Here is a 144,179-nt window from a genome sequence, read left to right as displayed (position 1 = left end):
ATGTCTCGGCGACCAAATTCGCCTATTGCAAATCCTATGGAACCCATCTGGGTCGCTATCGCTGGCCATCGCAGCGCACCCAAAGCAGCAGACCGTTATTCACGCGAGTTACACGACCTGTGCGAAGACACCTAATGCCACACACCACCACAAACCCGCCAAGAAACTGTCGGATGCCTGTCTGGAGACGGACAAACACGCTATTAAGCAGGTGGTCATTATGATTTGGCTCATCAGTGTATCAATGCAAGTGCACCTTTTCTTTTAAACGTAAGACATACTTCTTCTTTATTCTACTGTTCACACCTTGATGTTTCAATTTTTTCATTAAAATATGACATTACTGCCTCTTTATCCAGTTTGCTGTAAATATAAATCTTTGTACCTGTTTTAGTTGCGTTTTTACCTTCAGTAATCATAGTTGCTACAACTTCTTAACGGTCAATAACACTATTTTCAATTTGGACATCTTCGAAGGTGTCAGGTCTATCTGTTACCTTTGGACCCAATCGCCGTCCATCATGACTGGGTTTTCGAACTGTTTCATTCTACGTAGTTTTCAGAGAATTCTTGCAGGGTATATTGTCAGGCCCATCATTAACCACACTTGCTAGGTGGTAACCTTTAAATCGGCCGCGGTTCGGTAGTATACGTCGGACCCGCGTGTCGCCACTATCAGTGATTGCAGACCGAGTGCCGCCACACGGCAGGTCTAGAGAGACTTCCTAGTACTCGCCCCAGTTGTACAACCGACTTTGCAAGCGATGGTTCACTGACAAAATACGCTCTCATTTGCCGAGACGATAGTTTAACATAGCCTTTAGCTACGTCATTTGCTACGACCTAGCAAGGCGCCATTATCAGTTACTATAAATATTGTGAATCATGTACCGGCAAGACCGACGTTCACCATGAATGGATTAAAGTTAAGTATTCCACTAGCTACGTCCGTTTTTCTACATTCTAATTTCGTTGTCCTGTTCCAGACCTCACGCCAGCCTGCGTGAGCTAAAACGCGTGCCTTTCGGCCTCCTCTACTAACACAGTGTTGGCTCTCCTGCCAACCAAAACAGTCAGTATCACTGGTGAACTTACATGTTAGCGACGTAAGATTTTCCCCACAGATTTTGATTACATTTATGGATGTCTGTGTGGAACTTTAGCATCGGTATCGTTGATTTACACTTCCTTGTTTACTGCTACAGTACTTCCAGTTTCCATTATTCTTTCATACGGATATAGACTTAAATATTCCCCATACATTTCTATGTTATCAGTTTTGGGCTTTGAACAGCTTTCTGTGCCTAGTAATAAATGAGAAACATTTCTGTCTAGGAGCTCTCCAAACTCCGGCATTTCGTTTCGAATATTTCACCAGTTAATCACCAGGATTTTTATTGTCTCGTCTTAGGAGGGGGGGGGGGGACATTTCTTCACACCGAGCACCTCTGTGTCTATTATATTTATGTTTCTGTGGAATGAATGAAGAGTCACCTAATTTAAAATATCCTGTGCAACCTAAATACGGTCTGTAACTTCGGTAGCAGACTCTGATGTGTAGTACACACCTCATCCGTTTAGGAGTACTCTACAGTTCTCAACACTATGGCTCTAGTCCAGCGATTTACAGCCCAGTTTGTCACGGGAACCTCGAAGTCTGGTTCAAGCCTTGCACTTGACTCATAACCGCAGGGCCACTATTAGGTGTGGAGACAACGCTGTAGATTGTCAGCTTCGTTGATTCCCTCCGAATAAGACAGGTCTTTTCAACCACTTAAAACAACTTACGGAGCCCAGACGACAGGCACTGTTTGTTCTAAATTTCGCCGGAATTCGCAGCAGGTTGCAGGCTGTCCGGCTAATGGCTGCCAGAACAGCACCGAGACTCCCTGGCACACACACAGTGAGTGCACAAGCTGTTCCTTCCCATTCCTTGGTGCCATTTCCAAAAATGGTGCCATTATTCGCCATACGCTTGAACTACCGATAATCAATAGACATCTGTCCTTTTCGCGTTTACCTTCCGTTGAAACAGGCATAGAACTTTTGATCTCTCGGTCTCAGTTTCAGTGGAAAGCTGCACCTCAAACAAGTTGGTTATCACATTTCCATGGTCTCTGCTTCCCACGTACAGGGTGCCCTACCATTGGAAAGCCATTCGCAATCAAGTGCACCAGTAGTAACAGATCTCCTACTTTCTGCAAAGAAGATGAAACGTCCCCTTTTGAACAATTATACATGACTGTGCTTAAACTGATACACAATATTTTTTTTTAGCGCAACGCAATCTGACTTTCAAAAATCCCTACAAAAGAGTGGCCCTGACTAACATTAACCTATGCGTTTCACAAATCGCTTACCTCAAAAAAATCTTGGTTACTCGAACTACTGCAATACAGCTAAATAAAAGATTCAAACTACGGAAGGCACTAACTACTGATAGGGATAGTTAGCAAATGAAAGATATTAATAGAGAACAAACACTGTATTTACCTTAATAGTCATAATATACACTCCTGGAAATGGAAAAAAGAACACATTGACACCGGTGTGTCAGACCCACCATACTTGCTCCGGACACTGCGAGAGGGCTGTACTAGCAATGATCACACGCACGGCACAGCGGACACACCAGGAACCGCGGTGTTGGCCGTCGAATGGCGCTAGCTGCGCAGCATTTGTGCACCGCCACCGTCAGTGTCAGCCAGTTTGCCGTGGCATACGGAGCTCCATCGCAGTCTTTAACACTGGTAGCACGCCGCGACAGCTTGGAAGTGAACCGTATGTGCAGTTGACGGACTTTGAGCGAGGGCGTATAGTGGGCATGCGGGAGGCCGGGTGGACGTACCGCCGAATTGCTCAACACGTGGGGCGTGAGGTCTCCACAGTACATCGATGTTGTCGCCAGTGGTCGGCGGAAGGTGCACGTGCCCGTCGACCTGGGACCGGTCCGTAGCGACGCACGGATGCACGCCAAGACCGTAGGATCCTACGCAGTGCCGTAGGGGACCGCACCGCCACTTCCCAGCAAATTAGGGACACTGTTGCTCCTGGGGTATCGGCGAGGACCATTCGCAACCGTCTCCATGAAGCTGGGCTACGGTCTCGCACACCGTTAGGCCGTCTTCCGCTCACGCCCCAACATCGTGCAGCCCCCCTCCAGTGGTGTCGCGACAGGCGTGAATGGAGGGACGAATGGAGACGTGTCGTCTTCAGCGATGAGAGTCGCTTCTGCCTTGGTGCCAATGATGGTCGTATGCGTGTTTGGCGCCGTGCAGGTGAGCGCCACAATCAGGACTGCATACGACCGAGGCACACAGGGCCAACACCCGGCGGCATGGTGTGGGGAGCGATCTCCTACACTGGCCGTACACCACTGGTGATCGTCGAGGGCACACTGAATAGTGCACGGTACATCCAAACCGTCATCGAACCCATCGTTCTACCATTCCTAGACCGGCAAGGGAACTTGCTGTTCCAACAGGACAATGCACGTCCGCATGTATCCCATGCCACCCAACGTGCTCTAGAAGGTGTAAGTCAACTACCCTGGCCAGCAAGATCTCCGGATCTGTCCCCCATTGAGCATGTTTGGGACTGGATGAAGCGTCGTCTCACGCGGTCTGCACGTCCAGCACGAACGCTGGTCCAACTGAGGCGCCAGGTGGAAATGGCATGGCAAGCCGTTCCACAGGACTACATTCAGCATCTCTACGATCGTCTCCATGGGAGAATAGCAGCCTGCATTGCTGCGAAAGGTGGATATACACTGTACTAGTGCCGACATTGTGCATGCTCTGTTGCCTGTGTCTATGTACCTGTGGTTCTGTCAGTGTGATCATGTGATGTATCTGACCCCAGGAATGTGTCAATAAAGTTTCCCCTTACTGGGACAATGAATTCACGGTGTTCTTATTTCAATTTCCAGGAGTGTATATAGCAGTTCATGACAAATTACAAAACTCCGCCATCTCTCACCCCACATCCACTACTGCTGGTGGCTCACCTCCAACTGCCTACGCTACGCGCTGTTAACAGCCCAGCTGCCCAACACTACAATGGCGAGTATTACAACAATGCAAAGCAGCCACAGACTGCACACAGCACAGCCAGTGATTTTCATACAATAAGAAAACCTAAACAGCCTACTTACAAAGACAGTGTCAAGAGGAGGTGATAGCATTTGAGCTACCTTTGGTATCTCACGAAGTCTCTGTAGTCCTCGCAGGTCAATCATTCATAGCAACTTCCAATCAACTAATAGTAATCACGGTGGTTTCGAGGTGCTTACGAACACCAATTAACTCATCCTGTGTCCGGGAACGGCTTTCTCAGTGGTACTGCGCTGTGGCTTGTGCGATGTTGAACACAACAGTAAGTAGTTCCACACTTCCACCTGTGAGAGTGCTACCTGGCGGATAGTGTGATCAGCTTAACACCACGATCTTGAAGCATGCACCGAATACACTCAGCATGCTAACAAACCGCGCGCGGGTGAAAAACAATGGTTCAAAGGGCTCTGAGCACTATGGGACTCAACATCTGTGGTCATCAGTCCCCTAGAACTAAGAACTACTTAAACCTAACTAACCTAAGGACATCACACACATCCATGCCCGAGGCGGGATTCGAACCTGCGACCGTAGCAGTAGCGCGGTTCCAGACTGTAGCGCCTAGAACCGCTCGGCCCCGCGCGCGGGGCTGGCTGGCAGAAATATCGTACAGTGAAATGGACAATAACCGGCACCAAGCCTGAAAGGTCCTTGAATATAATGTTCAGCGGGAAAATTTTAAAATTCAGATCCAGCTAATGCTTTACAAAGGGAGCGAAGAAATGGGGGCGCACTGTTTCCCATTTACTTGTGTCTTGGTAATGAGCAAGAGCTTCAGTATATGGCGGCTAGGCGACCGGCAGCTGCTATCAGTGGACCGCAACGGTGCCCCAGCGTAAACACGCCGGCTCTCTTGTGTCCGCCACGCCGACTCTGCCCCTACAGCGTCTGGAGCACGGCACGGCAGCACTTCATCAGGCTACCGGCAGGCGTGCAGTTCATTTACACCCCTGCTCCGTGCCCCTCATGCTACGCTACGCATGCAATTAAACCGTTATAGGCGAACTAGCGCTCATTCTGCCTTGTGGCACATATCACTCACAAAGAGGAACAAAAGAATTGATTTTGGTGTAATTCTTCTGAATCTGAATTCTCTGTATTACAGTCTCTGGGCTTGTGTGACAAGAAGGTGCACTGAGATCGAAAACGAAACAACTACAGGAGTGTGACTTGCTTATGGACGCTGGCGACTCATTTTTTTGCAGGTGACAGTTCATGTTGATCCAAGCTGTACCCGCTAGAAGGCATTGCAACATACTTGTAAACACTCCTCGTGGTCCTTACCAGATGTACACACTATGTATGATAGGAAACCCTTGCAGAGCTCGGCGATCTACTTTCGCTCTTGTTGTTGTTATGGTCCTCAGTGCAAAGACCGGTTCAAACAGCTCTGCATCCAAGTCTATCCTGCGTAAACCTATCCATCTCAGAAAAACTAATGTTGCCTACATCCTTTTGGAACTGCTTAACGTATTCAAGCCTACGTGTCCATCTACTCCATGTGTCTCCCAAACTTCCCTGCGTTACAAATTGACGATTCCTTGATGCCTCAGTATATGTCCTATCAGACGAGTTCTTCTGTTAGTTAAGTAGCGCCGTCCATTTATTTTTCCCCAGTTAGATTCAGTAAATCCCCATTACTTATCATATCCACCCGTCTAATCTCGAGCTTTTTTTCTGTAGCATCATATTTCAAAACTTACTATTTTCTTCTTGTCTGAACTGCTTTCTTCCACGTTTCACTCTCGTACAAGGCTGCACTCTGGAGGAATATCTTCAGAAAGCTCCTAAGATTTAAATTTATATTCGATGTTAACATATACCTCTGTTTTAGGATTGCTTATTTTACTTTCGCCGTTCTACATTTTATATTTTCTCTACGTCGACCATTATCTGCTATTTTCGTAAGAAAATAACAAAACTCACCTACGACTTTCAGTGTTTCAATTCCTAATCCCGCAGGATTTAACACGATTACATTTCATTGCCCTTGTTTTACTTTTTTTGATATTCAAATTGTAACCTGTCTTTAAACATTATCCTTTCCGTTCAGCTGATCTTGCATGTGAATTACCGTCTGTGAATTACATCATCAGCAACTGCTAAGGTTTTGTTTCTTTTTCCCAGAATTTTAAATCTCGTTCCAAATTTCTTTTTGGCGCCCTTTAGTGCTTGGTCATTGTGCAGATAGAACAACATCGGCCATAGGGCAGAGGTCCTGTCTCTCTCCTTCCTCAACAATCGTCCTCTTTCATGTCTTCCGACTCTTACAACTGCGCTCTGGTTCTTTTACAAGTGTTGAATAACATTTCGCTCTCTGTATTTTATCTACGCTATCTTTCCAATTTCAAAGATTGTCTGCCAGTCAACATGGCCAAAACCTTCTCCGTACAAATATTATAATCATAGGTATGCTTTCTTTACCCTGTCGTCTAAAATAAGTCACATGGTCAGTATCGTCTCGGGCTTTCCGATATTTACACAGAGAATTTTCAAGATAGGAATGCATACATTGTTCTTTATGCAGTTCTATTTGTGGAATTCCTTGGTTGGTTCCTCAGCTGTAGAGGATTTTGTAAAGAATCCACCACGTAGGAAAAATTTCTCCCTGAAATTTATATGCAAATGTAGGACGATGAAGCCTGCCCTTCCCACATGCTCGAGACATTACCAGAACGCACAGATCCACCAGAAGTCCGCGAGATGATTATCTGCGGGCAGAGCTCAGTAGTGACAGTTGAAACTGAAAAAAATACGGGTCAAATCCGTATCCATCTACCGTGATTTAAAAGCTCAGTGGTTTCCCTAAATCAGTGTAAGTGACTGAAGAGACATTTCCTTTGATAAAGCCATGGTCCAGTCTGTCCTTTATTCCGCTAGACTCGTATCCCGCTTCACGCCGTCAAAGAAACGTACATTCGTGTTCGTATAGATTACAAGATATAGACAGCTAGAGAGATCGATAACATCGCGTGCATCACTCAAACAGAAGCACTACTTGATTTATAGGCCGAAAGACGGACGCTGTCCATATTGTGTTTACTGCCTTCACTGTTCTTATTCAACCGACTAGAAATATGTCTTTATTAAATCATTCTTGTGAAGCGTCCTACAATTACCTACATCACTCATAGATCATTTGAAATACTTTTTCGAAATGAAGTGGAACGACTCAGTTATAGGATATGTATACTTCAATACAAATAATGAACATACTTTTTTATTCCTACTCATGCAACTGTACGTAAGTAACTAGGATATTTTTACACGTTACCAGTTTTTAAACTGAAATTATTCGTTGGAAATGATCATAGGTAAGATTTAAAACGAGCTTTGCTACCTGCCACACATTTAAAGTCATTAGGCAAATGATGAAACATTTTTGTTTCTGCCTGTTGATCCCTTTTTCTGAGCCACTAACAGCGTAATTAAAGGATAGGAAAATGGTTCAAATGGCTCTGAACATTATGACACTTGTCATCTGAGGCCTTCAGTCCCCTAGAACTTAGAACTACTTAAACCTAACTAACCTAAGGACATCATACACATCCATGCCCGAGGCAGGATACGAACCTGCGACCGTAGCGGTCGCGCGGTTCCAGACTGTAGCGCCTAGATCCGCTCGGCCACACCGGCCCGTAAAAGGATAAGAGAGGCCAGTCTTTCTCTGTTGTTATAGGTATGGAGATTAGTATTCTTATAAAATTGTGACGAATTATTGATTACGAATTTCATCAGAGAATATACAGGTTGAGTCACTATTGCCACCAAGAATAACTCCGAAAGTATGATAAGAGTTGAAAAGTTTGTGGGACTAAAGTTGCATGGGGCAACGGCGGCCATGAGTTTGGTTCTTTTGTTGCTAGGTGTGCTCGCTTCAGAGATATGAAGGGGATGCTATAGTTTTGTACTTATTTTCTGATAGCGCCTATCGAGACAAAACCAAAGATGTGTAACAGTAAGGTCTTTGAAGATCAACGAAGAGGTCACAAAGGTGGCGTGAACGTCGATTTACAGAAGGTGTTCGAAGTGATGACCATTGGTATCAATGCAGTGCTGCAATCTTCCTATCGTGGATTGAGTGGTATTCCTTATCACATCAGCACTTATCGAAACACGTGCTCTGGCGCCCAATTCAATGATTTGGGAAGCGCATCAGCGACTCATCTCTAGCCATCAGTGAAAAATGTGCCGGACACCCATCGTGTTGAAAGCTCATTCTCTTCCTTGTTCCTAAAGGTATTTCTTCCAATAACAGACCTAATGTTTCTTGCAGGAATGTGGTGTACTTCCTGCCATTAAGAGTTCCTTCGATGAAATAGAGGCATCTAATTCTGTCCTGTAAGTGACTTAATACATTCACCGACCACGGTTTTTGGTGTGCAACTTGCCGCAGCCAACATGGATTTTCAGTTGCCGAATAATGCATGTTATGCAATGGTTCGTGAATGTATCCTCGTCAGCACATAAAATTAAATTAATAAATGTGTCATCCCTCTGAACCTAAAGTTGAGACCGTCGGCAAAATTCAGTGTGACGTATTCAATCCGCACTAGTTAATTCTTAGTGGAGACTGATATATTAAGTATGACATTTATGGCGATGCAGAATACGAACACTACTACTCTGACTCATGCCAGATTCCCTTGCGACTTGAGGCGAACTAACACAAATACCTCGAACCACAGTGGCAAGAGTACCAATTTCCGTTTCCTCGTTAGTAACTTTCCTTTGCCCGATATGTTTCCGATGCGTTAAATATATAGTTGTTCTCAAATTATCCAGAGATATTTAAGTGTACGACGTGTAGGGTGAGTACGCTGAGGATATCTTTCAGCGTATAAATCTCTAGCTCTCACTGAATTTCGTTGGCATTCTCCGTCACTGAGAAGCATATCGACTTTTTCTTCGAAGGAATACATCATTCACGTTCGCTTGATTCGGCGATACTAGTCTTCCGTTCCTATTAGTGTTGTATTGCGAAACCTACGAATGGTGTTTACATGTCAGAGTCACGTTAGATGGATACGCCGTATTCGGCAAATGTTTACTATTTGCACGACACACGAGGGAGAACTGTCAGAGCATGTGCTTAGATACTTGCCGCAGTGATAAGGAATACCAGTCAATCCATGATAAGAAGATTGGCGCACTGCATTGATACCAATGGTCATAACTTGGAACACCTTGTGTAAATAGACGTTCACGCCACCTTTTTTACCTTCGTTGACCTTCAAAGACCATACTGTAACACATCACTGAATTCGTCTTGATACCCGCTATCAGAAAACAAGTACCAAACTATAGCATCCCAATTAAAACTAGTTGGTGTAGGTGAAAATAGTTAGTGACTCACCCTGCATATGCTGATGCAGTTAAAATGTCTTACTTCTTGAAGAGGTATCTCCATGACGCCCGCTGGTGAACGCCACATTGTTCGCTTTTGTATAATCAGCACTTTGATTCTGCGTGATGAGCTACCCCAAAAAATTATTCGGTAAGATATAATTGTGTTCGATTTCAAAACAACGTCTAATATATCTTTGATTTTATTAAGATGAGAGAGCCATCACGTGTCAGTCAACATTTATGTCGTCTACTTGAGTGGTGTTACAACACCTTACTCATAGAAAAACAGTTAACATAGTACAGCACTCAATTCTTTATCATTCCGTGAATTCAACTCTTGCTGTTGATCGATCTCCATCTACAAAAAATCAGTAAAAGTTTGTAGAATATTAGCTACAGTACATTTACTGACGGTCTGAGAACATGCAGCAGTCAATTATCATAAGCCCACCTCAATTTTCAAATTATGAGACTCCTATTTAATTCCATGTACTCTCACGTAGTTTGACGATTATACTGTCAAATAGGAGGTCGGTAATTTAACGCCGATAACATGAAGTTCTTGTGGTATTTATTGCATTGACAAAGTATTTGCAAAGTCGTGGTGTGTAATTCGTAATTCGACGCCTAGACACTTGTGATTCCTGCTGATATATATTCAATTTTTCTGCTAGTGTTATTTACCGTACAATACCTATTTTTCATATGTATGACTTTGTGGTGCTCTTTCAACTTGAACCTGATGGTTCCACATTTCCCTTCTTTAGCACAGTACAGCACGACACGACATGAATATTTTTGCAGTTAGTTGCTGAGTTCTTAAACAGACACGTTAAAGAGGACTAACATTTCACATCAGATAATTGTGAGATATTTTCGCCACGATTTCGACATTCTGTATTGAACAAGGTTTATCCGTTAAGCTACAGTTTCCTATTAGCGCACATTCATTTAGCTGTCCTTTTAATTATAATGGACACGTAGTTCCGCATATTTCATCAAATCTGAATGATGAGATTTATTGTGTAATACTCCAGAAACAGGTGAACGCATTTATGTCTCTGATTTTAATCAACATAAATATATTTACGAAATGCTAATTATTATATTGGTTTGGAAGTCAATTAAACGTAAATTTTAATTATGGTTTGAGTGATATAGATAAAAAACAGGAGATTCTTTGGTGGTTCCACTGCAGCTCTTATTATTTCTGTATCACACGGGGCTGCCGTTTACAGAACGCATGTGCGTAACCGGATTATCGAACTCGCACAGTATCAGATTATTCCGCAGTCAAACCCGACATGTACAAAGAAATAATTTCGTACTTTCCGGTCGGAGTGCATTGCTCGTTATTCTGTTGGAAATCTTAAAATTTATGTCTGCCGACGAATCTGTCCATTTGTATATATTTCTATATATTCTTCTAAGATTTTGCTGCCAATAAAACTTTATTAACTCGTTACATTTAGTTCATGACGACATAGTTTGGGCAATTTTTTTCCATCTTCAAGTGATTCAGCAATGACTGTACACTGTTTTTGTAATGTTATACTATAAAAGTGTATTGCTTACCTTTATGTTACCAGTTGTTTGTTGTGTAATGTATGCCACAGTATATTATCTTACGAGAGTATATGGATTACGTCTGTGTTAACGTTTGTGTAGTTTATGTTTCTATGTAATGTAATATGAAAGTATATGGTTAACTTGTTTATACTTTAAGTAGTTGTTTGCCTTACCTCTCAGATGTTACAACGTGTGTTACAATTCTAGATTAGCGCCTGCTGTTGCGCCCTCGTAGACTATACTGTCTGCACAGCTTTTGTTCCATCCTTTAATCGAATTTTCATGTTGTTCACAAACTGCAACATCCACAGAACTGCAAACTCCACAGAATCATAGTCTTTTCCGAATGTACTTCTGACCAAAAAGCGGTTTTGGTAGCTAGAGACAGAGACGTTTGTTTGGCCCGTCTTTTGAGTTCTTCTAGCGATATTTCCACAGAATCTTTCATCACCTGTCGCATATTTCTTTGGAAGTCAAATATAAATATTCTTAGATTTAGCTTTGGGGTAGAATTAAAAACAAAATGGAAGAAACACATACTGAAACACGTATTCCTATATTTCTAAGTGAGAAGTCAAATAGCAGTTCCCATGAATGTAGCTTTATAACGTCTTCATTAGTGCTTCAATAATGATTGATTTTGAAACAAATTTAACCCCCTGTTTTACCGTCTTAATGGATGAATTTCCGAATATGCTGAAGCACGATTTTTTTTATTTCTGACTGGGAAGCCAAATACCAGTTTTAGTAATGTTTTTGTAATTTTAGCGTCAAAATTTTCTTAATAGCGATATATTTTCAAAAAACTTTGAACCCCTACTTCATCACTGCAGTAGTGGAATTTCAAACAACCCTTTACTAAAAAGATGCCTACAGTAAAACGTAAACACCACTTCCACATTTGAGGTGTCTGTCCCTAGCGGTTTGGGCTGGACGATGATGAATCAGTCAGTCAGCTAGTCAGAACATTGCCTTTTAAGTATGTAGATCGCATCATGGAGCGTCTTTTTGATTATTTCTCAGTTTTTGTGCTATTGGTAATTTCTGCATGTGATCACGTTTATAACAGCACTTATATCTGTTTGCAATATTGTTTATAATAGCATTTACATATCTTTGAAAGGTATTTGCAGTCATGCTTGTATGTTTACACTGACTTTCATTTGCGAAAAATTAGCGATAATTAGTACTATCAGTGTATAATTTCTTTCGTTTATCATACAAAGATGTTTCTGTTGAGTCTTCTATTGTTTTTTACTTTTCGTTAAGTGATGGAACTTGTCCTTTTCTCTTTTCAGACATCAATAAAGAGTTCTACATGTTTTATGTTTTCGTTATGTTTGTTCATTAAGAACTACGTTTGGATACACGTCTGTGTGGGTGTACATTTCAAGTTCTTCCATCATATTCGTGCATATCCTTTAGATACTTTACATAGAATTAGTACTCTCTTTCCTATTTTTGCTGCATTGTAATTTGGTTTCGTAGGTACATGTAAAATGTGGACTGAGAACGCTCACACTGCTGGGTGAGCTCCTTGAACCTTACTTTGAGATTTCTGTTTGTGTGTTGTAAAATATACTAAAATCGTCATATGAGACCCTGTAAATTCCTGGATTTGGGAAAATTGGCTTTCACTGATCATATTTTTGTTTTAAAATTATTATTAGTACGAAATCTTAGTTTTGCTTCCTTTTTGAATAAATAGTTTGTACAGTTTTTTAGAAAATGTATGATGCTGTGACGTAGGTAGGATTCTTTATGATACCTTCCTCTCCTTTTAGCGTTATTTCTTTGGGTGTGTCGTGTGTTTTCAGCTTTGTAAACTGGTGTTCGTATAGTTTGCACAACATTGTTAGGTTAATCGTACTCTGCTATGCAATGTGTAGCCATGTTTTTATTTCCTTTTGTACTGTGTCAGAGTCAAATGGAAAATTTGTAACTCTAATCATCATTGACGGGAAAATGTATAATTATGCGGATTTGGATGATTAGAGCTCGTTTATGATAATGTCTGTTGTTATGTGTTCGTGTATATTTCAGATCTGTGGTAGTTGTTACTGTTACTAACTGTGAAGTTCATAAAATTTATTGACTTGTTTTGTTATACTTCCAGAGTGAAATAAACTTTTTATAGAATTTCTTCATATAGTATTAGGAAAGATTGTAACATCATTCCAGGATCAATAACAAATGACAAAAGTTTCAGAAAAGACACTAATTGTGATGTAAATATACCTAGTTAATCGTTAACTTCAGCAAAGCTTGGAAGAACACACGTAATATGCCATTCTTGGACCTATACGTGGTGCTGAACCATCAGAAAGGAAGCTTTTGGATTTAACATCCCCAAATAATTTTTTGGGGTAATTATATTGTTATATATTCTGAGAGGAATATATTATTCACCAAAACTAAACTATTTCAATTAAGATTTTGTATTGTGAGAGAACCGCTTCTTATTTCAATTATTTAAAATTATAGGCTGACAAAATAACGTACACAATACTTTGAGTATTTACAAAAAGGATGCGTAGGAGATGGTCTTGTATTGAATGTGAACCAGAATTAGACAACGAAGGTGGAAGAATGCACGAAGTACACTAAAGAAGTCGTTCGCGGTAAGTAAACGTGCGGGAATTACAATCAGCGTGAGCCATATGCTACTATCTAGTCGCGAGAATACGCTACAGACTGTAGTGAGATTATTTACGGTAGTAAGTGCGGCTCCCAATAGAAAAGGCATACTTCATTTCGACAACAACGGAAATACCAGTTTTTTGTGTGATTTATAATGAAATATCAATCACCAACAAAACGCCTCTCACTATGTTTTATATGTAAGAATGTAATTAAAATAGCATCCACCTACAGATCATCATGAGACGACTGTTCAGAGAACAGCACCAAATGTATCGTGCTAATGGAAGTTAGTCAATAACAGAAATTTTTGAACATTTCTAATCACGTAAAATACTCAACTACGCATATAGGAACCATCGATTATCGTTGCTGATAATGGTGTTTCTACAACGCATGTTTATTAGGCACACTTACTTTCACATAACGATATGGATACTCATATTTAACTTGTGGTGTCACCGCCAGACACCACACTTGCTAGGTGGTAGCCTTTAAATCGGCCGCGGTCCGTTACTATACGTCGGACCCGCGTGTCGCCACTGTCAGTGATTGCAGACCGAGAGCCACCACACGGCAGGTCTAGAGAGACTTACTAGCACTCGCCCCAGTTGTACAGCCGACGTTGCTAGCGATGCTACACTGACAAATACGCTCTCATTTGCCGAGACGATAGTTAGCATAGCCTTCAGCTACGTCATTTGCTACGACCTAGCAAGGCACCGTATTCAATTGATATTTAACTTGTGATGCCTGTACCGTCAGACTGATGTACACCACTTATGGATTAAAGTTAAGTATTACATCAACTACGTACTTTATTTGCTACTAAAAATTCCCTTAACTGTTCCAGACCTCACGCCAGTCTGCGTGAGCTTACGCGTGCCTTTCGGCTTCCTCTCGTAGTGACTTGGCTGTCTTGCCAAGTCACAACATTTTGGCGACGAGTCTCAAAAGGGTCTTCTTCTTTATACTTGCTTAAATTACTTGTGTCATGGCTTCGCCACAATCTCCAGATGTACTGTCCGAATTTTATCGCTTGCAGATCCAGGAGACGCAGGCCTTATTGGATGCCCTTGGACAGCTCGTCCAGGGTCAACGTGCAATGCAAAACGATGCGGCAGCCGCCGCTCCACCGCTACCGCAGCCACAACACGCAGTTGCACCACCTTTTCATCCTTTTGATGCGGCACTGGAAAGCTGGACGGAGTGGTCACGCCAATTTGGATTCCATCTCGCCGCCTACAGAATTCAAGGTATTGAGTGGCAGCCTTTTTTGCTTTCTTGTGTGGGCGTCCAGACGTACCGAGTGATAGTGAAATTATTTCCCCGACGCGACGTAGCAACTCTGTCTTACGACGAAATTTTGTCTGCATTAGATGCATATTTCAAAGAATCAGTCAATGTAGTTGCAAAAAGGTACGCTTTCTTTCGTACAAAACATACGGCCGGTCAAACTAATCGGGAGTGGGTTGCAACTTTGCAAGGCCTTCCTAGGGATTGTGCTTTTGAGTGTGAATGTGGACTCCCTTATTCAGATACTATGGTGCGTGATGCAATTGCACAGAACGTTTCTGATGTTCGTATCAGGGAACAGATTTTGAAACTAGTCAATCCCTCCCTTCAACAAGTGATGGACATATTGGATCGGCAAGACACACTTGACTTTGCCGGGAATCATTTGAAACTTTGCCAGCTGTGTGTCACATTAACTGGCCTGTCGGGCGAGCTGCATGGAACAGTAAACAGCCCTCGCGCTCGTCCGCGCAGCTGCCGCCAAGCTCTCTGCTACGTGTGCCGTGCAAGCAAGCAAATGCAGTGCTAAAATCATGCCCACGGTGTGCTACTAGACATTCGCGTGAGAATTGCCTGTCACGCCAAGCTATTTGCTTTTTCTGTAATAAAAAAGGACATGTTCAAAGTGTTTGCCAGAAAAAGCTCAGATCGGACACTCCCAACCATTCCAGGCCCTTTGCTTCGCGCCGGAATCGGAATCGAACCAAGAATACTCAGGCTCGTGAACCTTCGCCCATGGACATTCATGTAGTTAATTCCACTCCGCCCAGTGCCGCTCTTTCTAACAGTGACTGTTTGTCACACAAAAAGTGTGCGTCGACATCGACGGAAATCCCGTCAAGTCGCACGTGCTTCTGTACCAGTGTCTGTTCACGTTGCGCGAGGCAGTCGCTCTTGTCATCAGCAGAACAATAAACTTTTTGTAGATTTGGACATTCATGGCCACGTGATACCATTCCAGCTCGATACCGGAGCTGCAGTTTCATTGATCAATAAAGACACGTACAATCAACTGGGCACACCTCCGTTGCATGCCGCAAATGTTAAGTTAACTAGCTATTCCGGTCAGAATATCCCTGTGTTAGGACAGTGCAGCCTTCTTGCAACATACAAGGGACAAACAAAACTTGTGTCATTTTACGTACTTCGTTCTGCTTCTGCAGTGAACTTGTTTGGTTTAGACTTATTTCAGTTGTTTAACTTGTCTATAGTCAATCAGGTCCTATCAGTGAACCAGACTGTGCCTTCAGCCAGTGTTTCTCGTCTATGTGAAGAATTTGCAGACATTTTTGCACCGGGCCTCAGTTGCGCTAAGAACTATGAAGCACATTTGGAACTGAAAGTAAACGCGCAACCGAAATTTTTCAGAGCGCGCAATGTTCCCCACGCATTGCGTGATGAGGTCGCACGAACGTTACACGATTTGGAATCACAAGGTGTAATTGAACGTGTGCAGGCTTCTCTCTGGGCATCACCCTTAGTAATTTTGCCAAAACCTTCTGGAAAATTGAGACTTTGTGTGGACTTCAAAGCAACGGTGAATCCACAACTAGTGATTGCAACTTTTCCTTTACCCCTCCCGAAAGATCTTTTTGACAAACTGTGCCCGGGTAAATATTTTTCGAAGTTGGACCTAGCAGATGCATACTTGCAAATACCGGTGGACAAAGAATCCCAGCGAGTTTTGGTGGTTAACACGCATCTTGGTTTGTATAGATTCAAAAGACTGCCATTCGGGTGTGCATCCGCCCCTGCATTGTTTCAGCAATATCTGCAAACTGTTTGTGCGTCAGTCCCCACTGCAGCAAACTATCTGGACGATATTGTGATCTCCGGAAAGACGGAAGAAGAACATTTAGCCAATCTCAGACATTATTTCAGGTCTTGCGACAAAATGGTCTTCGCTTGCGGAAGGACAAATGTGTGTTTTTTGCTCGGGACTTACCCTATTTGGGACATATAATCAATGCCCAAGGCATACATCCCAGTCCCGAGCACCTCCGTGCTATACAAGACTTGCCTTCGCCGCAGAATTTGAAGCAGCTACAGAGTGTGCTGGGAAAAATAAATTACTACAATAAATATGTGCGCCACGCCTCTTCCATTTCAGCTCCGCTTCATCGCTTACGCCGTAAAGGTGTTCCGTTCGTCTGGACGAACCACCAGTTGAAATCGGCGTTGCTTTCAAATACTTGCCTTACGCCGTTCGATCCCCAGAAACCCCTTTTGTTGATGGTGGATGCATCGGATTTCGGGATCGGTGCTGTGCTTGCGCACAAAGATGGATCGAATGATCGCCCTATTGCCTTTGCGTCCAAATTGCTCTCGTCTGCGCAAAGACATTATTCACAGATCGAGAAAGAAGCTTTGGCTCTCGTATTTGGTGTTACAAAGTTTCATGATTTCTTGTATGGTCGTCACTTTACCATCATCACAGACCACAAACCTTTGACATCGCTTTTGCATCCGAACAAGGCTGTACCTCCACGTACAGCGCAGAAATTCATTCGCTGGTCAATTTTCCTCTCGCAGTACCGCTACGATGACTTGTATCGGTCCACTGCTAAGCACGGAATCGCCGATGCGTTGTCCCGTTTGCCTGTTGCTGAGGATAGAGCATTCGATTCCTCCGAACTTGCTTGTATGTTCACTGATTCGGAAACCGATGACGTGGTCGAATCGTTTCCGATTGATTTTCGTCGTGTAGCTACAGCCACAGCTGCCGACCCTGTCCTTGCTACCGTTCTGCGTTTTGTTGCTACGTAATGGCCCATGTCAAGGTCACGGAGATCCGTTGGTTCGCCGATTTTTTGCTCACAAAGAGAGACTTTTTTTACGACATGGTGTTTTAATGTTGCGTTATGATAATGATCAGTCCAGGGTCGTGGTCCCACGTTCGTTACAGTCCTCTGTCTTACAGCTTCTCCACCAAGGACATTGGGGTATAGTGCGAACGAAACAACTTGCTCGCCAGCACTGTGCTTGGTTCGGAATCGATGCTGCGATTACGAATATGTGCTCTTCTTGCATGGCGTGTGCCGAACAACACTCCGCACCACCGCGGAAATTCTTTGCATCGCCAAAAGCCACTTCCCCTTGGCAACGCCTACACATCGATTTTGCTGGTCCATTCTGGAATGCTCGATGGTTGGTTCTGGTCGATTCATTCAGTAATTTTCCTTTTGTTGTCCGGATGTCTTCCACGACGTCTTCTGCCACCATCCAAGCGTTATCCGCAATCTTTTGCATTGAAGGTCTTCCACAGACTATTGTTTCCGACGATGGCCCACAATTCATGTCCGCAGAATTTCAGTCATTCTGCAAGGCCAATGGTATTCAACATCTGACATCCGCGTCGTTTTCGCCTCAGTCAAACGGTGCCGCTGAACGATTGGTCCGGACTTTCAAGTCACAGATGTTGAAGTTGAAAGAGTCGCATTCTCGGGAGGACGCGTTATTGCTCTTTGTGTCCTCGTATCGCTCTCAGCCCCGAGATGGTCGCTCACCGGCTGAGTTGCTCCACGGTCATCCTCATCGAACCTTGATGCCTTTGTTACATCCGCCGCATCAGGTTCCTGTGCAGCGGCAGACGCCTGCTTTTGCTCCAGGCGACGTTGTATATTATCGCAACTATCGAGGTTCACGGCGTTGGCTCGCAGGGCGCATTCTTCGCTGCCTCGGCCGCGCGATGTATTTGGTTTTGGGGGCCTCTGGTGAGGTGCGTCGGCATCTCAATCAGCTGCGCCTCTGTCGTCGCACGGGTTCTACCGCTCCCCGTCTGCTTTCAGCGACGGTGTCGTCCGGTCAGCGCCCTGGGGACCCGTCTACTGGCTTGCCTCATCCCCAGGTGTTCCTGACGCTGCCTTCCATTTTGCCCCATGGCGACGCGCCGCCGCTGCAGCCGCCGCCGCCGCCGCCGCAGCCGCAGCCTGTTCTCCCGCCGGTGACGCCCGCAGTGGACGCTTCGCCGCAGCCGCCAAGCGCCTCCCTGGATCACGCGCCGCCGATCGCTCCCGTGACCAGCTGTCCTCCGACATGGAACTCTTGCCCGCTCCGGACCAGATGTCGTCTTCGCCCGTCAGGTACACCGGCGCGATGGAGGTCGACCCTTCGGCCCCTCCTGTCTATCTACGGGCGCATACACCGCGTGTTGGCGTGCACCCTGGACTAGGTTTTCAGGCGTTTCCTAGCTCCCCTCGGACCGAATGGCCGGGTGCGGGTGGCACAGCCTCGCCTGTTGTTAGGCTCCCCACCTCGTCGCATACGTCAACATGGGGTCCTCCCCACGGCGGGCGGAAGCCTTATACCACAATCGTACGCCGATTTGCGGGGGAGGAATGTGGTGTCACCGCCAGACACCACACTTGCTAGGTGGTAGCCTTTAAATCGGCCGCGGTCCGTTAGTATACGTCGCCACTGTCAGTGATTGCAGACCGAGAGCCACCACACGGCAGGTCTAGAGAGACTTACTAGCACTCGCCCCAGTTGTACAGCCGACGTTGCTAGCGATGCTACACTGACAAATACGCTCTCATTTGCCGAGACGATAGTTAGCATAGCCTTCAGCTACGTCATTTGCTACGACCTAGCAAGGCACCGTATTCAATTGATATTTAACTTGTGATGCCTGTACCGTCAGACCGATGTACACCACTTATGGATTAAAGTTAAGTATTATATCAACTACGTACTTTATTTGCTACTAAAAATTCCCTTAACTGTTCCAGACCTCACGCCAGTCTGCGTGAGCTTAACGCGTGCCTTTCGGCTTCCTCCCATAGTGACTTGGCTGTCTTGCCAAGTCACAACATAACTCATGCATTACAGGCCGCTGAAGATACTTCTAACAAATAACTGACCAGAACCATCTTGAGCCAAATAAATAAATAAAAATCATTGGATCGAAACGGCTCTCATATATAAATTGAGTCTTACAAGAAAAGCAGTTCTAGGTGCAAGGTTTTGTTTTTGAATTCTACGAATTTGTATATTGTGGTTATATTTACAACATGAGTTTGTTCACATAGGCATTTCAGTCGCTACAGTAGCAATAGACTGGTGGCTGTTACCCAAAGAGATCGCCCACAGCTAGCGAAAAATGTTAAACAATGTTTGCTATAAAACGCTTTCAATTGTTAAGATGGACTATCAGAGAATGCTCTCCTGGGTTACTGACTCATAAATGTCCTTTCATTTCTTCTGGTGGACTCAAAATCTGCGCCAAAGTGTCCGTTGCTTTGCTTGGCTGTATAAGTGAGAATTATATTCTGCGAATCTCCAGTCTCCAGATGCTAGTGCTGACCGGGAAACTAAATTAACAATATCGTAATTTAAGCGAAATGAAGTACATTACGGAAATATAAATAAATTGACATAAATTTACAATAAGCTTCCTCAGATTTCACACATTTAAGAATGAGATCAAAATCAATAACTGCACTTGTTCACTAAAGACATCTTTTTGCATGTGTATCTTTTGATGGAAACACTTTTATTTCGGAAGATACTGAACTAGAACTGGTCATTAAATTGCAGTCTTCCTGTACTTTTTTGGATAAATTATATTTTCGTAACTACCCTTAATACTGAATGTGTCTGCCAATGTTATTGTTGTCAGTCGGCTGAAATAGAAACCAAAATTGTGAGCTGTTGCTGGTGATAGATTTCTGAAAGCTTTGTTGTTATTGTCATTATTGTTATTATTATTGCTACTATCACAATTAGTGCAGTAGTCAAGTTACTTCCAGTATTATCTTTATGCGTTCGTAGGCAGTGTTATCTACTCACATTGCAACTTCAGCCACTCAAATCATTTTAACGCTATTTGCCATATTAAAATCATTATTTTCTAGGTGGCTGTTATGTGAAAAGCTTAATGTATGAATGAAATCCTCGTCCGATATAGGCCTGTTGGCCCTAATGAGATCAGGTTGGACAAATAAAAAAATAAAATTTTAAATGTTTGCTGTTTTGGGCACCATCGATTTCGAGTAAAAAGGCCAACCATAAATTTAAGGATATGTTACTTACCGCTCTTATAGCACTGTAGATTTAGGATCATGTCGTTATTGTTTTCTGTTTTCTGTACCTTCAAGCAAGCTGTTGGGCCCCGACCACGTAAGTCAAGGCTAATGTCTCATTATTTGAGAGGAACTGCTCGCTCAGTTACGGTGGCGTCCTTTGGCGCTGTGAGCAAGTAACGTCGTAAGGAAATTACAAAATCAGAGCAGAGCAAAGGGGAGTCATTTTAGCGACTTTGGCAATAGGTAGATTGTTATTACGCGGTGCCTGGGAACGAGTATCTCGGAAATGGCAAAGCTGGTCAGTTGTTTATGTGCTCCTGTCGTGGGAATCTTTGGAATGTGGTAGGGGTCAGTGAAACCGCGAGTAGGCGGCCGAGTAAAACGCTGCTGCTGGAAAAGTGCTCATTGCGTATCACTGGACATGGGCTTCGCAGCAGACGATCCCTACGTGCTCCCACGTTGACCAAACGACGTCGTCACTTACGATTTCAATGGACACAAGATCATCTAGACTTGACCACTGATCAATTAAAATGAGTGCATTGTCGGGTGGATCACTTTTCCTGTTACATAAGTTCGCTGATCGCTTCCGGACACGTCGTCATCCAGACGCACAGCTATCTGAATCGTTCTCCGTGCTACGACTGCTGGCTGATGGTGACAGTATTGTGCCGTGGGAAACAATCTTCCGTGGGACCTAAGTAACTGAAGGCAGCGTGAGGGCTGAGCGGTGCGTGAATGCGGACCACCTGCACCCCTTCATATTTAATGCCTTCCCCGACGGCGATGGCATTTTCTATTGCTTTGTAGAAGTTTCGGCTTGTCAGCGCAAGTTCTTTCTTTTCGCAAATGCAGCATAACCCATAGTGAGACATTATCCCTTTCGCATAAAGAACACTCTGGCACTTGCATCTGTCATTTGTTAAAAGCCGAGGCCCAATCTGCGAACCAATTACATACGTAGTTGACCTGTCCTCGTATCAACCATTTTTAACGTATGCTGGGCACTACACCACTTAAGCATATCTGTTTTTGAATACAGAATGAAAATTCTAACAACCACCCCAGAAAATAAGGCGGTGTTATAAAATTCGTGGTGGATAACGGTAAGGAAATTTGTGAACCGTTACGAGACAAGGAGATTGATCGAGCTCTTCATCCTAGTGAGAGAATCAGAATCAGCGAGGACCAGTTGCCATCCTAAGGGAGAATTTTCCTTCCGTTTGTTAGTACGATCACAGATTGCATTGGGAATCTTGAAGCTATTTGAAGATCCACCAGGAAAATAAAAGAATATTTAAGAACGCCAAAAGATATGCGACATGTTTTAGCTAGAACGGTTGTATAAAGAATTCCTTGTACGTATTGTTACCACGAAAAGAAGTGTTAACACCCGTTTAATTGAACATAAAAAGAATTGGCGTCTGGGAAATCGCCCGTAGCGGAATATGTGTATGAAGGAGGTAAACATGAAATAAAATTCAGCGAGACAGGCATCATACCGAAAAAAGTCACTGCCAACCTCGTATGTATAGAAAAGCTAATGACATGTGTAAACGTAATAATAATTTTAACAGAAGAGAAGAAGGCGCAACTAGCAAAATATGGATGTCGACTTTGCATTGGCAGTATGAAGATTCATCACTTTCAGTCGATCGTCTTGGCACAAATAGTTTCGTAGCTAGTGTGTCCCTTGATGGGCTGTTGTGTCTCTACGTGACCAGTCATCTGACTGGTTTGAAGCGGCCCTCCACGAATTCCTCTCCTGTGCCAATCTCCTCATCTCAGAGTAGCACTCGCAACCTACGTCCTCGATTCAATTATTTGTTGGATGTATAGCAGTCTCTATCTTTATACACAGTTCTTACCCTCCTCACTCTCCCTGTTATTCCATGATGTCTTAATAGATGTCCTATCATCCCGTCCCTTTTTCTTGACAGTGTTTTGCGTATATTCCTTTCCCCATTGATTCTGTGGAGAACATCTTCATTCTTTACCTTATCAGTCCACCTAATTTTCAACATTCTTCTGTAGCACTACATTTCAAATGCTTCGATTCTCTTTTCTTCCTGTTTTCTCACAGTTAATATTTCACTACCATCCAGTGCTATGGTCCAAATTTATATTATTAGAAATTTCTTCCTCACTAAATCCCATGTTAGATACTAGTAGAATACTCTTTCCCACAGACGCTCTTTTTGCCATTGCTAGTCTACCTTTTATGCCTCCTTGTTCCGTCCATCATGGGCTCTTTTACTGAGTAGGTAGCAGAATTTCTTAACTTTGTCTATTTCGTAATCCTCAATTCTGATATTCAGTTTCCTTATACTTCCTGTATATTCGGCTCTCGCCTGAGTTTTGATAGGAGTTCGACGCTTCTCCTCTGATTCGGCGCTTCATCTCTGACGACATCTGCTGCAGCCGAAGACCAAATGTTCGGGGTAAGGCTTACATATCGACCTTGGTCTGTCGGCCTGGGAGTTTTGCCTGACGTATGAGAAAAACAATAATGCTGATTAATATCCACTTGGTACTTGAACCTTTCTATCCTTTGCTCGATAAATTATTTACCTTGCTTCCACTCCAGAAGTTATTTGAGGTGGTCAAGATAAATGGGACACACTGTCTAAGAAATCAAGTCAATGGGGGAAAGATGTCCCAGTTACAGTAGATCGAGGTATCTCATCCAAATGGGAACGTAGACATACTACGACATTTCGTTATCAGTATCAGGAACACGCGACATATCTGCAACCTGGTAGTCAAGGGAAGGCAGGATTCGGTTACGATTGTGGTGGGGCGGTAATCAGTTACTATTGGTTGTCTTTTAGAGTTACACACAATTTATTTTAAACCAGTAATTCCAGACTCAACAATAAATAAAAATACGACACGTTATTAATGAAGGAATAACCAACGGTGTAAATAATAGTGCTTTCAGTGAGTTACAATTTAGCAACATAGCATTAAATACAGATAGAGCAGATAATGTTTTAAAAGTAAGCAACTGTGATTTGGGCAGAAGGCCTTACGCGCCAGGAATGGAAATAAATTAAGAATTGTTTAAAATTACAGATATTGAAATATTAAAGGCAAGTCGCCATAAACACAGCAGAAGGCATCAGACGCCAGAAGTTGCAGTAAATAAGGTTTCAAGGCATACTGCTAAAATGCAAATAGCAAATTAGAATTTTAAGTCAAATCACCACAATCATGGCTGAAGGCCTTACACGCCAGGAAAGGCAATAATATAAAAAAATTAGAAACATGCTGGAAAACAGCAAAAACAGTATCAAAGGTTAACTAAAAAACAAGCAACTGATCACCAAACGGGTGAAATAAGATGATGGTAAACTTTGTAACACAACCCTTAACATCCACTGATCACTACACCGCTAGATTTATTCCTGAAGGCGACCAGAAGTGTTACGTAGACATAGATAACTTTTAATGTAGGCATTACAAGTTATTGTAATAAATAATACAATAATAAAACACAAGGAGCCGTACATAAGTTCCTTGAAGGGTACTGAGGCAGACAACACTCGCAAAAGGCGAGGGCTGAAGGGGCGTTACACTGAACTGCTGGCCATCAGACCTCCTTTTAGAACACATATATCTTACGAGAACCAAGAGGCCACAGACGGCGCTCCATCAATCGACGTCTGAGAAGTTCCGGCAACAAACACTTTCGCGAGCGATGAGATAGGCAGTCGAGAGTTGCATTCACTTCACAAGATGGTAACTCAGACTAGTGGCAGTCTAACGAAATACTAATGATAATCTTGCTGAAGCTGCCTGACGTACGATAAACCAAATGCAACCATAGAGCAATACACCAAAGCCGGAACCGACGGTCTACACTATGTCCCCGAAATACTGTTTAGAGCGCCCAGAACAAGAAAGGAATCACTACCAGTCGAGTAGAAGAATCATCAGCCGGCCTACAATCAAGATAGTTGTCAAATCTACACGCCTTACCGGACAGCAGCGGCAAGGCGAGTAAACATACACTGCCGTTACATACACTAACCCACAGGGCAGGTAACTGTGGCGTTAGCGTCCACAAGGCAAGAAAAATTACCGCTGGTTGAACTTAACATGTTGTAACAAGTTGAGCGCAGTAACTAGTAATTAGTCGAGGAAATCTTATCAGATCCGTCTTCCCCAAGCACTCCACTTGCTGCTCTTCGCCTCGGCGACACTACGAGCAGCAATACGAAACGAAGACACTGGAGAATCGCGAGATATCACAGTGGTGAAGGTTTCTCTGCTTGCATCGAAATGCACTCATCTTAAAGCTTTCTGTATCCGGTTTACGACGAGGTAGTGCACCCTCGTGACCACAGCCCTTCCATCCGGCAGTCCATGCGTGCCACAAGCGGTCTCAGCGTGTTCTGGCATTGCGTGGACCTGGCTCCTCATGAGTTCCCAACCGAACTCCTACACTCACACGACCCGGGAAAACAACGGTCGCACCAAAGATAGGACAAAGTTACAACATACCGATAACCACCGGTGCTACCACCAGCGGACAGGACACGCTTACGAAACCGAGTGGCGCCAGTCAACACGAGAAGAAGACAAAAAACCGCAACCACGCCAACTAAACGATACCGTCTGGCCTCCAAGAGAGAGCGGAAAGCTGTAAACAGCAGCAACGCGAGCCGCAGCACGGCTCAGTATGACTCTGTGTGTTGCCTAGAATTTAATGTCTAGAAACCGTCTCAGTTTTTTCTGAGAGCTTATCCACATACTGAAGAGCTTAACTTGTAGCACCAGGAGAAAGCCTTCTTTGAACTTTAGTATGTTAGAGAGGGTGCCCAAATGTACACAGAAAGACAAAATGGTTCAAATGGCTCTGAGCACTATGGGACTTAACATCTGTGGTCATCAGTCCCCTAGAACTACTTAAACCTAACTAACCTAAGGACATCACACACATCCATGCCCGAGGCAGGATTCGAACCTGCGACCGTAGCAGTCGCGGGGTTCCGGACTGAGTGCCTACAACCCCTAGACCACCGCGGCCGGCAGCAAGACAAAAAGGGTGGACCACGCAGAAGACGAGGAGGAACCGAAATGACACTTCACAGGTGCATGTTATCTCAGTTATTACAATACCGGATCACATGTACAAAAGTCTTGGCGTATGGTGCCACTGATCAACACGACTGTATCCCCTCTGGCCTGGATCAGTGAACTGGTTAGTTTAGAAAGCCTGCCGTAAGGCCGTTGTATTCTCTCCTGACACAAGCTGCCGCACGACTGTTGACATCCTGAATACTGGCAGTCAGACGAGAACACGCCCGAGCTGGTCCCACATACGTTGTGTCAGGAATAGACCTGGGAAAATCGCTGGGCACGGGAGTAACCCAACATCACGATGACAGTTAATGGAGACAGGTCTCATGTGTGGACAAACACTGTCTTACTCAGAAAAAGTGTCCACCACCATACCGCCATGTGAGAGGTAGCACACGAGGCCTCAGTATGTCCTTGACGTCAGTACTCGCTCAAGCGCTACCGGCTGCGGCCTGACGTCGTACGCGGCGGCTCACCACACAGCGACGCCAGGGGTAGCGCTCCTGCGCCTCTTCAAAAAACCATTGGGAGAACGGGATCTGTAGCCAGGTCGCAGCCATAGTTGCTGACGATGGTCGTTCTGAGTACAACAGAACCGTGATTCATCGTTAAACACAACGCAGCAACATTCATCAGCAGTCCGTGCTTCCCAGTCACAGCACCGCTCCAAACGAAGCCGACTGCGTTGTGGTGTTAACGGCAGCCTACGCAATTCCACAGTGTGACGGGCGATAGAGTCTGATCAGTGGTTCGGGATGACATAGAATGTTGCTGGGATTTCTTTACTTGTTCTGTAAATGGCCGACGCAGATGTGCTTGGTGTACATTGTAGCGATCCTCGCTTGTGGCGGTGAGACGTGATCGACCGGGAACTGGATGACCAGACTGCCTATCCTCACGCTCGTTCGCTGTCCAGCATCGAGACACTGCCACATCCGAATGCCCCACAAATCTGTATACTGACAGATGGAGACCGCCAAGTGAGGTCGCTTCCATACTGTGCCAGCTGATCGCGCTCTCAAAGACTAGTACTAAGCGTCTCCGTGTCCGTTACAGTGATCAGTCATTATGTGACAGTGGTCACGCTCATTTTATACCTTACGAGTCCTGGTAATGGCACCGAACCCGAACACTACGAATGCAGCCTGTTGGCCGCACTCTCTCACAGAGAATTGCAGGTACTGTCATGAACGCATCGGCCGATGGCGTATCAATTTGTATTGAACAACTATCCATGTCTTCTTTGTCTTTAATTTTTTTTCTAGGCAGTATACATTACGTCGTCAAGATTCCATTGTCACACACAAAGTACTCTTTTACTACTCTTTTTACGTAATATTGTTTACTTAACTCACTAATTTCTTAAAGGTTCTCCACTTCAGTAACACCGAACTGCTGCACCGTCATCAGCTCCGGCCTGAGGTGAAAGAGAGACGCACGGAGTGAAACCACGTCGCACGGCCGGCGGCACCCAGTGGCGGCAATGAACTGCGCCCTGCAGCTGCAGCTGCTGCGGCGGTGTATAGTCCGGAGAAGCGTTGATCCTGGACTCCGATCAGACATCCAGGGTCATTGTTTCTCTGCCTGCTCCAATCAGACAGCTGAAGCTCCCAGAAAAGAGCAGGTTAGGCCGGCACGAAGATCGTACCGGTATGAGGGCTAGCAAGCTACTCTCCCCACAGCTCTAAGAAAACAGATATCAGAACACTCTCCCCTGGTAGTCTTGACACCAAGGAAGGTGGTGCGTGATATCCCAACCAAAGTCGACATTCAGTACAGCACCGTCGCCAGTTAAACATCATGTGTGAGGTTTTCTGGTTGTTTTGAGAACACACGGAACAGAAATTATTATGTCATATCAAGCAAAATTGGTCCTTTCTTTGTTCTAGACCTTTCCCAAGAATACGAATAAGCTTTCCTTCTTATAAAATTCCCTGTTATGAGCAGTACATACAATAAATAGGGGTTGCGTCAAAAGCAAACTTTTCAGGAGTTAGTAATATCGAATAACAACTCGCTTAAAATTATTCCTTTAACACGTCCCCAGCTTTTTTTGATAGAGATTCACCTGTATGAATGTAGCAACAGCAAATACGATTCAGATAAAACGTTTTTCATTAATTCCACCTCCATCTTCAATGTACTTTCGAGTTCCCCTAACATCAGACGTAGCTCTCTGAGTTTAACTCGGCGCTCTTTTACGAGGGCAGCGCTGTCCATAATCGAATGATCAGTCGTCTCTCGTGTTTACTTTTCAGCTGCAGACTTCTGCTTCCACCCATTCTCACAAGAAATACTCTAAAGAGGTAAAGTCCAAGAACCTAGGCGGCCAAAAAAAATGGGCTATTTCTGCCGATCCCTCTTCCGTGGAATGTTTGGTATAGATGATGTGTCACCTGGCGACTAGAATGTGCAGGAGTGGAGTCTTGGTGGAGGAACACACCCGTGTTCATAACCAAAGGAACCTCTTTGTGCAATGCCGGAAGTGCGCCTTCAGACTTCAGAGAAGTCGAGAACTCTAGAGAACGGGCCACTGTAAGAGAGTTTGGTAACACAACAGGCCAAATTAACTGATTGTTTCTCATGCCACACCACTCTTTTACACAGAAGCTTTCTTGAATATCTCCCCCGCCCCCTATTCCCCTACCCCTTCCTCCGCCCCCCCCCCCCCCCCGCCCCACCGCCCTCCACCGATGTGAGATACGAATGTTGTGGATACTGAAGTGGCTTTGTCGGTAAATGATGCTGATGGGTCTAGCCGATGGTTTTCACTTAGCCAACGACAAAATTCCTACCCCGTTTATTTCTGGAAAGTGTTGAATACACTGTAAATTATAGAGGCCGTGCATACGTAACGTCTGCTAATTCTTGCATGTCAAGACCGATACATACAGAAATTATGCATCTGCTTGTTGAAGCAGTATGTCCTAACAGTTGAGTAATGTCTTCTACTTCGTCCACACTCTGTTGATTTGATGTTTCTGATGATGTATGACTGCTGGGCACCAGTCTCACGCAGCTTACAGAAAATCCGACTAAACGCCCTCGAGTCTGGTACGCCAGCGTTAGGAAATCGTCTACCGAATTCTCTACAAGTAGCAGCAACAAAACCCATCCATAAATACCATATCAGCATACTCAGAACAGTAGAAAAATTCAGTTAAGTAAACTCGGGCTCGAATTCGCTACCTGAACTTTAAAATAAAAACAACAATTGCTAAATTTCTTCCCCTTGCTGTGAGAAACTCGTTCTATACATAAAACATTTTTACGAGGACATGCTGGAAAGCAATGATTCCGAAGTTTTTATTGTTTTCTCAACATCGGTCGAGGCAGTGCACGTCGTGCACACTACTCGACCGAATTAGGCGCTTCGCTGACGCAAGCAGCAACCCCCTGCCACCAGATGGCCACCAGTAGCAGTACACCTGGCGTGGCGGTGTCCGGCGGAACTGCAGTATGTCGGTGCATGAGAGACCCTCTAAACAATGGAAGCATGAATTCCAACTTGTGCACACATATTGCAACCTCTCATTCAGCAAGTCTCTGTTAGTCCAGCATCGTACAAGACGGTTCAATATAAAATGCAAAATTAAAAACACCTTCAGCCCTCTATATTTTGAATGTAATTTATTTATGCGACCAGTTTCAGTGATTCATACGCCATCTTCAGATCCGTTAACCAACGTGTAGGAGAGACCCAACGTCGTGTGCAGTCGAAATAGGGACCAGAATTAGGTAAATGACATCTGTAGACATCAGCTTCCAACAGCGCTAACCTTTCATTCACGAAGACTGCCAGTAAGCAGCAGACTGGGTCCTTCAGCATGACAGTTCCACACCACACACGAACGCTGCGACATTTGCAGCCATCCAACGGCTTGGGTTCATTGCCATCGATCATCCTCCATAGAGTCCCGACTTGGTCCCATTCCATTGTCATCTGTTTCCAAAACTTAAAGGACACTTCCGAGGATCAGCCAAGACAATTTGCAATGTGTCGTTTGTAAACGTGAGAGCTGGTTGGATAGCCTCGAAGGGCAGACAGGTTATCTACCGCAGTCGGTGTCAAGACTTTATTAGTAAAATCCTGTTATTTGCGCATATAGTTGAGAACAGTGTGACAGTAATTACGGAAATACGCAGTTCATTATTTTGTTAAAGAATGGAAATTATTTGGGACTCTAAAGTGGAATGTAATTCTGCAGTTTTTCGTGTTCTGATAATAAAAGCGAGTGGCATCCCGTATACAGAAACTAATCGGAAATGTAATTGTTTCTAGAATATTTGTTCGTCGTTAAGAGATTATTACACTCTGCTGTTTCCTGCGCAAGGGACAACAACTGCAGAAAACTTATGCATTCCACTCAGAGCTGTGGAAGCAAATAGGCACTTCGCGTGTACTGCAATCTTAGTACAAATGAGATCAGTGACACGTCAGCTGTGGTAACACAAAGGAGTTATGAAGGAGAGAAATTTTCGAGAGAAAGAGTTTATCATACGCACGTATATAAATCTCCCTACGCTAGTCACTACTCTTGATGAACTGTGGTATCGTGTTGAAGCTGCATGGTCATCTGTACCTGTACACGCCATCCAAGCTCTGTTTGACTCAATGCCCAGGCGTATCAAGGTCCTTATTACGGCCAGAGATGGTTGTTCTGGGTACTGATTTCTCAGGATCTATGCACCCAAATTGCGTGAAAATGTAATCATATGTCAGTTCTAGTATAATATATTTGTCCAATGAATACCCGTTTATCATCTGCATTTCCTCTTGGTGTAGCAATTTTAATGGCCAGTAGTGTATAAGTAAAAAGTCTGGGGTAAAGGAAGCAAGCCACCGTACAGCATAGCTGACACCTTGACAACTCAGGGGGGTCAGGATATAAGGTCTATGCTAACATTAATTTTGCAAGAAGAAAAAGAGTATAAGGAGAAATTAAGAAAAGTGCGAAAAGAATACAATGAAGAATTAAGAAAAACTCAAAATAAAATAGATAAGGTGTTAATCGAAGTCAATGTAGGAGTAGCTCAAATTAACGGTACAAATCATGAATCTAAAAGTGAGGAATGTAGTAAGGAAACAGATTATGAAACAAAAGAACGGGGAAAAATTTACAAGTTTGTAAGACAGAAATGAATCGAAAGACTGGCCATGAAACCTAAAAGTTACTTAAGGATCTTAAGAATAAAAATGAGGTAATACAAACAATTAATGATAGTAGTAATTTAAGGCAAGAGCAAAGCAAAGCCATCACGAGTAATCGACAGAGTATCAAAAATATCTGGGAAATACTCAGTAGTAATACTTCACAGGCAACACAAGTGCGATTCAGGGCAAGCTGAGAGAAATAGAGCAGAAAGTACTTCCTGAGATCCAAGACAAAATAGAAAATAAAGTTAAAGAAAAAGTAGAAATTTGGTGTGAATAAGAAAGAAAGTAGTTATCACTATAAACGACGTAGGAAACCACGCTAATGCTGACAAACTCCACCACTTTGTGTAGTAAAGCCAGGCTGAAAAAGGAGGAGGGAGAGAAGTAACACCTTGTAAAAAAAACCTTGGTTCACCTGGCACGGGTGATATAACCTCGTGAGGGCCCCTTGCCAGGGATATGGTGAAGACCTCAACGGCAGCGAAGACGAAGATCATCGGCAAGGCGGAACTGGTGGAAGAGGCAACCTTGCTTTTTGGGATACTATAAAAGCTATCGTCCAAGGTTATTTGGACAAAGGGCACGACGGTTCCACAGGTTAGTGGCGGTACCCCTACAGCGTCTGTTCCATATGTTAGTGGCGGCTGATCTATAAATCTCAGAAGTGGAACTCTTGAGTTTAACAAGACTGAAATCTTAATTTCAGTCACAAATCCAGTCCAAATAAATCAACATGGATACAGCACCTTCAAAGACAAATTACCCCAGTGGGTCAAATCCCTCGGTTGAAAAACCCCAAGTGGTCTCTTCGAATTCTGGGGAGACCACAGAAGAGGGCGTGGAGGTAAATCGGAGTGCCTCGAAACCCCATAATAACAAAATCAAACCAAAATAGAGAATTTGGCTAATGACATTTAATGTAAATTTTCTCTTAAAAATGGGAAAACTAAAACACATCTTGGACAAACCCAGAGAACGTAAAATCAAAATTATTCCCTTTCAGTAATCACAATATACAGATGAAAATCGTTTTGATTCAGAAGGATAAAGGATTTACAAAGGAAAACATGGAAAACGAGCCATGGCAAATTGTCCACTATTTGGAACTCGATTTATAATAGATACATCAATACTTGGTTCAGTCACGACTTTAAAATCTTACTCAGGTCGGCGCTCCAAGATGACAATAAAATCAGCTAATAAGATATACACTTTAATCAACGGACATCACTAACAAAAACGAAGTAGAAAAGTAGAAGAATTCTGGAACCAATTAGATAATATTCTCCAAAAACTCCCTAATAATCATGTCAAAATCCCTATGGGCGATTTCAATGCACAAATTGGTAAAGAAAAGCAATATCGATATTGGGTATGTAAATGGTCAGAACATACACAAATACACAAACCAACCGGGATGGCATGTGTGGTGTCACCGCCAGACACCACGCTTGCTAGGTGGTAGCTTAAATCGGCCGCGGTCCATTTAGTACATGTCGGACCCGCGTGTCGCCACTGTGTGATCGCAGACCGAGCGCCACCACAAGGCAGGTCTCGAGATACGGAATAGCACTCGCCCCAGTTGTACGACGACTTTGCTAGCGACTACACTGACGAAGCCTTTCTCTCATTTGCCGAGAGACAGTTAGAATAGCCTTCAGCTAAGTCCATGGCTACGACCTAGCAAGGCGCCATTAGCCTTACATAGTTTGATAGTTATCGTATGAAATGTCTCAACAAGAAGAACGATGTATACAACAAGGATAACTAAAAGTTAAGGATTCGAGGAGCTGCATACTTTTCTTATTAGCTTTCACTACTTATCCTGTTCCAGAAGTCACGCCCGTCTGCGTTAGATAGCGTGCATAAAGGCCTCCAGTAGTGGAGCAATGGGGCTTCAAGCACCAGCGACGTCACAGCCTATCTCTGACGTCACAACAACGTAATGATGACGTCACAATGACGTAATGATGATGTCATAATGATGTAATTATGACATCACATTCTCAACCTATCTATGACGTCATAATGACGTAACTATGACGTCATAATGACGTCATGCTTATTTCCACATGTTTTGATACTGACCTTACATAATATGACATCTTTAGCTCACTGCAAAAATTTTTTTATGAAGTTATGATATACTTGGTGGACTTTTGCCAACAGCATTGACCTTATTTCCACATGTTTTGATACTGACCTTACATAATATGACGTCTTTAGCTCACTGTGATAGTGTTGACAGTGCCACAACCTACATAGCTATATTTTGTTAAGTCACGATGATGGCATGGTGACGTACTTGATGGCACTGACCTTACGTAAAATTCACACACACACACACACACACACACACACACACACACACACACACACACACACACACTGAAGTGACATTGAATTTTTTCATATATTCTGCACGTATAAAGAACATCAGACATGTGTAAATGACATCACTTTTCTCTAATTACACAACTCAATATGACACAACGTGCCATTGCTAATGAGCTCCATCGTAGTGCTCGAAAAGTGTATCCTAGGCGAGCAGTTATTACCAAAGGACTTGATGACTTGCATCAAGCTGATTTAGTGGAAATGAGTGCATATTCTAAATACAATTCAGGTTACAAGTATATACTAACACTGATTGATGTGTACTCGAAATATGCTTGGGCAGTTGCTTTAAAGACCAAGTCTGGAGATGAAGTTACAAAAGCTATTAAGAAATTGTACAAACACAGTGAGAGAGTACCCGCATTTTTACAAACAGATTTTGGAAAAGAATTCTATAATTCAAAATTTAAAATGTTAATGCTGCAACTTAACATCCATCATTATTCTACTTATTCCAATCTGAAGGCTTCAGTTGTTGAACGTTTCAACAGAACATTAAAAGGACTAATGTTTAAAGAATTTATAGCTACAGGCTCTTACAGGTGGATTAACATTCTACCACATTTAATTGATAAATATAATAGAACAAAGCATTCCACAATTAAGATGCGACCTTGCGATGTTAATGATAATCACCTTTTATCCACAGTATATAATAAAATACGTACCATAGACAAATCGAAGCAGAAATTTAAAGTAGGAGAGTTCGTAAGAATCAGTAAAAACAAAGCCATTTTTGATAAAGGATACACACCAAATTGGTCTACAGAAATATTTAAGATAATTGGAGTCCAAGAAACAAATCCTAGGACATACACTCTGCAAGATTTTGAACTAAATAATATTGCTGGTGCGTTTTATGGTCATGAATTACAAAAAACAAAATACCCCAATACTTATCTAGTAGAGAAAGTATTGTACAGGAAAGGAAATAAAGCATTTGTGAAATGGTTAGGTTTTGATAGAAAACATAACAGTTGGATTACAGTAACATAACATGTAATTTTATTATATAAAATTACAGTTTTTTTAAAGAATTATATAAAATTACAGTTATGTTTTAAAGATATACTAAACGAACAACTGCTTCTTCAAGTTCTTAATAGTTATACCACAGATGCACACCATCAAACAACACATCAGGAATTTTTAAAGCATTTACAAAAAAGGTCTGAATACTAGGAAATGAAAATAAGCTTCACAGTTTTCACAGGATTCACAATTGTCTATCAGTTCACACTTGCCTGTTTTAGTATGGGTCCATCACACTCTTTACACCACACTGTTTGGCATCATTTTTTAAGTAGTACTCTTTGTACCACTTCACCAGCAGATTTGTGTTCAATTTCGCAGTTACTGGTTGGTACCTGCCAATACCATTCAGCATACGTAGAGCATGTAGTGAAGGGCAGCCTTTCTCCTCCGCATTAGTTATTAGGCAGTCAGGTAAGAACTCTCTTACCCATTTCACTTTTTCAGTACCTTTAACAAGTACAATGCAGTTTGTTGGTACCACTGATTTGATGGAGTTTAATGCACTATCTAGCGAGACTCCAACTGAATTAATGTTGTAGTGGTGATGGTTCTCTGCCAACCATTTTGCTGATTCGATATCAAGTTCATAATGCGGTGTTGTACATTGAAGAATGTAGCTTCCAGAGGCAAACACTGTTCCATCATCGCACAGCATTTGGAATGCTAAGTCCTTAGGAACAAATTCATTCGCACATGTCTTGAAGCCTTGACAGTCAAAGATTACAGTATACATCTTGAAAGAAGTTTACACACACACACACACACACACACACACACACACACACCAGAATGGTGAAGAGTGAACTGACTAATATGCTTCACAAATTTGTGGTATAAATACATTTTAGTTTGGTTGAGGAGATAATTTACAGATAAATAAATATAACGCCTTTAGCTCATTGCAATGTCGTAAATAGCTTCCACTTTATTCCCTCTTCCAAGGGCTGGCTATATAATAAAGAGCTGAGTATTTTTAAGCAGTGTGTTGACCCTATTGTCAACCTTTTGCATACGCTAAACATTTCGTTAGGCAACAGACTGATACCACTTATCGATTAATTATGAGTTGCTGGTTGGAACTAAGACCACCAGCTCGCTGACCTATGAATAACCTTTTTCAAAGGGTGTTTCCTCACGGAGTTAACAAATCATTAGTTTTATTGACCTATGTAGATAACCCTATGCTTGTGGTAAACATTTCGTCAGCCAAGAGACCAGTATTGCATATCGTTTATTTAGCAGATACTGGGTGTAATTAAGACTACTAGCTCGCTGACCTATGGATAACCCTTTGCATGTGATAAAATTTCATCAGCCAGCAGGCTGAGGTCACAGTTCAAGATGCTGACCTGATGGATAATCTGTAAACATTTCGTTAGCCAACTGGCCGGTATCAAATCGATTAATTAGCAGGCTTTCTGTTATAATTAAGGCTGCTAGACTGTTGACCTATGGATAACCCTGTGCATGTGGTAAAATTTTATCAGACAGACCAGAATCGCATATCGTTTAATTAGCAGACACTGGGAGTAATTAAGACTACTAGCTCGCTGACCTATGGATAACCCTTTGCATAGGGTAAAATTTCATCAGCCAGCAAGCTTACATCACAATTCAAGCTGTTGACCTGATGGATAATCTGTAAACATTTCGTTTGCCAACTGGTTGGTATCACATCGATTAATTAGCTGGCTTTCAGTTATAATTAAGACTGCTAGACTGTTGACCTATGGATAACCCTCTGCGTGGGACACAAATTTCATCAGCCTGCATGCTGATGTCACATTTCAGCACATTGACCTAATGGATAACCTTTTAGTTTTGTAGAAGCTGCAAAGCATTACATCTTCTAACCTTCTGGATAACCTTTTAAGTCAAAAAAGTGGAACTTTAGAGATATCCTGGTGGAGTGTGTATATAAGCTCATTCACAGATCAGAGAAGTTAGAGTTCTACAAGTCAATAGCTGTGTTATTGATCTTGCTTCAAAGACCTACCAAAATGTAAGTATATGTATTGCTTTAAGCATAGTTAAGCATCAACATAAACATGAAATAGTTTATATTATATCTTAAGATAGGAATCCTTCATTGCAGAACCTTAATGCTCTTGGCAGTGGGGCTAGCATACAGAAGGCAACAACGAGGTTGTCAACATTACCTATAAATGAGAAGTTCATAATACTACGAGCAAAAAGGGTTACTACACCCTTTGGTCCAGCGGTGCTTGTGGAATTAGAAAGCACAAAAGTCTTTCTTCCTACTCGGTTTTCTAAGATGAGCGATGAAGATTTGGAGTACCTCAACAGTGGAAAAGTTCATTTAACATATACTGGAAGAGTTGAGGAAAATAATATGGACACAGTTAGTTTTTGTGTAGACTAAGAAGAGTGTTTATAGTGTGTTTTATAGTGTGTCTTGTAGAGTGTTTTATAGTGTGACTAATTACTTTGCGTTTAGAAAGAAGAAAAATGTCTTTAGAATTTAATAAAGTATGTGCACATGGGAATGTGAAGGTTGTAGATGTCAACAGTTTTGTGGATGATGGGTGTGATAGAAAACTTAAAGATGAGGATACACTCAACTTCAGATTTAGATTACACAGTGTCAGTAACAATTTTTTAGAATATAAAAGGCTTCTGGAAGAAGTAATTTTGAAAGAAATAAATGACAAGTTCTGTAAAGGTGAGCATTACTTAGCTTATCTGAGATACAGCAAACTCCAGTGTACTTATGAGACTGAACTTTTCGTATTCAATCCAAAAGAACTTGGAGTACACTACTTCAAAGAATTGTTATATATATTACAGACATCTTCGATATCAGATTCTGTGTTCTGTAGATATGACCAATGTGAAGCAGAGTATCATTTGAAAACAGATTTCTCAGAGAAATCAAGTGTGTATATTCAAATTGTAAGCAATTACTTCTCGGTACAGATAGACTGTACAAACTGTGGGGGCATGGCTACTAGTGCTCTACCGCAAAAGCGAAGAAGTGAGCAAGCAGATGTAGAATTAGAATGGACTGATAGACAATCAGCATTCCGAAAACGTATTTGTACTGGTGAAATATATAATCATAACATTCAAGACCCACGACTTTTTTTGGAAAGGTGTTTTCCATTGTTTAAAACAAATGTTGAAACAAAACATCAGGCTTTGAAAATCAATTGTTCTCTTTTGTGCATATTCCTCTCACCAATATCTGCTGAGGAAAAGGAAATTTATATTTCTTCTAAAAATAAAGAGTTTTTTATTTCTGATGATATATATGCATGGTACACAGAACATGTTGTGGAGGCAATCATGAAAAAATTTGATTCATTTCAAGAGAGAGATTCAGGTTTAGCATTAAAGGAAATTGTAAAGCTTTGTGTAAATCTTAATGTAAATAAAGGCTTTCGAGTTGGGGGGAATCATGAATTGCCTGATGTAATTAGAGACAAGAGAGCAGTAGTTAGCATACATAGCAGTGATAATGAATGTTTTAAATGGGCAGTGTTATGTGCTTTGTATCCAGTGAAACAGAATAAATATAAGTTGTCTAATTATAAAAAATTTGAAAATGAACTTAATTTTACTGGAATTCCATTTCCATAGTGGAGCAATGGGGCTTCAAGCACCAGCGACGTCACAGCCTATCTCTGACGTCACAACAACGTAATGATGACGTCACAATGACGTAATGATGATGTCATAATGATGTAATTATGACATCACATTCTCAACCTATCTATGACGTCATAATGACGTAACTATGACGTCATAATGACGTCATGCTTATTTCCGCATGTATTGATACTGACCTTACATAATATGACATCTTTAGCTCAATGCAAAAATTTTTTTTATGAAGTTATGATATACTTGGTGGACTTTTGCCAACAGCGTTGACCTTATTTCCACATGTTTTGATACTGACCTTACATAATATGACGTCTTTAGCTCACTGTGATAGTGTTGACAGTGCCACAACCTACATAGCTATATTTTGTTAAGTCATGATGATGGGATGGTGATGTACTTGATGGCACTGACCTTATGTAAAATTCACACACACACACACACACACACACACACACACACACACACACACACACACACACACACACACACAAGGTGTGCAATAAAAACAAGCTTATATGTTTATTCAGATATCATTTAATGTAAAAAAAATAATTTTATTACAAAATGTTATTAATTTATTTTACACTTTTACTTAAATCTACTACATCATCTGCCAGATCAGTTTTATTTTTCAACCATAAATACATGCAACCAGGGAACCAGCGATAGTGTTCACCCCATGGATCATCGCCATCAACCCAATCATGCAGTGTGCCACCACAGTAGAAGCAGGTAGTGTGATCAGCAGTACCAGAGTAGAAGAAACCTGCTTCAGCCAGTTCTTCAGCCTTTACTGGGATATACGAGGGCCAATCATGGAAGGACTGTTGACGTACTTGTTGACAGCAATACTGAGGCCATACTGGTTGTGCTGTATGCATCAAAGAGTGTTTTTTAACTGTACAACAAGGACAACATGTGTTGATACCACCAAGATGGTATGATGCAGGACATATATGTCTCAGAAATGGTATGTCATCAAATTGCCAGTTACTCTCTTCAATGTTACAATACATACATTTTACAGTATCATCGTTACTGTTGTGATTTGGTCTATAGAAGCCCATCTCTGCTAGGTCTTCTGGCTTCAAAAAGTCTATGGGCCAGTTACCATTCTCAAAAGTCTTTAGACGCTCAGCAAATGTAGGGTACATTGTGTGGCCTGCTTACAATTCTTAGTGCACATGTGTTATGTGGTCACTGACTCGTTATTTGCTCTTTATATATTCTAATGATTAGATAACCAACTCTTACATAATTATTCCAGCTTCTCGTAATTCTTCTTCAATAGAAATAATCTCATTGTCATGTGATGAATTACCTGCTGCTTTTGACCCATGCAAAAAGAAAAGACGTTCAACAAGTTCATTTGGGTCATCCCAGTACACATAATCAGGAGGTAAATTGCTGCAATATGTCTTCCACTGTTTTACTTCTGGAACATTACCTTCTGTTTCTTTCTCATCTACAGTAATTCCTTTACCACTATGAATACTAGGTTCACTTTCCAAAGTTTCCTCACTTAGCTGACGATGTGCTTTTAGTAAATTTGCTCGAGATGATTTTCGAACTTCGCTTACATCAGACTGATTTAAATGAAGTATGCGTAGTATGATTGTTTTATATTTTATACTGTTATTAATATTAACTGGTTTATGAGCAGAATAACCTTTCTTATGGGCATTGGTAGCTTTTAAAATTTTTGCATACGTAAGAAGATCAGATTTTGTATAGCGTCTAGCTAAAGGTTTTTTTCTAAGAAGTAGATTATATAATCCTTTTGAACCATTGTATGTTACATCATTAATGATTATATCCGCTCCATCAATTACCGCTTTTTCATTCCCTATCATCCACCCATTACGGAGATCATATCTCATACCATACACTTCATCACGTTCTTTAGGAGGAATTTGCCTTAATATTGATGATACTAATGTCTCATCAGGTGAAGTGAGAATATCTGGTTTCTCATCATCTTCCACTTTTTCCTCTTGATCATATGATATAACATCGGGTGAAATAAGATTTTCTGGTTTCACTCCCTCTTTATAATGAGATGCTGTAAATGTAGGATATGAAAGTTTTTCTCTTTTACTAATAGAAACAAGTTCTCTCAGAGGATCAGAAACTGGCTTCAATTCTTCCTCCAATTGTATTTTTCTTTTAATCTCTTTTTCCTTAAGGGATAGAGGTTGTAACATACATTCAATATCACCATAAATAACAAATGGTACCTTTTCCTTATTGCAGTAGTTTTGAAATTGTATAGTTTTAGTTTCTTTACTTGGCATTACTGTTCTCACAGCCTGAAATTTAATACAATCTTCCAAATGCACCTTCAGTTTATCCTCTGTGTAAAAGTAACACAAACATCTTTCACAGAAGTGAATCGATTGTTTATGGCTTGTTAGTGAAGATCTCATCAAACGAGATAGATTGGTTATGCAGTAGAAGTGATAAATATTAGAAAAATCAGTTTGAAGTACTAATAGATTTGCATGCCTATTATATCTTTGTTTGCTTATATGTATAGGTACAAAATTAAACTCTTTATTTTGAGTAATATTTTTCCTTGCAACCATCCAATCACCATTATCATACTGAATTCCATAGACATTAACTGATATACCTGGATTCTGCCTCTCGAATTGAGTAAGATATTTAAACTCCATTGGAAATGGAATTCCAGTAAAATTAAGTTCATTTTCAAATTTTTTATAATTAGACAACTTATATTTATTCTGTTTCACTGGATACAAAGCACATAACACTGCCCATTTAAAACATTCATTATCACTGCTATGTATGCTAACTACTGCTCTCTTGTCTCTAATTACATCAGGCAATTCATGATTCCCCCCAACTCGAAAGCCTTTATTTACATTAAGATTTACACAAAGCTTTACAATTTCCTTTAATGCTAAACCTGAATCTCTCTCTTGAAATGAATCAAATTTTTTCATGATTGCCTCCACAACATGTTCTGTGTACCATGCATATATATCATCAGAAATAAAAAACTCTTTATTTTTAGAAGAAATATAAATTTCCTTTTCCTCAGCAGATATTGGTGAGAGGAATATGCACAAAAGAGAACAATTGATTTTCAAAGCCTGATGTTTTGTTTCAACATTTGTTTTAAACAATGGAAAACACCTTTCCAAAAAAAGTCGTGGGTCTTGAATGTTATGATTATATATTTCACCAGTACAAATACGTTTTCGGAATGCTGATTGTCTATCAGTCCATTCTAATTCTACATCTGCTTGCTCACTTCTTCGCTTTTGCGGTAGAGCACTAGTAGCCATGCCCCCACAGTTTGTACAGTCTATCTGTACCGAGAAGTAATTGCTTACAATTTGAATATACACACTTGATTTCTCTGTTTGAGAAATCTGTTTTCAAATGATACTCTGCTTCACATTGGTCATATCTACAGAACACAGAATCTGATATCGAAGATGTCTGTAATATATATAACAATTCTTTGAAGTAGTGTACTCCAAGTTCTTTTGGATTGAATACGAAAAGTTCAGTCTCATAAGTACACTGGAGTTTGCTGTATCTCAGATAAGCTAAGTAATGCTCACCTTTACAGAACTTGTCATTTATTTCTTTCAAAATTACTTCTTCCAGAAGCCTTTTATATTCTAAAAAATTGTTACTGACACTGTGTAATCTAAATCTGAAGTTGAGTGTATCCTCATCTTTAAGTTTTCTATCACACCCATCATCCACAAAACTGTTGACATCTACAACCTTCACATTCCCATGTGCACATACTTTATTAAATTCTAAAGACATTTTTCTTCTTTCTAAACGCAAAGTAATTAGTCACACTATAAAACACTCTACAAGACACACTATAAAACACACTATAAACACTCTTCTTAGTCTACACAAAAACTAACTGTGTCCATATTATTTTCCTCAACTCTTCCAGTATATGTTAAATGAACTTTTCCACTGTTGAGGTACTCCAAATCTTCATCGCTCATCTTAGAAAACCGAGTAGGAAGAAAGACTTTTGTGCTTTCTAATTCCACAAGCACCGCTGGACCAAAGGGTGTAGTAACCCTTTTTGCTCGTAGTATTATGAACTTCTCATTTATAGGTAATGTTGACAACCTCGTTGTTGCCTTCTGTATGCTAGCCCCACTGCCAAGAGCATTAAGGTTCTGCAATGAAGGATTCCTATCTTAAGATATAATATAAACTATTTCATGTTTATGTTGATGCTTAACTATGCTTAAAGCAATACATATACTTACATTTTGGTAGGTCTTTGAAGCAAGATCAATAACACAGCTATTGACTTGTAGAACTCTAACTTCTCTGATCTGTGAATGAGCTTATATACACACTCCACCAGGATATCTCTAAAGTTCCACTTTTTTGACTTAAAAGGTTATCCAGAAGGTTAGAAGATGTAATGCTTTGCAGCTTCTACAAAACTAAAAGGTTATCCATTAGGTCAATGTGCTGAAATGTGACATCAGCATGCAGGCTGATGAAATTTGTGTCCCACGCAGAGGGTTATCCATAGGTCAACAGTCTAGCAGTCTTAATTATAACTGAAAGCCAGCTAATTAATCGATGTGATACCAACCAGTTGGCAAACGAAATGTTTACAGATTATCCATCAGGTCAACAGCTTGAATTGTGATGTAAGCTTGCTGGCTGATGAAATTTTACCCTATGCAAAGGGTTATCCATAGGTCAGCGAGCTAGTAGTCTTAATTACTCCCAGTGTCTGCTAATTAAACGATATGCGATTCTGGTCTGTCTGATAAAATTTTACCACATGCACAGGGTTATCCATAGGTCAACAGTCTAGCAGCCTTAATTATAACAGAAAGCCTGCTAATTAATCGATTTGATACCGGCCAGTTGGCTAACGAAATGTTTACAGATTATCCATCAGGTCAGCATCTTGAACTGTGACCTCAGCCTGCTGGCTGATGAAATTTTATCACATGCAAAGGGTTATCCATAGGTCAGCGAGCTAGTAGTCTTAATTACACCCAGTATCTGCTAAATAAACGATATGCAATACTGGTCTCTTGGCTGACGAAATGTTTACCACAAGCATAGGGTTATCTACATAGGTCAATAAAACTAATGATTTGTTAACTCCGTGAGGAAACACCCTTTGAAAAAGGTTATTCATAGGTCAGCGAGCTGGTGGTCTTAGTTCCAACCAGCAACTCATAATTAATCGATAAGTGGTATCAGTCTGTTGCCTAACGAAATGTTTAGCGTATGCAAAAGGTTGACAATAGGGTCAACACACTGCTTAAAAATACTCAGCTCTTTATTATATAGCCAGCCCTTGGAAGAGGGAATAAAGTGGAAGCTATTTACGACATTGCAATGAGCTAAAGGCGTTATATTTATTTATCTGTAAATTATCTCCTCAACCAAACTAAAATGTATTTATACCACAAATTTGTGAAGCATATTAGTCAGTTCACTCTTCACCATTCTGGTGTGTGTGTGTGTGTGTGTGTGTGTGTGTGTGTGTGTAAACTTCTTTCAAGATGTATACTGTAATCTTTGACTGTCAAGGCTTCAAGACATGTGCGAATGAATTTGTTCCTAAGGACTTAGCATTCCAAATGCTGTGCGATGATGGAACAGTGTTTGCCTCTGGAAGCTACATTCTTCAATGTACAACACCGCATTATGAACTTGATATCGAATCAGCAAAATGGTTGGCAGAGAACCATCACCACTACAACATTAATTCAGTTGGAGTCTCGCTAGATAGTGCATTAAACTCCATCAAATCAGTGGTACCAACAAACTGCATTGTACTTGTTAAAGGTACTGAAAAAGTGAAATGGGTAAGAGAGTTCTTACCTGACTGCCTAATAACTAATGCGGAGGAGAAAGGCTGCCCTTCACTACATGCTCTACGTATGCTGAATGGTATTGGCAGGTACCAACCAGTAACTGCGAAATTGAACACAAATCTGCTGGTGAAGTGGTACAAAGAGTACTACTTAAAAAATGATGCCAAACAGTGTGGTGTAAAGAGTGTGATGGACCCATACTAAAACAGGCAAGTGTGAACTGATAGACAATTGTGAATCCTGTGAAAACTGTGAAGCTTATTTTCATTTCCTAGTATTCAGACCTTTTTTGTAAATGCTTTAAAAATTCCTGATGTGTTGTTTGATGGTGTGCATCTGTGGTATAACTATTAAGAACTTGAAGAAGCAGTTGTTCGTTTAGTATATCTTTAAAACATAACTGTAATTTTATATAATTCTTTAAAAAAACTGTAATTTTATATAATAAAATTACATGTTATGTTACTGTAATCCAACTGTTATGTTTTCTATCAAAACCTAACCATTTCACAAATGCTTTATTTCCTTTCCTGTACAATACTTTCTCTACTAGATAAGTATTGGGGTATTTTGTTTTTTGTAATTCATGACCATAAAACGCACCAGCAATATTATTTAGTTCAAAATCTTGCAGAGTGTATGTCCTAGGATTTGTTTCTTGGACTCCAATTATCTTAAATATTTCTGTAGACCAATTTGGTGTGTATCCTTTATCAAAAATGGCTTTGTTTTTACTGATTCTTACGAACTCTCCTACTTTAAATTTCTGCTTCGATTTGTCTATGGTACGTATTTTATTATATACTGTGGATAAAAGGTGATTATCATTAACATCGCAAGGTCGCATCTTAATTGTGGAATGCTTTGTTCTATTATATTTATCAATTAAATGTGGTAGAATGTTAATCCACCTGTAAGAGCCTGTAGCTGTAAATTCTTTAAACATTAGTCCTTTTAATGTTCTGTTGAAACGTTCAACAACTGAAGCCTTCAGATTGGAATAAGTAGAATAATGATGGATGTTAAGTTGCAGCATTAACATTTTAAATTTTGAATTATAGAATTCTTTTCCAAAATCTGTTTGTAAAAATGCGGGTACTCTCTCACTGTGTTTGTACAATTTCTTAATAGCTTTTGTAACTTCATCTCCAGACTTGGTCTTTAAAGCAACTGCCCAAGCATATTTCGAGTACACATCAATCAGTGTTAGTATATACTTGTAACCTGAATTGTATTTAGAATATGCACTCATTTCCACTAAATCAGCTTGATGCAAGTCATCAAGTCCTTTGGTAATAACTGCTCGCCTAGGATACACTTTTCGAGCACTACGATGGAGCTCATTAGCAATGGCACGTTGTGTCATATTGAGTTGTGTAATTAGAGAAAAGTGATGTCATTTACACATGTCTGATGTTCTTTATACGTGCAGAATATATGAAAAAATTCAATGTCACTTCAGTGTGTGTGTGTGTGTGTGTGTGTGTGTGTGTGTGTGTGTGTGTGTGTGTGTGTGTGAATTTTACGTAAGGTCAGTGCCATCAAGTACGTCACCATGCCATCATCGTGACTTAACAAAATATAGCTATGTAGGTTGTGGCACTGTCAACACTATCACAGTGAGCTAAAGACGTCATATTATGTAAGGTCAGTATCAAAACATGTGGAAATAAGGTCAATGCTGTTGGCAAAAGTCCACCAAGTATATCATAGCTTCATAAAAAAAATTTTGCAGTGAGCTAAAGATGTCATATTATGTAAGGTCAGTATCAAAACATGTGGAAATAAGCATGACGTCATTATGACGTCATAGTTACGTCATTATGACGTCATAGATAGGTTGAGAATGTGATGTCATAATTACATCATTATGACATCATCATTACGTCATTGTGACGTCATCATTACGTTGTTGTGACGTCAGAGATAGGCTGTGACGTCGCTGGTGCTTGAAGCCCCATTGCTCCACTACTGCCTCCTCTATCTACAAGGTGTTGGCACATTTACCAACACATCAGCATGCGACTTATTGAAATCTGCAAACACCACGACCTATTTTTCAAATCGAAATTTTTCAAGAAAAGAGCCTCGAAAACAAAAACCTGGATCCCTCATAAATACAGTGGAAATCACGAAACTTGTGTATGACAGAACTCAAATTTTTCTGAAGGCTTTCTACAATTCAGTAATTTAGAAAAGTGTTTTGCAAGAATTTCACAGTTTTCGGGGTTGTTATAGGCTATTTCCCCCATGTTCATACAATTCCCGAAATTTCTACAGAGTATTCAAACAAAAATTAACAAGGTATTCTCCTCCATCACTCCAATTCAAAAATGAACATGGGTGAAATAGCCTATAACAACCACGAAAACTGTGAAATTCTTGCAAAACATTTTTCTAAATTACTGAATTGTGGAAAGCCTGCAGAAAAATTTGAGTTCTGTCATACACAAGTTTAGTGATTTCCACTGTATTTATGAGGGATCCAGGTTTTTGTTTTCGAGGCTGTTTTCTTGAAAAATTTCGATAACGGACTAGATCCAGATTCCGACCACTACCCAACAAAATTCTCCATAGATGTCATTCCAGAAAAAAGAAAATTCACTAAGAAATCTCCACACAGTAAATATGATGTACAAAAGATAAATGGCAAAATAAACACAAAATTTAAAACCACAAAATTGACATCAACTGTAAGCAAGACTTTTAAAAGCAGCTGAAACTGTAGCACCGCAAGCAAGAACACACAAACACCCATGGTGGGCAGATGAGTGTGACCAACTGGTAAATCTCAGACAACAGGCGTGGCAAAATTGGTAGTGCAACAAAAATCAAAAGACCCTGGAAGATCTCAAAGATACCAGGAAAACAGTCACAAAAGCAATACGAACAGTCCATAAAATACACGAAGACAAAAATTTGCAAGACATCGAAGATGATTCCAAGAAAAACAATTCCCGAAATTTCTACAGAGTATTCAAACAAAAATTAACAAGGTATTCTCCTCCATCACTCCAATTCAAAAATGAACATGGGGGAAATAGCCTATAACAACCCATAAAACTGTGAAATTCTTGCAAAACACTTTTCTAAATTACTGAATTGTGGAAAGCCTGCAGAAAAATTTGAGTTCAGTCATACACAACGAAACCCAGACTCAAAGCCACCAAGTTTACAGGAGATTAAAGAGATAGTTCAGTCATTGAAAAATAACAAAGCGTCAGGAGAAGACCAAATCATCGAAGAATTATGGAAAAATGCCGGAGAAAATCTTATTGCAAAACTCAAAGAAATTATAGATGAAATCTGGAAAACTGAAGAAATCCCCACAGATTGGGAGACAGCAGTCATACATTCTCTGTACAAAAAAAGAAGTAAAACAGACCACAACAACTATCGTGGAATCTATTTGTTGTCAATAACATGCAAAATTCTGTCTAAAGCCCCACTAAACCGAGCAGAAACTCAGCTGGATTCAGAAATAGGCGAACACCAAGGTGGATTCAGAAAAGGTCGATCATGCATAGAACAAATCTTTAACTTGAAAAACTCGTTGAAATATTTGCATAGTACTTCAAACAAAAGTTATGTCATCACGTTTGTCGACTTTAAAAAAGTATATGACAGTACAGACCGAGAATCCCTTTTTGAAGTGTTAGCAGGATTTGGACTAGATCAAAAGACAACAAACATCATAAAAGAAACATTCACTGAGACCAAATCCAAAGTAAAATTTATGGGCGAATTAAGTACAGAATTTGAAATAGGCACAGGAGTACGACAAGGGGATGGACAGTCCCCACTGCTCTTCAACTGTGCTCTGGTAAAAGTTGTTCGAGAATGGAGAACAGCAGGTGCACCAGCACAAAGCCTGGGACCAAAACGTAAGGGCATAGAATTAGACTGTTTAGCATTTGCTGAAGGCATGGCACTGATCGCCCAAGATATTACCGATACACAGAAACAGCTAGAATTATTACAAGAGCAGGCAGCAAAAATAGAATTACAATTTTCATTTGAAAAAACAAAATTTATGACTGACATCAAAGATGCACCTTCTGATTTCAAAATTGGTAATAACTACATCTCTCGAGAAAAAGAATTTAAATATATAGGTGAATGGACTGCAGAAAACTGTAATGAAAAGAAATCTCTCAGACTAAGAGTCCAGAAAATGGAGACGGCTTTTGAGTTAACAAGAAAAGTTTACAAGAAAAAGAGTCTCTCGTGAAACTACAAAATACGACAGTACACAACAGTAATTAAACCCGAAGCTCTCTACGCATGAGACATTAAATCTTCAACACAGAACACTAAAAGGGAAATTAGATGTGAAAGAACATTAAATAATGGGGAAAATCCTAGGACCGAGAACTAAAGAAGGTGCGCATTATCCAAAACTCAGTGCAGAAATATATAAAAATATCTCTAATGCGCATGAGTAGAATACAATTAATGGGGCATTTAGGAAGAATGGAGTCAGGCAGGCTAACGTACAAAATCCAGAGCAGAGAGCAGAAGTAATTGCGGACAGAAGGTTTGATGGTGGAAAAGTCATTATACCACAAATTTATAGCAGTAAGATATTAGTAGTTCCCGTACTGAAGTTGAATGGCGTCAAGATATCAATAAACATTCACACTTGTTGTCTAGGGGTAGCGTCTTTGTTTGATAATCAAAACGTCCTCTGTCCCGAGTTCTAAAACTGCTACCATTTAAATTATGATTAATAATTAGCATTGGCGGCTGAAGACTTACGTCATAAGAAGTCACCCTTGTTCTGCCAATGGCCTTGTCAAAGAGGGAGTAGGAGCGGACAGAGGTTCAGGGCACTCTCTTTTCTTGTGGTGGGAAATTGCCCATACAGGCGGAAGATTCAGTAATGGTCAACGGCATGAGGATGCAGAAGTCAGTGGAAACCATTGCATCAAAGACACACAATGTGTATTCACAGGACAGGTGACCTGTAATTGAAAAGTGTCATGATGGTCTCTGCACTGGCAAAAGGTTCCGGAATAGTCTCGCATTCGGATCTCCAGGAGGTGACTGCTAAAGGGAATGTGAAAAAACATGACCAACCAACAACTAGGTAACGTTCTACCAGCCAGGTTGTGGAATGTCAGAAGCTTGAACTTGGTAGGGAAGCTAGAAAGTCTGAAAAGTGTAGTGGAAATGCCCAATATAGATATAGTGGGAGTCAGTGAAGTGAAATGGAAAAAAGACAAGGACTTCTGGTCAGAGGAGTATAGGATGATACCAAAAGCAGCTGGAGTAGGATTCGTTACGAATAGAAAAGTAGGACAAAGAGTTATAGGGTTGTTCACATTAGAATCGCCAACAAACCAACGTCGACAACGATAGTTCAGGTACACACCCCGCCGTCGCAAGCTGAAGATGGAGAAAGTATAAGAGGATTCTGAAAGGGTAATACAGTACGTAAGGGGAGATGAAAGCCTAGTAGTGATAGGGGACTAGAATGCAGTTGTAGGGGAAGCAGTAGAAGGAAAGGTTTCAGAAAAATATAGGCTTAGGTCAAGGAATGAGAGAGGAGAAAGACTAATTGAGTTCTGTAATAAATTTTAGCTAGTAACAGCGAATACTCTATTCAAGAGGAGAATGGATACTTTGAAAAGGCCGTATATGCTCGTCTATGAAGGTCAGCCGAAAATACACAGTCATTACATGAACGACTACTGTAGAAGACTGCAGCCTGGTGAACATTTATTAGAGCTTGTGCATTCCACTGAAGGCAGTGGAAACAAATACGCACCTCGCGTGTACTGAAATCTTAATACAAATAATATCAGTGACACGTCATCTGTGGTAACATAGAGGAGGTATGAAGGAGAGAAATTTACGAGAGAAAGGGTTTATCAGACGCACGTATATAAATCTCCCTCTCTCTCTCTTTTTCCACTTGCCGTACCAAGAAGAATAATGATGTAGAATGTTAATAAAGTTAAGCTTTGTACATAATGTGACGGACAATAAGACACTTCAAATTGTTTGATTGTCAGTCACATTATATACAAGTTCTTTAACGGTGGTTGCGCGACCTATGAGGTTATTTGTCTTTAAGCACGCCATGGTACGTTCCAGTGATATGCAGTTAATTTTCCACAGTGGGTGTGGCAGATTTTAGACTGTAATTCAAGGAGGTTCACGTTTAGTGACAAGAACGATAAAATTTGTGGAAACTTTTGCTTTTAGCTCACTGAAATCAGATGCCTCTGACTTCTACAAAAATGCTGAGTGATGGTAAGGAAGTAGCAATTTTCGAGAAAGCGTTCGGTAGACAGAGAGACAATAGCTGAAATCATAGAGGGATCTGATGTTAAGGCAAAATTAGGAAACATAATTCGTGGAATTCCAACAAATACGTTATCCAAAGCGAAGTTTATACGAAAGTATCAAAGCCATTTTAAATTAGAACTGTCATTATACAAGAGGAAGATGTGTCTGTGTACTGTTTAACTGTATTTTAGAAAAAAATTGTTCAGAATTAATTTTTGGAGCTAAATATCAAAGACCGAACAATAATTCTGTGAAGGAAATTAAAGTAATCCACCTGGCTTTTGCACGCAATTGTGCAATACTTCCCAAAAATGTGACAGAAGCATTCACTGAAATAAACACTCTGAGATCAATAGCGAACAGGTCTCAGAACTTCAGCTGAAGAAACAAAATTCCTTTGCCAACACAAAAAGCAAGAAAATACATGAGAACAGAAATATGCGAAATAGAGCTATTTAGTAAATTTAACCATCTTCGAGAAATTATACATCAGAATGGACTATAAAAATTGGGAATATCTATAAGAGTTAATAAAATGGAAAGAGTATATCTACAGCAAGAAACGCACATCTTTAAATACAAAACTAAAACACTGTACCACAACGGTAAATCACTATGCTCATATGCCTATGTTTACTTGATGGTAAAATATAATCCAGAAAGAAGAGAGATATTTGGAAGATGGATTGTTAGAAAACTAATGGGTGCGATACAAAATACAGATGATTGAAAAATGAGATGTAATGAGCAGGTCTGTCAAAACACACACAAAATATCAAAATTATGTGTGAATTCCTTAGGGACGAAAGTGCTGAGGTCGTCGATCCCTAGGCTTACACACTAGTTAAACTAACTTAAACAAACTAATGCAAAGAACAACACACACACCCATGCCAGAGGGAGGATCTTGCTGAAATAATGTAGCACTGACAGGGCGGTATGACCCCCTGTCGGGACCTGATGGCCTCTCAGGAAGCTGTGTTGCGTCAGGCTCTGTAGCGTGCAAAAACAATATTAAGTGATGCATCGTATACAATTGATGTCTGGAAAAATTTCGAAGCTCCAGACTGGAAACAGAAATTTAGTCCAGTCCAAACAAAATTGTTGTATTCTTTATCACACTTCCCCCGTGAGGAGCCATATCTGATCCTCGAAACAAATACGGAGTACAGTGCAAAGTCACTGTTCTGTCCCTGCGACCTAAAACGTGCGCTATTCCTGTATTCCTTTAGACATTACAACTTGTGTTTATGATTATTAGTAAATTGTGTACCTTATTACTCATTTCTGTAACTTCTTCGAAGACTGCCATAAATTTATTTTCATATTTTGTCACCATTTGCAGAACAAACTTCATATTTGTGTTCTGTTTTCTTTTACTGTCTTTACACATTCAGTACCGTTTCAAAAGTATTTGTATCTCATTGTAATTGTTAGGTTTCTCTGAATGCTGCTTACATTTTAAAATAAAGTCACAGCAGTTGTCGACAAAACTTTATACACACACATACATAAATACACACAAAATAGCATAAAAACATACAAACATTCATCTACGTCTATACATACACATGTATACAGGGTGTTACAAAAAGGTACGGCCAAACTTTCAGGAAGCATTCCTCACACACAAAGAAAGAAAATATCTTATGTGGACATGTGTCCGGAAACGCTTACTTTCCATGTTAAAGCTCATTTTATTACTTCTCTTTAAATCACATTAATCATGGAATGGAAACACACAGCAACAGAACGCACCAGCGTGACTTCAAACACTTTGTTACAGGAAATATTCAAAATGTCCTCCGTTAGCGAGGATACATGCATCCACCCTCCGTCGCATGGAATCCTTGATGCGCTGATGCAGCCCTGGGGAATGGCGAATTGTATCACAGCCGTCCACAATACGAGCACGAAGAGTCTCTACATTTGGTACCGGGGTTGCGTAGACAAGAGCTTTCAAATGCCCCCATAAATGAAAGTCAAGAGGGTTGAGGTCAGGAGAGCGTGGAGGCCATGGAACTGGTCCGCCTATATCAATCCGTCGGTCACCGAATCTGTTGTTGAGAAGCGTACGAACAATTCGACTGAAATGTGCAGGAGCTCCATCGTGCATGAACCACATGTTGTGTCGTACTTGTAAAAGCTCATGTTCTAGCACCACAGGTAGAGTATCCCGTATGAAATCGAGATAACGTGCTCCATTGAGCGTAGGTGGAAGAACATGGGGCCCAATCAAGAGATCACCAACAATGCCTGCCCAAACGTTCACAGAAAATCTGTGTTGATGACGTGATTGCACAATTGCGTGCGGATTCTCATCAGCCCACACATGTTGATTGTGAAAATTTACAATTTGATCACGTTGGAATGAAGCCTCATCCGTAAAGAGAACATTTGCACTGAAATGAGGATTGACACATTGTTGGATGGACCATTCGCAGAAGTGTACCCGTGGAGGCCAATCAGCTGCTGATAGTGCCTGCACACGCTGTACATGGTACGGAAACAACTGGTTCTCCCGTAGCACTCTCCATGCAGTGACGTGGTCAACGTTACCTTGTACAGCAGCAACTTCTCTGACGCTGACATTAGGGTTATCGTCGAAGAATTGCCTCGTCCATTGCAGGTGTCCTCGTCGTTCTAGGTCTTCCCCAGTCGCGAGTCATAGGCTGGAATGTTCCGTGCTCCCTAAGACGCCGATCAATTGCTTCGAACGTCTTCCTGTCGGGTCACCTTCGTTCTGGAAATCTGTCTAATCCATACATCAAATGGGCATCTGCCAACTCCGCATTTGTAAACATTGCACTGACTGCAAAACCGCGTTCGTGATGAACACTCATCTGTTGATGCTACGTACTGATGTGCTTGATGCAAGTACTGTAGAGCGATGAGTCGCATGTCAACACAAGCACCGAAGCCAACATTACCTTCCTTCAATTGGGCCAACTGGCGGTGAATCGAGGAAGTACAGTACATACTGACGAAACTAAAATGAGCTCTAACACGGAAATTAAGCGTTTCCGGACACATGTCCACATAACATCTTTTCTTTATTTGTGTGTGAGGAATGTTTCCTGAAAGTTAAGCCGTACCTTTTTGTAACACCCTGTATAAACTTACGAACACAACTAAAAACCATACTCTGGAACATTAGGTTCAAAAAGGATATGGGAAGTACTACCAGAGAGCGAAGTTAGCATCAGACCGGAGGCAAAGTGAACCAATGACTGAAAAAGAAAACAAAGAGAAAAAATGTGAGCTGTTTGGAAACACTGAAGATTGAAACATAACAGCTTCGCGTTATCCGATGATCCAATCCCACCGAGTAAAAGCTACATATGAACAGGGGGATGTTCACTGCTAACCAGTCAGTCGTTATACTGGTGTGTTAAAACAGTCACTCCCGGCGTGTAGCCTGTCACTGCCGACAGTCCTCGGCTAGACCTGCGAACTCGAGAATCTGCCCTCCGTTCTGCGCTGGCAGAGCTCGCCTCTACCCGACTAGACTGCAGCGGCGAGTTCACGGTTTTTGAATTGTCAGTGGCGGAGACTTACGAGTCGAGTCGTCGAGCGTACGGAGACGGCGAATTCGGAGATAACGGCATAAGACTCAATGGCGAGTTTAAAGTGAGAATACTGAGCTCGTTTCTGATCTCTGGGATAAATGACACGAAACGATACATACTAGGATAATATATAATTTACTATATATTATAACTTTGTTATAACATAGCTCAGAAATTACCAAACGAAGTAATATTAATTTTCAGTTTTATTAAATAATTTTATACACCCACGTGAACAGTATTAATCGTATCCAACGGTATTTGCACTCACAAGGCCCTCGCAGGAAGATAACCGCCCCAATCCTTGCACTAACGTCCCGGTTGAAAGCAGTCACGCGCCTATACTATTGCGTAGTGGCCTGAGGGCTGTACGGACGCATGTAGGGAGCCTAGAGATTAAACTGGTTAACTTATTCGTACGTGGAATCACCTAATCTAGTGAGAAACTTCATTGTGAAGTAGTTTCTCACGTTTACGTTATCCTCGCATTCTGTGGCAGTATTCTGCTGCACTAAGTGACGTTCCAAAGCGTAGAGGTTTCTCTGTCACCGCATGTCGTCATGAAGCACCTCGCCTTGTGTACAGCCTCTTTATTTACTAAACATGCGTCATCACTGACAGCCTGGTCATGACCGCATCACTGTTCCTGAGGAGGAAAGGAATTGGGAGTGGACAACACCAGCCAGGGATAATTAACTTGAAAACAATGTCACGGCAGTATCCTCCTTTAAAGGTGGCGCAGCTGAGACATACTGCAGCGTTTCCTGGGGCGGCAGACACGGTTCAGTGCCGGCTGTGTGTGGCTGGACTGCACAGCACACACGTGGCCGTCAGGGGGAAGCCCCGTGGTGACCATCGACTCTACCAGGTAATATTTGTTGAGGTGCTGGACTGTAATGTTTTTCAACGAATCAGTATTTTCCATAGAGAATGGTGCTCCGTCAGAGGCATGTAGGCCTAGTGGTTAGACCCACAAACCATAGATTTGAGCGAGGTGAGGTGGCTTGTGTGCCTCAACTTATCGTACTATATAGTTCCATAACTTCCGTTCCATATCATTCCATACTGTACGATACTGTGCAAAGGGCAGACAGTCGTACATTTTGTACACTTCACCAGTTTTGGGGTTAGAAGTCAGATCTGGCTGGCCTCGTAGCTTTAGCCAAAGTGGTCTTGCTGCGATGGTACTGCGAATGGCTGAAAGGAAGGACAGACTACAGTCGTTGTATTTCCCAAGGAGATGCAACGCATATGCATCGCTGAATGATGGTGACATATTTTTGGGTAAAATATTCCAGAGGTGCAACAATCACTCACTCGCATCTCCAGCTGCGAAGTACTCAGAACGATGCTGACGTCAGGAAACACAAAGCTGACGTCCCACAGGCCAGTACATGTAATGCTAGATACCTTACTCATGTAGGTAGGGTACAGAGTTTAAACTGGCAGAAGTTGGATATAATGTGATTTAGTGAAGTGGAGTGCCATTATCAACAAACTATCATGGTCATGTCAGTACAGGCTCATCTCATAAAATTCAATTGCAGTAATGCAGGAGTAGGTCCAAAAACGAACGAGAAAATGGGAATGCAGGTTAGCTACCACGTTGAACGCATTTTCGTAACCATCGCAGAAACAATGCTTAACACTCACCACAGTAATGCATACCAGTTCTGCAGATGATGGAAAGATTGAAACAGCGTATAATGCAGCAAAACGAGAGGGCCGTCGACTAAGTATTGCAACACTTTTTATTCTGAAAGAAGGTTGGTTCTATTCAGGATTTCAATACACCATATTTTCCCATGTGAGAGCTTGTTTTCATATATTTAATATTCTGAAAATTCTTTTCGATTTAAATGTATATTAGATCACTGTTTATAATGACCAGTTAGATTATTAATCATTTTATTGACTGATACTGGTTAGCACAACGTATTAACAATCTCTGTAGTACTGCTTGGCTTAGGAGTTAATTAGAGCTGAACGCTGACGGAAAGGGCCACATGTCAACGCGTTCCTCTGAAGTCACTGTCAGTGTCAGCTAAGGAGGGGGCTGGGAAGAGAGTAGTTGTGTTCTGCAGGAGCAAACATTTATCGCTCTGAGCGAAAGCAGAGCGACGAGGGGGCAGTTTACAACGCTGGAGGCATCAGGAACCCCATTGTGTGGGTAAGTGACTGCATTCTGCTCGGTCAAATAAATTTCAGAGTAGCGAAGCAGACCGAAGAGTACCAGTGGCGGAACAAGGCGAAAATGTATCCTTTTGGTGTAAAGGAATGCCTGGGGTCACGAACGATGGTCGCGAGCTGACCTCTGAGGATCTTCTCACTCAAATCACCGGGTTACACTCCTGACCGAGAAGCAAAGATGCAGGTTTGATTGGTGGAGTGCTAACGATGTAGAAGGGGCAATGGAAACTTCCAGAAAATCCTCAGAAAGGAGTATGAACTTTCAGCGATTGGCGCACAGATTCATGACGCATGTAATGGGAGGTAATGTTGTTCCAAAAGCGGGGAGTAGGCGTACGAAGTATTGACACACTTCCCTGTGGCGATTCAAGACACTTCCCTCTGGGGATCAACCTAGAGACTACATTTGCAAGACCCACAGCGGAGAATCTGGTGGTTAGATTTTAGGTGGTGTTTATTTCGCCACATGAAGTAGTTTCTCTGTGAACGGAGTTGATACTTCGATTACTGACGCAATATTTACCTCTCTATGAAGTCTGACACACACTGAAGTGCTTCTTTACAGATTAGTACCTCAGTCGAGTTTCTGTTCCTGCCTAGAGAGCAAAGCCAAACCTTGTCAAAAATGGTTCAAATGGCTCTGAGCACTATGGGACTTAACATCTACGGCCATCAGTCCCCTAGAACTTAGAACTACTTAAACCTAACTAACCTAAGGACAGCACACAACACCCAGTCATCACGAGGCAGAGAAAATGTCTGACCCCGCCGGGAATCGAACCCGGGAACCCGGGCGTGGGAAGCGAGAACGCTACCGCACAACCACGAGCTGCGGGCCAAACCTTGTCTCATGTTCTATCTTCTCCGAGGTAATTTTAGCCCTAGGAGTTTGCGGTTGGCATATTGTGTCCACTGTGTAGGCAGAGGATTGGAGGTACGCCATATACGTCATCTGCTCAGTGGCCAATGCAGAAACGAGCAGATCAGTGATGCAGTATAACTGCTGTCTGTACTTCAATAGACGATATTCGCATTTCCGCCGATAGGTAAACACTCGCAGTGTGATTCCATTTGTTTGCCTACTGAGCTTTTCCCGAAACTGTCATTCAGGCCGCAGATCATTTGTTTCCCACCGCTAATCAGTACCAGCCGCCTCTGTGTTCATCAAAGAAAAGGGGGGAGGGGGGGCAGCGGTCTAAAAACTCTAAAACATTGTGTACTTTATATTTGTATAATGTTTTGCACTCTATATGTTTGGTTTTTTTTCAGTAAATCTTTTACGGTATTCAAGTTGTGATTCGTTCTGGTAACATCCCAGTAGGAATACTAGGTTTGATGTGTTAAACTAAACTGAAGTAAAACCACAACACTTCGTATTATGGAAATCCCGAGGAGTAGATTGTCAATGGCAATGTCGTTTTAATCATTTTTAGGAGCGAGAATTCCATTGTGGAGACAACTTTCGGCAATCACACTTCCACGTGTTATATGTTACATACACCAGAGGAGTTTACACCCACTATTTTGGCTACAAACCCTATTTTTTTAACATAATCTCCGTTCAGTTCAACGACCTTACGCCACCTTACTGGGAGGGCACGTAGGCCTGCATGGTACCACAGTCTACTGGTCAACGTCTGAGCCAACATCTCGCTGCATCAATAACCGCCTCATCATCGACCTAATGGTTCCCACAGAATTCATTGGTCCAAACAGATCGAAGTCGGAAGATGCAAGATCCAGGCTGTAGGATGGATGTGAATTAACAGTTCACTGTAATTTTGTGAGCTCCTCTCGGGTATGCAGGCTTGTGTGAGGCGTTCCATTGTCATGCTGAAGGACAACTTCATTCGCATTTTTGTGGCGAGGAACGTGTGGAAGCCGTTTCTTCAATTTCCTGAAAAAAGCACAACACAATTTCGAGTTGATCGTTGCACCATGAGGGTGAACATCAAACAGAATAACCCTTTCAGTGTCCCAGAAGACCGTAGCCACGACTTTACCGGCAGAGGGTGCGGCTTTGGACGTTTTGTTAGAAGGATTGTGGGTGGGGGGGGGGGGGGCGTGGTGCCACTTCATTGATTGACGTTTTGTTGCCAGTTCAAAGTGACGGACCCATGTGTCTTCGCCTGTGACGATGTTCTACGAAAAGTTGCCACAGTCTGCCTCCTAACGTAGAATCAATTGTGCACAGACCATCCATTGTTTCTCTTTATGTCTTCTGCTAGGCACACCCCATCTCATGGAGGAGTACATCAGCGACCACCAACAGAGACATCCAGCTGAGCAACAAGGTGTCCGATTGTGATACTTCGATCGCCTCCAGTGAGAGTGTCCGCACGTTTCAACGTTGCAGGACCCACAGCTGTGTGTGGCCAGCCATCGTGCGGGACATTTGACAGGTTTGCGCACCCTCGTTGCGATGGTGACAGACAACTCGAACAATGACTGGCTGTGCTTCTGTTGAGTGCAAGGGCTCCATAGACATTTTACAGGCAACTTCAAATATCTGCGATGCTACGGTTTTCCTCTAAAAGAAACTTGATGAGAGCTTCCTGCTTGGAATGCATGCACCTCCTTCACAGACGCCACTTTGTAGGCTACATATAGAGCAGCCACCTAGGGGAGGTTCATTATACTATAGATAAACCAGTATATTCTACGATGTCCCACAACAGATTCTACATTTTTTTAACTGATGTGGCCGAGAAAGATGTGTTTTGCATTGATGGTTCTCGTAAATTATTCAGATAGTTAAGGCAGATGAAAATTTAATTATTACAGGGGACTTTAATTCGATATATGGAAAAGTTAGAGAAGGCCGTATATAATAGTGAATGGGCTGGTGGAATTTAATAAAACAGGTAGCCTCCTGGTACAACTTTGTAGACAGCACAGTTTCATCTTTGTCAATACTTCGTTTACGAATCATAGTGGACAGTTATATATGTGAAACAGACCTGGAGACACCACGAGGTTCCAGACTGATTCCGTAACAATAAAACAGAGATATCGCAAGAAGATTTTAAATTGCTAAACATATTCATGGAAAAACGTGATCTGTGACTATTTTATAGCTTACGAACTGCGGTTTAAAACTGAAGAAATAGCAAACGGGTAAGAAATTACCGAGATGGTTGAAAGATTGCAGGGCACTCTCACTTCTGATTTGATGTAGGGAATATGATCCATGGCGATTTGTCTTCATACATTGTGATGAAATGGTGGGCAGCAGTTTATGGTCTTGTTTGCGTGCTCTAGGGAAAGAAATACAGTAAGCTTTACCTGCGTCCAAAGGAACAGGGTGCCGACTTAAACGGCTGCAGTAAAAGTACGGTGTTGGTGGGGCGACAAAGCGCGTTTTTTCTGGTGAACGGTGAGGAGACATTTCCAGACGTGCCGTGCCGCGGTCGCATTGTGCAGAAATACATTAAGCTTTGGCGCCGGACGTCCAGGTGTACGGCCTAGCGCCGAAAAGTCGCCGACAGCGCAGTGTAGGCTTTGTTAGCGAGTAGGCCGCCAAAAGAAATGTAAACGTTCTGCAAATCTCCTTGGGACAGGAAAACTGGCGCCCAGACGTGCAGACTCTGTTACAAAACATGTTTTTTCAATGCGATTTTATGTCCGTTCCCTGCAAACTTTGAAATGGACGCAACAGGGGAGATAACAAGCTGTTTATGGAGGGCTGTGCTTCTACCCTGCATTGTGTTAGCAAAAGACATGGCAAACGTGTGGGAAAGAGGCCGTGAAGCTGAATTTTTTTCCGTTATCTGCCAGTTAAGTTTAAGGCTCTGATTGATCAAATCAGTTTGTAGTGCAAAGACCATTCACCGAGCTTAGAATGCTGGGCTTCAGCTCGTGATTGACTTGTGCGAAATTGGGGGAAGTCAAAAAAGAGAAATGTGCTTTTGGAACTGAGCTGAGGAGGCAACGCAGAGAAAGGGAGATCGTCACTCTTGTACAAGTCTCTTGTACTGGCGCTTCACTAGTAAAGAACTGCAGGTCTCTATCTAGACGGTGAGACTTGTGTCCTTTGCTAGGGTGCTACTTACAGCCTGTGCCAGTCACCTTCTGAACTGTCGGAGGTACTGCTTATATCATCACGGTCACAACGAGTGATGTGTGGGTGTACTTATTTGTCTTGAGTCATCCGTCTAACCATTTGACGTATTCCGACACGCACAGTCGTGGCACGGAGTCAAATTGGTTTGGAAGACCAACGAACGGGTCCACCTGCACACTGGACTCCATCAGGGTTTCAGGGGCTCTTAGGGAAGTAACTGCATTCTGAATTAACCGAACGCGAGACCGCATACTTACATTTTTCGGGAACGTGCATTTAACAAGAGGTTGCCGCCGTCTACGACTTCAGTCGCCAAACGCATCATAGTGTGCCGCCTTGACCAGTAGGATGGTAAATTATTACCTGCTGCGTCGTAGGGTTATAATATCTATTTCTCAACACCCTGTTGTTTCGAAACACATATTTCCTGTCTTTTTGTATGATAGAATATAGATGCTGGGTGGTGGCGTAGTTTGATGCCATAACCTGGATTCACGTGTATGAAGTGAGATAGAGCGAGTAGTGTCCTGGTTAGTGTCGTGTGTTGATCCCCAGCAGATCATTTTGTCCACCATAGATCCCATTTTAGTAAGGCTTCTGTTAAATAAAAATTTTTTGTATGATGATTCTTTAATAATTTTGTTGTCTTGTCTTGTTTAAGATCAATAAATCGACTGTGAATTAGACTACAGCTTCTCCCTGAGTTCTGATTAGCAGTTCCTTCGCATTTTTATGGCCGTCTACATCATAAATATAAGCAGTAGCCTTTTTATTTGGTGTTTCACTGCATGGATCTTTTACTTCACTAACAGTAATCCTCTCTCATTACCTAGAGAAGGCAGAAAATATAAAAATGTGACATTATTAGCTTCAACTCCTACGAAAACTTATGGGCGAAGACGAAACGGTCCCTGCGAGAAACAGAACTATTCAAACGGACAAATTCAGTGTGAATCTGCATGCGCTGCTATCGCAGTTTCAAGGACCTTCGCAGAACTAGGATGGACACTGGCCAGTACAACATTCCCTTTTACGAGATCGAGGAATCGTTCACAGTGTCCTAGGCCAAGGACGGCTGCAGTTAGGCAGTAATGGTGCAGCATGTCGGTAAGTTATGTTATTGATTTCTAGCTTACTGGCGCAGTAAGTGCAGCAGTAATGACGTCATTACCACACATCGTATACACTGCTTGACAAAAAGAAGTGAATCGCAGGAGTGGAGGAAATGAGACGAAAGTTCACAGGTTGAGAAGGTGTTCGATGTCGTTTCAGTGAATGCACAATCGAGTCAAATGAACACATAACTTATCAGCACGACGTTACACCCTCACTGACGTAGATGCGTGCACTGATGTGGTTGGAATGGGTGTCATAAAGCCGTACTCTCCTCACCTGGGGCAAGCTGACTCACAGCTGTAGTATCCTCTGAACTGGTGTCACACGTTTTCTGTCAGTGCTACATCAGTTACGCAACCTCAAGCAGGAAGCTTACACAACCTCAAGCAGGAAGCTTACAGAGGTATGTGTCATACATGGACGAGCACTGTTCTGTTGAAAAACGACACTACGGGACTGTCGCATGTGAGGTAACACTCGGGAATACATTCAGAGTTTCGTGAACCACTACCAGCCTTCACCTGAACCACAGTAAACTGTATTTCGAGATATTTAATTGGCCAGTTTAAATTTATTCGAATTTCTTGCGTTAGAAAAATGTTTGTAGAAGACTGTCACCAATGTATCAGTATCAGATGTACACTACCGAGACAAACAATGCACGGTATGCAGATTTAAGATTAATACATGTACGTAAGCAGAGTGCAGGTTGAACCAATAATCGCCGTGTCTCTCAACACCGTGACGGCGTGACAACGGTGTCCTTGTGAAAGGCGTCAGAAGAACGGGACCTCTGCACAGGGCGCTGCTGCACTCACCTGGTGTGGTTCACAGCCGCGGCTCGTCGTCGAACACAGTGCGGCGCGGTTCGTCAGCAGTCCCCGTGCTTTCCCGTCACGCAGCTCCCTAGAGCAGCCTATCGTGTTGCGGTCGTAACGGCAGCCGACGCACCGTGGGGTGTTGCCCTACTGCGGCCGCTGCTGGTAGCCGAGAAACGGCGCGGGACGGCGCAGAACCTCGCAGGCAGACCACTACTCGTTCTCGGGTGGCACGTGCAGATATGTTTGGGTTACCACGGGCTCGGTGCACAACGTGGTGATCCTGCAACCGTACCGACGAGTAGGCCAGCCCTCGAGATCCCACGCACTGCAACGTCTGACCACCAGCACTGTCTGAACGCCGAAAACATCTGGATAACGTACGATTCGACCAGCTGGCGAAATGGAGACCCACGGTGTGACTCCTTTCCGGGTCTGTGAAATCCTAATGGCGCTGCCTCAGGCGAGTATGTATCTTTTTCATGTACTTCAGTTATAACCCAACAACTGACGATATTGACGCCCTTATAGATCCTGCCTGGCCAGGTAACAACACTAATGCCCTCTCTGACCCTCTACCTATCACAGAGAATTACAACTTTGTTCAGTTACATACCCATAGTTGCTGTGTACCTGTAGGAAGTTAGTATTGACATTCCTCCGTGTGTTGTGGTTGTTCACTTCTTTCGTCAGGCACTTTACTGATGCGAATTGAATTTGTTTCTTAGTTGAATGTTGTATGCTTGAGTGAAGCTTGTAGGCCCATCATACTAATGGATTGACCAGACAGGTATAATAAAACATTAGGTGTCTTCTTCTTTGATCACCACTTCATTAACATCAGATAATATTACTCTTATACATAGTCTGGAGGCAATCATTTAGAGTTTCAGGGTAATAACGTGTTTCGTTTTCAGGAAATTATTTCTGGCTTAAATCAGTTGATTTATAGAGGCTGAAGCAAAGTGTCGGATATACGAGAGGGGTAGCACATGGAACCACAGCTGACAACTCACGTAAAATCAACTTAACGGTGCAGTTGACATCATGACACGTGTAAAAGGCAGTGCATGCATTAATTTGGAGATACAGTAAGCCACGTTTCGGGTACCCACGGTTTTGGTCGCAACCAAATTCTCTCACAGCTGGCGTCCGAAACATCCTGCGGTCGGCTGCCACACCTGCTGCCAGCACGTCTCGCAACACCCCACTCACGTGGTTCTTAATGAGGACGTAGAGGCCTCTCCTCAGCGAGGCAGCTGTGGTAGTTGAGTGTAAGTTCGTACTAGATTGGAGAGCCAAACAAGGAAACAGTTTTCGGGATGTATATAAAATGCCGTATGTATTCTCTGTATTTTAATCTAAGGTGCATGAATCAGGTGCAAGGAAACCATAGTCCTAGTATCACAGACAGACATCTCAAGGTGTTTCGTGACAGTGGACTTGCAGTCGCCAGCCAGGTCCAGGCCACCACAATGTTACGCCCTGCGTGGCGATATGGGCGGCGCCGAGGGACGCGGTGTGGTCTCCGAAGGCGGTGGAGGTGGCGGGGGCGGCGGGGGCGGCGGCGGGTGCTCGTAAGGCGGCGGCGGGTCCGGCCAGGGCGGCGGCTGCTGCGGCTGCGGTATCCGCCAGCCCGGCGGCGGCGCGGGCTGGGGGTGGAGGTGGGGGTGGACGGCCACCAGCTGCAGCTGCGCCGGCTGGTGGGCGGCGGCCGGGGGGCGGCGCACCAGCCACACGCCCGCCGGCCACACCACCGCCGGCACGTAGCCCACCGCCACTGCGGACACAACGGAGACGCAGGCGGCGAACGCCTCTACACAATGTACACTGAGGAGAGCACTTCATTAACTGTTTTCCTTTTATTGAATCGCCGTAGAGAACTGTTTAATATGGAAGTGATGGTGGATTTGTCCACCAATTACAGCATACATTTTCATTTTCCAAGAAGCACTAACTGCCTGTCCATGTGTCTACTGTTAAAAGTACGGTTGCTCACGGTATTATCTATCTCTAGAAAATAAGAATTTTAATAGATGACATGTTATCTGCGATAACAAAAAACTTTAGCCAAGAAAAACATTAATAAATTAATTTGAATAAAAAATGAGTGGTTCAAGTCTCAACAGTATTCACTTCCTTAATAACTCAATTCAGTACATTATCGTCGTACCTTTTAAGCTCTGTGCACTTGCCAATTACATTTTTTGACAGTTTCATCCACTGGTACGAAAGTACATGTTGTAGCAAACGACAACGTTTATTTCACTTCCTCCACACTTGTCCTAAAATAGAATTATCCTCGGATCTTCCTCACTGCCGAAGGTGACGCACTCAGTCTGCAAGTGGCCAGATAATGATTACGAAAGGACTAGATAATAGCTCTTAAAGTTAGCAGACAGTGACTAGAAGATAAATCGAACAACGGCTCTAACAGTGACCAGATGACGATTACGAAATAAGGAAGGAGAGGCACACAGCAATCAGTCGCAACCCCATTACATTTAACTACGCTTGTATATCTAGATTTCGGCTGTAAATAGTCCTCTTCATTGCACTTGAGCTAGTAAATGTCACCATACGGTCTTACTGATGTATAGGCACGCCCAAGCACCACTAACATCGTATGGTGACATGTACTGCCTCGAGTTCGTTGGATTGTAACTCGAAAGAAACATAATCTACAGTCGCTGTCCACAGCAGTCCCTTACAGAATCTGAGTTGATTATAAAACAATTCAAACAAAAGCTCTTGAGTGCGAACGATATATGAAGCTCAGATATCCACTGTCATTCAATCTGCAGTTCTGACTCCTTACCCACAGCAACCTACATTATCAGTTCAGTAGATCTGATCTAAACACCTGCCATTGCAGAAGAGAAATTCAATGTATTCAGCTATAGTCTAAAAGCAGTGCAAGGGTGATCAGTCACACGTATTAGTACGACACGTACCACGACGTTCACAGGTGCTCTACAGAAGTGGCCACGCATTTTCAGACATGAGAATGCTCGCACCTCGGTACCACGCAGCCGCGCACCAACAGCAGACATTAAGCACGCTGTACCGCTCTATAATGCCAGCTCCAGCCAGCCCGGACGCGCCGACAAGCCACAGACTCTTCCTGAAGCACGCCGCTGCCACTGTGCTTACCTCGGCAGTACTCAGACTTCGGCGGTAATACTACCGGCAAAATCCACACCAGATGTTTTCATCATACTGGGGTCGTCTACACTGTTAGTGGTTACTGAACTGTCGTCACACAGTCGACCACCGCTGACTGGTCACGTGCACTTCCGTGGCACGCCCGCCAATCTTCTGGCTCTGTGCATGTGCTTTGTATTACTTGGTGGCTGGCCAAGTGACTGAAACCAGAGATAGCTCTCTGACAGTGTGCTGTGGTGGATGCAATTGATTGGCCCCTTGACAAAAACGGCTAATTTTTCTTTGGCTATGGTTCCATTCAAAGCAAAAATAAATTGTGTGAAATTATAGCTGAATGGGATATGGGGAGCCAATAGGGCGCTCAGAATCGGAAAATGCAAAAAAATAAAACCACTGAAAGATGGCACGTCGTTTCGACCCGTCTTTCTTGCTCTTCATTTAATTAATCTTTCTGATGATGATACACTCTCTAGTCAATGACACTATGAGAGAGGGTTGACAGTGGTGTAATGTTGAATTTAGTCGTATCTAGATGCATGCAGTTACATGAAGTGAAGGGCAGATAGAACGTATCAGCTACAGTAGCATTACACAGAGCCACATTTTATAATAATTTGTATTATAATCTGGTGTGTTTCATTTTTTTAGTTGTGTCACTAACGTGGTGGCTCTGTGCCATAAAAGTTACTGAGAAACAGAGGTTCATAGAGAGACCCGGTGCTTACCCACCTGGGAGACACTTCGTATAAGTTGGCGACCCTGTCACGGTCTAGAATTTTTCGATACATTTGCGACGAAGTGAAGCTATTATTGTTGAATGAATCTTGCATAGAAGTCATTCTGTCAGGATTGAGTTTTGCTTAATAAATTTAATTTTCTCACTGATAATTTTCGAATAATTACCATTCAATTTCATTATGAACCTTTAGTTTTGTGATAACTATAATGGCTAGTGCGAATTTACTGACCCATGTATTTCTTTCCTTAGGTGAATAATTTTGTGTGTATTGCTCTGTGGTTTTCTGCACCATGTGTGGCATTGTTTACAGTGCTGGTACCAGCATTCTTCTTTTGGAGAGCATATTTTTTGCAAGTGTGTCATTGTACAGGAGCGATTATGGATCAAAGCCCGATATTTCGCGTCATGTTCGCTTGTAGAAATATCCTACCAGATCTGAGCCAGTTCAAAGGAAACTCGTACGAAGTCAATGACCTTTGTCGTACGAAATGCGCACAGTACAGCCAGACCCGAAATGCGCACAGTACAGCCAGACCAGTCACAGCGCAGCAGGTAACCACGCAAAACAGGACGTCTGCAGCACATACCAACAGTAGGACACACTGCCTGGCAATGCGAGAGTAGTGCATGGACGTGAATGAGGAGAAGAAAGTAATGAGGATAATAAGATGAGATTGCAGTTGCGCAAAATTAAAGAAAGTTTAGTCATAATTTTCTTGTTTTGGTGTTTTGTTCCAAGGAAATAAAACTATTTTATATCAGCAAAAATCACTCGCATAGGAGACACCATCAGTGGTCACAGGGAAGCTGAGCGAGAGTCAAAAAATTATGTGTGTCAACCAACAAGTGTGAAGAAAAATTCCGAACATGGCGGCAGTAACCATAAGAGGAATTTCGGAAAGTGGATCTCTATTTTGTTATGTGCCGCATTTTGTTTCATTAAATTGGTCTGTGGGTATATCATCTACACACTTTATAATTTTAGTGTTCCGGCATGTCATCTGCGAGGCTTACTTGTATGCAGTGCGGTACAATTTTCTCTAACAGGTGCACCAGCAGGAGGCACAGTAAGCCAACTGGTCTGAGGCAAAGGGTCTGATAGCACAAACCATATACAGAATCGAGGTACTAGTTGACACACTTACGCAAGAATGGACAGGAGGAGAGATTGTCTGGCACAAAAGGCATCGAGCCCAGAGAAGAGAGAAAGCATTGGCAGGAAGAAGGAATATATTCAGAATGATAAAGAAAATAGAAGGGACCATATACTCATGACTGGGGGATGCGAGGACGAGAAGGTAGTACCAGAGTGCAAGGAACTGCCACAGCATGTGATGAAAGTGAGGATGGAGGGAGAACAGGTTCAGACCATGTAGAAACAGCAGTTAGCATCAAAAAGGCAACGGCAAGAAATAATGAGATGTCGGGTTCGTCAACAGAGCAACATAGTGAAGTAAGTTCAGGAGCTTCTACATCAGGATTAGCGAAAGGAAACAGTACGCAAATCAATACAATTTTCGAATTTTTCAAACGAGTGGAGGAAAAATTATAGAGAGACAGTGAAGAAAGTAAAAATATTTTAAAATAACCAGAAGAGGACAAACGGAAGTTCGAGAGAGACTAAAGAAGAGATATAGGTGATATCTAGGACCAAAGAAGGAAAATTTGGCAGATAGTAACTGAATCAAAACATATAGCAACTGGCGCGAAGGAAGACGCACGGTAGATCGTACTGAAGCGCTAGGAACAAGGAAGGAACCACTAGTCGCTAAAAAAACGCGCGAGACAACTCAAACAAGCAGTTTGCCGAAGGAAGAAGGCGCTACCTGCAGTACAAAAGCATGGGAAGAAAACTGAAATAGAATCGCAGCAACAAATATCGCAAAATTCGGAGAGTATAAGTCAGCTGGAGCAGCAGCATGAAGAAGTAACGGAAGTACGGGAGAATCACTCGTGAATTAGTTAAATACGTGAAAAGGAAGCAAGATCGCGTGAAACGCATTGAAAGTCGTTCCACGAAAAGACTGATGGAGGACAGCCATAGCAGAAAATGAATGAGGCAAGAAAAGTGTACGGAGAGAACGCTTTCAGATAAAACGGCACCTGTGAATACCACAGAATTTCCAGTGTGTCGTGCGGTCGTTGCGTGCCCACAACAAGTAAACACAAAGCGAGTTACAAGCCACGACTGTGAAGCCGAACTGTCCCACAACTGTGCACCACTGTGGAGATGTGTATCACACGTTATCGGGAAAGTAGCGCAGGAATTTGTAGTGACATCTGGCGTACACCATAGAGAATTAATTCGCATTTCAGAAGCAACGGAACGAATGATCGAAAACAACGAAATATGAGGGCTTCGGCCACAAATATTTCTGAAATGACAGTGAAATCCAGACCATTTTCTGCATACAGGGGTTGATAAATATCAAAGGGGGAGTTGAAAATGTATGCCCTGACCGGGACTCGAACCCAGAATCTTCTGCTTACATGGCAAACACTCTATCCCACTTTTTTTTTTTTTCTTTTTTTTTTTTTTTTTTTTTTTTTTTTTTTTTTTTTTTTTTTTTAAATTCTCATTTTGTCCGCTTTTGTTCGTTGTATCTGCTCGGGGCGGACGTCGTAAGACATCCGATTAAGTTCTTTTATGATCGATTAACTCAGTTTTTTTTTTATTACAGAGGGTACGTAACCCTCTGTCCGAACACGCTGAGCTACCGTGCCGGCGATCCCACTGAGCAATCGCCGACACCGAGGGCAGTGCGCTCCCCGTGAGACCCACAGTTCCAACTTGCTGTCCAAACACTACATTTGTAGCGCCCCCTGCCCACTATACTCATTAGTCGCGGAAGTCAATCTACCGATTCCCGTAAGAGTTTGAACAATGTGAGTGCATCCGCACTGAAGATCATTGGCCGGTTAGCCTTACCAATATGAAGATAGTATCTGTTCTTTCGGACCCGTCCGACACCAGAAGAAACCAGTATAGAAACCGTAACAGTACTGGCTCGCGTAAAGCCTCCAAAAATGTAACTGTGGTTGAGAGGAGCACCATAAAACGCCTGAATGCGGATGATAGTTTTCTAATTCTGCTCGCTGACAACGGAAATGCGACGATTGTTTTGAATGTGACCGATAATCACAGTAAGTTTAACGACCTACTAGATCTGCAGACGTTTAGGAAACTTATGTAACATCCACTCATGAAGTTCTTACCCTGTTAAGCGGTTGATAAACAAATCTTCTATCGAACAGAGCGCTGACAAAAATCTCTTCAATTCAGTTGCGATACGACTAAGACTTAATGAGTTGCGGAGGTGCATAAAGAACATAGAGAATGCCGATTTTTCGCCCACCTATTCGATTGCCGAGTTCTTGAAAATATTGTTACAACCATAAGCGGGCCGAATAAACCTCTACATCACGAATTCGACAAATTTTATCAGTAAATTAAACGGCATAGTGGTCTAGCAGGAGACACATTAGTTGGTTTTAATATGGTATCGCTGTTTACTATCGTTACACTCAATGAGATGTTCTAACAGCAAAATCGGACTTTTTCCTCCAGTTATTGCAGAATTGTTTTAATTTTGCATCACGAACCCGTATTCAAATGGAACGACGAGTTCTATGAACATACTAAAGGCGTGGCTATGGAAGCCCCGTAAGCCTGTTAATAACGAATTTCTTTGCGGAAATATCCGAGGAGCAGGCATTTGAAACGGCTTTAAAAAAATAAAAAAAAGAAGAAAACTGAATACTTGGTTCCGCTACGTCGATGATTCGTTTGTTTGGCCCATTTACGATGGAGGAGGATGTAGACGGATGTTCAAATTTTCGACGAAAACTTTAATAAATTCCGAAATCAGTTCTAAGAGTTTTACATAGCAGACTAGCTAGTCTGCATTTCTGAAAGATAAACCCCTGATGCCGCTGTTTGCGAACGAAGTATAAAAATACAACAATAACAATATTGAAATAAGAGAAAACACCCATTCATTTAAGTTAATAGGATCACCAAAATTACGATATTTATGTATTTATCTGGTGGGACGTCCTTATAGTAATAGATTTATCGTTCTCCAACACGGTCACATCCTTTCCTCAGGCTCCTGTAGCAGTCTTGGGCGGCTGAACTTTAATTTGACGTATCGTAATACTATCACTAGATAATACCAATTATATACAGTTCGAATAGTTCATTGAGTGCTCTACACTAACCAATTTGCGCTTTGGTTCATCTGAATAAACGTCTAGTATAGATGATTCAGCAGGCGAAGAAGGGAGAATAAGATCGTCGCAAATTACGAGACTAGTGTTGCCCATTACATGAACTACTTCTTCTTGACAGAGAGTTATGCAGATAATGTACAAATGAAGAAAGACGTTTAAATAAAACTATGGCACAGATGGAAAAGTCACTTAAACAAAATAAATCTTTTCATCTTAAATAAGAGGCGAGGTTTAATAAGGAAATTTATTTTGTTTGTTCTGTTTATTTATCCTGACAAAATTATAACGTCATTACGATTTCTCTTACATGATTAAGCAGTCAGATAAAGTGCAGAACGGAGACACTATACTATTATGATGTATAAAAACCTAGAAATTTGTCAAAGATATAACGAGGAAAATAAAACATTTAAGTGTAAGGAAACACTGCAGATTGACACATAAAACAGTCATCTGTGATCTGGATACAGAAACGTAATAAGGATGAAGTGTTATTCGATAACAGATCCCTGCATTGGCACACGAATTTAGAAGGCACTCAAGAATAGTTGTGGCTTTTAAGACATTTTCGTGTAAGTCATGAATGTGAAAGGTTCGAGTACATATTGAATTTCTCTGTAATATCTTCTCAGTGGAATAGTGATTAAAGATCGGTAGTTTCGCACAAGCTTTGTAAAACTCCGGGTAAGCAATTAGAAACACGTAAGATTGTAAATGGAAGTATATAATTTGACAAAGAGAATTTCGGAAGGTTCTCAGGCCGTCACGTCGCAGAAGTCTGGGGCATTACTTTGAAATAACTGTAAATAGTTCAAGATGGAGAATACATGACCGCTGTGTCTCTGCTTAACTGAAAAGATAACTATACCGCTGATACCAAGGCATTGGCGATTCACAGTTCGATTGGTCTGTATAATGCAGGAAACCCAGACGGGAAATTCTGCACACGCCTGCTTTTCAGAGATTAGTTCCGTCGGATCTCGATATAATGAAGAGTGCCGTAAGACATCCCATTCACCTCCTATTTCCTTTGGACTCTTTCGCATCTTCGCATCTACTAGTCTCCCACATGTTAAGCCCTTCACTTTGTCCTTTGCTTTCACAGAACGAGAACTGACTCCAGTTAAGGACGAACGGCCTCTTCCTCTCCGTGCATCCAGAGTTTCGTTACAGTTAATTCCAAACGGTCACTCTAGATTTATTTCCCCATCGTGATCCAACACGAACTCGCCCTTCGTCTGAAATGACATTGAGGTTGACGCTACTTTAATTACAAATCAGTTATTTATTCATTCATTTATTCATCATGTTCCATACATACCAGCAAGAATGGAAAACCTTAGGGATGTGTAACTAATCAAGATATGCATTACCGTGGGACAAGGCCTCACTCGAATTTCATCTGTGTAGTAGAATTACAGTGGACGCCCACTGTGCTAGTTTGTACTGTTCGTATTAATGCCATATAAATTTGACCCTAACTTTCCGTTCACTGTTTCCTTTAGGCTTTTGACTGGCGCCTTCTTTGACACATTGCCAATATAGAAATGTACATAATTTTTCTCTACGTGCCTATCGCTTATTTTTAAAGACAGAGTAGAAAAATTTGCACAGAGTCCGCAAAGCAATATTAATGCTAATTCGAAAAGTGTCTAATATTTCTTGTTTTATGATTTTTGCAGTGTTACTGTTTATTTCTGCTTTACGTGTAATTTCACATTTTGAAACGAGCACACAGAATGTATGAAAATCGAAATGCTTCATACCACGGAGAGAACTAACACAACTGCTCGAACTCACGTTGTTGCCGGAGCCTTTTAGAGAAGCGGAGGAGCAGGATGAGCAGGATCAGCAGGCAGACCAGGCAGAAGAGGCCGAGTTGTCCACCCCTGGAACACAGCAACTGTGCCAGTCAGTCAGCACCGACGAGACCAAGACAGTACATATACCTGGCTAGCGGGAAGGGCAGTGTTTTGTCTGATACCTGATCAAAGAGATGGCTGGACGTTTAAATCATAACGAGGGCTAGGGAATTACTAGGGATAGCATCGGGTGTGATAAGGTGGTGTGATTCCAGGACTTATATTTCTGTTCTGAGCGTTACTGGCTCAGATGACTAAACGTCTCTACGCTTCAATTTTTCAGTATTAATTATTCTTTACATGTAAAAGCCTTCTCTTGGGTAGAGATTATTATGTTATCGCCTATACCAATGAGTTCTGTCAGGCTATAGAAGGCTACAACTTACAATTAATAAAGAGAAAATCACAATAACAATGAAGATAAAAGATAAACTTCTTTAAAAACGCGTTGTATTCAATGGCAATTGAAGTTTTTTGTTACTGTTAATGCTAGTGACAAGTTCTCTAAATTCTTAAAAATAGTTCTCAGAAGAAGAGGAAATTCCCCATCACATAAGGTGTAAACGTAACAATGCTAAATTATATGGAAATGTGTAGCAGTGTTTAAACTGCGGAAGCTGACGCACCAACCTCATGTCGTCTTCTATGGTGGCCACAAAACTCTAGTTGCGATTTCTGAGCTGACGAGGTCCACGACGGCTTGTTTCATATCACCACGGCTGGTGTCCATGTGATGCACACCATGAACGTCGCTCGTATGTGGGCAGCGTTAACGCAGGTTTCTGCAGCCCAACCTCAACACCACAGATACGTAGCACATGAACAGCACATACTCGTAGTAACTGCAGTCATCGTACATGTATTGAAAGACAGCGTCAGTCCTTTTCTCCTTCTTTAGTCTAGATAATGTTACCCGAAAGACACAGATACAACAGATAAAAAGAAAACTATTGTTCAGTCAGTTACACACCTACGGAAGTTTCTCCTGAGAGTTCTAAAGAACTATCATATTCAGGCACTGCGTTGAAGAAACGTGGCACGAGTGATAAAGGTGATCCAGCAAATCTAAACAAAAAATAGCGAGAGTTTAGGTAGATTAGCAACAGTGAATGATACACTTTACAAACAAGTAAAATCATGGGAAATTGTGAGGACCAGAAGGTTATTAGTACTACGCAGGAAGTCCAAACAAAGCGTTACCAATACATTAATTCAGAAGCCAATAGCGATTAATTCTGAAGCAAATATACGAACTTATTGACGTCGTAGGCTTGTAGGCTGTTATAATAATGTACAAACAAAAGGAAAAAATGGATGATGGTTATCAAGTGCCAGTTTACATACAAGATAGCAGACAAGTAGCTCTCAATTGATGGTGGTAATGGAAGGATGACTGGAGAGAGTCCAGTATCTGAACAAGCCTTCGACAACGTATGTATGGGGTTGTGGAATAAAATCCTGAGACGATCAATGTAGAGAGGCAGAGCAGTAATATATTATACATGCAAAAATACTATGTGTAATACAAGTGGAAGATCAGCAACTTATTTTGAATATAACTGAGGGTTGCAAGTTATCGCCAAGGTTGTGTGAAACGTATCTCCTTGCTACAGCGAAGAACGTAATACAAAATTGTAGAACATTAGAAATCTAAGCGGAAACGACAAAAGTACCAAGATTCATGAACGAGATACCCTTCTGGCTGATAATAAGGTAGATTTTAAATAACTGTAACATATTGTTGTCGCGAACTATTATCTCTCTCTGCACACTACATTTAGCACAAAATACAGGAGCAGAACTTAGTAGGTTTCGACAAAGTTGAACAACATCGAAAATCGAAATCTCAGTTCTCGGGGAAGCGGACGAGTTATGTTAATTAGGAAGCAATATAACGTAGGATGAAGGGAGATATTAAAGGTAAATTCTCGCGGTAGAAGAAATCTTTCTTCTACGCTTTTATCAAATATTAGTACTTAAATCAGAAGGGAGTTTCGAAAGAAGATTGTGGTATAGAAGCATAGGAACGACTGAGTGTAAACGAATTATTTGGAGTACGGAGTTACAGGAGGGTCTTAACAATTACGTGAACAGGTATTGGAATAAAATAACATGTAGTCATCCCTCACCAGAAACTTGGATAGGGTTCAGTTGATTTTCTGTTGCAGCACCTAGGAAGGTTGAGTTGATTTTCTGTTGCAGCAACTAGGAATTGTTGATTCGAAATCATGAAGGGTGAGCAGAGAATAAAAAGTTTGAGGTCAAATAAATACCGGAAAATGCAAAACAGATTAGCGACGATGTTTGCTGTGATACGTAGAGACGGAAATGTTACTACACGGTTAGATCAGACGAGAAACTAGCAGACAGATCGTTTTTAAAGTATTTGACATCGATGTAATATTTTGCTGTAATATGTCTATTTACAATTTGTTATGCTAGGTCAGAGAGCGTTTACCAACTGAAGAATGATTCCAATGCTGAATTTAACTTCAGGATTAAATTATCGCTCTGTCACAAGTAGTTAATGTGTCTATACGTTTTTCGATAGCCATATTAAATCAATGTGATTTTCAGCTTGAAGAACTTGCGTAGAATTAAATAGTGTTCCTCATAATTTTCGTATGAACTACGCTCTTTTTTGTTTCCAGTGTTCCAAAAAAGTGCATGATCTTTCGTTCGATCAGAAACCCATACATATTCGATTTCGACGGACCTTGACCACAACAGTTACTCCAGGGCAATATCATAGACTTCGTAAATCTGGATCTGATGCAATGAGACTGAACGAGGCCTCACAGATTGGGGGTTGGGGGGAGGGTGGACATTTGTGGGGTCCACGTAATAAACTGAAAAAACTATTATCAGGATTTTTTAAAGTTATCTATCGCTTTTGGCGATCGTGCTAACATTTTTTGTGCACTAAAACGCAAAGAATTGTAACAATTCACAGTTTTTCATATTTTACTGTAAACAGTAACAGCAGTTAGTAATTATGAAACTTCAAAACTCATCTTTTGTGGCGGTTTGTGGCTCGGTTACCCCTACTTCGGCTGACTGAGCACAAAAAAGGCCGACCTTGTGCACGTGCTACGTGTGCCCCAACATGGTATAAGCGACCACAGCGCGCTACGTCGGCCCTTCGATGCTGTAGTGTTTTTGTTTTTTTATTATTATTTATCTCCTCCTTGCCCCCCCCCCCCCTCTCCCCCCAAAAAATGAGGTTGAAAGTAGTGGAAATATTTACATGTGGAGAAAACATGGCTTTCTTCATGTTTAATTTAAGACAGTAATAGTAAACTGTAAAATGAAAAGTAACAGAAGTTCACATAAAATACGATGTAGAAAATGCTCATCTTACCACGAAGCTCTTCTCTGTCACTAAAACGGGAATGACCTGCCCTGGGACAGCTAGTATTTTGTTGAGGGGGGAAAACGTTGGTGGCTGAGGAGGGTAGGAGGGTGATGGAATAAAGATGGAGAGCTGCTGCCTCGGATCGTTGTGGTAGGATTGGCCTCTGGGAGACAAGAAGAGGGGTGTACGGAGGGGTACCGGTGAGGCTATAATTTAAAGGCGAAAGGAGATATGGAGCGAAAGGGGAAGGGGAAAAGGGGTAGAGGAATGTGAGGATGGGAGGGAAAGGGCTTTCTGATATGGTAGAACAGGTAGGGTGGGTTTAAAGTTGGTAGGAAGGGTAAATGTCGGGACGGAGTTCCTGGTCTAGGGGAAACGGGTGTAGTATCTTTGGCAGAGGATGTGGAGGATATGCAGGTGTCGGCTTAGTGGGACATACACGTAGACGCATGGTTGCGTACTTCGACTGGAAATTAGAGGGAAAACTGAAGGGTTATTGGAGTCAAGATTGTGGATGGTGTAGGTGTTGAATGTGAGTGAGGAGAAGTGGGAATTTGACGAGATGGTAAAGTATCCATGTGGGGGAAGGTAAACGGATCCAGAAAGCGAGGTGGAGTGCATGAATTGAAGGATATGGAGGGACTTATAGAACTTTGAAGGGAACATATAAATGAAACATTGGCGTAGGAAAGGATGGATCGAATAAAGGTTTTGTAGATGTGTAGGACAGAGGAGGGACGCAGTTCCCAAGTTTGGCCTGTTACCCGTTTTAGTGTGTTGTTCGCTTTTTGGCGCATGATCAGTAGACGACGACGTAAAAGTTTTCTGGGTGTTGTAACGCACCATAATGCGGCCTACAAGAAGGCCGCTGCAGCCGTGGCCGAAGCGTCGGTTTTCTCCAGCAGCTGTAGTTTTATACATTATGACGTGGTACCATACCCAGAAAACTTTTATGTCGTCTGACTCTGGCCGCCTACGCAATTATATCAGTAGATGATGTTTCCATCTTATCAGTCGAAGATATTTTAGTGTTTTAGTTAACTGGGTAGGGTGGTCCTAAACGGGAAGGTAGAGGTCAAGGAGGTGGAAGGTGTGGGTGGTTCATCCTACAGTTATTGCCTGGGGTTTGTAAGACATGGTTTTGAGGAGCGATTTGTTAAACCAGAAGAATAATATAAGTATGACTACATTTCTAAATGTATACATATGGCTTATTAAGTTTAATCAGCTAAAGTGAACCCAACACTACATAAGCAAACGGTGAAAGATTATCGCTCTCCATTCCAATTTCATACAAGGATTAGAAATATCACAAATATTAACTTCACAACGACAAATTTAAAATAACTTACCAAAAGCTTGATATGTAATTTAGAACCTAGATTACACAACAATTCCACAAAACATCTAACAACCACTAAAAATATAGCAATTGACATGACAAGAGTGTCAATTAGGAAGCAAAATGAACTAGCAGTTAATAAATCAAAAATTATGGAAAAGGAGTTAAATAAAGCCAATATACATAAAAAACCAAAGTCATAACACAGTGTTCTTCTAAGACATAAATCAATAATTACAAGTAAACGATGCAATAGCAGTGAAATCGGACAAAGACTAACAACAGCACAGATCTACAACACAACTTAGCAAACAAATATGCAGCACAACTAAAGAAAAATATAAAAAATAGTGATGAAACGCTAATTGCAGAAATCCTGTATTATTATGAACCCACACTCGCCAATGTTATGTGCTCAAGCAAAGAGACATAAAATATCGACTCAGATGTGCCCAGTTGTAAACTGTCTCAAAACGCCAACACACTTGATAAGTAAAAAATTGAACATACTACAATAAGAAACATACCAAACGAAACTTTCGTACATTGGTAAAAGCAATCAAATGTAATGGCGTAATTCTCTCTTTTGACATTAAAAACCTATATACTAACATTCCATTACAGGTAAAAACACAAATCATAAAAGAAAATACTTTACAACAAAGAGAAATTTCTATCACAGAAACTTATGAAACCATAGATTTCTTTAAGACTTCTTTACCCCAAAATTATTTCGAATTCAATAGAATAATTTACACCCAAGCAAATGGAGTAGCTATGGGAACTGTGTAGCTGGTACAATTGTAGATATATTTCTCAACACAGCACAAGAAACATTTTTCAGTTCACAGTGGACAATTCTCAGTGAATTCATCTACAGTTATAGACATGTAGATGACATTTTAATACTGACTGATGGAAACTATACAGACATCAATAATAGGCCATTTGGCACTTTTAACAACGTCCATCCCAATACTAGATTTACTGTGGAATTGGAAACAGATAATTCAACAAACTACCTTGACCTGAAATTAGCAAAGACAACAACTGCCACATAATTGACATATACAGGAAACGTACCAACACAGATAATATAATAAATGCCAACTCTTTCCTTTCTAAAACACAAAAGCACGCCTTCTTCCACTCTATGGTTAATGGAACAATCACTTTACGTTTAAAACAACCAACTATACAACATCAACTGAAAACGTTCTGTTACACAGCATACAGCAATAATTTGATCCAGATCCAGATACCGTAACAGTGTTGTTTAAAAATATACCGAAACCGATCACAATATATAATGACATACATCTTACTAGACAAACCTTACTAAAACACGGAACAACCTAAATACTTACAATTTACCTTGGACGAATATCAAATAAGATGTACTATTCAAATCCACATACATACAACTGGCTTTCGTGTTGTTGTCATGATCTTCAGTCCACAGACTGGTTTGATGCAGCTCTCCATGCTAGTCTATCCTGTACAAGCTGCTTCATCTCCCAGAACCTACTGCAACCTACAGCCTTCTGAATCTGCTTAGTGTATTCATCTCTTGGTCTCCCTCTACGATTTTTATCCTCCACGTTGCCCTCCAATGCTAAATTTGCGATCCCTTGATGCCTCAGAATATGTCCTACCAACCGACCCCGTCTTCTAGTCAAGTTGTGACACAAATTTCTCTTGTCCCCAATCCAAATACATTCAGTACCTCCTCATTTAGTTATGTGACCTACCCATCTAGTCTTCAGCATTCTTCTGTAGCACCACATTTCGAAAGCTTCTATCCTCTTCTTGTCCAAACTATTTATCGTCCATGTTTCACTTCCATACATGGCTACATTTCATACAAATACTTACAGTACAGACTACCTGACACTTAAATCTATACTCGATGTTAGCAAATTTCTGTTCTTCAGAAGCGCTTTCATTGCCGTAGCCAGTCTACATTTTATAATCTCTCTACTTCGACCATCATCAGTTATTTTGCTCCCCAAATAGCAAAACTCATTTACTACTTTAAGTTTCTAATTATCTAATATAATTCCCTCAGCATCACCCGACTTAATTCGACCACACTCCATTATCCTCGTTTTGCTTTTGTTGATGTTCGTCTTATATCCTCCTTTCAAGACACTGTCCATTCCGTTCAACTGCTCTTCCTGGTCCTTTGCTGTCTCTGACAGAATTACAATGTCGTCGGCGAACCTTAAAGTTTTTATCTCTTCTCCATGGATTTTAATTCCTACTCCGAATTTTTCTTTTGTTTCCCCTATTGCTTCCTCAATATACGAATTGAATAACATCGGGGATAGGCTACAACCCTGTCTCACTCCCTTCCCAACCACTGCCTCCCTTTCATACCCCTCGACTCTTATAACCGCCATCTGGTTTCTGTACAAATTGTAAATAGCCTTTCACTCCCTGTGTCTTACACCTGCCACCTTCAGAATTTGAAAGAGAGTATTCCAGTCAACATTGTCAAAAGCTTTCTCTAAGTCTACAAATGCTAGAAACTTAGGTCTGCCTTTCATTAATCCATCTTCTTAGATAAGTCGTATGGTCAGTACTGCCTCACGTGTTCCAACATTTCTACGGAATCCAAACTGATCTTCCCAAAGGTGGGCTTCTACCAGTTTTTCCATTCGTCTGTAAAGAATTCTCGTTAGTATTTTGCAGCAGTGACTTATTAAACTGATAGTCCGGTAATTTTCACATCTGTCAATACCTACTTCCTTTGCGATTGTAATTATTATACTCTTCTTGAAGTCTGAGGATATTTCGCCTGTCTCACACACCTTGCTGACCAGATGTTAGAGTTTTGCCAAGGTTGGCTCTCCCAAGGCAGTAGTTCTAATGGAATGTTGTCTACTACCGAGGCCTTGTTTCGACTTAGGTCTTTCAGTGCTCTGTTAAACACTTCACGCAGTATCATGTCTCCCATTTCATCTTCAACTACATCCTCTTCCATTTCCATAATAGTGTCCTCAAGTACATCGCGCTTGTATAAACCCTCTATATCCTCCTTCCAAATTTCTGCTTTCCCTTCTTTGCTGGGAACTGGGTTCCATCTGAGCTCTTGATATTTATACAAGTGGTTCTCTTTTCTCCAAACGTCCCTTTAGTTCTCCTGTAGGCAGTATCTGTCTTACCCGTAGTGAGATATTTCTCTGCATCGTTACATTTGCTTAGCCATTTTGCACTTCCTGTCAATCTCATTTTTGAGACGTTTGTATTCCTTTTTGTCTGCTTCATTTACTGCAGTTTTATATTTTCTCCTTTCATCAATTAAATTCATTATCTCTTCTGTTAGCCAAGGATTTCTACCAGCCCTCGTCTTTTTACCTACTTGATCCTCTGCTGCCTTCACTATTTCATTCCTCTAAACTACCCATTCTTCTTCTACTGTATTTCTCTCCCCCATTCCTGTCAATCGTTCCCTAATGCTCTTCACGAAAGTTTCTACAACCTCTGGTTCTTTAAGTTTATCTAGGTCCCATCACCTTAAATTCCCACCTTTTTGCAGTTTCTTCACTCTAATCTACAGTTCATAACAAACAGATTGTAGTCAGAGTGCACATCTGCCCCTGCAAATGTCTTACAATTTAAAACCTGGTTCCTAAATCTCTGTCTTACCATTATACCTTCCAGTATCTCCACGCTTGTTCCATGTATACAGCCTTCTTTCATGATTCTTGGACCAAGTGTTTTTCGTACAAATAATAGTTTTATAACGAAATTGGGTTCAAGCATAACATAAATCGCAGAATATGCTGCTCCTGCAGTATAGAAAATCAGCTATGGCCATTGCAACAATTTCTATATTTACCATAAAGGACGAAATTTTATCACCATATTTTAATAACGCATCAGAAGCAGTGATAGTAATTCGTCAAGCTTCTATATAGACCCAAAAATTTGGTTAAATTTTACTTACGGCAGCGGCGGCTTAGAGTGCTAATGTTGACTACGACCTTAGAATCCTAGAAATTGTGTGAAGTTCATATTTACGCAAATGTTTCAGTATGAAATGTTCAGTCTATGAGGATAATTAATTTCCTTAGTGGACAACGGTACACACAAGCGCCTGTCAACCAAAGATCAGGAACGACATTAATTATTTACTTCATGGCCGGTCATTGGCAACATCAGCGCACCAATTTTACTGAAAACCCAACACCACAAACTGAAACCGCGTTAGAAATATTACACAGATTACCGTAAGGACTTAATATGAACATTCTCGAAGAACTTTCTTCGTCGTTCGCGAAATTTTGTCCTTTGACAAGTAGTGAGGTGAGTGGCTGCTAAAATTCAACTAAGGGACGGCATGCTGTGGAATAGAGTCGGTACTGCGGTTTGCTTTGGCCTCTGCTCCGGACGCTGGCTGCCGCATGTTCGTCGAGTGTGTTCAGTGAGACGCCTGTCTCGAGGTGGAGCCACTCAGCATGACGTTTCAAAGTGTCTGATGACATAGCTGCTTGCTTCGTCCGTTCGCGCCTCATTCACGTTGCTAAGACTTCATGTACTTTCGAAGCTACGCCAAATCGAACTAACTGCCCATATCGCATTTTGCATTTGATATGTTGGGGGATCTGGTGTTCTTTGTCCTCCATTTCATTTCGCCTCTGCTAGTGGAGCCCAGAATCCAGTTTTTTTATGTCCACCCGTGAATACGTGTGACTTATTGGACTTCTCCCTCTCTCTGTCTCTTAAATTCACGGTGATGAACTGTGTGTTACTATTATAAACGTTTGTGCGACGACACACAGGGTGACAATTATTGAACTATATGAAGAAAACGTAAATTAGTTACAAACTTGCGTTTTAAAAGACTTTATTCAACATGTAAACGTCACTAAGATATTCGGATTTAGTTTATGACATGTTCGATATGCCTGTCATCACTGGCAATGATGTGGGTCAAACGAATAGCGAACTTCTGCATGACCCGCTGAAGTGTGGGAACATTGACGCTGTCGATGATCTCGTGAATGGCTGATTTCGGCTAAGCAATGGTTTTCGGGTTATTGCTGTACATTTGTCTTTCATATGGCGCCACTAAAAGGAGATGCATGTTTTCGGATCCAGAGAATGTGGCGGCCAATCGAGGCTGTTGCCAGTGGCCTCTGGGTACCCCAGAGCCAGACTGCAGTCCCCAAAGTGCTCCCCCAGGACATGACTCCCATGCTTCGACGGGGTCGAGCTCCGTCTTGCATGAACCACTTCTTATCGAAATCATGGTCACTCTGGATAATGACGATGAAATCATCTACCGAAACCATCATGTACCGTTCGTTAATCACCGTGCCATCAAGAATATTGCACAGATTGTTCTGTGACTGAACATTGCACACCACACAGCTACATGTTGAGGGTGAAGAGACTTCTCGACCGCGAAATGCGGATTCTCAGTCCTCCAAATGCGCCAATTTTGCTGATTGACGAACCGTTCCAAATAAAAGTGAGCTTCACGTGCGCATGCGCATGCAGATTCCCATCATGCCCCCGGGCAACTGTGCAGCTTGAACTTCATGACGCAAACCGTTCAGAAGTTATGACGATTTGATTTTATAGAGTTCAATCACTCTCACCCTGTAAATTTGGGATGTTGAACATCATGATTCAGATGCATTCTATTCGCCCACGATGGTAATTAATTCTGTACTACCATTGGGAACATTATAATGCTTCTTCAGCACTTTCGGTGTCCATAAATTCATTACTCTACATACTTCTCTTTGTATATGCTTCCGGAAATGTGTTCCTCGCCTGTTCATAATCATGTCAGAGTTCCTTCATGGAAACATATCTCATTTTTGCACAATGGTTTATATTTGTGGGCAACAGCATTTAATTGTACAGCGCCTTAGCTACTGTCTTCTTTAGAATTCACTCGATTATTGGTAAGGCAACGAGATTTGCTTCTGCAAACATGCATTTTCAGAAACAGCATCACCAAAATTCAGTCTTTCCGCAATTCCAGCTCATGAATTATCATACTAACGATACACTGAAGGCTACATACAGATGGTAAGAACAGTTGCCCTGCAGGAGCTGAGTCTGTAATTGAAGCCTCAACACACCACGATGGTTAATTATGTAGTTTCTAAACGTAAATCTTTCAGAATCTCTCTAGCATACCCCTTTGTTGCGCGCTCAGAAGTGCCGCTACATCCAAATTATTAATATCTAATTCAAACGATAGTTTCAGTGGGTAATTTTAATGACAAGACACGTTCAGATTTTTTCATAAGCATTCAGTGTTAAACTTTGAAGACTTTCTACTGTAGGCGAAAATATCAAGCTACCAGCTTCAGTAAGAACGTATGACATTATCCGAGGTCATCATCTCACAGACGAATGAAAAAAAAATCAAATTATACAGGAAGTAGACGTATTTTGGATATTAGCAATCACTTCGCTTAGTTGTTGACACGTGTCAGACTGTATTATACAGAAAGTGCGCAGGAAGACTCGCTGTTTCTGGGCCACAAATGATGCCTGTTAGAGGTAAAGGTATTTAGAAAAACGATCTAAATATTGACTGATAGGGGCTGGAAACTAAATACCTCTTAGTGTGCGCCACGGCAGTAGCAGCAATGACAGGAAGAATAGCTGGATTTCATGCTGAAGATGTATATCGAAGCAATGGTCCTTCATTTTTCAAATTGTACGTTACACTGATGGAAACGGCCTTGCCACAGTGGATACACCGGTTTCCGTCAGATCACCGAAGTTAAGCGCTGTCGGGCGTGGCCGGTACTTGGATGGGTGACCATCCAGGCCGTCATGCGCTGTTGCCATTTTTCGGGGTGCACTCTGCCTCGTGATGCCAATTGAGGAGCTACTCGACCGAATAGTAGCGGCTCCGGTCAACGAAAACCATCATAACGACCGGGAGAGCGGTGTGCTGACGACACGCCCCTCCTATCCGCATCCTCGTTGAGGATGACACGGCGGTCGGATGGTCCCGATGGGCCACTTGTGGCCTAAAGACGGAGTGCGGAGTGCTACGTTACACTGATAAGCGTTAGTGGCCGATAAAATTTCTGCAGATCTGGATGTTTTAGTACTAAATGGAGTCTATTATCAGTCAGACTAAAAATCGTGGACTTAGATTTGTGGTTTTTCTTTTCAAATTTAAGTGACGAAATGGAATGCCGTTCTGCCACACTTTTCTGCATAAGGAAGTGCGACGGCTGTCAACAACATGAGCCCTGCAACGGCTATTAGAATAAAAAGTCGCACAAAAAAATTTTCTTCCTAAATAAATCTGAAAATGTCGTTTCTTTCGTAAAGCAAATTTACTATTAAAATTCTGTCATCCATCGGAATTATTTCGAGAACACAACAAGAATGTACGTCTCTTCGGAGTATGAACATGAACGTCTCTAAACAGAAATACAACGTCCATGCTCTCAGGGAACGTTTGCGGAACGGTACTGTTACTCAAACCAAATATGAATTCTCAGGGAAATGTAGGACACTTTTTTGGTTTGACGTTATTACAGAATTCTCTTAGTGCTGCAATTAGGAGCGGCCGTTCTGACGTTTCCAGCCAATTAGTTGTCATTTTCGAAAACGGAAGCCTTCAGACACACAGAGAGTCACGTGATGCCATCAGGGACGGTCATTCGTCCGTGAGAGAACAGGCAGCCACATACTTCGCATTAAAATCAAATTTATCTTCTCCCACCTTTCAGTAAACTATCCTTCGTTGTAGTCAAATAGCATACGACAAATTATTGAATAGCATATTCTTTTTTAATTTTGCTACCCACCTCTTACTGTTCCTTTCAGTTGTTGATATTTTAATCTACTGTTTTCATCATAAAGTATTAACTAAGTATTAACTAAGTATTTAGGTGAAGTACCTTTTTGTGAAATGTTCCGTGGACGAATTTAATAGCTCAGCGTTTCAGGAAAGAGGGTCTTCAGGTTGGAGACAAGTAAATTGGTTGTTTCAATACGTAGTTTATACTAACAACCTCTATAACACCGAGTGGGGGCCGCTTCTAACTGCGTATGGTCGAAAACAAAAACGCTAACTGAAAAATTTGAGGAACCCTGTTACAGGACACATAGAGTAAAGTAAAACACGACACATCAACATTTTATGAATGTTGATTGAAGAGTGAATAACTGTAACTGAAAACTATCATTGTAAACGAATTTCTGTCTGCAGCGTCAAAATCGTCCTGGATTTGTGTTTCAGAAATACAGGATGTTCCAAGATGAATATACGGATTTTAAGGCTTTATAGCATATATTACATTCACCTTACAATTATAAATAATACACCAAATGAAAGAGAAACACAAACAGTTTTTCCTATAATTATTCAGTGTGAACACCGAGTACACATCGAGTCGACAGGCTGGTTGTACCGAAACCTTGATCAATGTGTCACGTGTAACTGCTGCAATAACACTGTTTCTACAGTCTGGTATCGGAGGGACACGCACATGATGGCGTCAGATCGTGTGCGAACGTGGAGGTCACTGTTTAAAGCTAGCTGATCACACTTCACCCGATCATTTAATTTCCCTGTAAAAAATATCGACGTAGTTGTTGCAGTTATTACGACCAAGCATTGCCCTCTGCATGGACTGCAGTATTGCTGTCGAAATATATCTAGAATTTTGCTGATCATGTGGTTGCAGTGGCAAGATCAAGAAGGTTGATCGTTGCGTACAGCAGAATTGCAGAACAGTTGTTAGGAGTTGTTAGAAAATATTTTAAAACTCGCAGTCAGATACTTGAGGAAGAGTAATCAATTTCTGTTACTTTTGTTGTCAATAATAATTGTATTATTGTCAGATATGTAACATCAATACTTCTGTCTGTCTTTCAGCATAACAAAGAATAATTACAAACATATACAAGTTCTTAAAAACAATTAATAGTGGGTTTCACCTGCTAACCCTGACAGTACAATTTCACAGTTAGAGATGCTTCGTGTTGCTACTACATTTACATTTTATGCAATACTAATAGGACAGTAGTTGCTGCATAGCATTTTTGTTGCTTGCGCACTGCTTCACATTAATTCAAAACTCTTTATTTCAGCAATTTTTCCTAGTTCAGGATTAATTTTATAACAGTAAAGTTAATGGTTTTGTGTAAGATAGTAGTTTTACATTTTGTATTATATTCTTTATTGCTACAACGACAAAGAATACTAGAGCGTAGGCAGCAATGAACACCGCTGTAGAGGTAGCTTCAAATGAAGTGTTGGAAATTTTGAGGCAAAATGTAGAATATTCTTCTTGGCATAATGACCTCAGGGAACATACGAACAATACAGTCAACGATCAGAGTTTATATTAATTATTTGCCGGTGATGCGTGACGAACTGCAGGGAATAACACTCAGTTCATGTAGTCAAAACACGGTAGCACATTCTGATTTTGTTATGACAGATTCGGGTATTGCTTCTACTTCTACAGAGCAAAATAATATTATCGTACCCTGTTTCAATAATCATGCTACATAGTTAATACTACCTCAACTTGATGAGATGAGAAAATCTAATAATAAGTGGTTTAGAAAATCCAATAAAGAAATTAGAGAATTTAATGATGAGATTAACAAACAGGAACAAAATTTCAAGCTACAGGGAGAGAAGTTCAAATTTTTTCGTGACGACATAAATGACAAGATCAAGGAATCTAGTAGCAAACAGGAATAGAACTTCTATTTCTTTCGAGGTGAGATTAGCGACAATTTAAATCGTAAATTCGAAGAAATCGGAACAGTTAAAAACTCAGGTATGCGATTAACTCAAGTCTGATATTAATAATCTTGAGTCCAGACTTAACCGTGTATGGTCTGTTGACGTTGGGGAGTTGAGGCAATAGACGTCATAACAAGAATTGCAAATCGATGGATTAGTACAAAAGATGAAATCATTACAGTTACAGATTAACACTGAAGTTTCAAAGACGCAAAATCAGTTGATGACTGTTGCAAAGCGTGTCGAAGAATTACCCGTGAGAGTGACGCAAAAGAACAACAATTCAGACGAAAGGTCAGAGGATACTCGGTGCCGTTTGCTTCTACCGAAGAACTTTGTGGTGTCACCGCCAGGCACCACACTTGCTAGGTGGTAGCCTTTAAATCGGCCGCGGTCCGTTAGTATACGTCGGACCCGCGTGTCGCCACTATCAGTGATTGCAGACCGAGCGCCGCCACACGGCAGATCTAGAGAGACTTCCTAGCACTCGCCCCAGTTGTACAGCCGACTTTGCTAGCGATGGTTCACTGACAAAATACGCTCTCATTTGCCGAGACGATAGTTAGCATAGCCTTCAGCTACGTCATTTGCTACGACCTAGCAAGGCGCCATGTTCAGCTACTATTGATATTGCAAATAATGTACAGAGCTACGTTCAACACTACTGGATTAAAGTTAAGTATTCCACCATCTGCGTCCGTTTTTCTAAGTTCTAATGTCCCTGTCCTGTTCCAGACCTCACGCCAGCCTGCGTGAGCTGAAACGCGTGCCTTTCGGCTTCCTCTAAATCTAGTGGGTTGGTCTCCTGCCAGTCCACAACAAACTTCAATTTCTGCAACGTTTCAAAGAAGGTCAGACGACGATTAATCAGCAAAATAAACGTGACGTAAGAAAGATGCAGTAACAGCTTAGCCAATACCGAAGAAACTATCGGTCGTGATAACGCTACAAGTAGTTTCAATGATTATCACACTGGAAATCACAGTGCACGCACTACTTTGGAAATGCTAATCACTCTCTCATGGACGTGATGTGTTTGCAGGTCACAGTGACTTGAATGCGAGTTACGGAATGAGAAAAGTCTCATCAATTCATAAAACGATGTTTTTGATTACAAACATTTTATCACAGATTTTTCGCAATGCCAGCAATGAAATTCACCCTAGGGAGTGATTTGACTATTCTTTACCACCCAACATGGCCAATTGGCCACAAACTTGAATTCATCATCAGTTATCTCGAAGGAAAACCTGCAACAAGAATGAGATCGATTGCACGTGAATGTCACATGTACGGTGATTTTTATGTGGCATTCTTGGCAGCTAACTGGTCTGAAAGAACTCAAAATCGCGGGAAACAAAACATATCATGATGCTAAATTATGCACAATCGAATTTTTCAACTACTGCGCAGTGTTATTATGTGCATAAACAGACATTTAACTAATCCGCACAGGCCGTCGGAATTAATCCGCATTTGTCTGACTAAATTACCTATCAGATTGTGCCACATAGTTTTGGCAGATGTTGTAAGGATGACTTGGAATCTTTTCGAGCTCTTTTGCAATAACTTGAATTTGACAATAATGCCACAACACAAAGAGGCAACAATAATCCAAAATGGTTCAAATGGCTCTGAACACTGTGGGACTTAACATCTGAGGTCCTCAGTCCCCCATAACTTAGAACTACTTAAACCTTACTAACGTAAGGATATCACACACATCCATGCCTGAGGCAGGATTCGAACCTGCGACTGTAGCGGTCACGCGGTTCCGGACTGAAGCGCCTAGAACCGCTAGGCCACAACGGCCCGCCAACAATAATCAATACCGGAAAAATTACCATCAGCATCGTAACCGAAAACGCAGATGCAATTTGCGTAAAGGATACGATGAGAGACGCGACGAAAATAGGCACAATGTGACACGTAGGCCCTGCAGTACAAACGATTCTCGTGACCGTCGGAATTGTCAGTACAGGAATATAATTCGTGGATCGTATGAACGTATACGTTATGGTAATGACAGAGTAAATTGAAATTGGCGTGATCGCAGAAATTTTAATTCCGAACATGGTGCTCAGGTTGTAGAAATCTGGGCAACGAGCCCACGGGACACTAATATTAATAATAGTTACGGAAGATGAAATAATTATGCTGAGATATCAACCTAAAATATCCGTGATCGTAGGACTTCAAAATCCGTGTGTGGTGCAACTGTAGAAATCAGACCACCCAACCCAGGCAACAACTTCAGGCAAAACGATAAGAATGACCAGCAGCCACGCCTGCAAACGAACAGTTTGCAGCCGCCGACAGTGAGCACACGAACCATATTAATTTTGTAGGTTTTTATGACATCAGACACACTTTGTTACGAGAAGATGCCGAGCGTGAAAATACACTTGTCCATTCTATCGTAAAAATTTCAATAGGAAACGTTTCGCTTGTTCCTGCACTTGATTCTATTAGCCCAGTTCATATGATTAGTGGGCCAGTGTTTAGTAAACGTGCTCAATCATCTGTTTGTCCAACTTTTCATCTACTAAGAACTAAACTGAAGGGAGTGATTCAAGGAAAGACTGTAGATATACGTAATCAAACTTCGTTAGTTGTCATGTGTCTGGGCCACAACTTTTCAGCAAATTTTCTCTTAGTTTCTCTTTTGTCAACATAAGCAATTTTGGGTGTAGAGTTTTTGCATGAATATAAAGCGATGTCAAATTTTTGCGATGCTGAAGTAACGTTACAAACAAATATGGTACCTGTAACTCTTAAATTTCAAGGATGGTTGACAAAGCAAGATGAAGACATGAACTGTTTGCATTTTCTCTTTCGGTTCGATACTCAACACTCATTGAATTTGTCTGCAGATTACATGAACGACATAACAACATTTCACTGTGAAGCTAAACAATCTATTACCACACAACAGATAGTTAAAAAGACGGTATTCAGAAATGAAGTAGACTCTGAGGCAGACGCACATGAATAATTAGAAATTTTATAGTCACATTCTGAATTTTTTCTCACAATACAGGAACTATACGAAATTTTCTTTATGAATTCATGTTTAAAGAACATAATAATTTTTTTACCACATTCTGTCAACATATAGAGAAAAATTTAAGCAGGAAATATAATCGATGTTAGATTAGGGGATAAATGAGCACGCTATGAGTACATACAACAACCCGTTGTTAAAAGAACGACGTTTCTGTTACACTTGTTCTCGATTTCAGACTGATCAACACTACAATACAAGAAGAAACAGGTTGACCACAATCACTAAACGAATTATTACAGAAATTTCATGGTGGGAAGGTAATGTCTTGCCTTGATTTACAATCTTGCTTTTGGCAAATCGAATTACATCCTGAATGTAAGGAATATATGGCCTTTCTCCTTTTTAGAAATTACTGCCAATTTTGGAAATTACCATTTGGTTCCAATGTTTCATCTTCTGCATTTATCCGAGGTCTGAATATTATCATACGTAAGTATTTAAAAGACAGGATCACCACATATGTTAACGACATTTTGGTTGCGGAAAATTCGTGGACAGAACACAACCAGGAACTGAGCGAACCATTACCGACATTCCTTGTGCATGGCACTACAGTCAGTTTGGGAAACTCATAATTTGGTAAAACCAAATTAAATTTCTTGACGACATTATTTCTACAACAGGCATATCAAGAGATCCAGAAAAACTGAAAGCAATTGACGAAATGCCTGTACCTATAAACAAAGGAGAACTTAGAGGACTCTCAGGTCTCATCAATTTTTATACAAGTTTCATCCGCTTAAAGAACTTATCTACGCCTCACAGGTCAACTCACAGTTAAAAATACACTTTGGGACTGGGATGACGTCGTCCAGACTGAATATGATGCTCTGTAAACTGCATTGCTTAATACATCCATATTATCACACTTTTGACTTGTCACACTTTGTCTCTTGATTTTTGCCTTTCCACAGACAGTTCAAAATCCAGTCTTGGTGTACAAATAGAATTCTTACACAGAAAAGTATAGCTACTGTCAGTCCAGTCTTAACAAAAGTCGAACGGAACTATTCTGTCACTGAGCTCGAAGTATTATCCATAGTTCGGGCATTTGACAAATTACGTTACTTTCTACAAGATAAACACACTAGGGTACATAACTATCGTCGGGAACTCCAGTTTCTTATGACAGCTAAACTAAATCATGATCGCTTAAGACGTTGGACTTTGTGCCTTCAGGAATTCAGTTTCACTGTGATATACATTCCAGGTTCAGAAAACATTATTCCTCATGCACTTTCGCGTGCAACTGTTGGTTTAGGCCAGAGTTATGAGGAAGATTGCAAAGAAAATAATTTTAGTTTGTTATAAATGGCAAAAATGGCCTTGGAAAACTTTATTTCATCTTCGATATGTGATATTGCTCATGAACAGGAGAAGGATCCAATCTGGAAAGACATAAAGGAGGAATGGCAAAACAAATCAAATGCTGCGATAAAACATTTCGACTTTGTACGTAACAACATTTTATTCAGACGTAGATGTCCTGACACTCTTATTTGGATACTGTGCATCCCAGATGAACACCTCAACAAACTCATTTGGTACACACACCCCAGTTAACCACACTTTGGTGCTAAGAAATGTTTTCAGAAATTTCAGGATCCATGTTGCTTCAACACTATGGAAAAGCGAACTCGTACTATTTTGGCAAAATACGAAAAGGCAGAACCATCTGTCGCAAATGCACGCAACACCACTATTTCCGATCACTCCTGTGAAACTAAGAGAATTAGCTGCTGTTGACATATTCGGTCCTGTTACTAGATCTAAACATTCTCATTCAATTGTTTTTGTAGTTGTTGAGCTTACCTCTAAATTTGCACCATTCACACCTCTACGGAAAGCTACTGTAAAATCTATTTCTATAGCATTCGTAAGGAATTTTCTGAAAGAAGTATGATGTGACCACAAAGTAATTTCTGATAATGGCTCAAAATTTCGTTATAATACACAGCTAAAAATTCTGAGACGTGGAAGAATTAAAACAATATTTGTATCACATTTTGTACCATCTTGTAACCATTCAGAAGGCATTATGAAAGAATTAGGTAAACTTTGCAGATTGTATTGCTAACAGAAAAAAATTAGGATTTACAACTATCTGATTTTCAAAATATCGTTAGCGAACTACCGACTGATTCTACAACTTTGCTCCACTCCTTGTATTAAAGAATAAACCAGCAGCAGATCTTGTAAAACAGTTACTAGCCTTCCCTACACAACGACCTTTAATACACCGTGAAATAATTAATTTAGCTTTGAAATAAATCAAGAAACCCACAGAAAAAATGAAGAACCTCCAGAACCCACGATTGAACGTGAAGAATTTACACGGAGATAAGAAAGTGTTGCTCAATTCGCATCGTTTATGTTATATAAACGAAAGTCTTTAAGTAGCAAGTTTTTCTTGGTGTATGAAGGTCCTTTTCGCTTACGGCGAATCACACATGCAAATACTGTGGAACTTGAAACCATACGTACATACAAATCAAGAAGTCTTCATCTTATACCGACATCAAAATGTAAAAAGAAGAGTAGCCTAGAGGGTTCACTGTGGGAAACATTTGATGTGGTGAGCATAGATGCCCCAGCTGTAGCTGTACATTTTCTTACTGTAGCTTTCAGCACTGTTTCATACTCTTTGACTGTTCTGTATATCTGTTAATGTATCTCTTTCTGTCAAACAACTTAATAGGGAATTCTTATAAATAGAGGCTATCTATCATTTGTGTTGTCTCTGGAAAAGAACTTTGAATTTGCTAAGCACAGTCTTACAAAGTGATAACACAATGAAAGCAGACAATCTTTATGCATCTATGTTTGCACTATAACAATATGGAATGGTAAGCCATGTGTGAACAATTTATACTCAGCTGGTATTATTCTGAGTTTACTGGTGAAGTATCTGATTGAAATTCAATACTGTTATCTTATCTCATTAGTTTGGAACCTCTCTTTTGAGATCTTGGTACAGAAGAGTAGACTTAGCTTTGAAGTTCTAAGATAATACTTTTTTTTCATCAGGAAGACAATTTGCACATATAATGAAGCTTCTTGTGCCTTGTGGTAATTTGTAATGCACATTTCGCTTTACCTCTACCAGACAGAGCGCTGTGTTATTTTTGAGGAAATTACATGAGATGACTTTTTCTGTAGGTACATATTTTGTGAAGTGGGTCATGAATTATAGTGGTGCAACTGCTGACTTCATTTTATATGAGATACTGTGCATGAGTGGCTCTGAATTGAGAAAGGTATTTCTGTTGTGCATGACACGGTCGTAAGTGAATTTCCCCTATTGCAGAAGTAGTAAAAAAGAACACAGAACTCTGTGCATTTGTATGAAGTAAACAATATTTTCGGATCGGAGGATAACGTACGTAGCGAGCAAGCTACATTCTAACAATACAAATGTTGCAGTTGTCTGTCGCATTAAAAACATTGATCTGTGACTTGTATAAAAAATATATACTATGCACTTTGAAACTTTTTCTTTTCAGTTTGTAGTATTTTTACGCCTTGATGCAAACTGGTCAGCTACCTTTCATGCCTATTGTAACAAAATTTGTAAAATAAGTTACTTCACTACTTTAGTGTCTTTCTATTTAAACAATTTTATTTCGGACTTTTTATTATGGTTCTGCTACAGCAGTGATACAGTGCTGATTCTATCATGTTAATGATTGTAAGACGAAGATTTTTTTGTCTCTTATTATTATCAACACTGAAGCTCAAGAGAAGTTATTTGCTTCATTTTCCGTTAATAAATCATTTATTTCAGTTACTACTGTACAGTTCGAGGATACATCATTTTTATGTTGCATCTTAGAGTAAATTATGTCATTATGGGTTGCTTTATAAGATATGCCTTTTGAATGTTGTGTTTATTTTGCTGTTGTGATTAACACTGTATAGCCATACGATTCTGACTCCATACCATTCTGACTCCATAAGACTATGACTCCATTGTGACTCCATAAGATTGACACAATACGATTCTAATTCCATAAGATTATAACTCTATACAACACAGACAGACACAGACAGACAAGTTGACATTTAACATCTGACGGTAGTGACCTTGTGATGCTACTTGCAGTTTTATATTCGATGAACATCGTGCAAACATTACTATGAATTTTGAAAAATGAAATAATTGTTCTGTAATAATAATTATTTACTTGTAATTATCACTTCCCCCTACTGAATGGTTAAATTTGTAGGAAAAAGTATTTATGAAATCTGAACTCATGGCGATACCTTGAGCTCAAATCCCTTATAACCTATATGAAGGAGTTGCATGTATGCTCACACACATATTTTCTTATGTATGTAATATAGAAATTGGATGAACTTTTACCTTTTTTGTTGACCTGTAATTCCGACTGATAATTTAAATCAACTGCAATTACTACGTATATATCAACACTGGGATCTACGATTAATTGTAATATTGTTTAAATATGACACCATTGATGTCTTTGGTCAAATCTATATGTCATCCAGTGATGCTATATGTCACATATTTCGTATGTTCTGGATAAAAACTTGTATTTTATTCTAGGTTGTGTACTGTAACATCAGAAAATGAATTTATATAGAACAACTTTGCCACTGTGTGGTCGGCCTAAACTTCATATTAACAACTGTACTTGAAGAAACCTGTCACCCTTATGTAATTATCTGTGGTAATTCGTGTTTTGAGTCATTAACTGAGCACTGAGCTTATATTCCCATTCACATAATGTTGAATTTTATATTCAAGTGTGTATAGCTTACTGTTATTCATTTAATCACTGATTCGTTCCTGTTATTGTGTTATATACGACACTTCTGATCTATATCAGTTATGAGAGCTTGTTCTCTCAAAGGTATACAATACCAGTGCTTTTATGATCTTTATGAATTGTTTGGTACTTAACATGCTACATTAATGCCTTATACTATTACTACTGATTGTGATTAGTATCTTTACCTGAATATGAAAAGGATTGCCACACTAAAATATTTTGGTTTGATTGTCAGAGGATATAATGTATGTATTGAGTCTCTGAGACTGCTTACACAACAAAGTTGTGTGTCGTCAAACGAATATATTAATATTTTGGTGTTGTTGTCAGTAGACAAAGTGTGAGGTCTCCCTGCGTCAGCTGAACCGAAAATGTGTGTTTCTTTACCCAGTTTACTATTGCCAGATGAATTTTAATATCTTGAAGAACTGTAAATAACATTTTCTTATCGTGTCAAATGAACTACCACCAAAGCCATGCAGATACGAGTGCTTGTCTTTGCAATTCAGTCGAAAAGCTACACAACTGAAAAACATTTTTTACACTCTTGGTGAATTACAAGTAGAATTTTTTTATCCTGTCAAACAAATTACTATCGGTGTCAGGTGGAGATGCGTGCTTAGATGCACAAGATGATGCTTGTTTATAATTTATTCTTGACTGCATTGTACAGCTTATTAGTTTCCTAGTATGTACATGAATTTGTAATCTTATGCTTGCGTTTATGTATTCGACCAATTTTGTAAAACATCTGATTTCTTTTTCTCAATTTTGTTATATAAGAATTATGCATTTGCTCCTTGTGAACATGTTAGACGAGAATCATCCCACAAAATTCTTAAAAATGGAGAGTGGGGGTCATGAAAGTTGTATGTTAATACTTCTTTGCAAAGTGGACCAATGATTCTGCTGTGATGTGCATACACAAACTCTGAGTCTGAGATATTATTATCGCGAGTAGCAACGAGCGAACAGTTGTTGAGAGGAGTTGGCAATGGTTGGACGCAGCCTGCGGCGAAGAGAAGCGGCGCGACATGAGAAGTCGCAGCCTGCCATGGTCGTGCTGGTAACGCCGGGGGAGACTTGGGTACTAACTGAAGATTTTTAGTAATGTAACTTTTTGCTGCAAGTAGCTGTTGCTTACTTGCGCACTGGAGGGATTTTCTGGGATTTGTGAATCCAGACATGTATTAGTATCTTTGTTATGCCCAGAGACGTGTTTATTGATTATAGACATTGAGGAATAGTTGAATCTGTGTAAAGATTGTAAGTGTTTGAATAATCTATATTGCGACTGCAGTAAAGTAAAGTCTTTATTAGTTTCTTTCATTCTTTTACGACGTTTTAAGGCTGGTCGACCAAATCCCTCCTGCTCATTCAATTTCTCTAGAAACAAAATATGGGAGTAGTTATTGCAGTTATTTTGACCATGCACTGAACTCTAGATGGATTGCAGTATTGCTTTTGAAATTTTTCAGCATGTTCCTGTTCACGAAGCTGCAGTGGCAAGACGAGGTAATTTGTCTGTTGTGCGCAGGAGTAGTGCAGAACGGTTGTCAGGAGTTATGGAATTTTTAAAACTCGCAGTCACATACTTGGGGATTGATTTCTTCATAATTTGTAGGAAGAGTAATTTCTTTGTGTTCTCAATCATAATTATATTGTTGTCGTAGATGGAACGTCACATGTTTCCGTATGTCCTTCAGCAGAACAAACAATAATTACAAATACACACGACTTTTCAAAAATAATGAGTCGGTTTTAGGTTCTCTACATGTAATACCAATCTCGAAAAGCCATAAGAATCTTCCGACGTTCTCCAGTAAGTCATTTATACACATTACCGTGGTCTAGAGGTAGCGTCTTTGATTCATAATCAAAACGTCTTCGGTCCCGGGTTCTATCCCCGCTACTGCCTAAATTTTGATAAATAATCAGCATTGGCGGCCGAAGACTTGCGGCATAAGAAGTCAGCCTCATTCTGCCAGCGGCCTTCTCAAAGAGGGCGGAGGAGCGGATAGAGGTTCAGGGCACTCTCTTGTCCTAGGGGTGGGAAATTGCCCCTAAAGGAGGAATAATCAGCAATGATCAACGACATGAGGATGCAGAAGGCAATGGAAACCACTGCACTAAAGACACGTAACGTGTATCCACAGGACATGTGGCCTGCAATTGAAGAAGTGTCATGATGATCTCTCCATTGGCAAAAGATTCCGGAATAGCCCCCATTCGGATCTCCGAGAGGGGACTGCCAAGGGAGAGGTTACCATGAGAAAAAGATTGAATGATCTACGAAAGGATAACGTTCTACGAGTCGGGGCGTGGAATGTCAGAAGCTTGAACGTGGTAGGGAAACTAGAAAATCTGAAAAGGGAAATGCAAAGGCTCAATCTAGATATAGCAGGGGTCAGTGAAGTGAAGTGGAAGGAAGACAAGGATTTCTGGTCAGATGAGTATCGGGTAATATTAACAGCAGCAGAAAATGGTATACATCTACATCTACATCTACATCCATACTCCGCAAGCCACCTGGCGGTGTGTGGCGGAGGGTACCTTGAGTACCTCTATCGGTTCTCCCTTCTATTCCATTCTCGTATTGTTCGTGGAAAGAAGGATTGTCGGTATGCCTCTGTGTGGGCTCTAATCTCTCTGATTTTATCGTCATGGTCTCTTCGCGAGATATACATATGAGGGATCAATATACTGCTTGACTCTTCGGTGAAGGTATGTTCTCGAAACTTTGACAAAAGCCCGTACCGAGCTACTGAGCGTCTCTCCTGCAGAGTCTTCCACTGGAGTTTATCTATCATCTCCGTAACGCTTTCGCGATTACTAAATGATCCTGTAACGAAGCGCGCTGCTCTCCGTTGGATCTTCTCTATATCTTCTATCAACCCTATCTGGTACGGATCCCACACTGCTGAGCAGTATTCAAGCAGTGGGCAAACAAGCGTATTGTAACCTACTTCCTTTGTTTTCGGATTGCATTTCCTTAGGATTCTTCCAATGAATCTCAGTATGGCATCTGCTTTACCGACGATCAACATTATATGATCATTCCATTTTAAATCACTCCTAATGCGTAGTCCCAGATAATTTATGGCATTAACTGCTTCCAGTTGCTGACCTGCTATTTTGTAGCTAAACGATAAAGGATCTATCTTTCTGTGTATTCGCAGCACATTACACTTGTCTACATTGAGATTCAATTGCCATTCCCTGCACCATGCGTCAATTCGCTGCAGATCCTCCTGCATTTCAGTACAATTTTCCATTGTTACAACCTCTCGATACACCACAGCATCATCCGCAAAAAGCCTCAGTGAACTTCCGATGTCATCCACAAGGTCATTTATGTATATTGTGAATAGCAACGGTCCTATGACACTCCCCTGCGGCACACCTGAAATCACTCTTACTTCGGAAGACTTCTCTCCATTGAGAATGACATGCTGCGTCCTGTTATCTAGGAACTCCTCAATCCAATCACACAATTGGTCTGATAGTCCATATACTCTTACTTTGTTCATTAAACGACTGTGGGGAACTGTATCGAACGCCTTGCGGAAGTCAAGAAACACGGCATCTACCTGTGAACCTGTATCTATGGCCCTCTGAGTCTCGTGGACGAATAGCGCGAGCTGGGTTTCACATGACCGTCTTTTTCGAAACCCATGCTGATTCCTACAGAGTAGATTTCTTGTCTCCAGAAAAGTCATTATACTCGAACACAATACGTGTTCCAGAATTCTACAACTGATCGACGTTAGAGATATAGGTCTATAGTTCTGCACACCTGCTCGACGTCCCTTCTTGAAAACGGGGATAACCTGTGCCCTTTTCCAATCCTTTGGAACGCTACGCTCTTCTAGAGACCTACGGTACACCGCTGCAAGAAGGGGGGCAAGTTCCTTCGCGTACTCTGTGTAAAATTGAACTGGTATCCCATCAGGTCCAGAGGCCTTTCCTCTTTTGAGCGATTTTAATTGTTTCTTTATCCCTCTGTCGTCTATTTCGATGTCTACCATTTTGTCACCTGTGCGACAATCTAGAGAAGGAACTACAGTGCACTCTTCCTCTGTGAAACAACTTTGGAAAAAGACATTTAGTATTTCGGCCTTTAGTCTGTCATCCTCTGTTTCAGTACCATTTTGGTCACAGAGTGTCTGGACATTTTGTTTTGATCCACCTACCGCTTTGACATAAGACCAAAATTTTTTAGGATTTTCTGCCAAGTCATAACAGGTGTTGGATTAGTTATGAATAGGAAGGTAGGGCAGAGGGTGTGTTACTGTGAACAGTTCAGTGACCGGGTTGTTCTAATCAGAATCGACAGCAGACCAACACCGACAACGATGGTTCAGGTATACATGCCGACGTCGCAAGCTGAAGATGAACAGATAGAGAAAGTGTATGAGGATATTGAAAGAGTAATGCAGTATGTAAAGGGGGACGAAAATCCAATAGTCATGGGCGACAGGAATGCAGTTGTAGGGGAAGGAGTAGAAGAAAAGGTTACAGGAGAATATGGGCTTGGGACAAGGAATGAAAGAGGAGAAAGACTTATTGAGTTCTGTAACAAGTTTCAGCTAGTAATAGCGAATACCCTGTTCAAGAATCACAAGAGGAGGAGTTATACTTGGAAAAGGCCGGGAGATACGGGAAGATTTCAATTAGATTACATCATGGTCAGACAGAGATTCCGAAATCAGATACTGGATTGTAAGGCGTACCCATGAGCAGATATAGTAGATATAGATCACAATATAGTAGTGATGAAGAGTAAGCTGAAGTTCAAGACATTAGTCAGGAAGAATCAATACGCAAAGAAGTGGGATAAGGAAGTACTAAGGAATGACGAGATATGTTTGAAATTCTCTAACGCTATAGATACAGCAATAAGGAATACCGCAGTAGGCAGTACAGTTGAAGAGAAATGGACATCTCTAAAAAGTGCCATCACAGAAGTTGGGAAGGAAAACATAGGTACAAAGAAGGTAGCTGCGAAGTAACCATGGGTAACAGAAGAAATACTTCAGTTGACTGATGAAAGGAGGAAGTACAAACATGTTCCGGGAAAACCAGGAATACAGAAATACAAGTCGCTGAGGAATGAAATAAATAGGAAGTGCAGGGAAGCTAAGACGAAATGGCTGCAGGAAAAATGTGAAGGCATCGAAAAAGATATGATTGTCGGAAGGACAGACTCAGCATACAGGAAAGTCAAAACTACTTTTGGTGACATTAAAAGCAACGGTGGTAACATTAAGAGTGCAACGGGAATTCCACTGTTAAATGCAGAGGAGAGAGCAGATAGGTGGAAAGAATACATTGAAAGCCTCAATGAGGGTGAAGATTTGTCTGATGTGATAGAAGAAGAAACAGGGGTCGATTTAGAAGAGATAGGGGATCCAGTATTAGAATCGGATTTTAAAAGAGCTTTGGAGGACTTACGGTCAAATAAGGGAGAAGGGATAGATAAAATTCCATCAGAATTTCTAAAATCATTGGGGGAAGTGGCAACAAAACGACTATTCACGCTGGTGTGTAGAATATATGAGTCTGGCGATATACCATCTGACTTTCGGAAAAGCATCATCCACACAATTCCGAAGACGGCAAGAGCTGACAAGTGCGAGAATTATCGCACAATCAGCTTAACAGCTCATGCATCGAAGCTGCTTACAAGAGTAATATACAGAAGAATGGAAAAGAAAATTGAGAATGCGCTAGGTGACGATCAGTTTGGCTTTAGGAAAAGTAAAGGGACGAGAGAGGCAATTCTGACGTTACGGCTAATAATGGAAGCAAGGCTAAAGAAAAATCAAGACACTTTCATAGGATTTGTCGACCTGGAAAAAGCGTTCGACAATATAAAATGGTGCAAGCTGTTCGAGATTCTGAAAAAAGTAGGGGTAAGCTATAGGGAGAGACGGGTCATATACAATATGTACAACAACCAAGAGGGAATAATAGGAGTGGACGATCAAGAACGAAGTGCTCGTATTAAGAAGGGTGTAAGACAAGGCTGTAGCCTTTCGCCCCTACTCTTCCATCTGTACATCGAGGAAGCAATGATGGAAATAAAAGAAAGGTTCAGGAGTGGAATTAAAATACAAGGTGAAAGGATATCAATGATACGATTCGCCGATGACATTGCTATCCTGAGTGAAAGTGAAGAAGAATTAAATGATCTGCTGAACGGAATGAACAGTCTAATGAGTACACAGTATGGTTTGATAGTAAATCGGAGAAAGACGAAGGTAATGAGAAGTAGTAGAAATGAGAACAGCGAAAAACTTAACATCAAGATTGATGGTCACGAAGTCAATGAAGTTAAGGAATTCTGCTACCTAGGCAGTAAAATAACCAATGACGGACGGAGCAAGGAGGACATCAAAAGCAGACTCGCTATGGCAAAAAAGGCATTTCTGGCCAAGAGAAGTCTACTAATATCAAATACCGGCCTTAAATTGAGGAAGAAATTTCTGAGGATGTACGTCTGGAGTATAGCATTGTGTGGTAGTGAAACATGGACTGTGGGAAAACCGGAACAGAAGAGAATCGAAGCATTTGAGATGTGCTGCTATAGACGAATGTTGAAAATTAGGTGGACTGATAAGGTAAGGAATGAGGAGGATCTGCGCAGAATCGGAGAGGAAAGGAATATGTGGAAAACACTGATAAGGAGAAGGGACAGGATGATAGGACATCTGGAGCTGTAGAGGGCAAAAACTGTAGAGGAAGACAGAGATTGGAATACGTCAAGCAAATAATTGAGGACGTAGGTTGCAAGTGCTACTCTGAGATGAAGAGGAAAGGAATTCGTGGCGGGCCGCATCAAACCAGTCAGTAGACTGATAATGAAAAAAAAAACTAAAAGTAATGGCTCTGTAACACTCCCCTGGACACATCCAAAGCTAATTTTACGTCTGAAGACTCTGTTCATAATATGCTGAGTTTTTGACACAAACTAAAATCCAAGCGCACAATTGATGTGATATCCCGTACGCTCGTATTTTGCTTATTAGGTGGCAGTGTGGAACTGCATCGAACGCCTCCCGAAAGTCAAGGAACACGATGTAAGACTGGTCGCCGGGCGTGTACTGACGGACAGAGCGAGCTGTGTTCCACACCATCGTTGTTTTCGTAACCACGAAGAATATAACCCTAGCCGAAGCAGTCGCCACGTGCAATCTAAGTACTTCTACTGTGCTGGCTGGCTCTGAGCACTATGGGACTTAACAGCTGTGGTCATCAGTCCCCTAGAACTTAGAACTACTTAAACCTAACTAACCGAAGGACATCACACACATCCATGCCCGAGGGAGGATTCGAACCTGCGACCGTAGCAGTCGCGCGGTTCCGGACTGCGCGCCTAGAACCGCCAGACCACCGCGGCCGGCTCTGCTGTGCTACTATGGTGACAGTAGGGTTACAAAATGCAAATGTGCTTAAGTTTACACAAAAAAATAAGAGTACGTTAGTATACAGCAGTCAACACAAAAATTCACAGAAATATACCTCTTCCCAGAAAGGCGTAAGAATAAAAAATAAGCCAAGTCATGTGAACGAAAAGTGTCTCCTGCTGCGCCCTAACGCATCCGCACGGTTTCGCGTTTGCGACTACAAGTTGATGCTGTGGTGCAGAACAGGGGGGTCTCGGCTCAGACAGCTTCCTGCAGACTATATTGACGACATCTTATGCCAGTCTGACACTGCAAAAGGACAAATCTTAGTCGACCCTTAGTTTCTGGTCTGTTTCATTTGACACGTGAGGGACCTGTTAGAAACACGACTACTTCCGTTACTTGGGGGCTCGTGCAGGATACAGAGTGGAGCTGTCCAGTAGACTCACTGCAAGTGCGCCAGCTCCGTGCAGCGAGCGCCTCCCTGTGTCTCTGCCTGCAAGGCCGCGCTGGACGGGCAGCCCGCGTGGTCGCCGACCCGTGCGTGACTGGCCGCCAGCCACACAAAAGGCGTAACGGCCGGCGCCGCGCCGCGCCGCGCCGGGCCCCGTTGCCACGGCGACTTCGTGTCATATAACACGGCCGGTCTGCGACCTCGTCAATACTGAAGCGGGTCAAGGGCGCCAGGTGTCCGTGCCATTGTATCCCTCGGCTCTGCGCTGGAAATGTTTTGTAGGCACCATGAAAACAAACGTTCTCCCTGTCACAAAAAAAAAAAACGGCAGCACCACCGTGACTTCCGTGGATGAAATGAAGTCATTTGCGAATTCAGATCCAGTAATTCTGATTTAAAACGAGTCACAGCAATCAATATAAACTTCCGGAGAGTTTCCAAGGAGCCATGACCAACATGTTTCTTGATTTTTTCAACGTATTATGTAGCTCGTTAATGTGTTTTAATGTTTCTGTGACCGAGATTTTCTTCACTACAAACTAACACAGCGAATTTTCAATGACAAAAAATATATGTATCCATTGTTTAAGGTAATTTGTACGTCATTGGCTCTTGTTTCTAAAGTAAATGTGAACGAATTGAGTTGTTGTTGTTGTGGTCTTCAGTCCTGAGACTGGTTTGATGCAGCTCTCCATGCTACCCTAACCTGTGCAAGCTTCTTCATCTCCCAGTACCTACTGCAACCTACATCCTTCTGAATCTGCTTAGTGTATTCATCTCTTGGTCTCCCTCTACGATTTTTACCCTCCACGCTGCCCTCCAGTACTAAATTGGTCATCCCTTGATGCCTCAGAACATGTCCTACCAACCGATCTCTTCTTCTAGTCAAGTTGTGCCACAAACTCCTCTTGTCCCCAATTCTATTCAATTAATTAAGTGTATTATGTAAACATGTAGTTATGTTCTATGTTACTTCGATTGTATCTAATTTATATGCAAAAGAGAATGCCTGGACTTGGAGAAATGTAAACTGCGAAAAGTTTTATTAAGAGAGAACTGACAAGTGACAATCGAAAGTTGATGATAGGATGCTGAGACGTAAACATGGATCGAAGGGAAATGGCGGATTATTAACGGAAAACTCAGCACTGTTTTCCGGAAAGAAGATGTTTTCTTGGTATAGAATGGACGGAGAAATTTGGAATGAGAATCGAAATAATGATCAGTGAACAGCTGAGGCTGCGGCATGGCACTGTAAAGGTGGACAGAAAGGAGATGTTGTTCTGTCAGTGGAATGTAGTCACAATTTTGTGGAAAAGAGGCAATTTGCTTTGTAGTAATAGTTTGAAGGTGTGATGGAGAGAGAGAATTCGAGGACGGATGCAGTGGAAGCAATTGAGCGTACAGAGACGGGAAAAACGAAGAAGTGACCAACGAGTTATCATTCCAGTGTTTTTGCAGAGAAATACCAAAATTTTAGACGAGACAATGACTTCTCGAAATTATCAACGGAGTAGGGAACGTGGAAGAGAAGGAAGACAGAAGACAGACATTCAGAAACTGAAAATTCATTAGACAATCGAAGCAGGAGACAAAAACTTTTCAAGACGAAGAATCAATACGTTAGAAAATGGTTCAAATGTCTCTGAGGACTATGGGAGTTAACATCTGAGGCCATCAGTCCCCTAGAACTTAGAACTACTTAAACCTAACTAACCTAAGGACATCACACACATTCATGCCCGAGGCAGGATTCGAACCTGCGACCGTAGCGGTCGCGCGGTTCCAGACTGAAGCGCCTAGAACCGCTCGACCACACCGGCCGGCCAAATACGTTAGACGTACGTGAAGTGCACAGTCATCATCACAGAACCCGAGTATACGTTGCACTGAGAGTGTGTACGAAATGAATAATGTCTTTCTTTTAACTAGGAACGAAGGAGAAAAAATGTTCAGATATGTGTGAAATCTTATGGGACTTAACTGCTAAGGTCATCAGTCCCTAAGCTTACACACTAATTAACCTAAATTATCCTAAGGACAAACACACACACCCTTGCCGGAGGGAGGACTCGAACCTCCGCCGGGACCAGCCGCACAGCCCATAACTACAGCACTCTAGACCGCCTTTTTTTTGCGTTTTGTTGGTTATTGATCGTCGTGTTTGGTCGTTGCGGACGTCGCAAGACATCCTGTTCAAGTTCGGTGGTTGATCCTTCCACTCAGTTTTTTATTACAGGGGCTCTCTGACTGAACACGCTGAGCATCCGTGCCGGGTACCGCTCGGATAATCCCGCGCGTCGAAGAAAGGAGACTGAGTTACAGAAAAAGTGCAAACGATGTTTGTAACAAGTGTCTATTTGTTGATTTCCACACTTGAGAAAGCGGTCTGTGAACACGGGCGCTACTCTCAAATCACAATCAGACGGAACATTTTGACACCGACCTATTATCGGTATAAGCCCGTACAGGCGATAGCAGCGCCACCTGGTGAGGAAATGACTGCTAGTTAAGACACACGCACGGTGCATTCAGTATCAGTAAGCGTGCTGTCTGTGTGCAAAAAAGGGAAGGAGTGCCATCAATCTCAGGATGACCGAAGGCAGATTGTGATGGCCCAGAGGCTCGCTGCGAACATTTGGGGAACTGCAAGAATTGTCGGGCGTTCAAGGAGTACTGTGGTGAGTGCCTCCAACACATGGCGAAATCGAGGTTAAACGCTGTCCAGATTTCTGGGGTTGGGCGCCCACCTCTCGTTGCAGGCGTCGGACATCGTGGGCTGGATAGACTCGTAAAACGGGACATACGGCGAACTGTGTCGGAAATAACATCAGACTTTAATGCTGGGCAGAGTGCAAGTGTGTCTCAACACTCAGTGCACCGAACACTCCTCACCGTGGGTCTCCGCTGCCGACGACCCACGCACGTGGCAATGTCAACACCACGACATCGGCAACTATGAACCAAAAGGGTGCGTGGCCGTCGGCACTGGGCGTTGGCGCAGTGGCAGAGCGTTGCACGGTCTCATGGCTCCAGATGCCTACTTCATCGTGCCGATGGGAGTGCGCGAATCCGTCGTCTTCCAGGGCAACAGCTCCTTGACGGCTGTACTGCGGGACGGAGACAAGCTGGCGGCCGCTCCATTATGTTCTGCGGGACGTTTACGTGGGCACACATGGGTCCTGTGGAGCTCGTGCGAGGCGCCACGACGGCCCAGCAGTATCGTACTCTGGTTGCAGACCACTACACCCTTTCATGACAAACATGCTTCCCGACAGCAGTAGCATTTTTCAACAAGGCTATGAGTGTGAAGGAGTATTCGAGGATCGCAATGACCAGTTCCAATTGATGTGCTTGCCTTCGAACTCATGAGATCTGAACCCGATCGAACCCATCTCGGATGTGATTTAACATGGCGTCAGATGTCATCGCCACCCTTCCCGAAATTTACGAGAATTAGGTGACTCGTGTGTGCAGATGTGGTGCCAACTTCCTCCAGCCACCTACCAAGGACTCATTGCTTCCATGCCACGACGCGTCGCTGCTGCTATCCGTGCCAAAAGTGTACATACCGGCTATTAGGCACAAGGTCGCGACGTCCTGGCCAATCAGCGTATTTAATGTAAGGACCAAAGCAGTGAAATATTAATAGGCAGGTGACGTGTTACTCAACTCCATCAGTACGTCGGTGTCCATTGGTATGTTTAAAACTGCGTCTATATATTAGTCCAGTTCATCCCATTCCAGGTTCCCTTATGAACAGTTTTAAAAGGTTTTATTAGTAAAGTTTACACAACAACATGATGTATCTGAGCGACAGTGGGAATTAACACTATTTTTAAACCAACTTGGTCATTATCACCTAGACTCATTGACATCTTAGCAGCTATCTGTGGACAGCAGAATATTTCATGATCTATAGATCCTGTAACAGTCCCCTGCTGCAGAAGATACTTCCCAGCTGAGGAAGCTTTCGTACATCCCTGGTAGCAGCCGTTATTTCAAAAGTATCAGTGACTATTTGCATCAGAACTAAACTTAATGTGGCAGACTTCACGTGAAGATACATGACAGTAAACAACGTTAAAAGCGAATCAGTTATCTTAAGACAATAACAATAAATCCAAATATATTTTAGTTTACACTTTCAAACGGAACCTTCTTACAATTATATTTTTATCCAGCTATTTAAGAATAGCAATGTCCTCCATCCTTGATAGCAAGCAATAATGCAAAATATTATTTGTTTCAACCTTATATAAAATTTCTGTCGCTAAATGATCTGTCAGTATATTTTAACGGAACTGAATTTGGCTGATATGTTTCCATATACTGTAGCAGTAACCTTTCGGTTGACATCACGTTTTACAGTTTTTGCCGACAACAGTAAAATACTCATAATTTTACACAATTGTCACGTTGATAGTACAATTTCTGTCAGATCTCCTCTTTAACGTACAGGTAACTCAGTAGATTCAGCTTAATCATAACAGTTAAAATATTCGTAATTTTACGCAAGAAAAACTAAAATATTTGCAATGATGAAACACCCATTCAGTAAAAACAGGAGAGTAACTTATGTATCTAAATAATTACAAAATTATTATTGTGATTTTATGTTTGTAGTTATGTGTTTGGGTTTGTGTGTGTGTGTGTGTGTGTGTGTGTGTGTTTGTGTGTGTGTGTGTGTGTGTGTGTGTGTGTGTGTGCGTGAGAGAGAGAGAGAGAGAGAGAGAGAGAGAGAGAGTGCGTGCGTTTGTGTGTGTTTCTGTGTAATGAAGTCTTGTGTCACAGGCAAGAGCAGTAGTCAGGCTAGCCACGTGCTACTTAGTACTGAACTATTTTAGGGATACAGTAGCAGTTTTTGACGTAACAGTTCATGAGTGTTCATTGTCAGTGACCTCTGTCTACTGATATCCAGGCAGTCGGTCAGTATTATTTATTTTATAAGTGTTTATTTCCTGTAATACCTTACAATTTCAGCCTTGGGCCATTTTCAAGTAGAGACTGTGGGATCAAGAAAAATCTACGATGGCAAATATCACCATGTTTTGCATATGTTGCATTTATCACATTTCCTTTTACTTCTATGTACAGACACATGTGTAGCTGATACAATAGGTCATCTGGCAACACGATTTAAAATCATGTGTGTTACTAAATAACATGATCACACTCGACAAAAAGCCTATGAATGAACAGCATTTTAGGTGAAGAGAACTCTACCAAACCGTCAAGTGCGAAAGTGATGTCTGGTAGTGAATATGAATTTAACCCCGTAACTTGTTTCAGTACCACTGGTTAAATAGTACGGTTTTATACGTGCGGTATGAGCATTGGAAACTGCACGGTGTACTGGGACGGAACAACTGTTATGCTTTTGTGTAGTAAACTGTCGCTGGTTATTACTGATACGCAGAAGTGACAACCACATCCGACAGCGTGCTCGTGCCTTACTTACACTTCTTGTGTCGTAACAAGGAGCAGGTCTGAGTCGGTAAGCCACTTCATATACTGTTTTAGTTGGAGCGGAATTCGGGCAGCTGTTAAATTTAAACAGTTGTTAATGTACCAAATCTTTTACCAGTATAAGCTTCTTACAACAAATATCATCTATAACTTAAGTAGCAAGCTGTATCTCAAATGCTACATTGTAACACAATGTACTAATAATTGTTACACACGACAACATTACAAATGTGTGCCATTGCCCAAATTATTCGTATAAGATTTCTCAGTTCCAGCTAAAGGTGATTTTACTTATCAATTTATTAAAGCCATACAAACTATTATCTCAGTCCACGCATCTGACTCGACAATTATCAGATATATCAGTATTCTAGCCCATTTCGTTCGTACGTGTAAATTTGCAAGTTTGGAATCGATGCTAACGCTATAGTAAAAGCTAGCACATCAATGTATACGCTTCTGTTTTTATTTAACACACCTATTGTACACCCTTACAGTAACCACAATTTAAACTGAATTCTTTGCGTATAGTGAATAAGGCTATACGCACTACGCATTCGGTACTGCCGTAAATCTCACAGCAAATGTTTGTAAGTATCTAAAGAATTTATGAAACTCAATAAATTTCCTCATTATAATCTATCTTCCTATTAAAAAAGATCTTCTTAAGTTATGGTAATCATAAAGTGCGCCTACGTGCACCGTTGATTCATCATCTTTGCTAGAACTCTTGCTTCCAATAAAATATTTTATCCGCTCCTCACTAACAAATAGCCAGATCTCCCTCGTTAGTTAACTGTTCTCCACGTCCACCATTTACTAAGAGTTCACAAACGGAACCGTGCAGTAAATGTCCTTCGACTATTTCAAATCAACCAAGTACGAAGAAGAATCTAATTTACTATGCAACGCAAGTGCTAATATACCGCTGCGGTTAGCACCAATATAGCTACCAGTGGCTGTTCGCGCATCACTTTTACTGAAAATACGCAGTTCAGCCAATTGACTCTACCTAAAAAATAGTTAACCACGACTGACTCAATCCCAAGTAAAGCCAATTAATGACCATTTGCGAAACAACGATTCCACAACTTTTAACAATTTATTAAGTTTTTAGAACGCTTTCGACTCATTTCATGGCCAGCTGCTTTCAGTGTCATCTTTTCCATTCCTAGCATTGTCAGCACACTGTAAACAAAATCTTTGCCTCTCAAATCTGAATTTCGAGCATGCATCAGCAACAGTGCACTGTGAGATACGGTTGCAAAGGACACATGCAATCAACATACAACAATAACACAAAGTGCATATTTAATACACCTTATGTGTATCCGGCCACTGCGCCAATATGTCAAGAAAAGAAACAGACTACTGTGACGACCAGATAATACAGTTTCCTTTTGATTCCTCACAAAGACTAAGTGCAAGGTACCAAAGTGGCAATATTTCGCACGGCAGGTTCTTGATGACCTATAGCTAACGAATGTTTTGTTGGTATCTACAATAAAATCGTTTAGAGCGTAAATTTTTGATCGTACAGAAAACAAAGCGAAAATGAAGAGCTGCAAGAGGCACGGAATTGTTGGGTGGTTGGTTGATTTGGAGGAGGGTAGCAAACAGCGAGGCCATCGGTCCCATCACCCTAGGGAATGATGGGGAAGGAAGTCGGCCGGGCCCTTGCAAGGAAACCATCCCTGCATCTGCCTGAAGCGATTTAGGGGAAATCACGGAAAATGTAAATCACGCTGGTTTGAAACGTCGTCCTCCCGAATGTGAGTCCAGTGTGCTAACCACTGCGGCACCTTTGGCTGCTGTGGGTGTGCATACACGCCCTGCTACGCCATTCAGCCGGCGCTGTGGTCGTGTGGACGTGCGTTTTCTGCACTGCAATGTGTAAGCTTAAATCAACCGTACGCAAAACTTACACGTTTTTACCTCTGCAAAATCTTTAAAATTTCGCACAATATTTTACTTAATATGAACCATCGCACTATCTGTGGCACATTAGGAAAAGAAATTCAATTCTTTATCGAGCAAATCTATCAGACTCAAAGAAATCAACAGAGAAAGGGTCAAAAAAAGAATAAAATCTTCGTAATGTCATGAAATCCCATTAATCAGAAAAATATTCTTTTAATATTTGTTTTATTTTAAGCTCTTCACATGAGGTACCACACAGTGATTAGCTGTCAAACTGTTGATGTTTAAAAGTCATTACATTTCTTTAGTAATGCTTCGTTCAAGCTGCAAGAAAAATAAGAACGAAATGGATTATTACAGTATAGTGAACAGCAACTTAATCCTCTTCGCGAAGGAGACTCTATACACGCTCTCATAAACAAAATCTAATTTTAAAAGTTGTATAAGAAAATGCACTCACATAGGGCTTTGAGAGGATAGTCAAAAGATGAGGTAATAAAAATAAAATCTGTTTTAGAAAAGTGAAACGTGTATAACGCGTCCGAACTAAACTGACAACATGTCAGGCTTTTGGTGTGAAATCAGAATTCAAATGTCATTCAAACTATCCTTTAACAAGACGAGATACTGCAAAGGAAGGGCTGTCAGTCCTGGTGGTCTAGTGATAAATGTGCCTTCCTAGAAACATTAGATAGCTGGATGGAAATCCGAACGGACCACCTAATATTTCAGTCTGCTTTCACTCTAGCCTACACTTCTCATTTCTGTAAAGATGCACCATGAACGGCACGCTGCAAAGGAAGGCTTAAGTCCCTGAAGTGGAGTCAAATTAAGAGACGTGAGACACCTTATGAAGCTACGTGGAACAATAATTATTATAACAGAATCCCTAATAAACTTTAATACTATTCCTAAAGGTAGCAAATACTCCATGCGATCGGGTACCAATGTTAATATTCTAAGTGTTCATTGGTGAAATACTACCAACTCTTTATCACTAGAGTTCAGGCACACATTTTGAAATTACCTTAACTTTACGAGGATTCATTGATCATTATTACTTTCACTGATCATTATTATTTTCATCGATCATTATTATTTTTGTATCAGAGGAACACTCCTGTCACGTCCAGCTGCCCGATAGTGAAATACTTGGTGTACTCGCAAAAAGGAGCGTTTTAGTAACATTAATCACAAGGGGAAACCTCTATCAGACTATTTAGGAAACTGGTACACTAATACTTTTATACATTCATCGCCTCAGAAGCAATACTGACAGAGGCCTTCATCAAAAATTTGAAAAACATCACACGTAACTTCTCTGATTATACTTTGGTAGCGTGGGGACGTGTAAGATTGCTAGCTAGAGTTTTGGATGCTCGAGTCATTAGAACAAATTACATGGGCAGAGATTCGTGTGATCAGTAGTAAATATCCTATCTGAATGTTATCTCGATTAGTAAGGAAACCAATTCCAAAGACCAGAATCTTAAATACCCGGAAGGTCATCAAAGTTTTACTTATCAATTCAGTTTGTATCCAGAGGAATGGGTAACCATGGGGATATTATATTACAGCTACTTAAATGAAATCTACGGAAAGGCAAGTATTTCTGCTTAGTATGAGAAGACAGATAGTACTTATTATTTGAGCAGCCAACTTCACATATTCATTTCTATGGGTGATTGTATGATCTTAACGAATTGCAAGAGATTTCTACACTGTACTGTAGACAGGTTTGCGCCGAAAGACTTTGTGAAGGGCGGGAAAAATCCACCGGATTCCACACCGACGCCAGAAAGTCACTATAAAAGTGAAGGGAGCATCATCACAAAGCTGTATGTAACTCGCCTTACATTCGTGCATTGTGTTTCGAAAACAGATGACATCGATTTGTAAAAATCATGAGTTGCTCCACAAACAGGGACCTCATGAAAATCGCTAAACAGTATGAGGGCAACACGAGGTACCTGTAAGACTCTGATTCAGAGGCAGGGAGACGGGGGAATCAAGTTTTGGTCCACTACCGTGGACAGAGCTTACGTCTCTCACCGTCATAGACGATACTGAGTTTTGTACAATGCCTCCAGGGTCCTACAGTCTATTGTCGAACCCTACAATCAACATCTAGTCCTTCAGGACGTCAATACACAAGAATATCGTGAACACCTTCATCCAAGAACCAGGAAACAACTGAAAAGAGTGTCCTGGAGTATCTGTTGGAATTAATCCAATTGGTGCTCCACCGATGAGGTGAAACACACAACGCTTTGTCGAAGGAACCCTTCACACACGGACACACAATGACCTCTGCAGGCCCGCCATCGAAGAATGGGGCAGATTAGACGAACGCTCTCAGCCAGGTTATGGATCGCATCCTGAGGAAGCATGTTACAGTTTCACAGGTGTATCAACACGGTACTGAACGTTACGTAGCAGTAAGACAACTGGTATTTTCTAAAAGTATGGGGACTCCGATATATCTGTATTTAAGGAAATATCATTGTCGGCTTCAAAAATGGCTCTGAGCACTATGGGACTTAACAGCTGTGGTCATCAGTCCCCTAGAACTTAGAACTACTTAAACCTAACTAACCGAAGGACATCACACACATCCATGCCCGAGGCAGGATTCGAACCTGCGACCGTAGCAGTCGCGCGGTTCCGGACTGCGCGCCTAGAACCACGAGACCACCGCGCCCGGCCTGTCGGCTTCGATACAACGAAAAAAATATCGATATAAGGGCGGATAAAATATCGACGTACCGGCCTACAAAAATATCGGCTGCACATTGTGAATATATAGCAGGTTCCAGAGCTGTATATGTAAGTACTGATTTATTATTAGATATCCTTTACATCAAGAAGCTAGCAGTCTGCCTATTCCCCTTAGAGCAATAATTGAAAGGAAAACGGTGCACGCCGGCTGGAGTGGCCGTGCGGTTCTAGGCGCTACAGTCTGGAACCGAGCGACCGCTACGGTCGCAGGTTCGAATCCTGCCTCGGGCATGGATGTGTGTGATGTCTTTAGGTTAGTTAGGTTTAATTAGTTCTAAGTTCTAGGCGACTGATGACCTCAGAAGTTAAGTCGCATAGTGCTCAGAGCCATTTGAGCCAAAACGATGCACGTTCACGCTTAGCGATAACCTCTTTGCTAGTAATGGTAACTGCGTGTAAGAGGCACAATAAAAGGTGTTGGATAAGTCCGTTGTTCGGTTTCGTCGCGTATCAGATTTGTCTAGAACACTTCGTATAGACTTCCCCGTTTTCTCATTTCTGCCAACGGCAGCGACCTAACATATGTAGTGTCAAAATTGCGTAGTGCAGCCAAACGTTGTAGTTGCTGTTGGAAGCGCAGACTACGTCAGCATTTCCTCTCACACGTCTCCGTCCAACGCAAACCAGTCTTGTCGTTTATATTTTTGTCCGTCATTTTCAACAACTGTTTTTGTAAAATGCCGATGTGAAGAAATAGCACACTAGCTGGGTTAACAGTAGTTTTTAACTCAACTGGTGTGCTATTTCCTCACGTCGGGAATATTGTTGTCCCATCCACACCAACAAATGCCGGGATGTTTCCTTTGAAAGAGCACGGCCGACTTCCTTCCCCGTCCTTCCGTAATCCGATGAGACCGATGACCTCACTGTCTGGTCTCCTTCCCCCAAACAACCCAATCCAATCCACTCACTCCACCACCCACCACCCCCCACAGTCGGACCTCTTCTTTGGTGTCATCTATACTTGCTTCACACTGTCAGAGAGAAAGACCGAAAGTGATGAAATCTCAAAAAGTAGTAAGACGTCTGGTTGTACCCTGCCTACTCGTCAAATACGGAGTGCCTAGGAAAACTGCTCGATGCTGTTCTCGACCTCACTGCTGCACAAGTCGCAGAACTGGCCGGTCTTCAACTGCAGCGCTTATGTTCGCTTAGGGGGCGCTGTTGTCCTAGGAAGGGGTCAATCGGCGTGCAGCTGGCTGACGTCTCCTTCACAGCCCCCTCTGCTCTGACGTTCCCGACTGCCGTGCCGGCGCTTCACTTTACTTTACGCTGGAACACAATTTCAAATATTTACCGAAAATTGTGAAAAAAGGGTAATATAAAATAAAACTAACGGCTCTCGGTATTGCCGTTTTGATATCGGTATATCGATATATCATCGCCAAAAGTTTCGCCGGTGTATATCGATATATAATCGAGAAAATATCGATGTACTGCGATATGTTTTCATCAACAGCCCCACGTAGCAGAAGACTTTGATTATACAAATCCCAAAGAATTATCAATGTCAATAAAATTCACCAACAACTGTGTAACTTAAGATATTACTTTATTTTATTGTGAAGGCTATCAGTTGCACCATTTCGTTATGCCATACTTAAGCCCCATAAGAATGCACAATAAAATTCTGAAACTCATAGCCTTCACAACAAAATAAAATAATATCTTAAGTTACACAGCTATTGGTGAATTTTGTTGACATTGAAAATTACTTAACCAGCCTAAGTCCCCTGTCCATAATGAACCAACAGAAATTGAATACTCCAAGATGTGGCATTTTGAATGGACAGACAGTATTTCATTTTTGTTTTGTTTCTATTCCACATTAAAGTTATAGTTTTAGATCCAAGAAACTTATTCCTTGATTCCCTGCTGCTTTTGAATCCAAGCCTACACATGTTCGCAGTCGTGCTAGCGGTGCAGTACTCAGAGTAGGTTTTATTAATGAACTGATCGGTAACACCTGATGCTCCGCAAGGCACACAGTGGCTGATGCTGCTACTTAGGGCACAGTCGCAACATCCATCGTCCGTCCAATAAGTTCCAACACTGACGATATTTCTGCTGTATAAGTGACGCCACCGCAGTAGCTACTTTGGCGGCTTGAATTAAGAAATGTAAACAACATATGCGCATTCGTGCAGTCAGCTGTTAGCAAGCAGAGTTCAGTAGTGTAAGTGCGACCATAGCGTGTCGACACTGTTGTGTCACAAACTGCAGCGGAGCAATATTTCTACATCAAGTGTTCAAGACATTTCCAAGAATGTTTGAACAAGAGAAAAGCGTGTGCCCCGTTCGTCCCGCACGCCTTGACACCTGAGCAAAAACAGCGACACGTGGACGCCCGCCCCTCGGTGGACTATTATTTCTGTAGGAAGTCACCACGGGTCACGACACTTGGCGTAATCTATGCTAACCTACAGACGAACGAAGAAGTACAGAAATTCACGTAAATGGTCAACGCTTTCTTGACGTAATCAAGATTCAAGGCTCTGTTATGCGCGAGTTGAAGAATAGCCCAAAGAAGGACTTCTCAGACAGTATTACATCGTGGTACGAACGTTCTGCGCGTTGTACTAAAGTGAGGACAGAGTATGTAGAACATGTGAAACATTAAAACTACCATCTTAACTTCCCATTTTCTTCTTATTAGTCTAGCTTATCCTGAGAGGACCGACTTTGTTTCAAAAACAGCCAGTTATTTGAAGTATAAACAAATGCTACATATTAACCACAAAAACTGTGAAGAGATCCTTTGTATTTCGATTAGACGTTTAAGTCTCTGTCTCTGGGAAACAGTAACAATTACAAATGCTAGTAATATTCGTTCGTGGCAACATAAAGTGTACTGAGAGCGTAAAATCAGTTGTAGGTATAGTAAACGCTAGGACCCTAGTTCGGCCGATTCAGGGACAGCTGTGAATCGTCTTTGATCTTCAAGAGGTGGGATTAACAGAAACAGACAGCTAGAGTAGATCCAGCGAAGAACAGCACATTTTTACGCAAATTCCTTTAGCAACCAAGATAACGTCCTTTAGATAGTCACCCATACCCAGTGGCAGGTTCTGCAGGCGAGGTGTTGTGCATCACAAAGGTTATGTGCTAAACATCTGAGAGCATACGTTCAAGGTCAGAGAACATTTTATTTTAATTCATTCGTGAAATTAAGATAAATACGGAGAAATTCGATGTCATCCAGCACGCTGCCTAAAATTACTTTCCGAGTGCTCAAATAGTAACGTGGTTTACATAGAATAATTCTGTATGCGTCTGCTTTATTTATCGACGTCGTTTTTCGTCTTGTTCACCACCAGAATTTATGTGTCGTTTCGTTGTCAGTGATGGCTTGTACTATAGGAAGCAAGGAGAGGATGTTGTTAGGTGGCCAGTATCCTATTTGCATAACACGACTAAATGCATGTATTAATAGCTTTCGTTACTAACTAAAACAGGAAACTACTTAACTAAAGCTCTCCATAACAGCCCACGTTAGCCTCACAGGTGGTAAAGTACAAAGTCCCGCTATGTACACCACTCTCGCCGCCATGTGCTGTCTGACTCTGAGCTAGAGGCTGAGCTAACTGCGACTCCCACTGGGCTGCGACTGATGACTCGACCCGTTGACTCACTGTATGACTGGTTGGCTGGGCCCTCTGGTCGGCGGCGGCGACCTGAATACCGGTGGCTGAGGGTGCACTGGCGGCGCGTTGTTTGCCAGTCCGTCGTTGGCCTCTGCCCGAGAGGCTCGCTTGTCCCAGTGCCTGCAATCTTCTTACAGCCTCTTTGCCGATCGGAATGGTGGCGACAGCTTACGCCAGCACGTTTCTCCCACCTGAAACGCGCAACGTGGGTCGTGCAGTGAGGCTCCGAACGACAAAGGGCAGTAAGGCCGGACGCTGTACGTAGAGATGAGCTGGGAGCCGTAGCCGTGGAGGACGGCGTACACCCGACCTTACCCCGCCATCTGGCTTGTGAGGCGACAGGAACATCCTCCGGAAAACTGCTGCCAGGCCACACGTCCAGCCGGAGGACGTGTCCTGGGGCGACGACGACGACGGAGGTGGCAGGTCCAGCCAGGTTCACGAGGTCTGCGAGAGGGGGCGGCGGGGGCGCGTCCGCTCCTCCTGGGGTGGGCTGGTGGATCCAGCGGGCCGTAGCGCGGGCTGCACGGCTCCCTGAGACCGTGAGTGTGGGGAGGGGGGGAGGGGAAGAAAAGCAGCAGAATCACGGGCAAATGACATCCGCCAATTTCGTTCTGGTGGCGGCGCTGCAAACCATCGGGACCTGCAATCAAGTACATAGAAAATCCAATGCGTTCCTGGACTCTTTTCCAGCACTCACGGTTGCCATTAATCCTGGAAAGAACACGATCTCGCAGCGCAAAGCGATAGTTTCAGACCATTGGCGGCACCAGATACTGTGGTGAGGCCGGCCGAAGTGGCCGTGCGGTTCTAGCCGCTGCAGTCTGGATCCGCGAGACCGCTACGGTCGCAGGTTCGAATCCTGCCTCGGGCATGGATGTGTGTGATGTCCTTAGGTTAGTTAGGTTTAACTAGTTCTAAGATCTAGGGGACTAATGACCTCGGAAGTTGAGTCGCATAGTGCTCAGAGCCACAGTGGTGGGTGTAGCAAGTGCAGCAGCGTCCAATGGCGGCGGTCACGCGGAATTGTCGCTGGTGATGGTCCGTCTGGTGGGTAGGAGTGACAGGAGGCGAGAAAGAGTTGCAGCTCCTGTTCCCGTGTGTGGTGCTGCGTAGCTTAGCCATCTGTTGCTTGAAAGTGCGTACGAAGCGTTCTGCTTCTCTATTGGACTGTGGGTGAAACGGAGGACTTATTAGGTGACTAATGCCATTTCGTTCACAAAACTCTTCAAAATCACGTGAAGTGAACTGTTGTCTGTTGTCCGACACAAATACTTCCGGCAAAGCTTATACGCAAAATATGGAGGACAATGCTTCATTGGTGCTATGTGATGCGATAAAAGCCATAGACACAACAAACAGGAACTTGCTAAAAGATTCTACCACCATGAGCCAAAGAGTGTTCCAAAATTATACTGTAAAGTCTACGAGCACACGTTGCCATAGCGAATGAGTCTCAGGTCTAGCTGAGAAGGTTTGTGTCGGAGCAGATTGGTACTCCGCGCATGCGCGAGACTGTGACGCCACCTGTTCAATGTGGGCGTCCATGCCCTGACAAGTACAGTGCCGGCTCTCTAACTGTTAAGTTCGAACGATTCCCCAATATCCTCGGTGGAGCAATCGCAGCACACTCACCTGAAACACTTTGGGAATAAGAACTCGATTGTCCACTGTTATTTTGAACTAGAACCACACCCTTTTGAACTGAAAGGCTATGCCGACGTGCAAATTATCAGCGCGCAACTGGGTTCTGGACACTGTTCAATGAACGGGGCCAAGCCGTGCGAAGATAATTCAATAAAATCTTGAGATGTAGCTCTGCTTCCCTGGCCTGCGTATCGATTTGGCAACAAGATGCTGCAGATGAATCAATACCAGTGTCTGAACCAATCAGAAGGCGAGATAGGGCCTCTGCATTGCCATGCTTTGCTGTAGATCCGTACACAATTTCATGCCGACACTGCAAAAGCAACAAAGCCCGACGATGCAATGTTTGAGCAGTGCATGTAGGAACTGGATTTGATAGATCAAACAAGGACTGCAAAGGCTTGAGATCTGTCGCTAAATGGAACTTGCGACCATACAAATAATGATGCAATTTTGCCACACCATACACAATAGCAAGAGCTTCTTTTTCAGTCTCAGAATAATTGCACAGAGATTGAGTTAACTACACTGAGGCAGAAGCAATAGGTTTGTCTCGTGCACCAGCTCTGTGTGAAAGCACAGCGCCGATTCCGTAGGAAGAAGCGTGGACTTGCAAAACTACCGGCTTGGCAGGGTCAAAATGCACTACAGGTCTGTCACCAAGCAAAGCATTTTTGAGTTTCTGAAAGGCGTCTTGACAGTCTTTAGTCTACACAAAATGTTCATTTCCGTGATGCAAGCAATGCATGGTGGGCGCTGAGTGGCATTCGGTATGAACTGACAGTTGTATGTCATCTTGCCTACTACTGACTGATGTTCAGTTTTTGGAAGTTTGTGGTAAGGTCTTATGGGACCAAACTGCTGAGGTCGTCGGTCCCTAAGCCTACACACTACTTAATCTAACTTAAACTAACTTATGCTGTGGACAACACACACACCCATGGCCGAGGGAGGACTGGAACCTCCGCGCATCCTGCAGTTCAGACACATTGAGAGAAACAAGCAGCTCACTGACACTGGAGAAGGTGAACACCTTCACTGTTTAATACATGACCTAATTACTGTAGTTTAGTTTGAAAAAAAGTCAGGTGTACGATATGAGACAATATCGTCAAGGCAGTTTGAAAAAAAATGGCACTTTAGCAGCCAGCTGTTCCAAGTTAAGTTGATAAATGGCGTTTTCGGAAGCACTGTCGAAGAGCAAGTGCAAATACTTGAACAGTCCTAAGTGTGTATTTACAACAAACACTTTCTGTGATTCTTCATCCAATGGAATTTGCAAGTATGCATCACGCAAATCGATCTTATAAAAGTAACGCCCTGCTCCAAGCCTGTCCATGATTTCCTCAGGACGAGGTAACGGAAAAATGTCAACCACTGTCTGTGGGTTGACTGTACACTTGAAGTCAACACAAATGCGAATGTGAACAGAAGGTTCAGGCAACAAAATGAGAAGACTTGCCCACTGACTAGTTTCAGTGGGAGCAATTGCAGTATCATCTTGCAATTCTTTCAATTCAATGGCTGCTTTGTCTCTTAAAGCAACTGTAACGGGCTAGGCCTGGAAAAACTTAGGCTGTGCGTTGTCTTTTAGTGTAACAAGCGTAGCAAAGTTATTATCTTCTCCCATTGCTTCTGAAAGTTTTTCCCGAAATTCTTTAAGCAAGTTAGCGACACAGTCTTTCGGTGCAAATGCTGATATGGAAAGCAAATTGTATTGGAAGCTAAGGTCAAGCAAGTCAAAGGCATCTAAAACGGAAATGTTCTCATTGTCTCTTGATTTCAACACAGCAAAATTCATTGTCCTAGTGTGAGATTTCTAAGGAGATTTCTAAGTAGCAAGCGAACTACACTGTCCAAGTACGGGAATTTCCTGTCCGTTGTAAGCAGGGAGTTGCTAGATTTATAAAGGGGTGGTAAGCCTAACTGTTCGTACGTGGCACGATTTAGCAAATCTACAGAGCCACCTCTGTCTAACTGAAAGTTCACACGATAGCCAGCAATTAGTAGTGAGACAAATAGTTTGTTCGAACATCATTGCTCAGCGCTAGGGCGAGAAGGAGGCACAACCTTAACCTTGGTTATGTCAGTACCTGTTGTAGGTTTAGAAAGCACAGCGTCCACTGCATGTGCGCGAGCCTGTTTTTCCTGAGAGCTGGCACACTTGGCGTTTTTGTGCCGTTGCAAACAAACTGGTTGAATATGGCCTTTTTTTCCACACGTGTAATACTTTACGTTAAGAGATGGGCAGTCCAGTCTTTTATGGCGAGCAATACATCTGGGGCAAGACTTGACGAAGCTCACAGGTCTGTTTACCTGTTTACGTGGCTGTCCGCGCGGCTGTGTACGCGCTTCTTATGTGGCTTCTTGGGGCGGTCGCGAGAAAGGGGCGACTCGACCCTACAAATCTGGGCACGGTCAGACTTATCGGCCGCTGTGGCACCCGAATCATATTGCTCTAAGATTTGCAACTATTGGGGAAATGATGTATCAGAGTACTTTAGGAAATGTTCCTGTATTCTACTATCTGGGACATGGAATGTTATAGCATCCTTAATCATTAACTCACTGTAAAATTGCCGCAACTACACTTAGATTTACACTTCATAGCCATGTCGGTTAGGTCTGTATATCACTGACGGTACGTCTGTTCTCGTTTCTCCTGCAAGCGAAAGAACTGATATTTGGCTGCAGCTTCTTGAACTTGCTAGTCATAGTACTTTGTCAAAGCTGCGTGCGCCGCGCGGAGTGGCCGCGCGGTTTGAGGCGCTATGTCACGGACTGCGCTGCCCCTCCCGAAGGGGGTTCGAGTCCTCCCTCGGGCATGGGTGCGTGTGTTGTTCTTTGCTTAAGTTAGTTTAAGTAGTGTGTAAGTCCAGGGACCGATGACTTCAGCAGTTTGGTTCCTTAGGAATCCACAGACGTTTGAACATTCAGAGGTGTGTGCGTCGGGAGTCGCAGTTGGGAATAGTTTTTTGTATTAACGTGAACACTAGGGACGGGGCAGTAGAAAGAAAATAATGTACCTTAACAATACCTTGAACTCGATGAACTTCACAATGTGCTTGGAACAGTGTCAGGAATTCGGGACATTCCTCTTCGGTTTCGTTAAATTGTCGGAACGGTGGTATGGTGGCCGGCGGCACCTAGTGGGCGTGTCGATTTGTCTGTCGTGCGTCAGACGCGGCTTATGCACACAGTAGTTACTGCAGTGTCGTCAGCAAGCTTGTGTTAGATCCGTCACAATGGCCGTCTGCAGCTGTGGCGCTGGGCAGGGGGTGGAGGGGCGGGGTAGCCGTTGTTTACACAAATATCTTGTATCAAGAAGCAAGCAAAGCCTCGGAAAAGAGAAATTTGATTAGCTCTACGACTCCCCTCCAGGAATACATGCGAGAAGACAACAAGAAGCTGGAGCGAGGTGGCGCAGTGGTTAGACACTGGACTCGCATTCGGGAGGACGACGGTTCAATCCCGCGTCTGGCCATCCTGATTTAGGTTTTCCGTGATTTCCCTAAATCGCTCCAGGCAAATGTCGGGATGGTTCCTGTCAAAGGGCACGGCCGACTTCCTTCCCCGTCCTTCCCTAATCCGATGAGACCGATGACCTCGCTGTCTGGCCTCCTTCCCCGAACCAACCAACCAACCAACAAGAAGCTGGCAGTGAGAAATCCCTGAAAGCTAAAACGCAAGAGAAGGAAATAAAAACTGCACTGAATTATAAAAATGTTCAAATACGTGTGAAATCTTACGGGACTTAACTGCTAAGGTGATCAGTCCCTAAGCTTACACACTACTTAACCTAAATTATCCTAAGGACAAACACACACACCTATGCCCGAGGGAGGACTCGAACCGCCGCCGGGACCAGCCGCACAACCCATGACTGCAGCGCCTCAGACCGCTCGGCTAATTCCGCGCGGCACTGAATTATACTTATTGCCAGTTTTTTGTACCATCTCGTTGTCAGTGTAGGCTTGTACCATGGGAAGCGAGAAGAGGTGGCCGGTATCATCTTTCCGTAGCACAACTGCACGCATGTATCAACATGGTTCTTTATTAACTTAAAGAGGAAGCTCCTTAACTCAAGATAGTCCAGGTGTTGTAGTACAAGCTCGCCATAATAGTCCCCGTTAGCCCCACTGCTGTTAAGCAGAAAGTCCCGCTATGCACACTACTCAGGTCGCTATGTGCTGTCCGACTCTGAGCTACGGGTCAGCTACCTGCGACTGCGACTCCCGCCGGGCTGCGACTGATGGCTCGACTTGTTGGCTCCCTGGATGTCTGCCTGACTGGGCCACCTGGTCCGCGGCGGCGACCTAATTACTGGAGAGTCTGTCGTTGGCCTGATAGCCGAGCTTGCTCCGGTGCCTACTTTCGACTGCTATCGATCTTCTTGCAGCCTCTTTGCTGATCGGAGTGCTGGCGACAGCTTACGCCGGCACAAGAATTGTAAACAAAACTGTGCTTCTCCTTCCAAGAATCGCTTTACTTATGATCATTATCTTTCAGAATCACCTTAGATTTGTGTGTTCAAAGCCCTTGGCAATGGAGTACAGAGTGTTTTGCTCTCTTCCCCACACACTTTAGCAAGCCGGAGTGGCCGTGCGGTTCTAGGTGCTATAATCTGGAACCGAGCAACCGCTATGGTCGCAGGTTCGAATCTAGCCTCGGGCATGGATGTGTGCAATGTCCTTAGGTTAGTTAGGTTTAATTAGTTCTAAGTTCTAGGCGACTGATGACCTCAGAAGTTAAGTCTCATAGCGCTCAGACCCATTTGCACCAACCCACACCCTTTACATTCTGTTAACCAATGTGTGTTGCTACATATGTGTCACTATTGAAATCACTTAAATACCCTGTCAGAAACAGTCGTCTTCTTATACCAAGATCTGGCGCCATACTTTAGTCTAATTGGCAGTGTTTCCAGACAATTTGTGACATCAGAAACAGTAAGGCCATGGCAATATCCCTCTAGGGCATGTGACCATTGGCGTAAGGGTGTGGAAAGCTGCTGCCAATTAAACATAGCCTCGACTGTTGGTGCTTACTCCGAATATTTTGAATAGACTAAGTTTTCTCCTAGTCAGGCGTCAGCGAGTATTGTAGGGAGAGCACAAAACAGACAACATAGCGTTGTTGTTGTTGTGGTCTTCAGTCCTGAGACTTGTTTGATGCAGCTCTCCATGCTACTCTATCCTGTGCAAGCTTCTTCATCTCCCAGTACTTACTGCAATCTACGTCATTCTGAATCTGCTTAGTGTATTCATCTCTTGGTCTCCCTCTACGATTTTTACCCTCCACACTGCCCTCCAATGCTAACTTTGTGATCCCTTGATTCCTCAGAACATGTCCTACCAACCGGTCCCTTCTTCTTGTCAAGTTGTGCCACAACTTCTCTTCTCCCCAATTCTATTCAATACCTCCTCATTAGTTATGTGATCTACCCATTTAATCGTCAGCATTCTTCTGTAGCACCACATTTCGAAAGCTTCTATTCTCTTCTTGTCTAAACTATTTATCGTCCATTTTTCACTTCCATACATGGCTACACTCCACAAAAATACTTTCAGAAACGACTTCCTGACACTTAAATCTATACTCGATATTAACCAATTTCTCTTCTTCAGACCGAGCGAGGTGGCGCAGTGGTTAGCACACTGGACTCGCATTCGGGAGGACGACGGTTCAATCCCGTCTCCGGCCATCCTGATTTAGGTTTTCCGTGATTTCCCTAAATCGCTTCAGGCAAATGCCGGGATGGTTCCTTTGAAAGGGCACGGCCGATTTCCTTCCCCATCCTTCCCTCACCCGAGCTTGCGCTCCGTCTCTAATGACCTCGTTGTCGACGGGACGTTAAACACTAATCTCCTCCTCCTCCTCCTCTTCTTCAGAAACGTTTTTCTTCCCATTGCCAGTCTACATTTTATATCCTCTCTACTTCGACCATCATCAGTTATTTTGCTCCCCAAATAGCAAAACTCCTTTACTTCTTTAATTGTCTCATTTCCTAATCTAATTCCCTCAGCATCACCAGACTTAATTAGACTACGTTCCATTATCCTCGTTGTGCTTTTGTTGATATTCATATTACGTCCTCCTTTCATGACACTGCCCATTCCATTCAACGGCATTTCCAAGTCCTTTGCTGTCTCTGACAGAATTACAATGTCATCGGCGAACCTCAAAGTTTTTATTTCTTCTCCGTGGATTTTAATACCTACTCCGAAATTTTCTTTTTTTTCCTTTACTGCTTGCTCAATATACAGATTGAATAACATCGGGGAGAGGCTACAACCCTGTCTCACTCCCTTCCCAACCGCTGCTTCCCTTTCATGTCCCTCGACTCTTATAGCTGCCATCTGCTTTCTGTACAAATTGTAAATAGCCTTTCGCTCCCTGTATTTTACCCCTGCCACCTTTAGAATTTGAAAGAGAGTATTCCAGTCAACATTGTCAAAAGCTTTCTCCAAGTCTACAAATGCTAGGAACGTAGGTTTGCCTTTCCTTAATCTTTCTTCTAAGATAAGTCGTAAGGTCTGTATTGTCTCACGTGTTCCAATATTTCTACGGAATCCAAACTGATCTTCCCCGAGGTGGGCTTCTACTAGTTTTTCCATTCGTCTGTAAAGAATTTGCGTTAGTATTTTACAGCTGTGGCTTATTAAACTGATTGTTCGGTAATTTACATATAATTTTCACATCTGTCAACACCTGCTTTCTTTGGGAATGGCATTATTATATTCTTCTTGAAGTCTGAGGGTATTTCGCCTGTCTCATACATCTTGCTCACAAGATGGTAGAGTTTTGTCAGGACTGGCTCTCCCAAGGCCGTCAGTAGTTCTTGTTTCGACTCAGGACTTTCAGTGTTCTGTCAAACTCTTCATGCAGTATTGTATCTCCCATTTCGTCTTCATCTACATTCTCTTCCATTTCCAGAATATTGTCCTGAAGTACGTCGCCCTTGTATAGACCTATATACTCCTTCCACCTTTCTGCTTTCCCTTCTTTGCTTAGAACTGGGTTTCCATCTGAGCTCTTGGTATTCATACAAATGGTTCTCTTTTCTCCAAAGGTCTCTTTAATTTTCCTGTAGGCAGTATCTCTCTTACCCCTAGTGAGAAAAGCCTCTGCATCCTTACATTTGTCCTCTAGCCATCCCTGCTTAGCCATTTTGCACTTCCTGTCGATCTCATTTTTGAGACGTTTGTATTCCTTTTTGCCTGCTTCATTTACTGCATTTTTATATTTTCTCCTTTCATCAATTAAATTCAATATTTCCTCTGTTACCCAAGGATTTCTACTAGCCCTCATCTTTTTACCTACTTGAGCCTCTGCTGCCTTCACTACTTCATCCCTCAGAGCTACCCATTCTTCTTCTACTGTATTTCTTTTCCCCATTTGTGACAATTGTTCCCTTATGCTCTCCCTGAAACTCTGTACAACCTCTGGTTTAATCAGTTTGTCCAGATCTCATCTCCTTAAATTCCCACCTTTTTGCAGTTTCTTCAGTTTTAATCTACAGCTCATAACCAGTAGATTGTGGTCAGAGTCCACATCTGCCCCTGGAAATGTCTTACTATTTAATACCTGGTTCCTAAATCTCTGTCTTATCATTATATAATCTATCTCATACCTTCTAGTATTTCCAGGATTCTTCCATGTGTTCAACCTTCTTTTTTGATTCTTGAACCAAGTGTTAGCTATGATTAAGTTATGCTCTGTGCAAAATTCTGCCAGACGGCTTCCTCTTTCATTTCTTTCCCCCAATCCAAATTCACCTATTATGTTTCCTTCTCTCCCTGTTCCTGCTCTCGAATTCCAGTCACCCATGACTATTACATTTTCGTCTCCCTTCACAATCTGAATAATTTCTTTTATCTCATCATACATTTCATCAATTTCTTCATCATCTGCAGAGCTAGTTGGCATATAAACTTGTTCTATTGTAGTAGGTGTGGGTTTCGTGTCTATATTGGCCACAATAATGCGTTCACTATGCTGTTTGTAGTAGCTTGCCCGCACTCCTATTTTCCTATTCATTATTAAAGCTACTCCTGCATTACCCCTATTTGATTTTGTATTTATAACCCTGTATTCACCTGACCAAAAGTCTTGTTCCTCCCGCCACCGAACTTCACTAATTCCCACTACATCTAACTTTAACCTATCCATTTCCCTTTTTAAGTTTTCTAACCCACCTGCCCGATTAAGGGATATGACATTCCACGCTCCGATCCGCAGAACGCCAGTTTTCTTTCTCCTGATAACGACATCCTCTTGAGTAGTCCCCGCCCGGAGATCCGAATGGGGGACTATTTTATCTCCGGAATATTTTACCCAAGAGGACGCCATCATCATTTAACCATACAGTAAAGCTGCATGCCCTCGGGAAAAATTACGGCTGTAGTTTCCCCTTGCTTTCAGCCGTTCGCAGTACCAGCACAGCAAGGCCGTTTTGGTTAGTGTTACAAGGCCAGGTCAGTCAATCATCCAGACTGTTGCCCCTGCAACTACTGAAAAGGCTGCTGCCCCTCTTCAGGAACCACACGTTTGTCTGGCCTCTCAACAGATACCCCTCCATCGTGGTTGCACCTACGGTACGGCCATCTGTATCGCTGAGGCACGCAAGCCTCCCCACCAACGGCAAGGTCCATGGTTCATGAGGGGCAACATAGCGGCAAACAGCAATACTATCTCTGTCCTGCTTTGGTCAATTTTGGGGTATGGCTACTGGCACATACCTCTGGCAATAATAGTTTGCACAAGACAAGAAAACCAACAGTTCCCACGTATTCTTTTAAAACTGATATTGCATAAATGCTACAACAACAGGGAGTTATGCTTCACTGTTCAGTTAAGCGACAAAAGAAAGGCAACAGCTGCAAGTTCTGAAAAGCATTGTTGATAGTGGAACAGGAACTGGAATGAATGATAATGGCTTAATGATACCTCTAACAACCACTGTGAAGTAAGTATGGAGATGGTATGTCGAGGTGTATGTATATATAACCGGTATAATTTTATAGGGATCACATACCAATTTCAAAGCCTGCTTCTGTGAAATTTAGTGTGTCAGAATAAATACATATTCTAAGTCCAGTAAAATTATAAATAATATTTAGGTAAACCCTCATAATATTGGGAGTATTTAGAACTATCAAGGGCCATGAAGTAGATGGCATCGAATTATTGACATCTTTTGGCGGACAAGCCGTGACAGAACTATTCCACTTGGTTTGCAAGACACGAGGCGGGCGAAATATCCTCAGACTGTAAGAAGAACATAATAATGCGAATTTCAAAGAAATCTGTTGCTGACACGTGTGAAAATTACCGATTTACAAGTTTAGAAAGACATAGTTGCAATTTACTAAGATAAATTACTTACAGAAGACAGGGAAAACAGGTAGAGAATGACCTCACTGAAGATCGGTTTGGATTCCAGAGAAATGTAGGAACACGAGAGGCAATACTGTTTCTACGACTTATATTAAAAGATAAACTAAGGAAAGGAAAAGCAACGTTTATAGCTTCTGTCGAATTAGATTAGGCTTTTGAGAACGTTGATTGGAATACACTCTTTGAAATTACGGAGATATAAAGTGTAAAATAAAGGGAGTGAAAACTTATTTGCAACTTGCATAAAAATCAGAATCCTGTTAAAAGACTCTGAGGACATGAAAGGCATTCAGAAGTTCGGAAGTTAGTGACGCAGATTTCTAGCCTCTTCCCGATGTTATTTAATGGGTAGATTGAGGAAGCTGCAAGAAAATAAAATAGAAACTGGAGAAGGAATTAAAGTTCAGTGAGACTACCTAAGAACTTCGCCGTTTGCTGCCGACATTGTTCGATGGAGTACTGAAAAATAAAGCCTCTGAATTTTTAAAGTGAATACTCTTGAAGCTTTTGAAATAAAACAAACTTTGCTAACATTTTACATCTTCATTCTTTATGTCTACATATTTATTTCTCACCGTAGTCACCTTGGCGACGAATAAATTTCTCCCAACAGGGGACCAATTTCTCGAACGTTTGATGTTTTGGTGAAGCCACACACCTTCACCTCTGCTTGCAACGCTTCACCACTATCAAAGTGAAGTCCTGCAAGATGTTGCAAGCAGATGAAAATCGGATTGTGTCTAGTCCGGACGTTATAGAGGATGGTCGATGGCAGTGAGCCCAAGATGTCGCAGAGCTTGTGTGTGATACGGCAGTGTCATGCTGGAGGAGAACGTTCTGGAGGACGAGGAGGAAGAGGAGGAGTTTAGTGTTTGAGTCCAGTGGGCTAACCACTGCGCCACCTCGTTCGGTGAGAGTGTATCCAGGTGTGGATGAATTCTTGGAACTCTAGCTTTTAGTTTTCTGAGGGTCTCGCTGTGCCTTTTAGAGTTCATGGTGGTATCTTTAGGTATGAATTCCAAACGCGCAGCACCTTGAATATCGAACAAAACTGTGAGCTTGACTTTTTCTGCTGATGGCATGGGTTTAAACTTTTTTGGCGTTGAAGATCCTTTGCAGTGGAACTCCATTGATGCTCTCTTGTTTTAGGGGTTAAATGGTGAGCCCAGGTATCATCACCTATCCCAATGCTATTAAGGAACCCGTCACCCTCACAATAAAAACGCAAAACAAACTTTTTACATATGTCCGATCTTGTCTGTTTTATGCCACGGGTAACCATTGGAGGCATCCACCAATGCAGTTTTGAAGTGATGGCCTGTACACGCCCTCGTAATATGCCACACACACCTGAGAGCTCCGACTGTGTTATCTGACGATTTTCTCCAATGAGTTCATCGACCTGTTTTTGGTGAGTGTCCTCAGTTGCTCTATGCTGTCATCGACCCTGAGGTCTGTCATAAACTTTGAGATTAGCACCACCGTTTCCCTCATTACGAGCACCAACAATCCAACGTCGCACGTAACTGGTGTCGAAGCAATCATCGCCGCACTTAAGCTTTATTCTTTTACGGATATCAATTGGAGGCACGTTCCTTATGGATAGAAAACTGTCAACACCATGCTGTTTCTCACACACTGACACACACACACACGGTCTGGTCACATTAATGTGACGATCACCAGTGTTATATATTTATTTATTTACACGTCAACGACCGTAGGGCCAAATTAAGGAGCAAATCTCCAAGGTCATGGAATTACAACGTAAAAGTAATAACAGATAAATATAAAATGTTTATAAACCCGACAAAAGTCAAGCCATAAGTTTAAGCAAACTCAGCTAAATTTTTCAAGGGACTCCTCGACAGCATAGAAGGAATGACCCATGAGGAAACTCTTCCGTTTCGATTTTCAAGCGCGTGGATTACTGCTAAGATTTTTGAATTCCAGTGGTAGTTATTGAAAATGGATGCAGCAGTATACTGCACACCTTTCTGCAAAAGAGTTAAGGAAGTCCAATAAAAATGCAGATTTGATTTATGCCGAGTATTAACTGAATGAAAGCTCCTTTTTCTTCGAAATAAGCTAATATTGTTAAAAAGAAATGACAGTAAGAAGTATATATATGGAGATGTTAATGTCAAAATACCCAGACTCGGGAACATGTGTCGAGTAGATGTTGTTTGGGAAATTAAACCACTTATTGCCCGAACCGCCCCTTTCTGAGCCAAAAATATCCTTTTAGAATGGGAAGAGTTACCCCAAAATATAATACCATAGGACATAAGCGAATGAAAATAAGCAAAGTGTGGTATCGATAGCTACGATACCACGGCGCAGGTGCAAGTTCTTAGGTTGGCACTACGACACCGACACGGACGACAGCGCCCTCTAGCCGCTCCAGATTGAGGGCATTTGATTCCGAGTAGACGACCAAGCAACATTGTTTCTACTACATAGTGGGCGAGCCACTAGAGTTTTGTCTTCGTAACTTCTAGGCGATGTTATATTTGATTGATGTACGGCTCCGCACCTACTTGCTCATCTCAGCTAAAGTTAGGTAACAATTTATGTATTTAAGTTATTGTGTTGTGATAAAGTAAAACCACTTTTAATCACTCACTTCAGATACCTTTCAAATAGTATAAGTCTTTGAACAAGATCCTGAACGTGGGCTTTCCACGAGAGTTTACTATCTATCTGAACACCCAGAAATTTGAACAGTTCAGTTTCACTAATCACATGCCCATTCTGTGAAATTAAGACGGCAGGTCCTGTTCAATTGTTTTTTTAGAAACTGTAAAAGCTGAGTCTTACTATGATTTAGCGTTAGTTTATTTTCTACAAACCATGAACTTATGTCATGAACTGCACTATTTGAAACAGAGCCAATGTTGCACACAACATCCTTTATTACCAAGCTACTGTCATCAGCAAACTGAAATATTTTAGAGTTACCCATAATAATAGAGGGCATATCATTTATATAAATAAGGAACAGGAGTGGCCCCAACACTGATCCCTGGGACATCCCTACTTGACCATACCCCATTCAGACCCCACATCACAGCCATTCTCAACACTGTGAATAACGACCTTTTGCTGTCTGTTACTGAAGTAAGAGGTGAACCAACAACTGTGAGCTACTCCCCATATTCCTTTATGGCCCAACTTCTGGAGCAATATTTTGTGATCAACGCAATCAAATGCCTTAATTAATTTAAAAAAATATTCCTGTGTTCGAAACCTTTTGTTTAACCCATCCAGTACCTCACAGAGAAAAGACAATATAGCATTTTCAGTTGTTAAACGACTTCTAAAGCTGAACTGTACATTTGATAGCAAATCGCGTGATATAAAATGATCAATTATCCTTATATACACAGCCTGTTCAATAACTTTAGTGATTACTGATGGCACAGAAATAAGTCTAAAATTGTCTAAATTATCCATTTCTCTCTTTTTATAAAGCGACATTACTACTAAGTATTCTAATAATTCAGGTATCTAACCATTCCTAAAGGAAAAATTACAAATGTGGCTAAATACAGGGCTAACATGTGCAGCACAGTACTTTAATATTCTGCTAGGTACTCCATCATTACTGCGAACTGACTTTAAATCATCGACCTTGTGCTGCTGACCAGACACTTCCTTCACAACTGACCATAAGGTTTTAATTTTATCCTGTGAATTAGCTATTCTATTTGCATACCACATACTCATTGCTTTCCTAATAACATTTTTAAGCACTTTGCGGCACTTTTTGTGATGTGCTACTGTAGCTTGATTTTGACTATTTCTAACACTTTGATATAATTTCCACTTTGTTCTACATCATATCCTTGAGCCACTAGTCAGCCACCCGGACTTCCTTTTACTGCTAGTACCCCGTTTAGAACGTTCTAGTGGAAAGCATCTCTCAAAGAGTATGAGAAATGTGTTAAGGAAAGCATTATATTAATCATCTATGTTATCAGCGCTATAAACATACAGCCACTCTTGTTCCTTGATGAGGTTTAAATACTCTCTATTGCTGTTGGATTAACTTTCCTAAATAGTTTGTAATTATATGTGACATTTCTTTGAGTATAAAAGCCTTATAGTGTTACAATTTGTGCCTCATAGGCCAGTCTCCCTTTTACTAACAGAATGCCCATCTAGTAATGAAGAATGAAGAAAAATATTGTCTGTGGCTGTGCTACTGTTCCCCTACACCTTAGTTGAGAGGAACACAGCCTGCATCAAATCATATGAATTTAGGAGATCTTCCAAGATTCTTTTTCTTGCACCATCATACACAACATTTATATTGAAGTCACGACATATATCTAATTTCTGGTACTTCCTATGAAATGAATTAAGAACCCTCTCTAGCTGGAGCAGAAATGCTCTGAACTCAGTGTTAGGGGACCTATAAACAACAACAATTAGAAGTTTAGTTTCACTAAATTCAACTGTCACTGCACAACGTTCAAATATCTTTTTAGAGCAGTGCCGTGATACATGTATCGACCCAAACGGAATACTGTTTTTTACATTCATGGCCACTCCCCAATCCCACAAAGAATTCCTTGAAAAACAGCCAGATAGTCTGTATCTTGGTAAAGTCTCTGAATTGTCAAATTATTTAAGTCGCGCTCCGTTATACCAACAATTTCAGAGTCAACATCTATAAGCAGTTCACTAACTGTGTCTGTAATACCTCTTATATTTTGATGAAATATGCTAATTCCTTCTCTACTTGAAACATGATGTCCTCTGAAGGTGAGCACTTAGAGGAACTTCCTTTAAGCTGCTGACTTCAATCTAAATGATGTCCAGTTCTAACACCAACTGCTACAGGAATTTTTCCATGAGTGATCCCACCACCACCCACTACTTTGTCACCTATAAGCTTAGCCAGCCTCCCCTTCCCATAACTATTGAGGTGCAGTCCGTGCCTAGTGAAACCCAATCTACTGACAGACTCGGCACCATTGAAATGTCACCCATGCCCTCTGCCATCAGCGCCCTCTCCAGCCCTGCGGTAACATGCCTAACAGTCGCATTGAGATGAGGCCGATCATTACGCTGAAACAGTTGCACGAAATGCACATTAGTACCACCAGTTTGAGTAGCCGTCATTACCAGGTCACCACCTACACCATATTCCCCATCCCTATCAAGGCTGTTCCTTGCTCCACCTACTATACCTGATCCTTCTTCACAAAACTCCTACATAACTCACCTTTGCTGTCAGTCACCTGAGCCAACCCTACACTAGGCTTCACAGTGCTGGTGACTTGGTACTCACTCCCCAACAGTTCCTGCAACTGCTGGCCCACACCTCAAGCGTGCGAACTGCCTAGCAGCAGTACCTTCTTCATTCTCTTAGGCTTCACAACTGACGTAGGACTCGTAACTTCTGAGGAGTGCAGCATGTTCCCTTCACCGACAGCTACTAGAGGCCTCTCCCCACTACTCAACTCTGACAGATGGTCAAATCAATTGCATTTACGCAAATTATAACAGTCTGAGTACCTCCTCCTCCTAGTTGCCTTCTTGTCATCTGCCAGTTACCATTCCCCAGCATCCTTCACCCTCCTCAACCTATTTAGTTCCACCTTTGCGTATCGTAACTGCACCAGAAAGGGCTCAATCCTTACGCTCCTGCTCCTGTATCAACTTATTTCTACTACAGATTCTACAATGGCAGGAGAGCATCTCGCTAGAATGCCCACTGGCTTTCCCACTGCCTTCCCGCCCAATGAAAATACTTTGAACAAATTCCCACACCCTAACCCACTACTCACCAACCTACGACAGTGCTCACTCTTTTCGTTCATGGTAAAATTTTACAGTCACTGAAAAAAAACTATACGTTACCTACGTTCAGTTAACCCGTTCAGCATCTACGTGCAGACGGCATGTGGCAGCGCTAGCAATGGAGGGTATATAAAGCGCGTAGAGGGGATGTGGAAAACACGTATTTCTAAAAGGTCTAAATTTTTAAACTGTTCAGATTATGATGTATCATGCAGCGTAACTTGCAGTGACAGTGCGAGAGAGAGAGAGAGAGAGACAAAGATATTGTATATTACTCTGTGGCGGTCAGCGCTCACATAATTATTCTTAGAAGATAGAGCTTTTGTTCTTTTTAAGAGTAAAAATTTTAGGAGCGGAGAGCCATTCTTGTGATGTAAAAATCGACGCCATTGCGTGTTTTGGATTCACTTTGTAAAATATGAGTGTATATGGAAGGAAATCAGTTAATAGAACAATAAAATATTGTTCATTTCAAGAAGGTACGTGTTATTATACACCCATCGATATACTTCTATTGTGATTTACTAATAAACATCAGCTTGAGAACAGTTCCGACGGGAGCGTTCAGTTCTAGTGAAATAGTTCGATGTTTTCTTCGGAAAAGAAGTCACTTCATGGATCATTCAAATCCACAATAGTACCTGGACATTTCTCAGAACTGAAAGCAATCTGATTGCTATGCAACAGAGCCCCGAAGAATATTTCTCCGTACTTTGGTTACCACTTTCACCTCAACACGGTATCTGCAGCATCTGGAGCAGATTTCTACAACAGCGAAAGCGTGTAATCGCTATCAGTTTCACACATCGCCCTGTGTACACTATATGTATTTATCCACAACAGTGAACATACAAAAAATTTTTTCTTTTTTTTTCAAAGGAGTCTTTATATATGGCGACCGTGACTTGAGCATTTGTGCATTTTAGTGACCTTTCATGTGTTACTTTTCTAAGTATAAATAGTGTTGCTACATTACTTTTACTAGAATTCCAGTATTTCAGTAGATATAGTAAGACAATATTTTATATGTTATCTATGTACTGCGTTTGTGTCACATTGTAAAGTGTACATTAACAGCATTAGGACATTAACGTTTTTTGAGCGTGTAAAATTTGATAGTCACTTTGTAGGACTTATTTAGAGGAGAAACTGTCAATTGCTCATTTACATGGTGATAACTAGATCTATGTTCAGAGCCAATAAGCAAGCACGCATCACAATGCCACAAAATGAATTAAATAGTGTGAATGCATCGTCAACTAGTGCCACAGAATTTAATACCGCCGTAGTTAGCGATATGTCGATTACGGCTGAGCAACCAGCAATAATTAATGCGCCCACACCGTCGACACAAACGGTTGCTAGTTCCGACATTCATATGTCGAAAGAAGTCCAGAGAAATATGCAGCAAGCAACAAACAACATGAATTTCATCTCTGACACAGATGTGTGCGAAAACGAAATGACTGTACCGAAAATTGTGTCGGTACAATCCTCATTAAGCCCAGTGCAATCGTCAATTGCTGAGAATACCGATTTGTTATCCCAGCTGATGTCAAGTTTGATTGTCATAACGCAAGGGATTAAAGCATTGGAAACCGCACAATCCACGTTTGCAAACGATATGAATCGCAGATACCAGGCATTGGAAACCTCGCAATCCACGTTTGCAAATGACATGAATCATAGATTGCAAGTATTGGAGAGTGCGCAATTTAATTTGGCTAAGAAGCAATCTAATAAACTAAAAGAAATAAATGATAAAATTACCGAAAAATTCCAGAGTTTGGAAACCAAACAGAGTCACTTGATTGCCAGTCAGGCACAACTCATAGTTACACAAGAACAACAGTATCAGGAATTAACAAACAAATACAAAGACATCTTATGTCGTCAAGATACACTAAATCATCAAGTGCAAGAAGTTATTCATGTACAGAACACTACTGCGCAAGACGTGAATACAATTAAGCACGATAACGAGCAAGCTGTCATTCAGCTTACTCGGAGGATAGACACTCTCAGTCTCGAAGGCGAGAAACACATAGAGAAACTTTTCAATGAACATAAGATCGCATTCTCTAAGGACATTGAAGATTGGGCGAAAGAGCAAACCGAGACAGTGCGAAATTATGTTGACAAAACCTTGAAAGAAACGGTTTCTAACGTGCAAGTTAACAATGAAGCTGCACAAGAACAACTTAAAGCAGAAGTTAAAGAGATTAAGGAGAATATAGGAGATGAATTTCCTGCTTGGAAAGCAAAGATAGAAAATACATTAAAAGCATGCCAGCAGGGTCTAGTTAATACTAGAGGGGCACATACTACTTGCGGTTTATCAAAAGCAGACATTATTCCTGATGAAAGCAGTGAAACCGAATCCATGCAACAATGTCCATGTATTGGTGCACATTCACGTAATCAACCAGAAACAAATTATCGAGATTATCATTCACCGCGAAGTAGCCACCAGAATACACCTGTGACTATGAATGAAGAAAAATGCTTAAATATCGTCAATTCCAGATATTTATTCCCGAAAGGAAGTCGATCAATACCGTGGTATTTACCAAGCAATTTAAAGGGATATTGCTGCGAATGTGGACTGAGCAACAAAAAATTATGTACGTTGCAGGATTCATACATGGAGATGGATCGATGTGGGCGTCAGAAGCATCCGATTGGTGACAAGATTACGACCAATTTGAACGCGCTTTCTTGCACAAATACTGGAATAAGGGAGTACAAGAAAGACTACGTAAGGAAGTTTTTGACCCACAACCTTTTTCTTTCAAAAATGTATCTTTAAGAAAGTATTTCGAGAAGTATATAAATAAAAGCAAATACTGGAATGAACCAATCCCGACGCAGGATATCATTCGAATATTAAAGGGCAAACTTCCACTTGAAGTTAAGGAAAAACTTCTACATGTGCCTGAACAAGATGTGGAAGATTTCCTAGCCACATTGGATTCAATAGATATTCTGTTCGAAGATTCACGTGTGCGTTATAACCAACCAAGTTACCAACCTAACAAATACAATAGTAACAACAAACAGTATGGAAACAAACCTTTTGCACACAATTCACCAAACCCACAGGTGAATTATTTCCAGAAAAACGTGAAATTTGGTAACAAAAACCCCGACCAGTGTAATCATGACCAACAATGTGAACAAACATATAAACGGAAATGGAGGAAGAACAATAAGAAGAGGAAACGATACTATCAAGAAGGAAAATATTATCAAAAACGCCGATATCAGTAACCAACCCAAGAATATCACAACCTACCAGAAGCTTCAGGTTGGGTACCCAATGCTAATGCAAATGAATGGAGAAATCAACCACCAATAATAACTGACGAAACGGAGCAGACATCTACTAATAACGGACAATCGTCAAACTAAACTCGACTGTCAGAAGCCCCGACGGCGCAGTCGAGGACGTTTTGAGGGGCGAAAATTCAAGCGTCAATTTTTTTCGGTACAATGATGGCAGATTATTAATAGAAGAACTTCAGCGGGATATGATGCCTTGTCAAGAGGAACATATCACTGAACCTGTTGCGAAAATTCAGGCGGCAATTGAAGGCATTACTGTGCAAGTTACTTTAGATACAGGAGCAGCAGTAAATGTCGTTTCTGAGAAGTTATTTCAAAGAATACTTCAGAAAGCAAATCCACCGATTTTTCCTGTTCAGTGTTGTAGAATTGTAGGTCCTACTGGTCATAAGTCTTCTCAGGTTAAAGTGCAGACTCAACTCCAGTTAGATTTTGGAAATGTAGCTATAAATTGCACGTTCCTTGTAATAGAAAAATTGGATGAGGACTGTATCCTGGGTATAGATGAATTTAGAGAGAGAAATTGGCATATCGATTTTTCTCTAGGCCGTGCCAGTTTTACAATAATGGATCAGAAACATCAAGTGAATCTTCTCAGGGAATATAGTAGCCACGGAAAGTAATGTCAGGGACGAAAGCTGCAAATAAAGTGGATACATAGCAATCCTGCACTGTTTTACCAAATTAATTACTTGCAACCAGTTTTAAACCCTGAAGATATGGTATATGAAAAGGTGCAAGAACCTGAATATTTGCAACAACACCAAAGAAAGCAATTATATGATCTTCTACAGGAATATCATGAAGTCTTTCAAGAAAGACCTGGTGTAATCAAGGGATACACATGCCATTTAGATGTGATACCACACCAAGTTTTCTGCCGTATTTTTTATCCAGTACCGTGGCACCAACGAAAGACAGTTGATGCGGAAATCCACCAGATGCTTGAATGGGATCTGATCGAACCTTCGACGAGTCCATACTGTAGTCCGCTTCATGTTGTCTCGAAAAAGGGAGGAAAAGTTCGTCTCGTTCTAGACGCACGGCAGATAAATAAGATTATCGTGCCCGTGCAAACTCATCCGGAAAATATCGATGAGCTAATTCAAAAGTTCGAGGGGATAAAAAACTTAACAAATATTGATCTGAGAAGTTCATTTTGGCAGGTGGCTCTAGATGAACCATCAAAGAAGTACACCGCGTTTGTACATGCAGGTAGAAGATATCAATTTAAGGTTTTACCTTTCGGGCTAAACGTGAGCTCAGCAGTTTTTATAAATGCTCTAGATTACGCATTGGGACCTGCACTTCGAAGCAATTTAACTTTGTTTGTGGACGACATGCTCATAGCTACGACCACATGGAAGGAGCACGTTGATTTATTGAGAAGAGTGTTAGAACGTTTCAAGGAAGCAGGCATAACCGCAAATCTGCAAAAGTCCCATTTTGCTCGAGATAAAATCAATTTTTTGGGTCATCTTATAAATGGAAAAGGCATCTTACAGGACTCCGCGAAACTAAAGGCAATCAAAAACTTTGCAGTTCCAACAACAAAAAGGCAATTAAAGGGCTTCCTCGGAGTTGTCTCTTTTTTCAGGCGTTTCATTCACGACCACTCTATTAATGCAGAACCGTTGTACAGCTTGTTGCGCAAAAATACTCCGTGGGTGTGGACGCAACAATGTCAGAATGAATTTGAAGCAATAAAACATGCCTTAGTCAATTCACAAATATTGTATCATCCAGGTATGAGCCAAGAATTCGATTTAATGGCAGATGCGTCGGAAGTTGGAATAGGTTCATGCCTCTTCCAAGTAAAGATGATAGATAGAAAATCAACTTTCTGTCCAATAGTTTTTGCTAGCCGACTCTTAACTGCTTGTGAAAGAACATATACGACTACAGAAAGGGAAGCATTGGCCATAGTCTGGTCATTCCAGAAATTTTACTATTACTTATACGGAGCGAAGACAACAGTATACTGTGACCACAAAGCGTTAAGTTTTTTGCAAACATGTAAATTATTACATCCAAGATTAGCAAGATGGACGCTCTCACTCCAAGAGTTTCAATTTGAAATTAAATACATAAGCGGACAGGATAATTTAATCGTCGATACACTGTCTAAAATGCCAGATGGAGATTTGTCAACTATCAACATCACGGACAATCCGTCCGAATTTAATGTTCTTATAATGACTGATAGAATATATAGGAAACATTTTCTTGACATGTGTAAGAACATGGAAAAACTACAGAATGAAGATCCTCATTGGCATTCAATAAAGGAAATTTTAGCAAAGCCTGGAAACGATGATCTGAAGAGGTTGTACAAAGTTGAGGACGACGTCTTATTTTTCAAAGGGCATCTTGATTCAGATAATTGGAAGGTGTGTATTCCCGAGAACAATGAGAATGACTTAATTTTGCACACGCACATCGCGTGGGGACATTTTGGAGTATTAAAGTGTGCTCGGAAGATTCGAGCATATTGCTAATTCCCAAATATTCGCAGGAAAGTACACAGACAGTTAAGGAAATGCAAAATTTGTCAGCTAGCCAAACCAGGAAATTTTTGTGTGAAAGATTTCCTACTTCCTATTATACCCACTAAACCGCTGTCAATCATTTCGGTCGATGTCTGTGGTCCTCTACCATCATCAAGGGAAGGATGCAAATATATTGTAGCTTTTCTTGATATATTCACTAAGTATGTCAAACTTTATCTATTAAAATCAGCTACTGCTGCATCCATAGCCAAGAAGCTGGTCAAGGATTATATAGTCAAAGTAGGCAAACCAGAGGCTATTCTTTCTGACAATGGGTCAATGTTCACTGGATTTCGTTGGAGGCAAACATTAACCAGTTGCGGTATAAAACAAATTCTAACATCAGTGTACCACCCTTCGGCGAATCCCGTGGAACGAATTTTTCGTGAATTGAACCGGTTCATGAGAACATATTGCCACAACCAGCAACCCTAATGGATCGATTATCTTCACGATTTTCAGGAAATTGTAAGCAATATGCCACATACTACGACAGAATACACCCCATACGAACTGATGTTTGGAAAACAGGAACAGAATTACTGGATTCGACCAATTCCTAAAGTAGCTATTAACAAAATAGACCTACAAAATAAAGTACGACAATCCTTACTCAATATAATGGACAAGGCAAGAAAAAGGAAAATATATTTTGACAATCGACTTGGAAAAATAAAAACATATAAAGTGAAAGACCAAGTTTTAGTAAAAACTCATCCTAAGGCTTCACTTATACAGAGGAAGAACACAAAATGGCAATTATTGTATCAAGGACCATTTGTGATTACCAAAATACCCCATCCAGGAACTTATGTTTTGAAGGATGTGAAGAATGGAAAGGTGAAAGGAATGTATCCTCATCACTTGTTAAAGCAATTTCATGATGACTGAAGATTCTGAAGATTGAAGATACTATTCTTATCAAATAATATTGATTAGAGAATTTTCATTAAACCTATCAATCACACTTAGGATAGTTTCTTTGCAATTTAGTAGTTAGTCTTTCTTTTCAGGCATAATGTACGAGAGATATGCAGACATTATGTATTTGTTTTCCACTATAAAGATAAGTTTTCTTTTCAGTATGCAGAGAATTTAGCTATAGTATGAATGATTTCTTTTAAATTTTTTTTTATTTAGTTGATAGTAACTTCAATCAGGTTTCACAATGCATAATGACCATGGGTTAGTGACTCAAATGAATCTGGTCTATGGCAAGATATTTTTTCTTATGTCAATTTAACAATGTCAGTATATGTTTGAATTTGCTTTTTTACTCGCTGAGCTGAAGTCATGCTGTTCGGAAGGCGTAACCCGTTCTCAGTTTTAAAAGGACGCCTATTACTTTGTTTCAATCTTTTGTGATGGACATTGTCTATATAATTGAACTATTGTTGTAACATACCTGTGTATGTAAATTATGTTATGTCAATTGTTGCTCGTGAAGTTATTAACTGAGCGAATGCCTTTCAGTTATAAGCACATCAACAAATGTTAAAGTCCATCTGAAAGATGACGGGCTTAAGTTGGCACGGCAGCACCAGTTGGATTTGTGTATAGAGCATTCTAGGGTTGTTGATAGAAATGAAGAACACCTTAAGACTTCCGAATATTTCGAATTCAGGACAGAGAGTTAGAAAGAACTGTAGATTACATTCTATTTCAGCTCAGCATAGCTCAAACACCTTTTCCACGGAACTTACACTGACATTTATTTTCATGTTAACCATATGCGGAAAACCATAATACCCACGAGGAAACGGTGAAATGGGAATAGAATTCAAACAGTTACCCGGAGATGACAGACAGAAGGTAATCGTAGATGGACGTAAACCAACGCGTCGACGGTTCACCTCAAGACACAGAAGATTAACAGTGTTGTCTTTCTTTTTTGAGCAGTGTTTAAATTTTTTAAAAATAATCCATATTGTAAATTTTTTCCATTGTAATTCAATTAATTTTCTTTGCAAATGAGAAATACGAGGATAGTCCATCCACCCCAAGGTTTTCCTTGGTTTTCCTTTGTGGGGCTTGGCTGAATGGCTAGATTATCCGTTTGAGACATCCCAAGGCGAGTGACAGAAGCTTTGAGTGATGATGAAAAAGGTTTCCGATCACATCTCATGCCATCCTCGACAAATGAATAAAAGCAAGCGTGTAAGCTATGCATATAGGCTGCATCCGGAATTTTCAAGCAGCACAGGCTTTGTCAGCAGTATATATGCAACCAAATCTATAATTTCCATTTAGATAAGTCATTCACTAATACCAAAATATCATAAGAAATATAGTGGACATTAATACTCTAGTGGACATTAATACAGCGTCATAAACAATCACCGATATAGTGTTGTGTGAACGCTCGTGTTTGTTTTTGCCCAAAAACGTTCGTCCACAAGAGGGGCATGTATGATGTATCATGCAGCGTAACTTGCAGTGACAGTGCGAGAGAGAGAGAGAGAGACAAAGATATTGTTTATTACTCTGTGGTGGTCAGCGCTCACATAATTATTCTTAGAAGATAGAGCTTTTGTTCTTTTTAAGAGTAAAAATTTTAGGAGCGGAGAGCCATTCTTGTGATGTAAAAATCGACGCCATTGCGAGTTTTGGATTCACTTTGTAAAATATGAGTGTATATGGAAGGAAATCAGTTAATAGAACAATAAAATATTGTTCATTTCAAGAAGGTACGTGTTATTATACACCCATCGATATACTTCTATTGTGATTTACTAATAAACATCAGCTTGAGAACAGTTCCGACGGGAGCGTTCAGTTCTAGTGAAATAGTTCGATGTTTTCTTCGGAAAAGAAGTCACTTCATGGATCATTCAAATCCACAATAGTACCTGGACATTTCTCAGAACTGAAAGCAATCTGATTGCTATGCAACAGAGCCCCGAAGAATATTTCTCCGTACTTTGGTTACCACTTTCACCTCAACACGGTATCTGCAGCATCTGGAGCAGATTTCTACAACAGCGGAAGCGTGTAATCGCTATCAGTTTCACACATCGCCCTGTGTACGCTGTATGTATTTATCCACAACAGTGAACATACAAAATTTTTTTTCTTTTTCTTCAAAGGAGTCTTTATAAGATGCAACGTTGTTTAAATTATACCGCACACGGGAAAATGCCCCGACCCAAAACCGCCGCCGAGGCTTCCGTGCTGCTCCAGATCCCATAGATGACTAGGCTGAACGTCTGCTGCAGCGACGTTTACGGGAGAACAGAAGAGCAGTTGTTGAACAAGTCTCCGCCGAGGTCGAACAAGGGAATACCAATAGTGCCACCTCAAGGAACGTTTAGCGAATATTGCTGTGTTTGGGCCTTCGCATCCGGTGCTTTATTCATGCATCCATGCTGATTGCTGTTCATTCGTTATGAAGGCTGGGTCTCGCACATTACTGACTACTTTCTCCAATGAGTTCATCGACCTGATTTTGGTGAGTCTCCTCAGTTGCTGTATGTGGCCGTCCACCCAAAATTCTGCCATAGACTTTGAGTTTAGCACCACCGTTTCCATCATTACAAACACCAATAACCCAACGTCGCACATAACTGATGACGAAACCGTCATAGCTGTACACGAGTTTTATTCTCCTATTGACGTCTACTGATAGGCGACTGTCGGCCTTTTCGGATGAATCTCGTTTGATACCCCATCGAACAGATGGTCGTGAGTGTGTAACAATTGTCACAAGGTTCCATGTATGAGGGGGGACTGTTATGGTCTGGGGAAGTTTCCGTTGCATTGCCTGGGTGATCTCGTCTTTCTGGTAGGCACAATCGATCAACAAAGGATGCATTTATCCTTGTGGACCATATCCACCCTACATGCAATTTTGGTTTCCCTCAGCACAATGGTACCTACCAGAAGGACAACGCAACGTGTCACAAGCGCACAGTGCATGTTCACCAAAGAGTACCAGGATGAGTTTACTGAAGTCCCCTGCCCACCTAACTCCCAGGATTTAAACCCAAATCGATATTCTGTGGGACCACCTCGGTCAGGCCATGAATCCTCAACTGAGAAACTTAGCGTAGCTGCCTATGACACGGCTCTACACACCACATACCTGCCAGTACCTTCCAGAACCTCGCTGACTCTCTTCCTTCACTTCTACACTCCAAACGGTGATTACTCAGGCTTTCGACAGGTGGTCATATTAATGTGAGTGGGCCGTGTAACTACACTACACACTGCCATGTTACATGCTGCAATTCCGAGTCATCTAGCGGCAGAGGGTTGGATGCTGTGTCAGTAAAACGAGTGGGAAAATTTACCGAGCAATATGCATGACATGTAATACGTCACCGGATATTCAGAACAGAACAAAAATTCGGAGGCAATACTTTTCTGCACGCCCTCATAAATCTGGTAGAGATAGCAAAGCACTGGGAAGCGCTATTGAACGGAATGGACAGTGTGTAGAAAATATGTTATTAAACTTCCTGGCAGATTAAAAATGTGTGCCAGACTGAGACACGAACTCGGGACCTTTGCCTTTCGTGGGCAAGTGTTCTACCATGTGGCAGCACTAGCTATGGAAGGTATATAAAGCACGTCGAGGGGATGTGGAAAACAGTGCAGTTGTTGTCGTAATGTGGAGACAGAGCTATGTTATCTAATGTCCAAAAGGGTGTGATTGTTGGCTTTCGACCCAAGGATAGAAGCATTTCTTAAATATTTAAGTTTTTAAACTGTTCAGATGCAACACTGGTTAAAATATACCGCTCATCGGAAAATGCCCCTACCCAAAACAGGCGCTTGCCCGCGAAGGGCAAAGTTTCCGAATTCGAGTCTCGGTCTCGCACACAGTTTTAATCTGCCAGGAAGTTTCATATCAGCGCACACTCTGCTGCAGAGTGAAAATCTCATGCAAGGAGTTATTAGATCAACGTCAACAAAAATAAACCAGCTGTAATGGAACGTAGTCTAATTAAATCAGGCGATGCTCAGGGAATTAGACTAGAAAATGAGACACTTACGTGTTAGATAAGGCCATGGAGAGTGCGATGAGACATAAGCAAATCAACTGTGTACATCGGGAAACCTGGCAGAGGCGTCCAGTTGCCTCATGTGAAACAATTGACGTCCGCCACTGCTGACAGTGCAAAGAGCGGGGCCAAACATGGCGTTACTCGAATGCCACTGTAAGCGACGACTCCTGCTGCAGACACGACGACAGTGTGGCAGCACAGCTGAAGATACCGCGAAGGCGGCTGTGACGTCACACCGG

The 144,179-nt window shown here is 41.7% G+C and overlaps 1 protein-coding gene, 1 long non-coding RNA gene and 1 pseudogene across 3 annotated transcripts; 1 reads left to right on the top strand and 2 right to left on the bottom strand.

Annotated features, from left to right (window-relative positions):
* Nucleotides 1–39,081: 39,081 nt before the first annotated feature.
* LOC124594697 lies at nucleotides 39,082–42,611 on the bottom strand. The gene is made up of 3 exons (XM_047133064.1): nucleotides 42,566–42,611; nucleotides 40,124–42,472; nucleotides 39,082–39,162 (listed from the first exon to the last, which is right to left on the bottom strand). The coding sequence occupies exons 2-3, from the start codon at nucleotides 41,600–41,602 to the stop codon at nucleotides 39,082–39,084; spliced, it is 1,560 nt and encodes a 519-aa protein (XP_046989020.1). The 5' UTR covers nucleotides 41,603–42,472; nucleotides 42,566–42,611.
* Nucleotides 42,612–63,847: 21,236 nt separating this feature from the next.
* Nucleotides 63,848–102,473, bottom strand: LOC124595792. Of its 2 annotated transcripts, XR_006978246.1 has the most exons (5): nucleotides 102,368–102,473; nucleotides 73,169–73,263; nucleotides 72,829–72,992; nucleotides 72,137–72,225; nucleotides 63,848–63,979 (listed from the first exon to the last, which is right to left on the bottom strand). It is a non-coding gene; the product is annotated as an uncharacterized LOC124595792 (long non-coding RNA). The 2 variants fall into 2 exon arrangements; XR_006978245.1 differs by lacking the exon at nucleotides 73,169–73,263 and having other exon boundaries at nucleotides 102,368–102,462.
* LOC124596806 lies at nucleotides 83,599–83,716 on the top strand (annotated as a pseudogene).
* Nucleotides 102,474–144,179: the final 41,706 nt, after the last annotated feature.

This window comes from Schistocerca americana, chromosome 2 (assembly GCF_021461395.2).
Source record: "Schistocerca americana isolate TAMUIC-IGC-003095 chromosome 2, iqSchAmer2.1, whole genome shotgun sequence".
Taxonomy (NCBI): domain Eukaryota; kingdom Metazoa; phylum Arthropoda; class Insecta; order Orthoptera; family Acrididae; genus Schistocerca; species Schistocerca americana.
Note: the sequence above shows the minus strand (reverse complement) of the source record. Positions and strands in the feature narration are given on the sequence as shown.

Excerpts from the sequence above, each read along its gene's own strand:
- LOC124594697 (XM_047133064.1), bottom strand. The coding sequence starts at position 41,602 with ATGGCTACTAGTGCTCTACCGCAAAAGCGAAGAAGTGAGCAAGCAGAT. Across the intron at positions 39,163-40,123 it reads TGATAGGGAATGAAAAAGCG|CACAACCAGTATGGCCTCAG; the intron begins GTAATTGATGGA and ends TGATGCATACAG.